General features: G+C 37.7%; 25 non-coding genes across 25 annotated transcripts; 2 read left to right on the top strand and 23 right to left on the bottom strand.

The window, feature by feature from the left end:
* Window positions 1–9,008: 9,008 nt before the first annotated feature.
* TRNAQ-CUG (transfer RNA glutamine (anticodon CUG)) lies at window positions 9,009–9,080 on the bottom strand. Its single transcript has one exon. It is a non-coding gene; the product is annotated as a tRNA-Gln (tRNA).
* A 5,191-nt stretch (window positions 9,081–14,271) lies between these two features.
* Window positions 14,272–14,343, bottom strand: TRNAQ-CUG (transfer RNA glutamine (anticodon CUG)). Its single transcript has one exon. It is a non-coding gene; the product is annotated as a tRNA-Gln (tRNA).
* A 1,239-nt stretch (window positions 14,344–15,582) lies between these two features.
* On the bottom strand, window positions 15,583–15,654 carry TRNAQ-CUG (transfer RNA glutamine (anticodon CUG)). The gene has a single exon. It is a non-coding gene; the product is annotated as a tRNA-Gln (tRNA).
* Window positions 15,655–18,873: 3,219 nt separating this feature from the next.
* Window positions 18,874–18,945, bottom strand: TRNAQ-CUG (transfer RNA glutamine (anticodon CUG)). The gene has a single exon. It is a non-coding gene; the product is annotated as a tRNA-Gln (tRNA).
* Window positions 18,946–22,767: 3,822 nt separating this feature from the next.
* On the bottom strand, window positions 22,768–22,839 carry TRNAQ-CUG (transfer RNA glutamine (anticodon CUG)). The gene has a single exon. It is a non-coding gene; the product is annotated as a tRNA-Gln (tRNA).
* Window positions 22,840–25,693: 2,854 nt separating this feature from the next.
* On the bottom strand, window positions 25,694–25,765 carry TRNAQ-UUG (transfer RNA glutamine (anticodon UUG)). The gene has a single exon. It is a non-coding gene; the product is annotated as a tRNA-Gln (tRNA).
* Window positions 25,766–33,569: 7,804 nt separating this feature from the next.
* On the bottom strand, window positions 33,570–33,641 carry TRNAQ-CUG (transfer RNA glutamine (anticodon CUG)). The gene has a single exon. It is a non-coding gene; the product is annotated as a tRNA-Gln (tRNA).
* A 2,905-nt stretch (window positions 33,642–36,546) lies between these two features.
* TRNAH-GUG (transfer RNA histidin (anticodon GUG)) lies at window positions 36,547–36,618 on the bottom strand. The gene has a single exon. It is a non-coding gene; the product is annotated as a tRNA-His (tRNA).
* Window positions 36,619–40,152: 3,534 nt separating this feature from the next.
* Window positions 40,153–40,224, bottom strand: TRNAQ-UUG (transfer RNA glutamine (anticodon UUG)). The gene has a single exon. It is a non-coding gene; the product is annotated as a tRNA-Gln (tRNA).
* A 3,871-nt stretch (window positions 40,225–44,095) lies between these two features.
* On the bottom strand, window positions 44,096–44,167 carry TRNAQ-CUG (transfer RNA glutamine (anticodon CUG)). Its single transcript has one exon. It is a non-coding gene; the product is annotated as a tRNA-Gln (tRNA).
* Window positions 44,168–45,241: 1,074 nt separating this feature from the next.
* On the bottom strand, window positions 45,242–45,313 carry TRNAQ-CUG (transfer RNA glutamine (anticodon CUG)). The gene has a single exon. It is a non-coding gene; the product is annotated as a tRNA-Gln (tRNA).
* A 3,453-nt stretch (window positions 45,314–48,766) lies between these two features.
* TRNAQ-CUG (transfer RNA glutamine (anticodon CUG)) lies at window positions 48,767–48,838 on the bottom strand. Its single transcript has one exon. It is a non-coding gene; the product is annotated as a tRNA-Gln (tRNA).
* Window positions 48,839–54,728: 5,890 nt separating this feature from the next.
* TRNAQ-UUG (transfer RNA glutamine (anticodon UUG)) lies at window positions 54,729–54,800 on the bottom strand. The gene has a single exon. It is a non-coding gene; the product is annotated as a tRNA-Gln (tRNA).
* A 4,132-nt stretch (window positions 54,801–58,932) lies between these two features.
* On the bottom strand, window positions 58,933–59,004 carry TRNAQ-CUG (transfer RNA glutamine (anticodon CUG)). Its single transcript has one exon. It is a non-coding gene; the product is annotated as a tRNA-Gln (tRNA).
* Window positions 59,005–60,079: 1,075 nt separating this feature from the next.
* TRNAQ-UUG (transfer RNA glutamine (anticodon UUG)) lies at window positions 60,080–60,151 on the bottom strand. Its single transcript has one exon. It is a non-coding gene; the product is annotated as a tRNA-Gln (tRNA).
* Window positions 60,152–63,630: 3,479 nt separating this feature from the next.
* TRNAQ-CUG (transfer RNA glutamine (anticodon CUG)) lies at window positions 63,631–63,702 on the bottom strand. Its single transcript has one exon. It is a non-coding gene; the product is annotated as a tRNA-Gln (tRNA).
* Window positions 63,703–73,219: 9,517 nt separating this feature from the next.
* TRNAQ-UUG (transfer RNA glutamine (anticodon UUG)) lies at window positions 73,220–73,291 on the bottom strand. The gene has a single exon. It is a non-coding gene; the product is annotated as a tRNA-Gln (tRNA).
* A 2,906-nt stretch (window positions 73,292–76,197) lies between these two features.
* TRNAQ-UUG (transfer RNA glutamine (anticodon UUG)) lies at window positions 76,198–76,269 on the bottom strand. The gene has a single exon. It is a non-coding gene; the product is annotated as a tRNA-Gln (tRNA).
* A 6,106-nt stretch (window positions 76,270–82,375) lies between these two features.
* TRNAQ-CUG (transfer RNA glutamine (anticodon CUG)) lies at window positions 82,376–82,447 on the bottom strand. Its single transcript has one exon. It is a non-coding gene; the product is annotated as a tRNA-Gln (tRNA).
* A 4,434-nt stretch (window positions 82,448–86,881) lies between these two features.
* On the bottom strand, window positions 86,882–86,953 carry TRNAQ-UUG (transfer RNA glutamine (anticodon UUG)). Its single transcript has one exon. It is a non-coding gene; the product is annotated as a tRNA-Gln (tRNA).
* A 948-nt stretch (window positions 86,954–87,901) lies between these two features.
* TRNAQ-CUG (transfer RNA glutamine (anticodon CUG)) lies at window positions 87,902–87,973 on the bottom strand. The gene has a single exon. It is a non-coding gene; the product is annotated as a tRNA-Gln (tRNA).
* A 4,861-nt stretch (window positions 87,974–92,834) lies between these two features.
* Window positions 92,835–92,906, bottom strand: TRNAQ-UUG (transfer RNA glutamine (anticodon UUG)). Its single transcript has one exon. It is a non-coding gene; the product is annotated as a tRNA-Gln (tRNA).
* Window positions 92,907–99,294: 6,388 nt separating this feature from the next.
* TRNAQ-UUG (transfer RNA glutamine (anticodon UUG)) lies at window positions 99,295–99,366 on the top strand. Its single transcript has one exon. It is a non-coding gene; the product is annotated as a tRNA-Gln (tRNA).
* Window positions 99,367–107,357: 7,991 nt separating this feature from the next.
* TRNAQ-UUG (transfer RNA glutamine (anticodon UUG)) lies at window positions 107,358–107,429 on the top strand. Its single transcript has one exon. It is a non-coding gene; the product is annotated as a tRNA-Gln (tRNA).
* Window positions 107,430–108,360: 931 nt separating this feature from the next.
* On the bottom strand, window positions 108,361–108,432 carry TRNAQ-CUG (transfer RNA glutamine (anticodon CUG)). Its single transcript has one exon. It is a non-coding gene; the product is annotated as a tRNA-Gln (tRNA).
* Window positions 108,433–111,694: the final 3,262 nt, after the last annotated feature.

Below are 111,694 nucleotides of genomic sequence, written 5' to 3'. Positions count from 1 at the left end.
ATTTACTTATTTAAACAATTAACGAATTTCTCAATTTCTCTGTCAGAAACGGTGGAAGGTTTTCGATTTTTTTTCTTATTTGCATTCCCCAAATCCTGTTTACATCTGAAGACATTAAACGAATACGATGTGCAGTAAGATAATAAATCCCTTAAGGTTTCCCAGAATGGATAATTACTGGAAAGCGATAATTACCTTTATTTATTTATTTTGGAGTCGGCAGTTAAATTCTCTCGTTGATGTCTGAAGGCTTAACGGACTTAATTCTGATTCTCATTTCGATTTGTAACTCTTTGAGAATTCGTAGCATTTTTAAATTTAACAACTTTTAAATTTAAAAATGATGCTAATTTAGTATTTTAATGTCTTAAAATTGAAATAGTTTCAGGAAGGAATGAATATTTCATTGAAAATGAGGCGGGTTTACATTCAAGGTCAAAGTGACAGCTAAGGCTGAAAGTGCCGCCATCTAATGCCGCTCGTAATAACTACCACCCTCCATGAATCTAAACTGGTGAACAGGTCCACCTCCATAGCCGGATGATAATTGAACATACCACATCGAGTACGGCGTAAAATAAACCACTCGCGTTCAGGCTTTAGGCAGAGGGATCAGTTGGAAAATTCAGCCAGAATTTCACGGAGACAAAACAGCGGATCTAGTGGCGCTGTCTCTTGTATGATTACCACAACGAAAGGGCAAAACCATCCAGCCTAAACAAGTGGAAGCGCTTTCAGCGTAACTGTGCTTGGGACAACCCAGGATGGGAAGAAATGCCAAATCATGAAGCGGAGTATCAATATCTTCATCATGCGAACATACTACGAAGTGACCAAGATGGAGACTGATATGATAAGTGTCCAGGACTAAATTACACAACAGAACGACTCTTGATATTTTAGATCACCGAACAGCAAATAGTTTACCAGGGACGGCCATCGTCAAAAAGAACCTGATAGCTCTTGCAGTCTTGGAAAAAAAAATCACGCAGGACGAGAGTGACCAACTACAAATAATACGGAAAACACCGAAGCAGAACTAGAGGCAAAAGAGCAAGAGTGAAACCCGAAGCAGCCGAAGTAGAAATAGACGAGGTTGCTATAACCCGAATAGAAGACGAGAGCAGAATTCGAGGAAATGGAGCTCGCAAAGACCCACATCATACAGAAGCAGAGACCAATAGAGTCCTGAATCCATACCGAAGCAGAAACCAATAGAATTCTACGGTCGATTTGTCTGTTTTGCTGGGTTTCACCATTCTCCCAACACTGGGTGGAAAAGAAGAACCCGGGTCTTTTCCACCCAGTGTTGGGAGAATGGTGACGGTACCACTATGCTACCTGTGCAGACTTTGGCAAGTGACGGACCATCTCACTCAACGAATAATACCACATTACCTCAACAACAACGAAGGAGTGATGGACTACATCCGTAAAATCCTATACCACGCCGCCGTAACAGCCACCAGGATCAATGGAAGAGGAACCAGAGATCGGCAGAACTAGAAATGCAAAGCCAAGGAAGCACCAGCATGGAAATTAAGGCTTCAGCAGAAGATAAAAGACAAGAATCAAGATAGGCCAGCTAATCAAGTACCAAACGGAGAAATAGATACAAGAAGCTGATGGAAAAGTGAAGAGCATCCTTAAGAAAAACAACATTCACGGCAAACACGAGGCCAAGAATTAGAGGATCTAAGACTACCTAAACAAGCTCAAGCAGAACTTTCTAGCACGCAGCAACATACTACGCCGATAGAGAGAGAGAGAGAGAGAGAGAGAGAGAGAGAGAGAGAGAGAGAGAGAGAGAGAGAGAGAGAGAGAGAGAGAGAGAGAGAGAGAGAGAGAACATTCATCGGAAAACAAACAACCGGATCTTCAACGAAATCCAAAGCGCCTTCTACAGGAGCATTTGACAAGAGGTGAAAGAGGATAACGGACCACCGATGAGAAAGTGATCGAGGAGTTCTGGATCAACTGTGGAACAGAAAAGTTAGCCACAATGCCCGTGTCCTCTGGATATACCAAAGACAGTGGTGAGGTTCACTAGAATGATAAGGAACCCCGAAACGATCCCAGAATCGTTTCGGGGTTCTGCTAGTGAACCACTCGTTGGAAGCCTCTTTATCTATGTAGCCTTGATTTAGGTCTTTAGTGCCTGCCAGAGACCAGAATATCAAGAATCGCCTACCTTAAAGATTAAGACATAAATACCGAAAACCTGGCAAAGTACTGACCGATCACCTTTCACTCAACAATGTACAAGACCCTGACTACATGCATAGCTAAGAAGACATCGGACCACACAGAAAGCTAGAACATCATGCATCATGGGTAAACAACAGAAGGGAAGCACTAGATGAGAAAAAGATGCAAAGATCAATTGACCATCGATGTAATTATGCAGCAAGCCTAGAAGAAGCACAGTGACCAGTACACGGCTGATATCGACAAGAAAAGAAAAAAAGGAAGGATTTGACAGACATCACGGAACAACAGAATAAAGTGTTAAAAATAAAACCTGACAGATTACTTCCAAAAAAAACATAGAGCCAATCTGCAAGGCTATAAGGAAGACAGACAAACTATACACCCTGCTCAACCTCAACAATGGAACCCCGCCCACCAAGACGGAAGAAACGAAGACAGAAAAATGAGTAAAGGAGGCACTCTATGGAAAGTACGACAATGATCTAAATCAAGACTATATAGATAAGGAGACTTCCAACGGGTGGTTCACCAGCGGAAAGCTCTTCCTTGAAACCGAAGCATTCATGCTCGCCATCCAAGACCAGGAAATTAACTCCAGGAACTACAGAAAGTACATCGGCAAGGACCCCGGAATGGCAGATGATTCATTTCGACGATACCATCTTGTCCCGTCCCAGAAACAATCCAGCACATCAACGCAGGATGCAGGGTGATCACCAAGAAGGAGTGCACTCATAGAAACGACCAGATGGCCAGGATAATACATTAGAAGCTAGCGAGGAAATACCAGTTTATCGAAAAAGTATATCGTATTACAAGTACGAACCTCAGGCCATGCTAGAGAGCCGTACTCACAAACTATACTGGGACCGCGCCATAATAACGGACAAAGCGATCTTGTGGACAAGAAGGAAAAGGCCACCTATCTGATTGACATTGCGGTACCCAACAACTGGCAACCTCCAGGAAACATACGAGGGAAAAGATCAGGAAGTACAAAGACCTAAGACAGGAAGTCAAAGAAATGTGGCATTTGGATTGACCATCCCAATCACCGTGTCAACACCAGAATGGTGCCAAAGAACCTTCATAAGACCCCAACAGCAACAGGCCTCGCAGAGAACACGTTCGTGGGACTGTAGATAGCAGCGATCCTGAACACCTGTAGGATAGTCAGAGGGTTCCTCCACCAATAATAATAGTGACCGGTCATAACAACCACCCCACACAACTGGTACCAGTACCGGTCACGGGATGAGAAAAAAAAGCCCCATTAGGAGAAGAAAGAGATAATAATTCTTGATTTCTATAACAAAATTTTTATTTAGTGAACTATTCAAATACTAGATGGCAGCACACAATTGCTTGTAATCATATTTAGTAGATTTTAGCGTTAAGTATTAGTAGTGGCAAATGATGCAAGGAAAAAAAGCTATCAGCCAAAAAAAAAAAAAAAAAATAAATAAATAATAATAATAACCTCTATGCCCACCAACAATTTGTCTACTTCTTCCTTGAAAAAAATATTTAAAAAAACATACTTGAAAAATACCACAGTATTTGAAAAATATTTATTAACGTGGATTAAAATAATAACCAACAATTATATTACGTGAAAAATGGGTTTCTGAAATTTTTTAAAGGAAAAACATCGATACAAACTCTTAATGACTAGGCTTTGTTTTAAAGCATTACTACATCTCGCCTTCAGACCTGCAGTCATCAATAAAGAATTAATAAATGTAAACAGGGGAAAGTACAAATGTTACTAAGACGTATGAAAAGAATATTCAGCCTGATAAATGGAAATAGTTTTTGGTATTAGTATTAGCATGGTGCAAGGAAGCTTATGCTGCACCAGCCAAAAAAAAAAAAAAAAATCACGCCATTCCCTCCAAATGCCTGTCCAGTTCCTCCTTAAATTTATTCAACCTATCAACTTCCACAACGACAGATGGAAGTTTGTTCCAGCAATTAACCACCCGCTGGCTAAAGGCAAATATCCGCACATCTATTCTACATCTGTCCTTCTGTCCTTCCCAATTTCAATTTATGCCCCCTTAGGTTCGTAATCTGAACAAGTGGAAGGATCCCATCAGAATTCAGCGTGCTGAACCCATTCAAGGCCTTATATACCTCAATCAGATCACCGCGCAGGTGCCTAGTCTACAGCCACTGCAATTTGAAGAACTTAAGCTTCTCTTGGTAAGAGGATCCCTTCTAAGAGGATCCCTTCATTCCCCTCACCAATCTTGTTGCCCTTCTCTGTACACGCTCAAACAAATCTACATCCTTCCTAAAATGAGGCCTCCAGACCTGTACGCAGTACTCAAGGCGTGGCCTGACCATTGCCTTATACAGAGGGACAATCACCTCCTTCTCCCTGCTAAATTCCTATATATCACTGACAAAACCCCATGACCTGCCCTGGCAGCCTGTCTGCATTGCTCAGAAAACTTCATATCTGCCTGCACAATTACTCCCAGGTCTTTTTCATTTTCTACCACCGGGTAGAAACTGAAACTGGTGACCTTTAGGATCAGTGCAATGACAATTCTTGCGTACATGAGTCATAGAAGAAAATATATCGAATTGTGATGCAATTGTGCTTAATTCATGAGTAGCCCAGCACTGCGCAGAAATTTCTGAGTATTCCCTGAAAGTAATTTTTCAGGATAGCAGAGAAGAAGCAAACTATTATCCCACTTACACAGGTGTATTTGGTGGATTGTTTTGGTGCGCTACTCCAGCGTTGATTCTCTTTCTGCGAGGAAACACCTCGGGGACAAAGTTCTGAAGAGTTGGTTCTTATTCTGCAGAAGCAAAATAAGAACCGTCCTGTCGCCCTGGACAGAGACCTGTAACGTCAGTTCGGAACTTCTCCCTAAGATCGTCGTAGATTGCACAGTTAACGAGCAGGTGACTCAAATCTTCTGTATTCCCGCAGGTGCAGAGATCGGTGTGATGCAAGAGAAACTTATAGAGTTTTTGATTGAGAGAGAGCCATATCCAGTTACCAAAAAGGAATTTTCCACAGTTAAGGAAAATATTCATAATAATTCATAAAATATTCCGCCACCCAAGCGTGTTCCGATTTAGAGAGTAAGAAGGTCACATCAGTCAGGAACTTTCTTGTGGTCACTCCAAGAGGGGTAGTGTCCCATCTGGTCTGACAGATTCTAATTAGCTCGTTAAAGCATCTGGATTTCTCGTTTTTAGGATCTTCATTTAAATTTAGCTGGATACCATGTAATTCTGAAGGTATTTGTTTTTTGTGTCGAAAGCAGAGGCCATAGTAGATGACAAATAGATCGAACGGAAGGAACCCCGCAATAACTTGCACTGCGGCGGTGGAAACTGTTCTACAGACTCTAAGAATAGAAAGGAGCATGATTCGCTGGATGGAACTCAGTTTTAACTTCATTTTTGGAATTGGTGGCCCGGTGAAAACCAAGCTCCTGCTGCATAGGTGACTATGGGCAGGAAAACAGCATTATAAACAGTAGGGAAAGAGTGACTTCCTGGAGAGACTCGATCCCCTCTCTGGAAATTCTAATAATTGACCCTGTGAATTTTTTGATTTTGGTACTTATGTGAATCAGATGAGGATAGAAGGAAAGCTTATGGACAATAATGACCCTAAGGAGTTTTAGTACACACAAACCTACGTCACACACATATCTGGCCCATTTGTAGTGATACTGTTCTTCACAGAGAGCACGACGCGGAGTTGAACACACGTTCTAGGTACCGCCCAATTACATGTCCACATATCCACATAAATTTGTGCTATTCTGAAAAAAGGAATTAACCCTTTAGAAGTGACCTCGAGAAAAGGGAGAACACATGTCCAAAAATTTAAATTTAAAGATTTTCACATTAATAACTGAAATTTAAAACATGCATTCTTTGAATCTTAATATTGGAGTGGTGCGAATCCTGAAGTGCAGGATGAAAGATTAAGAGAATCTTGATCGTTGGATGGGACACCATGAGAAACTTGCTTGTTAGAATATTACCGCTTGAAATTTTCCATTATATTATAGTTTGGAACAAGCGTCGAGTAGGCTCTATCAAAGGTAACTCTTTGAATTTTGTTTAAGGCAGTGGTTCTTAAACACAGGTTAAGAAAGGCTTCTTTAAACGTTCTTTGTGATAGGTAAGGAGAAAGTTTCAGTTTCAGTTCTGTGCTTTTATTATTATTATTTTTATTTTTAATTATTCAGTATGACTTTAAATTAGCCATGTGGCTTGGTGCGATGGTCGCCATAGAATTCTTCTGAAAATTAATGCTTCATGATATTAATTCAATTAATGCCAATCACATGTTTATAAAAAAAAAAGTCATGTCGCTTCCCCTAGAAAAACAATGAATGCGACGTTGTATATGCAAAACATGCAGAGATCACTTTCATGCGGGAACAAAGATGGCCAGAGCAGGGTATGAGCAAACCTCTCTGAGAATGTAGATTTCCTCTGGTTTCTTGACAAGGATATATCCGCGTTGAATAACAGGAATCATCTCTTTGCAAGCAATTCCTTAAGCAGTTTCAAAAAGTCCCACAAAATCTATAAAAGTAGGATTAAGGGACTCGATTTGTAAGGAGTCAAATACTGACCTCAAGTCAGGATAAGCAGTGTGCAGTGCGCAGGAGCCCACCACGTCTTATATATAATATGACTGCAAATTTCGTACGTGCTGTGGTCGATTTTCTGTATGCTGGGTGAAAAACTCGAGTTTCTGGAGAAAAAGCATGCTGCCCTCGCCTGAGACTAACTAACTCAGCCACTTTAGGACAAAGAACCATAAAAACTTCTCTCGTCATTGACGGGATTGAAGTCAGGTCTTTTCCAAACGATGTAGGGAGGACAGTGATTGTACCAACTGTGCTACCCACAAGAACTCTACATGCAGTGACGATATATTTGTAATAATGGTACTTAAGATTTAAAACTGTGAAGATGCAGGTCTAAAGTTTTGTACAAAATTGTTATAATAATAATCAGAGAGAGAGGAAAACTTTTATAATTAAAATGACGTATCTGAAAGTGAGCATTTTGTACAAGGTGACTATTTTTGTTGAGTCCAATGGTGATCATTTTTTATCGGATGGTTAGCGCTTTGGTAACTTAGTAACACCGCCTCTATATTCCATACTTTCATGATTTTTCAGCAGACATAGAACAATTTAGACAATTAGACAAGAAAACCTCCTGGCCTCAGCTGCCTCTACATTTATTCTAAACAATTCAACCGTATATCTACTATGTTATTTCCATTAATATGAGGTGTAGCGTACAATTATATTTATATATATTAAGCTAATTAAGCTAAGCTATATATACGATCTAATCTATTTATATATAATATATTTCAAATATAAATTTATATATTTCAATATAAATTTATATATTTCAATACTAAATTTCAAATATTAGATAGAAATTATCAGATGGTTGATGTACAGTAACTGTCGAATGCAACAACTGATCAGAAAGAGAAATTATATAGTAAATATTCACTAGATGGCAGCACTTTATTAAGCAATATAAAAGTTCAAATTACCTTTCAATTGAATACATTTTAAGCTGATCACTAATCTCTTTAAAAAAAAACTTGCTTATAAAATAATACAAATATTATTTTATAAGGTAATAATAGAAAGTATCATCGATACTTTCTATTATCGATACTTTCTATTAATACCTTACATTAAAGGTAATAATTTTCTATTAAAGATATAGACCAAGAAAACATCGTTGTAAAAAGAAATAAAAAAAATATAAATAAGATTAAAGATTAGTACACTGATCAGAAATCAGTTTACTGATCTTTGATAAACTGACACTACGTGATGTGGTTTTACTTCCAGATTGTGGTGCCATCTAGAGACACAAATGAAAAGAGTAAAATTAGCGAAATAGCAGAAATTTTTAACTGAAATACTACAATTAGGAGAGTTCCCATACAGGCCATCCTCGATGGCAGATTGGGTTACTATAAAAGGTTGCGAAAGTCGAAAGTTAAATCAAACCGATGGTTGTATAGACAATTACAGAGGATTAGGTTTCTGACCAAAGTCTGATAGTCCGTGACAATACAACTGTTTCGGCCCTCGTTAATTTCTAAAGTCCTCTTTAATCGAGTTTGTAGTTAGCCAATTCCAGGAGGGGGGGAGGAAGGGTTTTCTCTGTGATATTTGTAATAGATTTAATATACAATATAACCTGAGTCGCTGATCTTCTAAAACCTAACAACAACCTCCCAAGTTCGATATGCAACGTTTTATACTCATAAACACTAATAGAAATAATCTACACTAGGTGATACGCTTATTTGCATGCAGAGAATGCCAACCCAGTGCTTGTCTGCAGTGTATAATCCCATGTGTACTTAATTTTGATGTTGAAACACGCTTTGCATCAATAGTAGAACTCATTCGAGAATTTAGTCTTAAAAATGAGTTTTCGATTGGGGACATCGTCGATATATGAAGTGGTTTCTAATCTACACAACATATTCGAACTGAGTACGAATTATCTGACAAGATCTCAGCATTTTTACATTAAGTGATAAATGTTCAAATTCAGTATGTTAATAGCCTTGAAAATCATGGTAAGCGAATATGCGCGCTTGGATGCAACCGTTGAAACATTAAATTCTGTCGTTTATTAACACCAATCTGTAGATATTAAACTGACAACTAACAGCACGCTAGCATGTAATATTAAGAAAAGAAATGTGTTATTTAAAAATGATCATAAGGGTCATGAAAATGATGTCTCAAAAGGTATGCAGGTTCCACCGAGACTTGAACTCGGATCGCTGGATTCAGAGTCCAGAGTGCTAACCATTACACCATGGAACCACACTGGCAGAATGATGAGAGTAGCTTGTAATCAATTCTTTTTGTTTTTTAAGGTTACTTGTTACTTTTGTGCGTTAGTTAGTTTTTTACCTGAATCATGTCAAGTCAAGGTCCTTTTGTTGCATTAATTCCGCAAATTTGCAAAAGTCCTACTTTTTTAAGAAAAAAATAAAGAAACAAAGGGTTATGCTATCACAAATTACATAATAAAACAAAGTGCGTTTGGGTCGGTGGGGGGGGTATTAACAAGAATATTACGTAACAGGTTTCTGATTCAATTCTGATTAACTAATTCGCGTTCATGTACACCTCTGGGTTTTACCAATTCCGGAATTCTCATGTCCTGTGTGGATGCTTTCTTCTCGTAATATAGTCTATAAATTAGAGAAATTTAGAGTCTCAAATACGGTCTCAAGGACTTAAAATTATCTACAAAGTGGTTAACAGTTTTTTCAGTAAATATACTCTTTCCTGTTCCTGAACAATACACTGGAAATTCCTCAGGATGTTTGGTACAGTTAGGAACTGATTATGACGAATGTAGTTCTATAAACTTACTGCACTACTAGAACTGGATCTTTTTATTGGCAATGCAAATTTTTCTAAACAGCTGAATACAACAAATCCCACTAAAAGCAGCATGCTAATGAGAGTATTCACTCTTTAACTAGCTGTTTTTTGATTGAAAAGAATGGTTATTTTTTGCTGTTTCACCCTCCATTAGAATTCATTTCATCTTAACATTACTAACTAAATTGCTTCTATTACATCTTAAATTTATCTGGTATTTTCTGTTATTTTCACTTGTCTTTTTAATTTCTAAAATTAAGAATTTAATTTATTTGATATTTAATATGATTTATTGTGTGTGTGTGCGTGTGTGTGTGTGTGTAATTTTGAACATCTTTGTAATTTATGTAATATTTATCTGGCTGCTCACATCTGGAAAAGAGCTCTTCGTAGATGATGATGAAGACGTAACAAGTCCTCAGATAAAAAAAAAAAAAAACAAGCAAAAAAACTAAGAGATGGATGACTTCAGGGTGACCATTCAAGTGCAATCTTTTATGTCTGCAACGTGCATCTACAAACAGCCTGTTCTAATAGTATGCTTCCAAAGTAACAAAGAGGAATAATCACTTTTTCATATAAATCAGAACTGTTTATAATAAACCATTTTTATATTCTGACTTGTTTAAGCTCTTTTAATGGTTCCGGTGTTTAACAAATAGTTTATTAAAACACTATAGAATTGTCAACAGTTGCCACATAGACTTGAACCCTTACACCATGGAACCATTGAGGTGATGAAACACTAAACAAATAAAGTACAGATGATTGCACAATCATCACCTAAATGACAGAAATATGTCCGTTGGGATGTAATGTTAATATTTGTATTGTGTTATGTTTGTAAAACAGTTTGTCCTTGGCATATACCTGTTTTGTTTTCATTTTATTGGATCCACTAGGGTAATTTTTCTTTAAGGATTTGAATAAGACGTTGCTATCTAGAGAGACTGAAAAGATTTCCCCCCCCTCTCTCTCTCCCTTTTTTAAGGGTGGAAGTTGCTTGTATTCGAGCGCTGGTTCCTCAGGTTACGGGATTTCTGTACCTTTAGGTTAGGTTGGAAGCTTTTGTTGGTCCTCCAAAGATGGTCTTCGGAGGACCATCTTTGGATGACCAACAGTGTATGGTAGAAGAAAGGTACCTCCGCGCATGTGGCATGGGTTTAGAAGTAACTTTCCACGATCTCCACTTCTGAATAGCTAAATGGCTAAAAACAACAAAACAACACAACAAACAGCATTCACAAAGACATAACACAATCCATTCGCACAAATATAAAACACTACACATTTCGGGCCACTCTACAGAGATTTTTACCTTCACAGAATAATGTGGAAGAGCTGAAAGAATGTTTCTGGTGCTGCTTAACTTTGGACTATGGACGTTCATCGCTCGGTAACACAGTGGTTATAATCACAATTATCTCCACATCGGATGGAAAAGGCCCATATTCGATTATTGTCAATGACGTGAGGAACTTTTATGGGCTTTATTCATTCCGTGGTTGAGTTAGTCGGTCTCAGGCGTGAAGAGCAAGGTTTTTCTCACGGAAGCTCGGGAGTTTCGTCCAGCAAAACAGGAAAATCGACCAGACACAATGCGCAATTTATGGACATTCATGTACATAGATTAATGTGTGTGTGTGCAGATGAGTTGGCTTTCAAGTGGCCCTATTTCTCAGTGCTGTTTCCGAGACCAAAATCCAATAAACCCTCCTCCGTATGGACCATGGAGTAGAAGCCCAGTGGTGGTACCCAAGCTAATGGGCACCCTTCGCCAACGAATATTAAAGTTTGCATCTGAATGGCGTCATTTGACCATTAGCGACTGGAAAAAAGTTTCTTTTTCCGACAAGTTTCCTTTTATGCCGTTATGGACGGAAGAGGACTGTAAGAAGACGTAGAGGAATAATTCCAATCTCTTGGTCCAACAGAAAAGGGCAGGTGACTGTCACCACCTGCCTGTTCGAGCCCTCATAACACCTTTAGGCCGCACTCTGAATGCTAAAAACTACCTATCCGCTGTGTTTCAGGTACACTCTTTCCAATTAACTATCTTCCCGGATAACACAGGTGTATTCTAGTAGGATAGTGCACCCTATCACATTGCTGGTATTGTTCGAAAGCGGTAAGCCAAACATGAAAGTCACTTTCAGGTGCTACCCTGGCCACAGATTGCGTGGATCCTCTACCATGGACTATCGCAGATCTACGCATTCCTGAAAAAATTGGTACAACATACCTCCTGTAATATTAAAAGGCCTTATAGAACCCATGCCATGCCGAGTGGGGACGTTAGTGGCAGCAAGAGTAGAACATATCCTCTAATAGGTAGGTGGTTATAATGTTTTGACCGGACAGCGTACGTGGAAGCGTTCATCCAATTCAGCTTTAAAGTAGTGGAAATTATTTCCAAAAGATTTCTTTAAAACAATTCGATTAATATTATTTATATATTATTATTATTATTTTATTTATTTTTTTTTTGCAGCGCTATCGCGAACAGACCCACACACACAGACCTTTTTTCTAGGTAATTAGTTGACATGCTTTAGCAGTATTATGTGCTGGGTAAGTAACCATGCCATGGTGTAATGGTTAGTACTCTGGACTCTGAACTCGAATCTGCACGAACCTTCCAACGGCGATTTTTTTCCCCAGTTGATCGCAAAACGTGTTCCACGTTCATATTTAATAAGTATTTTGTCCTTACTTGTCCTCTGTTTTGTTGGTTGAAGATCCATTGTGATATCATACAAAGGGTACTAGGAAAGTTTTGCAATACAGCTTTGTTTATTTAATTTTTTCAAAGTAATTTCCTCTACATTCAATACACCTCTCCATCCTCCGAAACCAATCTTTAAACCAGTTCTGCCAAGTTTCACTAGGGAGTAAAGCACACTCGTTGTCCCAAGCCCGTAGAAGGTCCTCATCACTGGAAAACCGCCTCCCTTTTAGCTTCATTTTCACATGCGGGAACAGTGCAAAGTCGCAGGGAGAAAGGTCTGAACTGTAGGGAGGGTGCTCGAGAAGTTTCAGTCCTGTCGTGGTCAAATATTCGGTGCAGGCTTTGGCGCGGTGAGCTGCAGCATTATCATGATGGAGGTACCAGGTGTCCATTCTTGACTTTGGCTGCAGGTTCTTCATAGATCCAATGACTTTAGGCAGGCATTGTTCAGTATACCACTTAGCTGTGACTGTCTTCTGCGTGTCCAAAACGACACGTTCCACAATTCCACTCGATTTGAAAAATACAGCTATCATTTTCTTCTTTACAGACCGGGATTTTCTGACAATTACGGGTGTGTCGTCATCATCAAAGACCCAAACTTTGTTTTGAGCCTTGGTCGGCAGATCGTAATAGTACAGCCAAGTCTCGTCACCTGTCACGATGTTGTTCACATACCGAGATTGTCCCTTATCAAACTTTTTTAACATCTCCCGGCACCAAGTCACACGTCGTGTCATCTGCTCTTCAGTCAGTTGATGCGGCACCCAGAGAGAACAAAGTTTCTTCACGTGCAAATGATCTTGCAGAATCGAACGAATTGCTGGTGCATTTAGGCCCAAAGTATCCTCTATCTGTTGGTAGGTCACTCGCCTGTTTTCGTCAAGCATTTTCCTCACAGCAGTAACGTTTTCCTCCGTAACTGACGTTCGTGGCCTTCCCGGCCTCTCAGAATCCTCCAGAGTGAAATTTCCCCTTTGGAATTCTCTATACCACCTGAATATCGTTGTACGATGTGGACAATCATCATCTAGTGCAAGAGTCATTTCTTCTAAGCACTGGTCTATGGTTAAACCACGCACGAAATTATACCGCAAAACTGTCCTTATCTCATTTCGTGACCACGATGCCATCGCAAGCACTTTACACTCTCACTACTAATGAATAACTGAGCCCATCGACTTGGCGCGGCGGCTACTATGCACGTATGAACATGTCTCAACATGCAGCAACAAGCAGCTTCCTGTGATTCATTGTTGCGTCATATTGCAAAACTTTCCTAGTACCCTTTGTATATCACAATGAATCTATTGAAAGGGTCCATCAAAACTAGTTACTCAACGATTTATTTGCCTAAAACATGCATCACGCCCGTGTACGGATTTTTCCTAAAGTATCTAATCCCACACATATTTATTATCCAAGTTAAAAAGCGTTTGCATTAATAGTGATTATCATATTGGAATTCTAAAATCTCTCTTTATGATTTCGGGATCACTGATGTGGAGATTTCAGAAGCGATTCAATGAGTAGTTCATCGTCCTTCCACACCAAAATATTCCAGCAGAATTTGAATTAATTATCTGACACAATCTCAATCATTATGCACTAATTGATAACAATCCGAATTCAGTATAATAGTAGTCTTAATTTCTGTGTCCTTAATCTCTGTTTGGATACAGTCATTGAAAGCAAGAGGTCTGTTTCCAAAATCATCTCTAAACCGTAAATAAACAATCAGTTAATTAAAAGGAATGAACAGAGAGTACACGTACACGAAGGAAGTACAAGAAGGGCGAACCTATTGATGAAGCACATTTTTTTTAATCAGAATCTATTAATTTTAAACGAAGAATACTAAGTTGCAGTCACAAAAAAATAAAAAACAATTAAAGGTTCCACCGAGATTTGAACTCGGATCGCTGGATTCAGAGTCCAGAGTGCTAACCATTACACCATGGAACCACGCTGGCAAGCCATTGAGAGTAGCTTGTAATCAATTGTTTTTTTAAAGGTCCCTTTCTACTTTTGGGGTTAATCATTTTTTTACCTGGATCATGTCAAAGTCAAGGTCCTTTTGTTCTGTAGCATTAATTCTGAAAATTTGCAAGAGTTCTATTTTTGAAGGAAAAATTAGAGCAAAAAGGGACTATATACCATCACAAATTACATACTAGGACAAAGTATGTGAGGGTCAGGGGAGGGCTATTCATAGGAATATTACATAACATGCTTTTTTCATAAAATATATTATATTTTTAATAAGCATAGGAGTATATGGTTTAGAGAAAAAAGCTGGATCTTCATGGTCCCATTGAACGAGTATTAGTATCCATATACAATCTACAGAAGGGCATCATAAAATTATGAAACTGATTTGTCCTTCCCCCCTCCACAAAAAGTGCGCTTTTGTCTGCTCTTTCGCGTTGGACCAAAATGCAGCATACTGAGATTTAAAGACAAGAGGAAGAAACATAACTTATATAATTATTACACCCACAATCAAAACTTAAAAAATAATTACTTTCATATCAGATTTAGGGATCATATCCAGCCATAACCATTCATTTGTTAAGCATGTAAATACCATCATCATTAAATAAACTTACAAATGAACTTGGCTTCATTAAATTCTTTTGTGCTTCTCCATTGTTCAATTCTGATTAACTAATTCACTTACATGTAGACCTCTGGGTTTTACCAATTCTGGAATTCTCATGTCCTGCGTGGATGCTTTCTTCTCGTAATATAGTCTATAAATTAGAGAAATTTTAAATACGTATAGCGAAATACACCTTCGATTATAGATGGCATACAAACTATTCCAGTATGTGTGTGTGTGTGACATTGAACATCTCTGTAATCTATGTAATATTTATCTGGCTGCACACATCTGGAAAAGAGCTCTTCACAGATGATGTTAAAGACGTAATAAAGACCTCAGATTCAAGGCAATCATTTATGTTTTAAACGACTTCTACAAACAGCCTGTTCTAAAGAGTATAGTTGCAAAGTAACAAACAGGAATAATCCCACACATGTGAGCATAATTATACGTTTCACATAAATCAGAACTATTTATAATAAATCATTTTTATATTCCGACTTGTTCAAAGGAACCATTAAAAGAGCTTAAGCTCTTTTAATGTTTCCTTTGTTTAACAAAAAGTTTATTAAACACTGTAGAAAAATAGAATTGTTAACAGGTTCCACCGAGACTTGAACTCGGATCGCTGGATTCAGAGTCCAGAGTGCTAACCATTACACCATGGAACCAATGACGTATGGAAACACCAAACAAATAAAGTACATGGGATTGTATGATTCTACAATTTCTATCATCACCAAAGTGACAGAAATATGTCCGCTTGGATGTAATGTTAATATTTGTATTGTATTATGTATGTAAAACAGTTTGTTCTTGGTATATACCTATTTTGCCTAGGTTTTCATTTTATTGGACAAAGGTTAATTGGACTTGGGTAATTTTGCTTTGAGGAGCTGAATAAGGCATTGCTATCTAGAGAGACTGAAAGGATTAAGGGTGGAAGTTGCTGGTATTCGAGTGCTGGTTCCTCGGATTATGGGATTTCTGCACCTTTATGTTATGTTAATAGTTTTTGTTGGTAGTCCAAAGATGGTATTTGGAGGAACAACAGTGTATGGTAGAAGAAAGGTACATCCGCGCAGTTGGCACGGGTTTAGAAGTAGCTTTCCATGATCTCCGCTTCTGAATTGCTAAATGGCTAAAAACAACAAAACAACACAACAAGACACCATTCACAAAGACATAACACAATCCATTCGCACAAATATAAAACAATACACATTCCTGACCACTGTACACAGATTTGTACCTTCATAAAATAATGTAGAAGAGTTGAACGAATGTTTCTGGTGCTGCTTAACCTTAGACTAGTATACCTATATGACCATGGACGTTCATCGCTCGGTAACACTGGTTATAATCACAGTTATCTCCATATCGGGTGGAAAAGCCCCATGTGCGATTGCTGTCAATAACGTGAGGAACTTTTACGGGCTTTATTCACTCCGTGGTTGAATTGGTTGGTCTCAGTCGTGAACAGCAAGGTTTGTCTTACGGAAGGCCGGGATTTTCGTCCTGCCAAGCAGAAAAATTGACCAGACACAATGGGCAATTAATGGACATTTAGAAATCTTTATTGCAATAATAATAATACAATGGATACATTGCAATAAGCCCTTCACGGCCACAAGGCCAGGGGTTAACAGTAATATTACAATATGTAAGAAAAAGAAATTAATAAATAAAATATAAAAATGCATATGTGAACGAATAAAAGTAAATACAGCTCAACACTCAAAGTATAATACAATTAAAAACATCACAATGTACAAAGAATATATAGGTGGAAAACTGCAAGGTTGGTTGGTAAGCCATCTTCACGTCATATTGCTGGTTGCGGCATTAAGGTGAGCCTCAAGGAGAAGGATCAGGGACAGGAAAATACAATTTAAGGATGCGGCGTCGGTACTCCCTATTACAAGAAAACATATTACGGTCAGCATCCAAAGACAGGGCATATGAAAGTAGCTGAAATGGTAGAAGCCTATCAGATAGGTGCAGACGGCTGAGATGTGGGCACAGAGTAGGAGTCGCTGTGAGAAAAGGCTGAGTGACTCTCCAAGAGCACAGGTCCCAGAAGGATATGCCGAGATCTTGCCAGTGATCCTTTTTACAGTTGTGGTAGGGCATTTCACCCTAATCAGCTTGGGAAACCTGTGAATTTTTATCAAACTGGCCATTTCAGTTGGCCTTAACTGTGGAGGAAGTATATGTTTGTTTATGGCCCATGTATGTACATAAATTAATGTGTGTGCAGATGAGTTGGCTTTTAGGTGGCCATATTTCTCAGCGCTGTTTCCGAGACCAAAATCCAATAAACCCTCCTCGTATGGGCCACGGAGTAGACGCACGGTGGAGGTACCCCAGACTTACGGCCACCCGTCGCCAACGAATCTTAAAGTTTGCTTCTGAACGGCGTAATTTAACAATTAGCGACTGGAAAAAAGTTACTTTTCCCGACACGTTCTCTACTATGCCGTTGTGGACGGATGACGACGGTATGAAGACATACTGCGGGAAGGAATCATTCCAATGTCTTGGTCCAACAGAAAAGGGCAGGTGACTGCCGCCACCTGCCTGTTGGAGCCCTTATAACACCTCTAGACCACACTTTGAATGCTAAAAACTACCTATCCGCTGTGTTTCAGGTACCCTCTTTCCAATTAACTATCTTCCCGGATGGCACAGGTGTATTCTAGTAGGATAGTGCACCCTATCACATTGCCGGTCGAGAGCGGTAAGCCAAACATGAACATCACTTTCAGGTGCTACCCTGGCCACAGAATTCGACTTATACGAATCCCATAGAATCTCTCTTGGATTGCGTGGATACTCTACCATGGACTATCGCAGATCTACGCATTCCTGAAAAAAATTGTACAGCATACCTCCTGTAATATTAAAAGGCCTTTTAGAACCCATGCCATGCCGCGTGGGGGCGTTAGTGGTAGCAAGAGTAGAACATACCCTCTAATAGGTAGGTGGTTATAATGTTTTGACCGGACAGAGTACGTGGAAGCGTTCATCCAATTCAGCTTTAAAGTAGTGGAAGTTATTTCCAAAATATTTCTTTAAAACAATTCGATTATTATTATTCATATATTATTATTATTATTTTATTTATTTTTTTTTTTTTTGCAGCGCTATCGCGAACAGACCCACACGCACACACAGACCTTTTTTTTTTAGGTAATTATTCGACATGCTTTAGCTGTATTATGTGCTGGGTAAGTAACCATGCCATGATGTAATGGTTAGTACTATGGACTCTGAATTCGAATCTGCATGAACCTTCCATCGGCATTTTTTTTTCCCAGTTGATCGCAAAACGTGTTCCACGTTCAAATTTAATAAATATTTTGTCCTTACTTGTCCTCTGTTTTGTTAGTTGAAGATCCATTGTGATATCATATATCACAATGAATCTATGGAAAGGGCCCATCCATAGCTAGTTACTCAACGATTTATTTGCCTAAAACATGTATGATGCCCGTGTACGGATTTTACCTAACGTATCTAATCCCGCACATATTTATTATCCAAATTAAAGAGCGTTTTGCATTAATAGTGATTATCATATTGGAATTCTAAAATCTCTCTTTGTGATCCCGGGATTCTTAATTTCTGTGTCCTTAATCTCTGTTTGGATACAGTTATTGAAAGCAAGAGGTCTGTTTCCAAAATCATCTCTAAACCGTAAATAAACAATCAGTTAATTAAAAGGAACGAACAGAGAGTACAAGAGTACACGTACACGAAGGAAGTACAAGTAGGGCGAACCTATTGGTGAAGCACATTTTTTTTTATAATCAGTGATAATCAGAATCTATTAAATTGGAACGAAGAATACTAAGTTGCAGTCACAAAAAATAAAAAAAAACAATTAAAGGTTCCACCGAGATTTGAACTCGGATCGCTGGATTCAGAGTCCAGAGTGCTAACCATTACACCATGGAACCACGCTGAAAGACGATGAGAGTAGCTTGTAATAAATTAAGTTTTTAAAGGGCGCTTTGTACTTTTGACGTTAATCATTTCTTTACCTGGATCATATCAAAGTCACCATTTTTTCTGTTGCAGTAATTCTACAATTTTGCAAAAGTTCTACTTTTTTAAGGAAAAATTAGAGCATGGTGCTATATACCATCACAAATTACATATCCGCTTAGAATATACCATCACAAATTATATATTCGGTTTTTTCTTAGAATATATTATATTTTTTTATAATAAGCATAGGAGTATATGGTTTATAGGCGAAACTGGATCTTAATGGTTGCTTTGATCGAGTATTAGTATCCATATACAATCTACAGAAGAGCATCATAAAATTATGAAATTGATTTGTTCTTCTCCAAAAAAATTGCGCTGTTGTGTGGCCCTTCGCGTTGGATCAAAATGCTGAGATTTAAAGACCCTAGGAAGAAATATAAATACATAATAATTACATGCACAATCAAAACTTAAAAAAAAATTAATTTCATATCAGATTTAGGTTTCATATTCAGCTATAACCGTTCATTTGTTAAGCATGTAAATATCATTCTAAGTGCACGGTCGAAGTCAGTGGTCCTTTAGGCACCTCTTCTCCAATTGAGACTTTATCTCATGGATGTTCCCAAACTCGTGTTGTTTGGCATTACAAGAATGCATAATGGGGTGACCTGCGAGATTTCTTTTCTTTTTTTTCTTGGTCGAATTACTGTTTCAAAACTTCTGATGTCAACTTTCGTTCAGATCGTGTCAGTGAAATTATTCTTGTAGAAATGGAATTCTTTACCCACACTCCACATTAAAAATCTCGTCCTTTATCTAAACCTGTGTTTTCCAATAAATGTGCTAAGGCTGTTCAAGAGAAGAATGTTGCATATCGTAATTGTTTAGTTTCCAATTCTTCAGTTTCATTTTCTGCCTACACCAAAGCTCGCAACGATTGTAAAGCAGTTATTAATCAGTCCAAATTAGATTTTGAACATGCTAAGAATAGAAAAATTGCTTCGTGCCTTAATTGTAGCCGAGCATTCTGGTCTCTTGCCAAAGCTAATGGCCGCAATGTTTCCCCATCTCTGCTCCCACCTCTGTCAAAACTAAATGGTTCTATTGTCACTTCAGCTAAAGATAAAGATGACCTGCTAGCATTCCATTTTCCTTCTCACTCATGTATTAATGATCTTGGCAAACACCTCCCGCTATTCGCAACACTCTCCATTCAATGCTTCCTGTGGTATTCCGTCAAAAGAATGTCAGAAGGATTTTGTCGAATCTTGATGCTAAAAAAGCTCAAGGTCCTGATGGTATTTCTCCACTTGTTCTCAAAACCTGTGCTCCTGAACTTACTCCTATTCTTTGCCGCCTTTTTTCACTTTCTTATTCCAAAGGTGGTCTTCCTTCTGATTGGAAATTTGCTCATATACAGCCAATTCCTAAAAAGGGTGACAAGTCCCTCCCATCAAATTACTTCTACTCTTTCTAAAGAAATGGAGAAATCAATTAACCGCCAACTCTTAAACTACATAGAAACCTTCCATCTGATCAACGATTGCCAGTACGGATTCCGTCAGTGTCGATCCACTGGTGATATTCTGGCTTATGTTACCCATTTATGGACTAATGCAATGGAAAGGTTTGGTGAAACACAAGTAGTTGCTCTTGACATCTCAAAGGATTATGATCGTGTTTGGCATAAAGGTCTTCTAAACAAGCTTCCATCTTATGGTTTGCCAACTGTTTTTAGTAATTGGTTATCCAGTTTTCTCTCTGATCGCGCATTGAGGGTGATGGTAGATGGCTCTCTGTCTTCTAACTTCTCCACTAATGCCGGTGTCCCCCAAGGTTCAGTTCTTTCCCCCACTCTTTTCCTCTTGTATATCAATGACCTTCTTCCATTGACTGGAAATCCTATCCATAGTTTTGCCGATGATAGCACATTGCATTCTACTTTCCATTTTGAGAAACGTTGCCCTGCTCAATCAGCTTAAATTTCTCGAAAATGTGCTACCAATTCCTTAAATGCCGATCTTCAGGTAATTCTCCAGTGGGGCAAAGACAACTTAGTTGATTTCAACCCTTCTAAAACTCAGTCTTGTCGTATATCTCGCAAAAAGGATTCTTCTGCTCCTATGCTTATCTTTAGTGACACTCCGATTTCTAGGCAAAATGATATATCTCTTTTGTGGATTACCCTGACTTCTAATTTCTCTTGGCACAAGCACATTACAAATATTGCTTCCTCTGCATCTAAAAAACTTGGTTTTCTCTTTCGCTTTCGGCGTTACATTTCTTCTAAACAGCTGTTCACTCTGTACAAATCGCAAATTCGCCCTACCATGGAATATTGTTCCCACATCTGGGGTGGTGCCCCCAAAACCTCTCTCAGGCTTCTTGATTCCATTCAGAAGAGGGCAGTTAGGTTAATTAATGACTCCTCTCTAACAGAGTTTCTCCACTCGCTGTCCCATAGACGTACTGTTGCATGCTGCATGCATTTTCTACAGATACTTCCTTTTCTGCAGATACTTTCTGCTGGATGCATTTTCTACAGATACTTCCATGGGCACTGTTCTTCTGAATTGGCTTCTATAATTCTCTCTCAGTCTTTCAAAACAGTCCGAACACGTGCCGCCACCAGCCAACCTCCATTTACTGTCCAACTTCAAACCCCCAGAACCAACTTTTCATCTTCCTCATTGATTCATTCAACTGGAGTTTTCTGGAACAACCTTCCTTCATACGTATTTCCTAAAAATTACAGTCTACAGAAGTTCAAGTCCAATGTCAACAAATATCTTCTTCTTTCGTCTTCTCAACCTCTGACCCAAGCACAGTACTAAGTATTGTAGGTTCTAAAACCTCTTGTGTTTGGGGTTTTCATTAAAAAAAAAATGTAGATACCATCATTAAACAAACATACAAATGAACTACTTGGCTTCATTAAATTCTTTTGTTCTTCTCCATTATTCAATTCTTCTTAACTAATTAAATTACATGTACAACTCCGGTTTTTACCAATTCTGGAATTCTCATGTCCTGCGTGGATGCTTTATTCTCATAATATAGTCTATAAATTAGAGAAATTTGAAATACGTTTAGCGAAATACAGTACCAAGTTCGATCATAGATCGCACTAAGGATTAGTTATCATCCAAACAGCATGTCAACCAGAGTATTCAGTCCTTAACTAGCTGTTTTTTTATTAAAAAAATGTTGTTTTTTGCTGTTTCACCATTCATTATAATTCATTTAATCTAAAAACCATTAGCTAAACTGCTTTTTTTATATCTGAAATTTATCCGGTATTTTTTGTTATTTTCACATCTATTTTTAATTTCTAAAAGTATGAATTTAATATATTTAATATTTAATGATTTAGCGTGTGTGTGTGTGTGCGCGTGACTTTGAACATCTCTGTAATTTATGTAATATTTATCTGGCTGCACACACTGGAAAATAGCTCTTCGTAGATGATGCTGAAGACGTAATAAGTCCTCAAATAAAAAACATAACAATAAATAAAAAACTAAGAGGTCGATGACATCAGGGTGACCACTCAAGTGAACTTTTATGTTTAAAAAGTGCATCTACAAACAGCCTGTTCTAAGAGTATAGTTGCAAAGTAACAAACAGGAATAATCCCACACATGTGAGCATAATTATACGTTTCACATAAATCAGAACTATTTATAATAAATCATTTTTATATTCCGACTTGTTTAAGCTCTTTTAATGGTTCCGTTGTTTAACAAAAGGTTTATTAAACACTGTAGAAAAATAGAATTGTTAACAGGTTCCACCGAGACTTGAACTCGGATCGCTGGATTCAGAGTCCAGAGTGCTAACCATTACACCATGGAACCAATGACGTAGTGAAACGTCAAACAAATAAAGTACATGGGATTTTATGATGTGCAATTCCATGTACAATTTCTATCATCACCAAAGTGACAGAAATGTGCCCGCTTGGATTTAATGTTAATATTTATATTGTATTATGTTTGTAAAACAGTTTGTTCCTGGTATATACCTATTTTGCCTAGGTTTTCATTTTATTGGATAAAGATCCACTAGGGAAATTTTTTTCGAGGTGTTGAATAAGGCATTATTATCTAGAGACTGAAAGGATTTTCTCACTCGTTCTCTCTGTAATTTTCGCTAGCCCCCTTTTTTTTAAGGATGAAGTTGCTAGCATTCGAGCGCTGGTTGCTTGGGATGCGGGATTTTTTGCACCTTTACGGTAGGATTCTGCCTTTGGATGTATGCTGAATGGTTGATGCAAGTGTTCGGGGTAAGTGCGAAAGCAAGTGGTAGAGTTACCACTTCAGAAATTACCAGTTCAGAAGAAGACCGCCCGTAGAAGAATATACAAGAAAGACATGCATCAGAAACTGAACGTCTGTGAGACAAAGCTGAGCGACTACATAAGACATGGATCATTAATTAATCTGACTGCATTGAACAGAGTCAGAAGCTTGAAAAAAAAAGGATGTTGGGGATCCACCTCAAATGTGGGAAGAATATTCCATGGTAGGTCGAATTTGAGATTTGCACCGAGGGGGTAGTTCTTCAGGTGAAAGGTAAATCCGAGAGTGAAAAAGAAAATACCGTTTCTTGATTCAGAAAAACTAATATCTTTGATATTTTTCTAGAAATACGAGTGTCATTGAAGGTGAGAATAGAAACAGTAGACTCATCTTTGAAAGGAATAAGGCAGCACTGAGCTTTAAAAAGATTTTCTAGATTAATTAGATTTCTTCTCTCCATTGAGGAATTACCTGGAGATCATCATTTAAGAAATTGGTACGGATACTGTACTGGAGATGTTGAACCTGCTCGTGCAGGACAAGGTTTCGCAAATTGGAGAGCAGTGTGTAGCTTGCTATCGACAGAAAAAGTATGCGTATTATTTCCGGTCAGTAAAAGGTGATTAATATACAAGAAGAAAAGAGTGGCAGAAAGAACTGCCACTCTTTTCTTCTAGAAAACTAGCACCATTACCCTCAACGAGCAATCAGAGAAAAAAAAGTGATGCCCAATTCAGAATCCTAACCATTACATGACAGAACCACCAGCAACTTCAGAACTAATTTCTTGATTAATACTAAATTGACACTACATAGCAACATTTCTTTGGTTTTCATTTACTTAATAGAGAAATCAGATGGTCTGAAGAAATCGTATTACATAATAACCACTGACCTAGTTTATTATAAACGGTTCTATAACTCAGATCTTAATGAACCCACATAAAAACACAAAATACTGATTGGTTGCAGTAAATATACAAATTTTAAAAACTTATCAAGCTGGGACGATCTTTAATTATCATTTCGCAATGTTTGGTAAAGCCAGGAGACAACGTTTTTATAATATCGCATTACTTTAAAAATTTTAAGATTTGCATTAAACTTCTGTAATTCGAACTTTGGTCCCTTGAGGTATACCGACCAACTTTCAACTCAGCCTAAGCGTTGAAGATAGCCCTCCTAATTGTGAATTTTTCATAAATAATTAATTACTGCAGAAATAATTGATATAGAAAGAGAACAAGATCTAAACACGGATTGTTGGGTTCCAGGTCCAGAAAGCTTATCCTTATAAAGGATTGTCATTATAAAGGATTCCATGGTGTAAGCACCATGGAATCCTTTATAATGACAATTCAATTAACCCGCAATTAAGTATATTTTATGCAATTTTGTTGTTAGTTATTTCTACGTAAATCAGGATCAAAGTTTGATTTATTTTGTTGAAGAAATTCTTATGTTTTGCAAAAGTTTGAGTTTTATCAGCGGAACGTTTATAAAAAAAAGCTTAGTGTTGATATTCCATAATAAATTAGTTTACACTATTTATTATGGAATACCAACATAACCAAGTTGATGTATGCTAACGTTACAATTTTCCAAGAAGAAAGTCAAAATTCAGATTTAGGTGAGTTATTTTCAGGAATATCGGCTCGGCTACCATGTAGCCGATGTTTTGCTGAAAATAATGAGAGTTAATGTATAATTATAAGGAGACCACACTTCCCCTGGAGAAACGGTGGAAGAAAGAGCGTAGGACTCGAACATTGCAGACTGGAACCGTTGAAACCAACTAACCATAATGACTCTTTAGCTAATAATCGTTAATGTCCTTTAACCGTAATTTTAAGCCTTTGCCTATAATACAAAACAGTTCTCAATTTTTAGATAACTGTATTTCGCAAACTGATAAATTTACATCAGAAGCTTTTTGCTTTTCTCTCTCACTCGTTTTTTAAAGGTCCGCGGAAAAACAGCGACTGGGAAAAATATATGATGCACAAATAATAGAATTCAATGGTTTTATTCCAAAAATGAAACTTTTCAATCTAATTTTTAAGCTCAGATTTTTAAGATAATTTTTGAAACCAGATTTTTCTGTTAGGAAAATCATTAACAATGTCATCAAAATTTGTATTTTGGGTACGTTAATGCTGGAATAAATGTGGTGGAAATAATTTCAAAACAAAATTTACAGAAACGCTTTTGAATTTCTATAAAAACAAATACAAAAAGATAAAATTAATTAATTAAAAACAAGAGCATTTTAATACGTTTAATAAAACGCATTGAACATAAAACTTCCGGGCCTATACGGATATTTATAAAATAACATAATTTTTCATCAAAGTCTGTTCAGGAATATTTATTCCCCCAAACTCTGGAAATAAAAATAGAATATTTACGCAGGTTCCACCGAGATTCGAACTCGGATCGCTGGATTCAAAGTCCAGAGTGCTAACCATTACACCATGGAACCGGTGTTCAACCCACACACGAAATTAATAATCTTCATAATAATCTTCGTGGTACACCATTCTTATCCACTTGAGAAAAAAAGATGACTGTTAATAGGTTCCACCGAGACTTCAATTCGGATCACTGGATTTAGAGTGCTAACCATTACACCATGGAACCACTTGTATGAAACAACACACTAAAATACTGTTATTTGTTAAATAATAGATAAGTTTTTTTTTGCAAGATACACGAGCATAATACCATTACAAAACCATTAATACACCCTAATAACATTAGAGGATCAATCACTCATCCTCGTTGATCAACTAAAGTGATTAGACACTTGAGACAAGTATCTAATCACTCAAGAGAAGAAAGGTAAATTAGCATGAAAAAAGGCCTCACTGAGAAGTCGGATCGCTGGATTCAGTGTTAGCCATTACAACAACGGACCACTTAGATTATATATTAATAAAGACAATCTAATTGGAAAAACTGACTTCTTAAATGTGATGCATTTGTCGAGGCAATAATTAGTGATCTCTGAAAAATATTCAGTTTAATTAAAAGCATTCGGCAGAATGGTTTCATGATTTTATATGCGAAAACGTAGGGGAGAAAAAGTAGTAATAAAACAAAACAAACGTACTCGCATTAATATTAGCAGCTAGATCAGAATATTAAACTTAGTTGTCGAGTGGTTTGAATCTTTATTAAATGCCAACAGCTGTCGAGAGGTTTTAGTATTTATTTGAAGTGAACTGGTGTATGTAACATTCACAACTGGTTTGAATATTGCTTGGTCATCAGAGGGCAAAAGATTTATGTTACAAAAATAAAGAATCATACCAAACACGATTTCAAAAGTTAAGGAATTGAGGTGCCCATCTATGAAAAAAAGTGAAGTGAGAACAATTTCAACAGGGATTTCTGAGAATAATGAGGAAACTTAAAGGTATAAGCAGTCCACACTTTAGTACTAAAACGGAGGAAGTACGAAAAAAGAGGTTTCGTTAAATTTCAGTAAAATTATATTGAAAAATACTAACGTGTCAGTGACTGACACGTTATTATTTTTCAATATGATTTTACTACAATCTACACCAATGAGCCAAAACATTATGACCACCTACATAATATGATATTGGCCCTCCACGTGCAGCCAAAATAGCTCGTACCATGCGAGGCATGGATGCTACAATATTTCCAAATGAGTCTTGTGGTATCTGGTACCAACACGTAACCAGCGGATCCTTTAACTCCTGTAAGGTCCATGGTTGAGACGCCGCAGATTGGAGTTGCTGTTCCAACACAAACCACAGATTCTCGATGCGATTCGTGTCTGCGGAATTTGGAGGACAGAGCAGTAAGTATTTTTTTAAGTATTTAAGCGGACCTCAGGGTTCCCCCCATTAGCCGCTTTTATGCTTCTTGTGGTGAAGCTTGCGCCATAACCAGTCATGTGTGTGTGATGTTTGTTGTGTGTAAATTTTGTTCTGCTGTCATCGTGACGGGTGCCTAGCATCTTACGAAAAGTCCCAACCTGGTATCAGAATCAGCAAAAAAGCGAAAGCTCCTCAAGACATTCTTTTCTTCGTTGAGGAAAGAGTCCAAATATCATGAATCAAATTTCATCCCATCAAACTATTAATAGGGAAAGATTCATCATTAACAAATATACTGTATGTACTATGTACAATCAATATGAAGTCTTAGTCGGCTTCAATAGTTCACCAAACAATACACCCAAAAGGATAATCCACTGGAGTAGCATTACCAAGGAACAAAAAGTAGAATCTTCAGAGGCAGTAGAAATCCAGTACAGTAGTTCTAATATATAACAATAACATTGTTACCATCTAATACAAGCAATCACTGTGAGAACTCGTAGTTAAAGTCACTTTTCCGTACATCAACCCTCGAAGTACAAAGAGTCACAAGAACAACAGTCTATCTTGGGTTAACTGATCGAAGTTCATCTCTCCTTTTGAAAACACGTGTAGCAAATGTATTAAGAGCATTAAATGCAACCTGAGATCGAATAAAGGTTTATTTTCACTAGTGAAGTGTCCTGCAGTAAGTTGAAGTTCTTGTCTATAGTCCAAAAAGCAGTAACAATCAAATAAGATATGATCCACGTTCTCTTCAGCCCCACACAGACAAAGTGCAGTAGGACACAAGCCAGGAAGTACCTGGAAGTCTTCCTTACGTTCTGCAAACCAGTCTCGAACAACCTGGGTGATGTGGCATGGCGCATTATGCTGCTGAAAGGTGGCGCCGCCAGAGGGGAAGACCGTTGCCATAAAAGGGTGTACCTGGTCAGCAATGATGTTTAGATAAAGTTTAAAGTGTAGTTAGGGTTAAATGGCTCCAGGGGTTCTCCCCCCCATCTCCGGTTAGTTTACATTGTAAGGTGATACAGTACGCTGTAAAGGCCAGAGATTTAAACGTGTATGGATAATGTTTAAGTGTGGTGTTTTGTACCGTTGTTCTTCTGCCATTTAGCCGCCAGACCTCTGCTGAGGCTCGACATTGCCCCAGTTTCACCCCGTGGAGGCAGACCAGATACCCAATAGTCTTTAAGTTCACTCTGTCAGGTCCTGCCACCTCATTTCCTGAGATTTCAGTGGCTAGGACTTACAAAAAAAAATGATATTTGTTATACGCGCGCAGTTTATATTCGATTGATGGGGACAGCGCTAGATATAAAAGAGGCCGATTAGTTGGCGAAAATTTGGTTTTGGGCTAAAGTTTGACTCGTGGGGTGGAATGCTAGGTAGCAGGAAGATGGGGGAGAATGATAGGAAGAATGGGGTAAATAGTGGAGACGACCCCAGTGAAAATCTGTGGGGCATGCCCATGCCCCACCAGAGGGAAAAATAGGGGGGCCAGTGCAGGAGGAGACGGAAGGCCATCACCAGGTGAGAAGAAAGTGGTGAGCAAAGCAAGGGAGCCGGCTCAGGAGGTCGCCAATATGGCACAAAGCAGCATGTATACTGCAAGTTGCATCAAAGTGGTGAATGTTATTCTTCACGGCTGCCATTTGTGGATTTGTGCTTGATCAGTTGTTGCCAGGAAGCGTCTATAGATTACACAGTTTTGTGAGGTTGTGATGTCATTTGGTGCGGCTACCAATTGTGGAAAGTTGTCTCTCCGTTGCGATTTGGTAAGATTGTCTCCAGCCGGGTCTATGTTTGGCTCTTTATCTAGTTTATAAGTACGCTGTCTGTGGGTCAGCGCTTGCTAGGTAGCATCGTCGTCAGTGATTGTCACGCCTAGGTTAATACGAAGGCATGTATCTGTGCGTTGTCTGGTCTGTGATTTAGTCAGTTCAGATTGGCAGTGAGGTGTTTTCCTTGTGTTTTCGGAATGAGGTGTTTTCTTTCAGGTAGTTTAGTATCATCTGCCGGGCAGTCTTGCAGGCAGGAGAGTGTTTAGGCTGGTTTTACTGCTTATGGTTGGGGCTCTGGGAAGGTTCTTCTTCTGCAAAAGAGGTCTTGCGCGTACTTGGTCAGCGCCTTGTAGCTGTGTTCCTCCTCTAGCAAGTGGTGCTCCTGGTTCAGTGGCACATATTGTATTTCTGTGATCAAGCGGCAGCGTAGATCCTCATATAATTCGCAGTGGTGCATCAGATGCTACCATGTTTCTGTCTATCCACAGTGGCAGAGAGGTGTGTTACTGAGTCTGAAGTAGGTCAATTTTTGGCGGATGGCGCCGTGGCCAGTGAGCAGATAGGTGAGTAGCAATTCTGGTGATAACCAGTCTGGGTATTTTGGGTAGATGACCTGAACCTGTGGTATGAATGTCTGGGTTATTGAGCCCTTTGGAGAATTCTAACAGCGTGTTTGCCAGATTTGCTGTAAGTGTGTAGTTAGCCTCTTTTTCTCTGTTTTGATTTCGTTTGTCAGGTGTATTGTAAAATTTTGGCAAGTGGCAGTGTTGCCCTTGGAGAGGTGGCGGAGGAGACCACAGCGGACTATTTCCCGGCCCAAGGGAAGGGCACCCATGAATGCTTGAAGTGCATGGGTGCTTACCGTGTTACAAGCTCTGGAGGTGGTAACCGGGATGTGGCTTTGTGTTGCTTCAAGCTTTCGTCTGTTTGTTGCAGTAGTTGCTTTTTGGTACAATGCTCCAGCTGCATATAAGGCAATTGGTAGAAAGACAGCTTTGTAGTGGAGGGAAGGGTTTTCTTTCTCAGGCGCCATTCTTTACGGGTGGCTCTAGCGAAGAGAGACGAGTACTTTCTGATTTTGTTGCATATAAAGTTGATATGGGGAGTGAAAGATAGGTGCATGTCTAAGATGATGCCAAAATGTTTCAGCTCAGTTTTTAGCTTGATCGTGGTGCCCTGAACGTTTATTTGTAGAGGTCTCCTGATGTCCAGGGTCCCTCGAAGTAATATTGAGTTTGTTATGATCGGAGATATTTGTTAAATGATTTTGGTTTGCCAATTTTTGCCTGGTGGCGAGCGCCCGGTTTGGGGTGGTTTCTAGCTGGGCCCTGTTGTGTTCAGCGAGCATCAGAATAAGGTCGTCGGCATACGCTTGGGATTTTACGTCTCCAAGGTCTAGATTCAGGAAGCCATCCAGGACCACGTTTCATAGGAGCGGGTCCTGGACAGACCCTTGTGGGCATCCTCTGTGAACTGGTCTGTATACGGAGCTGTACAGGGTTTCTACTCTGACTGATCTCTTTGTAAGGTTAGTGCTGATGCACTTATAGAGATTGGTTGGCAGGTTAGCTTCCCGGAGTTTTATACCATAGGGTGTCAAACGCCCCGGCAAAATCGACCGCAATGACGAGGAAATATTTCCTGTTTGTTGCTGTAGCACTTCCGATGATGTTTTCTAGGGCATCCGTTGTTGCGTATCCCGTCACCAGCACTCCAATTATCGGCGAGTTGTGCCGCAGTCGCCCTTCTGTTGTCACGTACCATCCGGGAGAGCCTTCGCGCACCTCGAACATCGATGAGCCGTGGTCGTCCAACAGTTCGCCAGCGGTTTGTGGGTTTCCCCTCCTCGGACCACTTTCGGAAGGTACTAGCCACGGCTGAGCATCCAACCAGCCGTGTCGTTTCGAATATGCTTAAGTGCAAACTCGCTTAAGTCTGCTGCCTTTCCCAGCTGAAGAACAAGAGTAATGCTGGTTAACGGAGCTCAGTATCAGGTGTTTTTATACCGTGTCCAGACCAGCGTACGCGCTGTAGTTCACCTGCAGTTGTTTCGATTTGCATAACGACTAGTGTAAGTGTTTTCAGCACCAGGGGTTTCCCCCATCTCCGCGTTGCTTTTATTGTGGGTGTACCAGTTCACTGGGAAGGCCAGAGATTTAAAAGTGCATGGATTATGGAAGTGTGGTGTTTGTACCGTTGTACCTCTGGCCATTTAGCCGCTGGACCTCTTCTGAGGCCCAACGTTGCCCCACTTACGCCCCGTGGAGGCAGACCAGGTACCCGATAGTCTTTAGTTCACTCTGGCAGGTCCTGCCACCTAATTTCCTGAGAGTTCAGTGGCTAGGACCTTAAAAAAAAATATGTACACATATATGTATAGATATATGTGTGATATCTCTCGATTGCGTAGGGTGATGTCGCTTGAATAAGGAAAGACCGAAATATGGGAGTAAGTTAATTTGGATTCATTGAATTTATGTGTGGGGGGGGGGGGGAATTCGCTTGTGTAAAGATAGAAGGGGGGAGACTGAAGACTGGGGGGGGTTAAAGGAGGAAGGATAAGGCCAATAGAGTAGGAGGCCTCAATTTGGTGTCAGTAGGGCATGCCCATGCCCTGCCAGAAGGAAGAATGGGGGTGGCGTGGAGGGGAGGAAACAGTATGACCGTCTCCTCCCCCTGCCGTGGTGGGGTAGAAAGGGTCGGACGAGGGAGCCGGCACAGATCGCCAATATGGCGTGTGTGCAGCCCGGCTGCAGAGTGGCTAGGTCAGCAGGTTCAGAACAGCATCACGACACTGGCCCCACCAGGAGGTACATCCAGGGACAAGGACTCTACCGACTTGTTCACAGATCGGTTGAATGCCGGCGTTCGTCATGGGATCAAGGTCTCATCCAGTTTGGTCATGGTCATGGTCATAGTCCTTCTATTTCCATTTTGGGTGGTCATTCTTGGTATGTGGTCACTTTCACTGTTTGTTCTGTTATCTGGGCGCCGATGCAGTGTTGTTACTCCTGCATATGGTGAGTGTCACATTCTAGGGTAGTTCGTTGGGTTTCATGCGCTGTCGGTCCAGTTGACAGGGTGTCCATGTTTGATTGTGATGTTCGTGGGAGCAAAGTCCCGTCCGATATCGTGGTACTTTGATCTTTCTGGTTCAGTTGACAAAGTAATGGCACTCATGAGAGCAGAGTCCCGTCCGATGAGTTGTAGTCAGGTCCTGCATCAGGCCTGGGGAGGTTGGGTCATTGCCCTCAGCCGGGTAAACAGCTCATGTGCAAAGCACGAGAGAGCCTTGTAGTGCTCCTCCTCATGTAATATAAGGTGGGGCCAGTGTCGTTATGCTGTTCTGAACCTTCTGACCTAGCCACTCTGCATCCAGGCTGCACACACGCCATATTGGCGACTGTGCCGGCTCCCTTGTCCGGCCCTTTGTACCCCACCACGGCAGGGGGGAGGAGACGGTTATACTGTTTCCTCCCTTCCACGCTACCCCATTCTTCCTTCTGGCAGGGCATGGGAATGCCCTACTGACACCAAATTGAGGGTTAAAGCGTATCTTTGTGATGAAATGACATCTGATATCCTCAAAGAGGGGACAATCGTGCATTAGGTGTGACCATGTTTGGTTTTCTCCGCAGTGGCATAATGGGGAATCCCTGATGCCGAAAGTTGACAGCTTGGTATTAAAAGAGCCGTGTCCTGTTAGAAGAAAGGTGGTGTAGAGCCCCGGTGAGAACCAGTTTGGCTGTTCGGGATACACTTGGGTAATGTCCGGGATGAACTTCCGGGTTATCTCACCTTTAGTTGAGTCCGCCCATCAAGACTGCCAGGTTTGTTGAAGATATTTAGTTAGTCGTTTCTTTTCTGCGTTGCTGTTGTTGGTCAGGTCTGTGGTGAAGCCAATGCAAGTTACACTGTTCCCTCTTGATAGTTGATATAGCATGCCACAGCGGACAATCTCCAGGTCCAAGGGTAGGAGCCCCACAAGGGCCTGCAGTGCGTGTGAGCTGACCGTGCAGCATGCTCTGGAGACGGTGAGTAAGATGCTGCGCTGTATCGTTTCTAGCTTTCTTTTATTGACTGCGGTGGTTGCTTTTTTAAACCAGATCCCTGCTGCATAGCTGATGGCTGGAATGAAGAAAGCCTTGTAAAAGCCTTGCATAACGACTAGTGGGTCATAATGTTTTGGCTCATCGGTATATCTTCTTTCGAATGAGAACTTTTAAGAAGCCTGTCAATTTTGAGTTAACAGACGCCAACGCATGGAACCGGAATCTGCCGGATTTACGTATCGGCAGATTCCGGAGGGCAATCACTGGCAACCATTTTAAAGTACAAGGCCCACATGCATTCCAATCCGAATACAATACACCAGTTATAAACACATCTACAATGTAATCACTGTTTTATAATCAGCAGTGTTTAGCCAAAATATGACAATTCTTGACCTGTCAGTGTTGTGGAAATGTAAACTTTGTACACTAGTAGCAGTATCATTAGTTTCGGTTGCTAGTTTTCACCTTTCTAGCAGAAACAGAAACACACTGGTGAAAAAAAAAATAAGCATTTGTGATTATCAAAATCATTTAAAGTGGAAGCAGAAGAACCCTTGCTAGCAACGATGAGCGAGAGTTAAAAAAAAATTGTCAACAGGTTCCACCGAGATTTGAACTCGGATCGCTGGATTCAGAGTCCAAAATGCTGACCATTATACCATAGAACCAATCATGAGAAATTCCTCACTAAAATGCTATTATTTGTCAAATAATTACATACCTTTTTTTTTTTTTTTCAGGATACACGAGCGCAATACCAGTACTAAACCATTAATAGAGCCTAATAACATTAGCGGATCAATCACTCATCCTCATTGATCAACTCAAGTGATTATCATGAAAAAAAATAAAAAAATAGGCCTCACTGAGAAGTCGGATCTCTAGATTCAGAGTGCTAGCCATTACAACAACAGGCCACTTTGGTTATATATTAATAAAGACAATCTAATTAGCAAAACTGACTTCTTAATATTAGCAGCTTGATCACTGTATTAAATTTAGTGGACTGCTTCGTCATCAGAGGGCAAAAGATATACAGTATATTACAAAAATAAAGAAACATACTAAATAGGAATTTATAAGTTAGGGAATTGAGATGCATTTCTGTGAAATAAGTTGGAGTGAAAACAATTTCCACAGTGATTTCTGAGAATAATAGATAACATACAGTTATAAGCAGACCACACTTCAGTACCGAGACGATGGAAGTACGAAAAAACAGGTTTCCATAAAGCTTAGGACTCAACCATTACAGACTGCAACTGTTGGAACTCATTAACCATGAGTAACTTTAGCTGCTAGTTATTATTATATTTTGTTAACTTCACTTTTTAACCTTTATCCATAATACGATTAACAATCGTGGCAATTTGTGAATAAGGATATTCCTACCGAAACTGATAAATTCATTAGAAGCCTTTTCTCTCATTTTTATTTATGTAGAAAAGGGTGTCTTTTCCTTTAGACACTTTAAGCAGTGTGCTAAAGGTCTGAAAAAAAAGCCACCCGAAAAAAAAATAATTCAAATAGAATTCAATGATTTTATTTAAAAAATAAAATTTGAAAAACTAATTTTTAAGCATAGTTAAAATTATTTTTTTGATTATTTTCTCTTAGGAAAATCGTTAACATCATGAAATTCGTATTATGAGTGAGTTCATGCAAGAATATGTGTAATGATGTGTAATATAATGCTCTGGAAAGAAAATAGATTTAATGGAGAGCAATTTATTACGTTTGGTAAAACATAGTGAGGCCTTGGATCGAAAAGTATCCAGGGTCTTCGAAAAGCAAAATAACCTTCATGATATAGAACTCCTATCCATGGTAGATGGTAACATCTACCATTGATAGGGGTTCTATATGAGGAAGGTTCTTTTGGTTTTCCATCCATTGGTTCTTTTACCATCCATTGGTTTAGAAGCTACAATTCACAATAATGCAATAAATATATTTATAGAAAGAAATCATTTTTTAAATTAGAATCTCTGATCATCAGAATTGTTAGGAGGCAAATACACGCTCTCACTCATCGGATAATGAAAAAGAAAACGATTATTCAGGTTCTACCGAGATTCAGATTCAGATCACTGGTATCAAAATCTACAGTGCTAACTATCACATCATAGAACCGGTGTCTCAAAAGTCACTTTACTTGGGTAATGTAGTGTAAGAATTTCTTCAACTGACTGGGTGAATTTTATTGTGTATGAATCTGTTTTGAGCTCGCGTTAAAAAAAGAATAAATAGATCAAAACATTGTTCTGCAATTTTTGTAAATAATCTACTTCGAACTTCAAAATCAGTTAAATGCATTAAGGATAAAAATAAATTTAAAAAATCAATGATCTGTGTAGAATTTTTACGTTAAATAGCATTTCAATCCAGATTTTCATATCGGAAAATGAGAAAACAGAAGGCGGAAAATAATATTAATACTAACAGAGGCATCTCACAAGATTAAGCTGAGAAATCACCAATGAATGTTAAGTTAGGCTTATAGACTTAATAGCGAGAAACGATAAAGTACAAAAAATGCGTCAGGAATAATAACACTGAACGTTGTAGGTTAGGAAAAATGTTGTCTGCTCCAAAGAAATCTTGTTCCTGATATATCACGCTGATCGAAGGACCGGAATGCGGAGAAATAAAGATGAGCCCATGGAAATTTTCGGAAACTTTTCCGATCAGGCACATCTGCACATGGTTTCTGCGATTCGAACTGTGAATGGGTTTTTTTTCTATTTACATGTCACAATGCCAAAATTGTTAGCAACATGAGAGGGAATTCATCCTTCTTCGCTAGCCTGCCATTCATTAGATCTCAATCCAGTAGAGGATCTTTTGGATGAGGTCGAATGGGCTCGCTCGTCGAATTAGATATCTGCAATTATCCAAATTTGCTGCTGGTAGAAAATGAATAAATTGGACCTGCATCCCTATCGTAGGTTTTCAACAACTCGTCGAGACCATAAAGGTAATGAAGTAGCCGTTAAGCGTAATTGTTGAACCAAAAATAAATATCCACAAACATGTGAGAGCTAGTTGAGTTTGGGACTAAGATAGTTTCTGTTCAAGTGTACGTGGTCTCAACTTTATGCTTAATACAGCAGATTTCTTAAAAATCTTTGATTAGTTCCTTTTCACAGCAATGGAGGCTACAGGTATTGACTGTGTTATAGTTTCTCTTTGTTTTAGCATATAATATCCCAGATGAGAAGTTTATGATAAAAAGAGTGGAATAAAACCTCCACAAGTCTGAGTAGGACTGGGACTTTTACCTTTGTTCCCACTGGTTTATGGCGCCAGCAGTACTGAGTTTTGGGTGTTGTGGTGACAATCATCACGGCTATAATCGTGTAGACGAAAGAGAACGACAAAATAAAAATAAATGCATTCATCAAAGCAGGATGTACGTTATCTTCTTCAGATGTCTCTTATCAAGAACTATTATTGCAGTTTATTTGTAGAAAGCTGCTCACGACCGAGAACGATAAGAGCTGTTTAAATTATGTTACGAGGGAGAAAAAAATCTATAACATCAACAGCCATGAAACAAAAAAAAAAAAAAACAGTTTCCACCGAGATTTGAACTCGGATCACTGGATTCACAGTCTAGAGTGCTAACCATTACACCATGGAACCACAGACTGAAGATTCAACATCACTGGCTGAAGTACGTAACCAATTAAGTAAATAAAGTTTTTTGCGTTAAGTTTTAATAAAATTTTTCCTTTCCAAACAAAAAATAGATCTAACTTTTTTAAATAAATTTTTGCAAATAATCACGAATGTTTTTAATATGAATTGGTTCATTTATGGGATGAACTGAAAGTATATTATTTATTGGGCATTTCAATTGACATGGGACTGTCTGCCATTCGTTTTTGTTTTGTTTTTTTCATCTCTTGACAAGTCAGACATCCATTAAAACCGTTAAGACAACTTGTACATAAAGAGACCAAATCGAATTTTACCAACGATCGAGCCAAGAGAATAGAAGACAGCATATCAAAGATTGACATTGCACAAATAGAACTACTGGTGTGATTGATCATCTTTCCATACTATTCTTATTCTTTCTCTGCTTCGTTTGCCTATAGTTCTGAGTCAGTGATCATGATAAAGAAAGACGGAAAAGAAAACTTTAATGAGAAGATATTAACCAGTTCGAACTCCGATTGGTGGATTCAAAGACCTGTGACCCGATTTATAAAAAAAAACTTCTAATAACACTCGCTATAGTCTCTAATTTTAATACTATTTTATGTAATTTTTTCTTAATTCAGGTAACTTGCGTTCCTGAATATGCAAATCTGTATATGTGAATTAAGCTTAATGTACATTGAGCTGTAATTTCACCGATATTATATAGTACGCAAAAGAAGCTGGTCATCGATTAATAAAGAGACTAACATAAGGAACAGAAAGTACGAAAGAAACAGTTTCGAAAGCCTGCATGAATTTGTGCGAATCTATGTTCTACGTGTAAACAGGATAGATTTCATCAAATGATGGGAAATGATCGATCAGGATCAACTGGCAGATCGAAAAGGAAATTTTGGTGGAATATTCATATAGAAATAAGGCACAGAAACGCTTAGAAAATATTTCAGTCAATCTTGTATAGAATTTTTTAGCGTAGATGTACATTTCTAAGCCTAATCGTGATAGGACAATATATTTTGGAAACAGCTGATATGATGGAAACTTGCGATCGCTAGAGTACCAAGAGGATGCTGAACTGCTTATATTATGCTTTTTTTTGTTTTTTTTTCAATAACTGTTTAAAAGTTATTTTTGAAGGATTTATTCAATTTTTTAAACAATCTGTGATAATTAGAATTTATAAGTTAGGGATAGATGTTTGAAAATTACTAAAAATTAGAATTAACAACCTGGTTCCACCGAGACCCGAACCCGGATAACCTGATTCGAAGCCAAAAGTGCTAACCATTACACATTGTAAATAGTGTCCTGGAACTCACGTTACATGGCTAATTTTCATCAACTAACTGGGCAAGATCTCTGCGTAAGAATTGGGTTTGAGCTCGCCTAGGAATACCATAACACGACCCTGGTGTAGAATCGGGGGCCGCGATAGGTATCAGTTGCAATCCATTGGGCTACGAGTTCACAACCACGCAATAAAGATATTTATAAAAAAAATAAAATTTCTTTTAGGGAATTCGTAAAAATCGAAAACTGTTAAGTGGGAATATCTGTGTCGATCAAGGAAGATTAAAAAAAGAACGAATTACGCAGGTTCCACCAAGACTTAAACTCGGATCACTGGATTCAGAGTCATATTACACCATGAAACCAGTACAACAAACCTTACGCTAATGAGCAATGTTCATTAACTAATTGGTCAAATTTCTGCGGGTACCAATGGATTTTGAAAAAAAAAATAGATCAAAAAATTTCTAAAAAAATTTTTGTACATAATCAGCAGTGGTGTATTTGTTCTTCGCCAAAGGTGAACTGTACTTTTAATATAATCTATTTGGGAAAATTGACTTCAACATCTGTCAAATGCATATAGCCGAGTCGTTGGTGTAGGGTGAAAGTTGCATGGCTCAATCTTAGGGAAATCCTGGTTTTTTTCATAGGAAAAATAGGCAAACCGACCGAACAACAGACGCAACTACCAACAATGCACCGACGCCTCATAGCCTTATCTGACTTAGCGCTTAACACATATAAACACAACAACAACAACAAAAACACATATATTAGGACACTGACTCGTTGATGGCAGCATGCTGGCATAACGGCATCAATGAAGGTGGAAAGAGGCAAGGTGTCACTTACAGTCGTAATTCTATGCAGACACTAGCTCAGAGAATGTTGGTGCGTATAGATGGTTGGGCTTCAAAGAGTAGGACTCAGATTAAAATGATTTTCAGGGCATTGCAATTTTCAGAGATCAGTTTATCACACACAGTGTATAAATAAAGCTCCGTTAGGTGTAATAAAGACGAACAGCAACCAGAGATATTGAATTGTCCTCGTGGATAGCACTGTTGGTAGAATCACCGCCATCCCCATACCGGGTAGAAAACACCTGAGTTCGAGTAGCTTAGATGGCGTGAGGAATTTTTATTGGCTTTTTTTTTCACAACGTGGCCAATTTATTAGGCGAGGGTAGCATTGTTTTCCTGGCCGAAATTCGGGTTTTTCGTTTAGAAAACAGAAAATCAAACTTAGAACACATGCAATTTAGAGACAGCATATACGGAGCAATATGGCCTTAGTTGCTGACCCTCCTAAAAAATTAACAACGACAACCGACCAGGTGCATCCTTACATGGCTGCAGTGTATCCATCTTCGAATGGGTTTTCCTCCCAGCATCATCTTGAAATGCTGAAATTGATCACAATTTGTTCAGGAGCATGAGAGCGATTTCAAACTAGTTCGGTGAATTCCCCACTAATCAGATCTCAGTCCATTTGACCATCTCTTGGATGAGGTGGATTGAGCTTCAGATTAGATATCTACAACTGTCCAAATTATCAATAACTGGTGTAGCAAATGAGTCCACTTAGGCCAGCATCCTTTTTTTATGCTTTCGAAACGTCGTAGAGATTATACCATGTAATAAAGTAGAGGATGAGTGTAATGCTTCAACAAAAAATAAATTCGTACAGACTTTATGAAACAGTGGTTCAATCTGGGACTCTGACAATCACTTTTGAAGCGTATTTTTCTCAGAGTAGTGGAGGCTACAGGTACTGACTGTGATGTCGTTGCTCTGTATTTAGTATATAATGCACCATTTGGGGAGTTTTTCGATAAGAATTAGTTAGTAAACTTTTTTCATGAGTCTGAGTACGAGTTAGACTTCTACCGTTTGGTCAGAGCAGTTTATAACACCAGCGGTACAATTTGTGTGATCATCACGGCTATAAACGTGAAAACGAAAGTGCACAAAAAAAGAAAAAAATAAATGCATTCATCATAACAGCATGCACGTTATCTTCTTATAGCTTGCTGGCTTAGATTCCGGGAAGTATTACTGTATTGCAATTTATTTGCAGTGAGCTGCCTGAGAACGAGATCGATAACAGCTGTTTCAATTATGTTATGAGGAAGCAAAAAAAAAAAAAAAACGCTGTTAACATAAACAAACCAATAGCTCAGTTTCATAAATCATAAAGAAACGGAAAGTAAAAATCAGGTCCCACCGAGATTTCAACTCGGATTGCTGGATTCAAAGTCCAGAGTGCTAACCGTTACACCATGGAACCGCTGTGTTTAAATGGAATCATGAAACATATAATGACAACAAATAATTACTAAAAGTTCAATATTTATTGAACAAGCGGCTAAAAAAGCAAATATATCGAACTGTTGTAAGGAATTTTTTCTGCTTAATGACCACCAGCTTAAATCTGGGTTTCGACCGAAGGACAGCACATCTGACAACAGAGTTGTGTGGCAGTAAAAAGCATATGGAAATTCACACTATGGACTGAGCAGTTGTTCTTATTCCCGTCCCGCAGATAAAAAAGGAATGAAAAAAGAATAATGTAAACGTATTTTGATCATAAATTAGTTACGGTATAAGAAATCAGTGCAGCATTGAGTTTAGTAGGGAGATGATGATATTTTCATTTATAAATAAACGCGAGTGTTGTACTATAAAACACAGGTATCTCAGAGCAAAACTCTGGTTAAAGAGTCACTGGTTAAAGAAGCATTGCAGGATCATCTAGACTAGACTGCAGTAATAGTTAAGACACAGCATGGGTTTGTTAAAGGGAAGCCTTGTCTGACCAATTTGATTGGATACTCTGATCTGGTCACAAAGGAATTGAATGCCAAAAATAATTTTGATATCATATACGTGGATTTCAGGAACGTTTTTGATACTGTTGCACATAGAAGACTGCTGTACAAATTGGAGAGGTATGGCATCAAGGGTAAGTTGCTACAATAGATAAAGGAATGATTGAGTGAAAGTGGTAATCAATGGACACTGCTCTTCGTGGACAAATGTTATTATTGGAGTTCCCCAGGATTCGGTGTTGGGCCCATTGTTGTTTTGCATATTTATCAATGATATTAATGAAGATATATCAGGCTTAATGTCCAAGTTTGCAGATGATACAAACGTCAGCAGGGTTGTTAACGACAGTAAAGAGAGTATGCTACTCCAACTGGATCTAGATAAGTTGGGAAAATGGGCTGAAAAGTGGCAACTGAAGTTTGACATTGACAAATGCAAAGTACTGCATGTGGGTAGCAATAACCGAAGAGAAACGTACCAACTGTGTGGTACTACACTCAGAGAAGTGGAAAGTAAAAAATACCTGGTGGTAATTGCAGTCAAATATGAAGTTTGCTGACCAGTGCAGAGGGGCTGCCAGGGCAGGTCATGGAGTCTTGTCAATGATATATAGGAATTTTGCTAGCAGCGACAGGGAGGTGATTATCCCGTTATACAAGGCAATGGTTAGGCCACACCTAGACTACTGTGTACAGGTCTAAAGGTCTCATTTTATGAAGGATGTAGAGTTGCTTGAACGAGTACAAAGATGGGCAACAAGATTGGTGAGGGGAACAAAGGGGTGCTCTTACCAAGAAAGGCTTAAGTCTGCAAATTGCAGAGCCTGGCTGGAGAGTAGGCACCTGCGAGGTGATCTGATTGAGGTGTTTAAGGCCTTGAGTGGGTTGAGCAAGCTGATTGCTGATAGAATTCTTCCTCTTGCTCAGATTAAGAACCTGAGGGGTTACAGTTCAAATTGAGGAAAGACCGTTGTAGAATAGATGTGCGGAAATTTGCCTTTAGCCAGCGGATAGTTGATTGGTTGAACAGACTTCCATCTTTTGTTGTGGAAGTTGATAGACTAAATAAATTTAAGGTTGAGCTGGACAGGCATTTGGAACGAATGGAGGGGTTAAATGGCAGGTTTTATTTATTTATTTATTTATTTTTTTTGGCTGATGCTGCATAAACTTACTTTCTTGCATCATATGCCTCTACTAATGCTAATGATAAAACGATATACAGCAGCATGAGATTGGCCGACGACGAAGCCGTCCCCGAGTACAAAAACTTTAAGGAAAATGAATGGAAGTACAGATATAAGAAAAGTAAACTAATCTTTTTTTTTAAAGATTGAGAGCGGTAAGCAAGAACCACACGGATCTCCTTCGTCTACTGCATTCCCAATATTGACACATTACATTTAAAACGTTTCGTGGAGAAAAACTTGGCTTTAATTTATTAAACATTGGTTATTTAGCTAACTTTAATGAAAACAGCTGTGTCATTGCATTACTATAAAGCAGGATATTTCTATGGGTGGTGGGGGAATATGCAAAATGATTTTATCCTCTGAAAAACATCGGCAGCCATTCAGTGTTCTGAAATAAAATAAAATTTTTCAATCTAATTTTTAATATAATTTTTTTTAATCAGCATTTTCTGTTAGGAAAATCATTAAGAATGTCATCAAAATTTGTATTTCTGGTAAGTTAATGCTAGAATAAGTGTTGTGGAAATAATTTAAAACCAAACTTCCAGAAACGCTTTGGAATTTATATAAAAATAAATAAATTTAAAACAGGAACATTTTAATACGTTTAATAAAACGAATTAAACAAAAAGCATCCACGGCCTATACATGAAGTAACATAAATTTTTCATTAGAGTCTTTTCACGAATATAGGAGATAAAAAATGAGTTCATACAGGTTCCACCGAGATTCGAACTCGGATTGCTGGATTCAAAAGCGAGAGTGCTAACCATTACACCATGAAACCGACACACTATTCTGACACGAAATAATTAATCTTGATCAACTAACTGGGTGAAGTTCTGCTCGTAGACATAAGTTTGTCCTCTTATAAAAAGTTTAGACAATTTTATGTTTTAAGATACTTTAATTCGATGTACATTTATGTTATGTTTCTTAAAGATTTATTCGACAATTGATTTTAGTTCTCATATTAGGATGCGGCATTTGTTGGGTTTTTGGGGGTGTTGATGGCTATCGGCTTCCCCTGCCTTTTCTTGATGTGTTGTGTTGGGAATGAGAATTGAATACATGACAATATTTTAATTCGTATCTATTTATATAAATTTAATGTAGTTTTTAATTAAACATGGGACATTTATTTCTATAATCACATAATCCTTAGACTGCGAGGATTGCGAAAATTCCGATCCTGCGTAAAGGTATTTGGTTTCCTCTTATAGTTGTTAATAATAAAAGAATAAAATTAGATCAAAATGTTCAAATGAAATTTTTCGTAAATAATCAGCGCTGCTGTTTTTGTTCTTCGTCAGAGTTGAACCGTAATTTAAAGTAATCTAATTGGAAAACTTGACTTCGTAAATTAAATCTATCAAATGCATTAAAAATAAAAAATAAAAAAATCAGTGCTCTGTGTAGAATTTGTCCATTTAATGGTACTCCAGATTTTCGTACTCGAAAAAGAAAAAAAAATCATTTTAATACTAACAGGTCTCTCTCGCACCAGCTAAGCAGCTTCACCCACACTAAGGTAGAAAGAAAAAAAGCTGGTTCTTCTGAGACTTAAATTTAGCTGGCTGGATGGGGACTAACTTTGAACCATAGAACTGTTGTTGATGCCATTCCTGAAAGTGGACTATAAATATTTGTATTTTATGAGATTTGTTTTCGTTTGTTAATTAATTCTAACTGAACCAGATGAGGACGTTCTTCTTTTTATAAAAATTCTAGAATTCTAGAGTGTTTAGCCGAAATATGACACCTGTTGACCTCTCAGTACCTTGGAAATGCAAATTTGTACGCATGTGCCAGAAACAACGCCATACACTCTTAGCAATTGATACTAAGAGTATAAGGTGTATATGGAGTGTAAGAGAGTGTATACTACAGTAATTTCAATTCCTAGTATTCTTTTCCTAGCAGAAATGAGAAAACCACTCTTAGTATCAGTTACTAAGAGTGTATGGCGTATATGGAGTGTATATTAGTTTCAATTACTAGTATTCCTTTCCTAGCAGAAATCAGAAAAACAGTGGAGAAAAAATAAATTTTCATCAGAATCTGTGATCATCAAAAACTACTAAAGCGGAAAGAACACTTGCTAGCAATGATGAGAGAGAAAAAAATATTCCTTGATAGGTCCCACCGAGACTTGAACTCGGATCGCTGGATTCAGAGTCCAGAGTGCTAACCATTACACCATGGAACCACCTGTACCAAGTGTCACACTAAAAGACTAATAATTGTCAGGTAATTCGGTAAGACATTTTGCGTAATACCAACAATAAATCATTAATAGTGCTTAGTAACATTACCTGATCACATATCCTCTCTGATCAACGCAGATGATTATCAAGTAGAAAAAAAAAGTCTCACTCGGAACAAAGTCGAATCGCTGAGTTCAGAGTGCTGTCCATTACAGTAAGGAATCATTGCAATTATACATCAATAGAGACAATCTAATTAGTGCCAAACTGACTTTTTAAATGTAACGCATTCGTCGGGAAAATATTTAGTGTTCTCTGAAGAATATTCGATTTAATTAAAAGAATTTGGCAGCATAGTTTTATGATGTAATATTAGCAGCCATATCACTATATTAATTAAAAATATATTAAAATTTTCTGGATGTGGGAAATATATTTTCTCTCTATAAAAAATAATAGAAACATGCTTTCAATGGAATACAAGTATAAATTATTAGTTATTATAATTAATATGTTGAATATACTGTCAATCTAGTTGCACTCTAATGTCACATTAGTATTTCTTATTATAATTTTACTACAATCTATCTCCTTTCGAATGAGAACTGAGAACCTTTAACAAGGCTGTCAATTTTGAGTCAATAGACGACAACTCATGTAATCGGAATCTGCCGATATGTGAAACCGATACTCGTTCAGTTTATCTGAATGTGTTTAGGGGGCAACCTTATTAAATTACAAGGCCCATATCCATTCCAGTCCAAATAAACGAGTTATAAACACATCTCCAATGTATTCACTGTTCTGTAATCAGCAGTGTTTAGCCAAAATATGACAACCGCTGACCTGTCGGTATCGTGGAAATGTAAACTTGTACGCATATTCCAGAAACAGCCCCATTACACTAATAGCAGTATTAGTTTCATTTTCTAATCTTCGTCTTTCTAGTAGAAAACAGAAAAACACTGGTGTAAATTTTTTTTATCAGAATCTATAATTATCAAAATAATTTAAAGTGGAAGGAGAAGAACCGTTGCTAGCAATGATGAGTGGAGAGTTAAAAAAAGCCTGTCAGCAGGTTCCACCGAGATTTGAACTCGGATCGCTGGATTCAGAGTCCAGAGTGCTAACCATTACACCATGGAACCACTTGAGAAAAATACCTCACTAAAATGCTATTATTTGTCAAATAATTACATACTTTTTTTTTTTTTTTTTTTTTTCAGGATACACGAGCGCAATACCAGTACTAAACCATTAATAAAGCCTAATAACATTAGCGAATCAATCACTCATCCTCATTGATCAACTCAAGTGATTATCGTGAAAAAAATAAAAAAGTAGGCCTCATAAAAAGTAAAGAAAATAAAAAGTAAAGGGTCTATGAAAACCAAAAGAATTTCCCCAATATAGAACCTCTGGCCATGATAGATGTTAGTTACCATCCATTGGTTTAGAAGCTGCTGTTCACAATAATGCAATAAAAGAATTCCTTTTTTTTAATTGGAATCTGTGTACGATAAAGTGTAAAACGTGCATCAAGGAACAATAACACTGACCATCGGATTAGAAAATTGTTGCCTGCTCCAAAGAAATATTGTTCCTGCTATATCAGGATGATCGAAGAACCAGAATACGGCGAAATAAAGATGTGCCCATGCTAATTTGGAAATTTTTCCGACCAGACACATCACTACATGGTTGCAGTTTATCCAGCTGCAAACGGATTCTTCCCGCAGGATCATGTAGCATGTAAGAATGCCAAAATTGTTTGCAACATGAGAGCGAATTCATCCCTCTTCGGTGGCCTGCCATTCATCACATCTCAGTTCAGTTTACCACCTCTTGGATGAAGTCGAATGAGCTTGCTCGTCGAATTAGATATCTGCGGTCATCCAAATTTGGTGTTCTTCGAAAATGAGTAAATTGGATCTGCATCCCTGTTGTACGCTATCGACAACTCGTTGAGACCATGCATGTAATAAAGTTGCCGTTAAGTGTAATTTTTCAAACAAAAATAAATACCTACACACCATCATGTAGAAGCTAGTTGAGTTTGCGACTAAGACAGTTTCTTCTGAAGTGTACACCGTCTTTATCTTTTGCTTAATATAAAAGAGGTGTTAAAAACCTTTGATTAGTTATTTTTCACAGTGTTGGAGGCTAAAAGTATTGACTGAGTTATAGTTCCTCTCTGTTTTTGCTTATAATACCCCAGATAGAGAGTTTTTGATACAAATTGGAAAAGAGTCGGAATAAAACTTTCTCCATATGTCTCAGTAGGACTCAGACTTTTACCTTTTGTTCACAATAGTATATGGCAACAGCAGTGCGGAGTTTTGAGAGTTGGCGTGACAATCATCACGTCTATAGCTGTGTAAACGAAAGAGCACAACAAAATAAATATAAATGCATTTATCACAGCAGCATGTACGTTATGTTCTTCAGGTCGAAGAAAAAACCAACCACGCGATAGGAATTTTGCAAAACTGGGCTACAATCCATTGCCTGTGGATTTCGCCAAATAAGACCTGCTGAATACTTCTGAAGGGCAGACTCGACCTAGTCAGACCCCGCAAGTGAAAATCCAAGGCACCATAATGAAACTTTCTACAGAAATCAAATATCTCGGAATCATCATTGACAAAAATCTGCCTTTCCAGCCCCATCTAAAGTACATTAAAAAAAAGATACGGATATATTCTGCATTGGTCGCAAGAGTGACCAGGAGAGACCGGGGGCTAAACAAGCAGACCCTGTCCCTTTACTACAGTAAAAATCTACCTTCATACCGGTCATCGCATATGCTTCACCAGTTTGGTACAAAAAGCGCTGGACTTGGAAGTCATTAGATGCGTCCTGACATATAATATGGTAATTGAAATACCGTGTACTATTTTAAACTATACGTTGAACCTCGTCAACGACAGGAAGCTTGAAAAAACTAGACTGCTTATCCACCTCCTACAGGAATGGCAGGATCGGCGGACAGACTCTACTACAGGTGAAATCACCAAGAAGTTCCTCCCGAGCGTAAACAGAGTCTTTCCAAAACCCTGGACTTGGTTCCAATCGGGGTCCACGTCACCTTTCTGCTCATCGGTCACAGACCATTTAATGCTAAATTGTCTAGCTTCCGAATCACTGAGGATCCCTGATGCCTCTGTGGCCGCGAGGGAACATGACAGCATCTCATACACGACTGCAACTATTATGAGGACCTACGATGTATTTTCACCACTGCTATCACCTACTTCCCGCAGAATATGGAACAGCACCTTGTCGACTCGGAACATGAATACAAAGCCCTTACCACCTTTGCACAGAAACTCTTCGCTAGAAGAAGAGCACTTATAGCAAACCACCATGCAGAGAATCTGGAAGCTGATGACGAATCACAAAACTAGGACTAGAGAAAATTGTAATACGCAAGAAAACCACATCAAAATAACCTACAACCACGAAAAATGGCCATCATCTAGCCTTGTTTACGAGGGAACTGACAACCAGGAAGACCTAAGTCTGAACTAGACAAACTGACACAGGACTTGGCATGAACTGGATAAAAATTATTCGCACTGAACCACTAGTGGGACGGCTAAACCAAATGGCCAAAGCACGAACTAGTGCAGAGGAAAATGATATCACCAGGACCCAAGGGCAACATTCTCATAACATGCACAGTGGGCGACCTGAACAGGTTACATGACCAACCACAGGACGAGACGACTTGCCCCATGTATGACCTTACGACTAGATTTGCTTCCTACATTGAACCCGATCACCAACGAATACCTGGTTCAAATCGCTTGGACTCTTTATGTGTTCTTTAATTCCAATGCCTGATGGAGATCTGTACCGGGCTCTCTTGCCTGGTACCTTTACTCCCATTCCCCTGCGAACCGTCATTCTTCTCCTGGTGGGGCACGGTCCTGCCTCACTGAACATCCTGGGATCATCTTCTCTGTCATCCCCATACTTCTGTCTTTTCCCTCCAGCCTTCAGTCTCCCCCCATAATCTGCCTAATACGCCAGCGTATAACCCCACACAAACTGTAAAAACTTAATTTCGTCCAAATTAAACCGCGTAAACCTCATTTGGTTTTTCCTTATTCCAGCGCTCACCGTCACTGAGTTTTTTTTTAGGACCTAATCACTGAAATCTCAGGAAACTAGGTGGCAGAGCCTGACAGAGTAAAAATTTCAAACTACTGTGTACCTGGTCTGCCTCAACGAGGCCAAGTGTGGGCAACGTTGAGCCACAGTACGGGCAGATGAACAACAATACACAACACTAAACATTTACAAAATCCACAAACTTTTAAATCTCTGGCCTTCCCAATGAACTCGTACAGCTACAATGAAAGCAACGCAGAGATGAGGGAAACCTCTGGTGCCTGTTGACATCAATACACTTTACACCTTTATCTTCTTCAGACTTCTCTTATCAAGACGTATTATTGCAATTTATTTGAAGCAAGCTGCTCACGACCGAGAACGATAAGAGCTGCTTAAATATAAGGGAGCAAAAAATCTGTTAACATCAACGGCACTGATTTCAAAATATTAAACATAGAAAAATAACAAAACAATGAAAGAACAGGTTCCACCGAGATTTGAACTCGGATCACTGGATTCAGAGTCCAGAATGCTAACCATTACACCATGGAACCACTGATTGAAAATTGAACATTAGCGGCTGAAGTACGCAACCAATTAGGTAAATAAAGTATTCTGCGTGAAGTTTTAATAAAGATTTTCTCTTCCAAACAAAACATGGATCTAATTTTTTAAATAATTTTTTGCAAATAATCACTGATGTTTTTAATATGAATTGGTTCATTTATGGGATGAATTGAAAGTATATTATTTATTGGGCATTCAAGGGACATGGGACTGTCTGCTATTCGTTTTTGTTTTGTTTTTTTTCATCTCTTGACAAATGAGATCCATTAAAACCGTTGAGACAACTTGTACATAAAGAGACCAAATCGAATTTCCCAACGATCGTCAGCCAAGAGAATAGAAGACGGTACTCTCACACATAGCATATCGGGGATTGATATTGCACAAATAGAACTACTGGTATGATTGATCATCTTTCCATGCTGTTCTTATTCTTTCTCTGCTTCGTTTGCCTATAGTGCTGAAAAACTGAGTCAGTGATCATGAGAAAGAAAGACGGAAAAGAAAACTTTAATGAGAAGATATTAACCAGTTCGAACTTCGATCGGTGGATTCAAAGACCTGTGACCCGATTTATGAAAAAATAACTTCTAATAATCCCCGCTATAGTCTAATTTTAATACTATTTTATGTAATTTTTTCTTAATTCTGATAATTTGTGTAAGAATATGCGAATATGTATATGCGATGTATATGAATATGCGAATATGTATATGTGGATTGAGATGTATGTATGCTATAAATACGGTTGCAAACTTTTAAAAACTGTATTTATATTTTAAAAAAAATTAAGAAGCTCGTCATCGATTAATAATGAGACTAACATAATGAACAAAAAGTACGGAATAAAAATTACGAAACCTGGATGAACCTCCGCAAATCTAAGTTCTACGTATAAACAGGATTGATTTCACCAAATGATGGGAAATGATCGATCTGGGTCGACTGGTAGATCGAATATGCATAGAAAATATGTCAGTCAGTCTTGTATAGAAATCGGATTACCTGATTCAAAGCCAAAAGTTCTAATTGGGCAAAGATCTGTGCGTAGGAATTGGGGATTGAGCTCACCTAGAAAACCATAAGACGGTCCTGCGGACCTGGTGTAGACTCGGTGGCTATGCTAGACATCCACCGGGTTACAAGTTCACAACTATGCAATAAAGATATTGATAAAAAATGTAATTTTTTTGTTAGAAGAATTCGTAAAAATTCGAAAACCTTTTAAGTGGGATCATTTGCTTTCGATCAAGGGAGTTTTAAAAAACAAGGATTAAGCAGATTCTAGATCAAGTGGAGTGCTAACCATTGTACCATGGTACCAGTAAGTGAACCTTTGCACTAATTAGTAATGAAAAAGCTTAGCACAACTAAATGGGCGAAGTTCTCTGCCTATCAATGGATTTGGAGCTCATGCTAAAAAAAAGAATAAATAGTTTAAAATGTTCTAAAGAAATTTTTTTAAATAATCAGAAATGTTGTATTTGTTCTTCGCCAAAGGTGAACTGTCATTTAATATTATCTAATTCGAAAAATTGACTTCGAAATCTGTCAAATACATTAAAGATAAAAAAATAAATTTAAATACATCACTGATCTGTGTAGAAGGACAGAAAGTCGTGAGTTTTCGGGTTGATGTGGAAGTAGATTTTTTTGGTGGTCGGAGTTCACAAATTGTTGTAGCAAGATGAAGAAGGAGAAAAAAAAGTGAGAAAAAGAAAGTCATATCCGGCATCGGAAGGCAGTGATAGGAAGTGAAGGCAGTGAAGTGAAATGAAAGGAAGTTAAGTTGAGTTTAAAGACATGTGAGCCAAGAAGAGAAAGAAAGCCCGTCTGCCATTAAGAAATGGAAGAAAGCCTCTCTGCTATGAAGGAAGCCTGAACCCAAAGGGAATTGGAAGTAGCGGCCATTTAGGGACGTAAGTCTGTTCCCGTTTTTTTATTGAACCCTGAACTCAAGGACTCATAATCTAGCTCTGTAAGGAATTGAGTGATTGTCCTTAAAAAAAGGAACATTCATGTTGTATTAGGCAGATTAGTTAGTCAGGTTGAGATAATTTGTTATGAATGCTAAATGATTATGAAATAATGTAAGGGTGTTACAGGAGTAACAAAAAGAAAGTAATAGTATAAAGGAATTAGTAAAGAAATTATATTTACAGGGATAGTACTATAAGGATGTATTAACCTATATCATTAATTTAGACCAGGTGACAACACAAGTTAACATACCAGGTGAGGTGCATAGAGAAAGAAAGTTTATTAATAGAGAAACTTCATGAGTTAAGAGGGATGACTAAGATGATAACTAGAGAGTAATTAAGGTAGAGTGGGTGATCTATAGTGAATATTATTGAGGTAAGAAGATACCATTTATAGTACATTTCAATGGTTAAAGGCTAGTAAAAAATATAGAAAGCGCAATATGAGTTGAAATGAGTTTTACTGATGTAAGTGATAAAAATTTGGTAATGGCGGAGAATGATGGAGTAATCATTGATGATTCAAAATAAGTAAGATTCAACTGATACAAACTGATGTTAATAATTTGTAAATTGAGAATAATTCATGAGACAGAGAGTGTACTGCAGTGTGGTTCAAATATATGGAAATTGGTATGTTTGTATGTAATTTTTTTTTCTATGTAAATAGCGTATATAATGTTCAAAGGTTCGTTATTTCTTTTATAAAAAAAATGTGTATTTAATGTTCTGCTAACACCCGCTTTACACACCCTAGAGTCTAGAATTCCCTGTGAATTGCAGTCAGATTTGCATTTGTGGGGTGGGATTGTGACTTCAGTAGGGTGGAAGTCAAAACAAACAAAGCAGCAACAAAAAAATAACAAGTAATAACATTTTTTAATGTTATTACTTGTTATAAATAAATAAATAAATAAATAAATTCTTTATTGCTAATAAGTACAGGACATGTACTAGAGAAAATAATACTCAACAGGGCGACATGGCCAGGAGTTTTACATTATAAATGAAATTATAAATGAAATTAATTGGCAAAAAAAACCGTTACATGTAAATTATGAGTTACAAACATGTAAATTATAATAATGAAAAATGAGGACTAAACGTCATATGGAGGAAATTATCCCAGTTCCACAGATGGAATCCACTCGAGGAGCATGTGACGGTATTTGTAGTCGGTAGCTAATTTCTGAAGGTCGACTCCAAGACGGAGCAGTGCCTGAATTTTGGGGAGTGCCTGGGCAGGTAGGAACCGACTACACAGTTTCAACCGGTTGTATTTAAGGATCAGTGTGGGCTTTGACCTCAAGGATGGCGTAAGATTGTGCAACTGACAGAAATCCCAGATGTTTGGGGCATTTATCACTCCTGTGTACATTTTTTCTGAAGTCATTAAACGCCTGCTGTCAATTAACCTCGGGAGCCTGGGTACATTTAGCTGCTCAGCCATGTCAGTTGTTCTCAATTGAGGGGGTCGGCGATGCTTATTTGTGGCCCATTTCAGGGTCCAGTATTCACACGAGAACACCGGTTTTTGAAGTGAAGGCGACGCAAATGCCCAAATTTCAGCAGCGTATAAAATAGCCGGATAAACTGTGGCTTATATCGCCCCCCACAAAATCACATACGAAATTACACCATGGTGTAGTTTACTGATGCTCCTAACAAATAACGACAACCGACCAGGCGCATCCTTACTTGGTTGCAATGTATCCACCTGCGAAGGAATTTTCCTCCCAGCATCATCTTGGAATGCCGAAATTGATCACAATTTGTTCAGGAGTATGAGGACGATTTCAAACTAGTTCGGTGACCTCCCCACTAATCAGATCTCAGTCCATTTGACCATCTCTTGGATGAGGTGGATTGAGATTCAGATTAAAAAAAAAAAACGTTTCAGATTAGATACTTAGAACTGTCCAAATTATCAATAACTGGTGTAGCAAATGAGTCCACTTAGGCCAGCATCCTTTTGTTATGCTTTCGACACGTCGTTGAGATTATACCAGGTAATAAAGTAGAGGATGACTTTAATGCTTCAACAAAAAATAAATTCGTACAGACTTTATGAAAAAGTGGTTCAATCTGGGACTCTGACAATCACCTTTAAAGTGTAGTTTTCTCAGAGTAGTGGAGGCTACAGGTACTGGCTGTGATAACGTTGCTCTGTGTTTAGTATACAGGGTGTTTCAGTTAAACGTTTCAGAACTTCTAAGAGGGGTAGGGTACATCCTGACAACTCGAAATCATATAGCAATGTGGGGTCGGAAATGCTTTCCTGAAGCGGTGTTGTACACAGAAGCACCATAAAGAAAAGAGACCGTAAGTGAGAAATCGTTTTAATAATACATGAAAAGAAGCAAAAGGTACATGGATTAAAGTAAGTGTTCGAAGTTTCTTCAACCTCATATTGCTTTCGCACAGTGATACCTTGGAAAATGTGCTACAAATCCCCTTTTTCCTGCTGAAGTGTTGTTTTCCGATGAGGCATCCTTCACAAGGGAAGGAATTTTCAACACGCATAACGACCATATCTGGCCGGTCGAGAACCCGCATGCAATACGACGTCGTGCAGCACAGATTCGATTTTCGGTCAATGTATGGGCCGGTATTATGGGAGATCACCTCATCGGAACTTACCTGTTACCGTGTCGTCTAACCGGACCTATCTACTTGATCTTTCTGCAGCAAGTATTGCCACAACTTTTGAGAGATGAACAGATTTCTGCATCGACGCAACAGACAATGTGGTTCCAACACGATGGAGCCCCTGCCCATTATAGCGGAGATGTTCGTAACTACCTGGATGTCACATTTGGTCAACAGTGGATCGGACGTGGTGGTCCCGTGCGTTGGCCTGCTCGGTCAGCCGACCTATCATGTCTTGATTTTTATTTCTGGGGTCATATGAAATCGCTAGTTTATGACACCCCTGTTTTTTTTTTTTTTTTTTTTTTTTTTTGGTAGTTGTTGGCGCATAGGCTTCTGTGGCCATAATGCACCTCTCAAGGTTTTTGCAGTACTTTGATCCAAGCCCGAGGCGGGAATCGAACCCGCGACCTTTGGGTTGCCAGGCAGGCACTTTACCCACCTGGCTAGCCCGGTCGGCCAATGACACCCCTGTTGACAATGCTGAGGAGCTGGTTGCAAGAATCGCAGTAGCTGCCGAAGAAATTCGAAATTCGCCTGGAGTATTCCAGAATGTTCGGATGTCCATGCGTGGGAGATGTGAGGCGTGCATTGTAGCCCGTGAAAGAAACTTCGAACACTTACTTTAATCCATGTACCTTTTGCTTCTTTTCATGTATTATTAAAACGATTTCTCACTTACAGTCTCTTTTCTTTTTATGGTGCTTCTGTGTACAACACCGCTTCAGGAAAGCATTTCCGACCCCATATTGCTATATGATTTCGAGTTGTCAGGATGTACCCTACCCCTCTTAGAAGTTCTGAAACGTTTAACTGAAACACCCTGTATAATGCACAATTTGGGGTGTTTTTCGATAAAAATTAGTTAGTAAACTTTTTTCATGAGTCTGAGTAGGAGTTAGACTTCTACCGTTTGGTCAGAGCAGTTTATAACACCAGCAGTACTGATGTTTTACAATTTGTGTGATCATCACGGCTATAAACTTGAAAACGAAAGTGCACAAAAAAAAAAAAAAATAAATAAATGCATTCATCATAACAGCATGCACGTTATCTTCTTATAGCTTGCTGACTTAGCTTCCAGGAAGTATTACTGTATTGCAATTTATTTCCAGTGAGCTGCCTGAGAACGACATCGATAACAGCTGTTTCAAAAATGTTATGAGGAAGCAAAAAAAAACGCTGTTAACATAAACAAACAAATAGCTCAGTTTTATAAACCATAAAGAAACGGAAAGAAAAAATCAGGTTCCACCGAGATTTGAACTCGGATTGCTGGATTCAAAGTCCAGAGTGCTAACCGTTACACCATGGAACCGCTGTGTTTAAATGGAATCATGAAACATATAATGACAACAAATAATTACTAAAAGTTCAATATTTATTGAACAAGTGGCTCAAAAAGCAAACATATCGAACTGTTGTAAGGAATGTTTTTCTGATTAATGACCACCAGCTTAAATCTGGGTTTCGACCGAAGGACAGCACATCTGACAACAGAGTTGTGTGGCAGTAAAAAGCATATGGAAATTCACACTATGGACCGAGTAGTTGTTCTTATTCACGTCCCGCAGATAAAAAAGGAATGAAAAAAGAATAATGTAAACGTATTTTGATCATAAATTAATTAGGGTATAAGAAATCAGTGCAGCATTGAGTTTAGTAAGGAGATGATGATATTTTCATTTATAAATAAACGTGAGTGTTATACTATAAAACACAGGTACCTCAGAGCAAAACTCTGGTTAAAGAGTCACTGGTTAAAGAAGCATTGCAGGATCATCTAGACTAGACTGCAGTAATAGTTAAGACCGAGCATGGGTTTGTTGAAAGGAGGTCTTGTCTGACCAATTTGATTGGATACTCCGATCTGCTCAGAATGGAATTGAATGCCAAAAATAATTCTGATATCATATACGTGGATTTCAGGAAAGCTTTTGATACTGTTGCACATAGAAGACTGCTGTACAAATTGGACAGGTATGGCATTACGGGTAAGTTGCTAAAATGGATAAGGGATGACTGAGTGAAAGTGGTAATCAATGGACACTGCTCTTCGTGGACAAATGTTATTATTGGAGTATCCCAGGATTCGGTGTTGGGCCCATTGTTGTTTTGCATATTTCTCAATGCTTTAATGAAGGTATATCAGGTTTAATGTCCAAGTTTCCAGATGATACAAACGTCAGCAGGGTTGTTAACAGCAGTAAAGACAGTATGCTACTCCAACTGGATCTAGATAAGTTGGAAAAATGGGCTGAAAAGTGGCAACTGAAGTTTAACATTGACAAATGCAAACTACTGCATGCGGGTAGCAATAACCGAAGAGAACCGTACCAACTGTGTGGTACTACACTCAGAGAAGTGGAAAGTAAAAAATACATGGGGGTAATTGCAGTCAAATATAAAGTTTGCTAATCAGTGCAGAGGGCCTGCCAGGGTAGGTCATGGAGTCTTGTCAATGACATATAGGAATTTTGCTAGCAGTGACAGGGAGGTGATTATCCCGTTATACAAGGCAATGGTCAGGACACACCTATAGTATTGCGTACAGGTCTAGAGGCCTCATTTTACGAAGGATGTAGAGTTGCTTGAACGAGCACAAAGATGGACAAGATTGGTGAGGGGAACAAAGGGGTGCTCTTACCAAGAAAGGCTTAATTTCTGCAAATTGCAGCTCCCGGCTGGAGAGTAGACACCTGCAAGGTGATCTGATTGAGGTGTATAAGGCCTTGAATGGGTTCAGCAAGCTGATTGCTGATGGTATTCTTCCTCTTGCTCAGATTAAGAACCTGAGGGTTTACAGATTCAAATTGAGGAAAGACAGTTGTAGAATAGATGTGCGGAAATTTGCCTTTAGCCAGCTTATAGTTGATTGGTGGAACAGACTTCCATCTTTTGTTGTGGAAGTTGATAGCCTAAATAAATTTAAGGTTGAGCTGGACAGGCATTTGGAACGAATGGAGGGGTGAAATGGGAGGTTATATTTATTTTATTTTTTTTGGCTGATGCTCCATAAACTTACTTTCTTGCACCATATGCCTCTACTAATGCTAATGATAAAACGATATACAGCAGCATGAGATTGGCCGACGACGAAGCCGTCTCCGAGTACAAAAACTTTAAGGAAAATTAATGGAAGTACAGATATAAGAAAAGTAGACTAATCTTTTTTTTTAAAGATTGAGAGCGGTAAGCAAGAACTACGTGGATCACCTTCTTCTACTACATTCCCAATATTGACACATTATATTTCAAACGTTTCGTGGAGAAAAACTTGGCTTTAATTTATTAAATATTGGTTATTTAGTTAACTTTAATGAAAACAGCTGTGTCATTGCCTAACTATAAAACAGGATATTTATTTGGGTGATGGGGGAATATGCAAAATGATTTTGTCCTCTGAAAAACATAGGCAGCCATGCAGTGTTCTGAAAACAGAAGAAAGAGCGTAGGACTGGAATATTGCAGACTGGAACCACTGTAACCAGCTAACCATAAAGATTCTTTAGCTACTAATCGTTAATGTTTTTTAACCTTACTTTTAATCCTTTAGCTACTAATCGTTAATGATTTTTAACCTTACTTTTAATCCTTTACCCATAATATAAAACACAGCTCAATTTGTAGATAATCATATTTCCGAAACTGATAAACTTATATCACAAGCCTTTTGCTTTTCTCTCTCTCTCCCACTTTCTTTTTTAAAGGTCTGCGGAAACACATCAACCGAGAAAAATATACATACGTAATGCATATAGAATTTAGCAGTTTTATTTCAAAAATAAAAATTTTCAATCTAATTTTTTTAATCAGCATTTTCTCTTAGGAAAATCATTAAGAATGTCATCAAAATTTGTATTTGTGGTAAGTTAATGCTAGAATAAGTGTTGTGAAAATAATTTAAAACCAAACTTACAGAAACGCTTTGGAATTTCTATAAAAATAAATAAATTTAAAACTGGAACATTCTAATACGTTTAATAAAACGAATTAAACAAAAAGCATCCACGGCCTATACATAAAGTAACATAAATTTTTCATTAGAGTTGTTTAGGAATATTTACCCCCCCCCCCCCAAAAATAGGAGATAAAAAATGATAGAGTTTCGAGGTCAAACCGACATTCGAATCCGGACTACTGTATTCGAAGTCCAGAGTGCTAACCATTACACCATGGAACCGGTATGTTATTCTGACACGAAATAATTAATCTTGATCAATTAACTGGGTGAAGTTCTGTTCGTAGGCATACGTTTGTTCTCTTATAAGAAGTTTAGACAATTTTATGTTTTAAATACTTTAATTCGACGTACTGTACATTTATTTTATGTTTCTTAAGGATTTATTCGACAATTGATTTCAGTTCTCATATTAGCATGCGGCATTGGTTCTGTTTTTGGGGGTGTTGATGGCTATCGGCTTTCCCTGGCTTTTCTTGATGCGTCGTGTTGGGAATGAGAATTGAATACATGACAATATTTTAATACATATCAATTTATATAAATTTAATGTAGTTTTTAATTAAACATGGGACATTTATTTGTATAATCACATAATCCTTAGACTGTGAGGATTGAGAAAATTCCGATCCTGCATAAAGGTATTTGGTTTCCTCTTATAGTTGTTAATAATAAAAAAATAAAATTAGATTAAAATGTTCAAATGAAATTTTTCATAAATAATCAGCGCTGCTGTTTTTGTTCTTCGTCAGAGTTGAACCGTAATTTAAAGTAATCTAATTGGAAAACTTGACTTCGTAAATTAAATCTATCAAATGCATTAAAAATAAAAAATAAAAAAAGTTTTTAAAAATCCGTGATCTGTGTAGAAATTGTCCATGTAATGGCGCTCCAGATTTTCGTACTAGAAAAAGAAAAAAAAAAACGAAAGGCAGAAAATCATATTAATACTAACAGGTCTCTGTCACCAGCTAAGCAGCTTCACCCACACTAAGGTAGAAAGAAAAAAAGCTGGTTCTTCTGAGACTTAAATTTAGCTGGCTGGATGGGGACTAACTTTGAACCATAGAACTGTTGTTGATGCCATTCCTGAAAGTGGACTATAAATATTTGTATTTTATGAGATTTGTTTTCTTTGTTAATTAATTCTAACTGAACCAGATGAGGACGTTCTTCTTTTTATATAAATTCTAGAATTCTGCAGTGTTTAGCCGAAATATGACACCTGTTGACCTCTCAGTACCTTGGAAGTGCAAATTTGTACGCATGTGCCAGAAACAAATCCATACACTCTTAGTATCATTTACTAAGAGCGCATGGCGCATATGGAGTGTATATTAGTTTCAATTCCTAGTATTCCTTTCCTAGCAGAAATCAAAAAAACACTGGAGAAAAATAAATTTTCATCAGAATCTGTGATCATCAAAAACTACTAAAGCGAAAAAAACACTTGCTAGCAATGATGAGGGAGATAAAAATAATCCTTGATAGGTCCCACCGAGACTTGAACTCGGATCGCTGGATTCAGAGTCCAGAGTGCTAACCATTACACCATGGAACCACTCGTAACTAGTGTCACACTAAAAGACTAATAATTGTCAAGTAATTCGGTAAGACATTTTGCGTAATATCAACAATAAATCATTAATAGTGCTTAGTAACATTACCTGATCACATATCCTCTCTGATCAACGCAGATGATTATCAAGTAGAAAAAAAAAGTCTCACTCGGAACAAAGTCGAATCGCTGAGTTCAGAGTGCTATCCATTACAGTAAAGGACCATTGCAATTATACATCAATAAAGACAATCTAATTAGTGCGAAACTGACTTTTTAAATGTAACGCATTCATCGGGAAAATATTTAGTGTTCTCTGAAGAATATTCGATTTAATTAAAAGCATTTGGCAGCATAGTTTCATGATGTAATATTAGCAGCCATATCACTATATTAATTGAAAATATACTAAAATTTTCTGGATGTGGGAAATATATTTTCTCTCTATAAAAAATAATAGAAACACGCGTTTCAATGGAATACAAGTATAAATTATTAGTTATTATAATTAATATGTAGAATATACTGTCAATCTAGTTGCACTCTACTGTCACGTTAGTATTTCTTATTATAATTTTACTACAATCTATCTCCTTTCGAATGAGAACTGAGATCTTTTAACAAGCCTGTCAATTTTTCGTCAATAGACGACAACTCATGTAATCGGAATCTGCCAATATGTGAAACCGATACTCATTCAGTTTATCTGAGAATGTTTAGGGGGCAACCTTATTAAAGTACAAGGCCCATATGCATTCCAGTCCAAATAAACGAGTTATAAACACATCTCCAATGTATTCACTGTTCTGTAATCAGCAGTGTTTAGCCAAAATATGACAACCGTTGACCTGTCGGTATCATGGAAATGTAAACTTGTACGCATATTCCAGAAACAGCCCCATACACTAATAGCAGTATTAGTTTCAGTTGCTAATCTTCACCTTTCTACTAGAAAACATAAAAACACTGGTGTAAATATTTTTTTATCAGAATCTATGATTATCAAAATCATTTAAAGTGGAAGGAGTAGAATCCTTGCTAGCAATGATGAGTGGAGAGTTAAACAAATTCTGTCAGCAGGTTCCACCGAGATTTGAACTCGGATCGCTGGATTCAAAGTCCAGAATGCTAACCATTACACCATGGAACCACTTGGGGAAAAAAAAGTCATCACAAAAATTCTATTATTTGTCAATTAATTAGGTAAGTTTTTTTTTTTTTTTTTCAGGATATTAAACCATTAATAGGGGCTAATAACATTAGCGGATCAATCACTCATCCTCATTGATCAACTCAAGCGATTATCATGAAAAAAAGAAAAAAATAGGCCTCATAAAAAGCAAAGAAAATAGATTTAATCGAAGAGCATTTTATTTCGTTTCATCAAACATTGTGAGGCCTTACAACAGAAAGTATGAAGGGTCTATGAAAACCAAAAGAATTTCCCTAATATAGAACCCCTGGCCATGATAGATGTTAGTTACCATCCATTGGTTTAGAAGCTGCCGTTCACAATAATGTAATAAATATATTTATAGAAAGAATTCCTTTTTTTTTAATTGGAATCTGTGTACGATAAAGTATAAAACGTGCATCAAGGAACAATAACACTGACCATTGGATTAGAAAATTGTTGCCTGCTCCAAAGAAATATTGTTCCTGCTATATCACGATGATCGAAGGACCAGAATACGGCGAAATAAATATATGCACATACTGATTTGGAAATTCCCGCAGGATAATGTAGCATGTCAGAATGCCAAAATTGTTAGCAACATGAGAGCGAATTCATCCCTCTTCGGTGGCCTGCCATTCATCACATCTCCATTCAGTTCACCACCTCTTGGATGAGGTCGAATGAGCTTGCTCGTCGAATTAGATATCTGCAATCATCCAAATTTGCTGTTGGTAGAAAATGAGTAAATTGGACGTCCACTCCATCCCTGTTGTACGCTATCGGCAACTCGTTGATACCATGCATGTAATAAAGTAACCGTTAAGTGTAATTTTTTAACCAAAAATAAATACCTACAGACCATCATGTAGAAGCTAGTTGAGTTTGCGACTAAGACAGTTTCTTCTGATGTGTACACCGTCTTTATCTTATGCTTAATATAGAAGAGGCATAAAAAACCTTTAATTAGATATTTTTCACAGTGGTGGAGGCTAAAGGTATTGACTGAGTTATAAGTCCCCCCTGTTTTTGCTTATAATACCCCAGATAGAGAGTTTTTGATAAAAGTTGGTAAAGAGTCGGAATAAAACTTTCTTCATATGTTTCAGTAGGACTCTCAGACTTTTACCTTTTGTTCACAATAGTATATGGCAACAGCAGTACGGAGTTTTGAGAGTTGGCGTGACAATCATCACATCTATAACCGTGTAAACTAAAAAAAAAGCACAACAAAATAAAAATAAATGCATTTATCACAGCAGCATGTACATTATCTTCTTCAGGTCGAAGAAAAAACCAACCACGCGATAGGAATTTTGCAAAACTGGGCTACAATCCATTGCCTGTGGATTTCGCCAAATAAGACCTGCTGAATACTTCTGAAGGGCAGACTCGACCTAGTCAGACCCCGCAAGTGAAAACCCAAGGCACCATAATGAAACTTTCTACAGAAATCAAATATCTCGGAATCATCATTGACAAAAATCTGTCTTTCCAGCCCCATCTAAAGTATATTAAACAAAAGATACGGAAATATTCTGCATTGGTCGCTAGAGTGACCAGGAGAGACCGGGGGCTAAACAAGCGGACCCTGTCCCTCTACTACATACAAATCTACCTTCATACTGGTCATCGCATGTGTTTCATCAGTTTGGTACAAAAAGCGCTGGACTTGGAAGTCATTAGATGCGCACTGACATATAATATGGCAATAGAAATACCGTGTACTGTTCTAAACTATACGTTGGACCTCGTCAACAACAGGAAGCTTGAAAAAACTAGACTGCTTATCCACCTCCTACAGGAATGGAAGGATCGGTGAACAGACTCTACTAAAAGGGAACTCACCAAGAAGTTCCTCTCGAGGGTAAACAGAATCTTTCCAAAACCCCCGACTTGGTTCCAATCGGGAGTCCACGTTACCTTTCTGCTCACCGGGCACGGACCATTTAATGCTAAATTATCTAGCTTCCGAATTATTGAGGATCCCTGATGCCTCTGTAGCCGCCAAGGGACATGACAGCATCTCATACACGACTGCGACCACTATGAGTACCTACGATGTATTCTCACCACTGCTATCACCTACATCCCGCAGAACATGGAACAGCACCTTGTCGACTGGGAACATGAATACAAAGCCCTTACCACCTTTGCACAAAAACTCTTCGCTAGAAGAAGAGCACTCATAGCAAACCACCATGCACAGAATCTGGAAGCTGATGACGAATCACAAAACTAGGACTAGAGAAAACTGTAATACGCAAGAAAACCATATCAAAATAACCTACAACCACGAACAATGGCCATCATCTAGCCTTGTTTACGAGGGAATTGACAACCAGGACGACCTACGTCTGAACCAGACAAACTGACACAGTACTTGGCATGAACTGGATACAAATTACTCACACTGAACCACTAGTGGGATGGCTAAACCAAATGACCAAATCTCGAACTAGTGCAGAGGAAAATGATATCACCAGGACCCAAGGGCAGCATCCTCATAACATGCACAGTGATCGACCTGAACAGGTTACATGACCAACCACAGGACGAGACGACTTGCCCCATGTATGACCTTACGACTGGATTTGCCTCCTACATTGAACACGATCACCAACGGATATCCGGTTCAAATCGCTTGGACTCTTTATGTGTTCTTTAATTCCAATGCCTGATGGAGATCTGTACCGGGCTCTCTTGCCTGGTACCTTTACTCCCATTCCCCTGCGAACCCTCCTTCTTCTCCTGGTGGGGCACGGTCCTGCCTCACTGAACATCCTGGGGTCGCCTTCTCTGACGTCCCCATATTTCTGTATTCCCCCCCCCCCCAGCCTTCAGTCTTCGCCCCTAATCTGCCTGATACGCCAGCGTATAACCCCACACAAACAGCAAAAACTTAATTTCGTCCAAATTAAACCGCATAAACCTCATTTGGGTTGTATAATTCCAGCGCTCACCCTCACTGAGTTTTGTTTTTAGGACCTAGTCACTGAAATCTCAGGAAACTAGGTGGCAGAGCCTGACAAAGTAAAAATGTCAAACTACTGTGTACCTGGTCTGCTCCACGACGCCAAGTGTGGGCAACGTTGAGCCACAGTAGGGGTCCAGCGGCTTAACGGGTAGATGAACAACGATACACAACGCTAAACATTTACAAAATCCGCACACTTTTAAATCTCTGGCCTTCCCAACGAACTGGTACAGCTACAATGAAAGCAACGCGGAGATGGGGGGAATCCCTGGTGCCGGTTGACATCAATACACCTTACACTTTTATCTTCTTCAGACTTCTCTTATCAAGACGTATTATTGCAATTTATTTGAAAAATCTGCTCACGACGGAGAACGATAAGAGCTGTTTAAATAGGAGGGAGCAAAAAATCTGTTAACTTCAACGGCACTGATTTCAAAATATTAAACATAGAAAAATAACAAAACAATGAAAGAACAGGTTCCACCGAGATTTGAACTCGGATCACTGGATTCAGAGTCCAGAATGCTACCCATTACACCATGGAACCACTGATTGAAAACTGAACATTAGTGGCTGAAGTACGTAACCAATTAGGTAAATAAAGTATTCTGCGTGAAGTTTTAATAAAGTTTTTCTCTTCCAAACAAAAAATGGATCTAATTTTTTAAATAGATTTTTGCAAATAATCACTGATGTTTTTAATATGAATTGGTTCATTTATGGGATGAACTGAAATTATATTATTTATTGGGCACTTCAAGTGATATGGGACTGTCTGACATTTGTTTTTGTTTTGGTTTTTTTAATCTCTTGACAAATGAGATCCATTAAAACCGTTATGACAACTTGTATATAAAGAGACCAAATCGAATTTTGCCAACGATCGTCAGCCAAGAGAATAGAAGACGGTACTCTCACACATAGCATATCGGGGATTGATATTGCACAAATAGAACTATTGGTATGATTGATCATCTTTCCATGCTATTCTTATTCTTTCTCTGCTTCGTTTGCCTATAGTGCTGAAAAACTGAGTCAATCATCATGATAAAGAATGACGGAAAAGAAAACTTTAATGAGAAGATATTAACCAGTTCGAACTTCGATCGGTGGATTCAAAGACCTGTGACACGATTTATGAAAAAATAACTTCTAATAACCATCGCTGTAGTCTAATTTTAATACTATTTTTTGTAATTTTTTCTTAATTCTGATAACTTGTGTACCTGAATATGCGAATATGTATATGTGGATTGAGATGTATGTATGCTACAAATACTGTTGCAAACTTTTAAAAACTGTATTTATATTTAAAAAAAATAAAGAAGCTGATCATCGATTAATAAAGAGACTAACATAAAGAACAAAAAGTACGGAATAAAAATTACGAAAACCTGCATGAACCTCTGCAAATCTATGTTCTACGTATAAACAGGATTGATTTCACCAAATGGTGGGAAATGATTGATCAGGGTCGTGGTAGATCGAAAAGGAAATTTTGGTCGAATATGCATAGAAATAAGGTAAAGAAACGCTTTGAAAATATGTCAGTGAGTCTTGTATAGAAATCGGATTACCTGATTCAAAGCCAAAAGTGCTAATTGGGCAAAGATCTGTGCGTAAACATTGGGGATTGAGCTCACCTAGAAAACCATAAGACCGTCCTGCGGACCTGGTGTAGACTCGGTGGCCATGCTAGACAATAGTTGCCATCCACTGGGTTACAAGTTCACAACTATGCAATAAAGATATTGATAAAAAATGTAATTTTTTTGTTAGAAGAATTCGTAAAAATTCGAAAACCTTTTAAGTGGGATCATTTGCTTTCGATCAAGGAAGTTTTACAAAACCAAGGATTAAGCAGATTCTAGATCAAGTGGAGTGCTAACCATTATACCATGGTACCAGTAAGTGCACCTTTGCACTAATTAGTAATGACAAAGCTTAGCGCAACTAATTGGGCGAAGTTCTGTGCCTATCAATGGATTTGGAGCTCATGCTGAAAAAAAGAATAAATAGTTTAAAATGTTCTAAAGAAATTTTTGTAAATAATCAGCAATGTTGTATTTGTTCTTCGCTAAAGATGAACTGTAATTTAATATTATCTAATTCGAAAAATTGACTTCGAAATCTGTCAAATACATTAAAGATAAAAAATAAATTTAAATACATCACTGATCTGTGTAGAAGGACAGAAAGTCGTGAGTTTTCGGATTGAAGTGGAAGTAGATTTTTTTGGTGGTCGGAGTTCACAAATCGTTGTAGCAAGATGAAGAAGGAGAAAAAAAGTGAGAGAAAGAAAGTCATATCCGGCATCGGAAGGCAGTGATAGAGTGTAGAGTGTATTTTGTGTGCGGCACCAGAGGTTTCCCCCATCTCTGCGTTGCTTTCATTGTAGGTGTGCCAGTTCACTGGAAAGGCCAGAGATTTAAAAGTGTGTGGATATTGTATATGTATAGTGCTATGTACCGTTGTTCTTCTGGCCATTTAGCCGCTGGACCCCTGCTGAGGCCCAATGTTGTCCACACTCAACCCCGTGGAGGCAGGCCAGGTTTACCAGCATTATAATTAATTACTCTGGCAGATCCTGCCACCTAATTTCCTGAGATTTATGTGGCTAGGACCTAAAAAAAAAAAGATTTCATCTTTCGCGTGGGGGGGGGGTAAGAGTGCTGGAATTTGAAAGGCCGAAACTATTGGCAAACAGTAATTTGGAAATGATTAAATTTGGACGTGTAGGGCAATCGCTTGTGTACAGATAGAGTAGGGGAGGGAGACTGAAGACTGGCGGGGTGAGAGACAGAAATATGGAGTCAATAGGGAAGGCGACCCCAATAGGTGTCAGTGGGGCATGCCCATGCCCCACCAGAAGGAAAAATGGGGGTGGCGAGGAAGGGAGGAGACAATAGGACAGGCACCTTCCCCCCTGCCAGGGAAGTGGAGTGGAAAGAAAGCCAAGAAAGAGTGCCCAGCTCGGTCGCCAGTTGGCACACTGGCAGGAAATCTGCTGTTCAAGGTGGGGAAAAAGATATGGGTCCAACGAAGCAGTCGGAACAAGTTCCCGGATGTCATTCATTGGCTATGTGTCCATCCAGGTAGGTTGAGATCAGTCACATTTATGGGTTATATACACGACCAGGGTAGTCTCGTGGAGTGTCTCTTTTGCATCCCGAATGGGTCTGGTCCGTTGTTCCTGTTTCCATCATCAGGAAGGGTGGCCTAGTGCTGCTTATAGTCCGGTGTTGTGGAAGATTAATGTCTGCTACAAGGCGTAATGTGCCCTTAGTTCCTGATCGCAGAACAGGTTCTTCTTCTGGCAAAGAGTTCCTGTGCAAATCTGGTGAGGTTCTTATATTCTTCGCTTGTGTCCAAGAGATGATGCTCCTGGCCTCGCGGCACGTAGATCAATCTTGTTATTAGATTTCCACGTAGGTCCTCGTAGTTTGTATATTCGTGCATGCGGTGGGTCCAGCTTTCCGGTTCGCCACATGAGCAGTTGGGGTCTTGGAGGAGGCCCAGAGATGTTAGTTTCTCGTTGAAGGGGCCGTGACCCGTCAATAAGTAGATGGCATATAGGCCTGGGTGGAACCATACAAGGAGTTTTGGGAAAAACCTGTCTACATCAGGTATGAAGCGTCGTGTCACCTCTCCTTTGGTTGAGTCTGTCCACCTGTTTTGCTATTCCTGTTTTAAGTGTGCCAAGAGCTGAGCCTTTTCCATTTTTATATTGTGTGTGGGTTCAATCGTAAAGCCCGAGTAGGTCACAGAGATTCCTTTTGATATGTAGTACGCTAGTCCGCATCTGATCACTTCGAGATCCAGGGGTAAGGATCCAGTAAGAACCTGGAGCGCTTCCGTGCTCACAGTATTGCAGGCTCGGGTTGTTTTGAGTAATATTGTTCGTTGTGTTGAGTCCAGTATTCTTTTGTTGGTGGTCAGTCTGGTACTATGGTACCATATTGGTGCACCGTATGTGATCGCTGGGAGAAAAGTAGTCTTTGTAGTATAGCAACATGGTTTGTTTACTCAGTCCCCAGTCCTTGCGTGAGACTCGCGCAATCAGGCCTGAGTAGTTCCTAATCTTCGTCCTGAGTTGCCTGAGATGCGGTTGGAATGTGAGCTTGCTGTCAAAAATGATCCCGAGGTATTTCATTTGTTGGGCGAATTTGATTGTAGCGCGATTTATTTTAATTTGCGGTGGCCGCCTTATGTCCAATGTTCCCTTAAGCAAGATGGAAGTCGTTTTGGCAGGCGAGATCTGTAGAAAGTTCTCCGTTGCCCACCGCTGTAGAGTATACAGAGCTTGATTTGCTCGAATCTCAAGTTGTGTCCTATTATCTGCCGTCACAGTGAGAATTAAATCATCCGCAAATGCTTGGGTTACCACCTCCCCAAGGCCGGTGTTCAGAAAATCATCAAATACTATATTCCACAGCAGTGGACCGAGCACGGACCCTGGGGGTGTTCCTGCTGATCTGTTGGCTGATCCTGCTGAGCTACCTCTCGCACCGAAAAATAGAAGTTTTCACTTCTATTTTTCGGTGTGAGAGGTAGCTTTTGATATTATTATAAAGGTTGCTTGGGACCTGTGCCATTCTGAGCCTGCCCAGGACGCTCGGCCACCAAAGTGAGTCGAACGCCCGGCAAAATCCACTGCAATAGCGAGAAAGTACTTCTGTTGGCAATCATTCACTGATATCAGTAGGTTTCTCATCGCATCGACAGTCGAGTGACCTGGCTTGAATCCGAATTGATTTTTTGCCTCAAGGCTGGCAGTGGAGTAATAGTGTTGTATCCGTCTATGAAGGAGCCGTTCATATAGCTTACTTAAAACTGTTAGGAGCGCTATGGGTCGATATGATTCCGGCAATGCCGGATTTTTGCTTGGGGCTTTGAGAATTAATTTGACATTTGCTGTTCTCCACTCCATAGGGAAGTAGCCAGCCTCCAGGCAGCAATTGTACAGCCTTAAGAGAAGTTGGGGTTCTAGGTCAGCAACCTTCTTTATGATTTCAGGTTCAAGCATATCTCTTCCAGGGCATCTTTTGGGCCTAATCCGGGCAGTCGCTTCTTGGAGTTCCTCCATTGTAAATGGTTGTTCTATCTGTTCCGTGAGGTATTCTTCATTTTCTTTGCACAGCTTGAGTTGTTGTTCACTGGTTGGCTGTGCTGGTTCCTTCGGTACTGCGTTTAGGAGGTTGTTGACTGATTCCTCCCACGTTGTTGTTAGAGTGCCTTGTGGAGTTCGAGTCGTCGTGAGGACTTCTCCCCTGGGGAATTTATTCGTAGTTACTTTGTATATAACCCCCCAGGGATCCGCATTTCCAGCTGTGGAGACAAGTAACACCCAGGATTTTCTTTTACTCTTTTGGATTTTGTCTGTGTATAGATGTCTTGCCTCCCTATAGCGTTGTCTTAAGGCCTCCACCTCAGCCTGCGGCCAAGACCTGCGGGCTCTTTGGAATTGTTTCCTTCTATTTGTGACCTCCTTCCTAAGGGTCTGCAGCTCCCGGGTCCACCATGGGACCATTCCTGGGGAGGGTCTCTTCTTTATGGTTGCACTGCTGGACTCTGTGATTATGTTAGTCACTGTTCTTTGCAGGATGTCTGGATCAGTTTCCTTCTCTATTTGCTGTTGTCTAGCTTTGATAGCTATGGCTAGGTGAACCGCAAACTGATTCCAGTCCGCTTTGTGGATTGCAAATCTGTTGGTGAGATATCTGGTGATTGGGGTTCTGGTTAGCGTTCTTGAGATTCGGTACGTGATCACCCGATGATCGGATGTTGTCCAGGAATTTTCGACTGTCCATCTGTCGATGTGCGCAGCCATATTGCCTGTGGCTATTGTTATGTCTATGTCTGCTTCCCAAAGCAGATTGCAGAATGTGGGCAAATGGTGTGGCTGGTTAAGGATCACAAACGGTGAGGTGGCTAGGAAGTCTTCAAGTAGCTGACCATTGTGCGTAGCTCTTCTGCTCTCCGTTTTGCTATGCCATGCAGGCGACCGACAGTTCACGTCTGCTCCCACATTGATCCGCTGGTTTGGTAGGATGTCAAGTAGCTGTTGCAAGTAATTTATGGCAGTTGTGATATCCTGTCCCGGTCTAGAGTAGAGGGATATGGCGGAGAAGGCTCCTATTGGTGTGATGACATGGGCCAGGCTGCCCATGGTGTGCACAGCTGTGCGATCTTCGTTGCCGTGATGTCCGGGTTTCGGACCAGGACCGCGGCCCAGGGAGTGTCCTCATCAGATTAGATTAGTTTAAATGCAAGTGGGTAGCCCCTTACTTGTTTGGAATGTGCATATGGTTCCTGAAGTAGCAGGATATCAGCGCTCTCTTGGTCGGCCTTAAGGCGTAGCTGGTCAGCTACAGCCCTGGCTCTCTGTGCATTATGCTGGAATATTTTCATCTCTGTGGTGTTGAATTTCTTAGTTGTAGTCGCCATAATCAGTTCTAGTTTGGTGCATGCTCTTCGCTTTGATGTATGAGGGACAGTTAGGGTCCCTTATCGAGTGTTTGCAATCCATTTTTACCAACTTGCAATTAGCACAGATAGGGTCTTTGTCCTTATTTGGACAGTTTTTAAACTCGTGTCCCCGCTCTGTACAATGGCCGCAGGTGGGCTGAGTCTGAGCGCAGGTGTGGGTAGTATGCCCGAATTTACAACACCGGAAGCATTTTGGGACGGGTACGTACTCCCTGAAGCGGTGGCTGCCCCAGTTGATAAAGACTCTGTTTTGCTGGCATATAGTCTTCCAGGTCGCTGGTGAGAGCTCTACCACCCAGTTAGTGGCGTTTCCTGCTCTAGCTTTAGTCTGAAATCTCGGAGTAACGATGGTTGATGGTGCCTTCCCTGGATAGTCTTGCTGTAGGTTTCTCATGTACAGCTCTGTTTGGATCTCAGTCGGGGTTATGTCCTTGTCCAAGTCGTATATAATTACACAAGGTCCCTTTCTTTTCGGTGGTAGGGCCTCTAATCCAAGTGTGTGGATTCTTTGATTATTTAGTATCAGGTTTGCATCCGCCTTTGTCTGGGTTTCAATGATAACACCCACATTTCGGGTTTTGCGAACCGATTTGATTTTTGCCGCTTTTAAGTCTTCGGTAAGGTTGTTTACTACTATGCTCTTTACCTCTTCGCTGGTGTGGACTTCATCTTTGGAGGTCGGTCTTACGATGACTAGGTGAGGGGTTGGCAAGAGGGTCTTGCGTTTAGTGGTAGATTCCTTAGTTACTGTTTGGTTGGTGGGTTGCTGTGTCCTCAGCACTTCAGCAAAAGTGGGGGCTCGCTGTTGCACTTTGTTCGCCCCACTTTCAAGATAAACATCAAGCCTGGCAGTTATTTTTTTCATTTTCCAGGTGCGTTTGGTCCAAAATTGTTTCTAGCTTGGTCCACAGGGAAACGATTTCAGCTCTTAGTCCTGTAGTCACTCTGCTGCTCTGCTTCTTGAATAAGTTTTCAAGGGCGGTTCGCAGGATTAGTTTCTGTTCAGGGACGGTGCTCTTGGGCAAGGTTGAATCCAGTGGTGGTTCCTCTTTTTTCTCTTCGGTAGAATCCCGATGGGAGGCATGAATCTCTTGTGATTCTCTCGTGTCAAGTGTAAACTCCAGTCAAGTGTAAACTACCAACGTGGCTTCTGCTTTACATCAGTGCCTCTCTATGGCCCTGCTGCCAGCCACATGGTGACCATTGTAGTCTGACAACAAAGGACACAGATAGAAACGCTGGTAATTTACTAAATTCCCAATAGATAATAAAACTAATCTCACCTACGGAATCCTCCAGATAAGCTCTTTCAGGTGGAACACTTTTTTAAAACTGATTAAACATTTTAAACACTTATTTTCCACACAAATTCAGGAGCGCCAAATAACGTGTCCGGTCGTAACCCGGTCTAGCGGACTAATCCTCGGAAGGCAGTGATAGGAAGTGAAGGCAGTGAAGTGAAATGAAAGGAAGTGAAGTTGAGTTTAAAGATATGTGAGCCAAGAAGAGAAAGAAAGCCCGTCCGCCATTAAGAAATGGAAGAAAGCCTGTCTGCTATGAAGGAAGCCTGAACCCAAAGGGAATTGGAAGTAGCGGCCATTTCGGGACGTAAGTCTGTTCCTGTTTTTTTATTGAACCCGGAAATCAAGGACTCATAATCTAGCTCTGTAAGCAATTGAGTGATAGTCCTTAAAAAAGGAACATTCATGTTGTATTAGGCAGATTAGTTATTAAGGTTGAGATAATTTGTTATGAATGCTAAATGATTGTGAAATAATGCAAGGGTGTTACAGGAGTAACAAAAAGAAAGTAATAGTATAAAGGAATTAGTAAAGAAATTATATTTACAGGGATAGTACTATAAGGATGTATTAACCTATATCATTAATTTAGACCAGGTGCCAACACAAGATAACATACCAGGTGAGGAGCAAAGAGAAAGAAAGTTTATTAATAGAGAAACCTCATGAGTTAAGAGGGATGACTAAGATGATAACTAGAGAGTAATTAAGGTAGAGTGGGTGATCTATAGTGAATATTATTGAGGTAAGAAGATACCATTTGTAGTACATTTCATGTGTTAAAGGCTAGAAAAAAAATATACAAAGCGCAATAAGAGTTGAAATGAGTTTTACTGATGTAAGTGATAAAAATTTGGTAATGACAGAAAATGATGGAGTAATCATTGATGATTCAAAATAAGTAAGATTCAACTGATACAAACTGATGTTAATAATTTGCAAATTGAGAATAGTTGATGAGAGAGAGAGTGTACTGGAGTGTGGTTCAAATATATGGAAATTGGTATGCTTGTATGTATTTTTTTTTTTTATGTAAATAGGATATATAATGTTCAAAGGTTCGTTATTTGTTTTGTAAAAAAAATTGTGTATTTAATGTTCTGCTAACACCCGCTTTACACACCCTAGAGTCTAGAATTCCCTATGAATTGCAGTCAAATTTGCACTTGTGGGGTGCGATTGTGACATCAGTAGGGTGGAAGTCAAAACAAACAAAGCAGCAACAAAAAAATAACAAGTAATAACATTTTGTAATGTTATTACTCCTTATTTCGCCCCCCACAAAATCACATACGAAACTACACCATGTTTCGTATGTGATTTTGTATGTTATTTTTTAGGAGCATCAGTTTACTGATGCTCCTAAAAAATAACGACAATCGACCAGTGCATCCTTACTTGGTTGCAATGTAAGTTGGAAAACTGATTTTTCGTCCCAGCATCATCTTGGAATGCCGAAATTGATCACAATTTGTTCAGGAGCAGGAGGACGATTTCAAACTAGATCGGTGACCTCCCCACTAATCAGATCTCAGTCCATTTGACCACCTCTTGGATGAGGTGGATTGATCTTCAGATTAGATATCTACAACTGTCCAAATTATCAATAGCTGGTGTAGCAAATGAGTCCACTTAGGCCAGCATCCTTTTGTTATGCTTTCGACACGTCGTTCAGATTTCCCCATGTAATAAAGTAGAGGATGAGTGTAATGCTTCAACAAAAAATAAATTCGTACAGACTTTATGAAACAGTGGTTCAATCTGGGACACTGACAATCACTTTTGAAGCGTAGTTTTCTCAGAGTAGTGGAGGCTACAGGTATTGACTGTGATAATGTTACTCTGTATTTAGTGTATAATGCACAATTTGGGGAATTTTTCGATAAAAATTAGTTAGTAAACTTTTTTCATGAGTCTGAGTAGGAGTTAGACTTCTACCGTTTGGTCAGAGCAGTTTATAACACCAGCGGTACTGATGTTTTACAATTTGTGTGATCATCACGGCTATAAACTTGAAAACGAAAGTGCACAAAAAAAAATAAATAAATAAATGCATTCATCATAACAGCATGTACGTTATCTTTTTATAGCTTGCTGACTTAGCTTCCAGGAAGTATTACTGTATTGCAATTTATTTGCAGTGAGCTGCCTGAGAACGAGATCGATAACAGCTGTTTCAATTATGTTATGAGGAAGCAAAAAAAAAAACGCTGTTAACATAAACAAACCAATAGCTCAGTTTTATAAACCATAAAGAAACGGAAAGAAAAAATCAGGTTCCACCGAGATTTGAACTCGGATTGCTGGATTCAAAGTCCAGAGTGCTAACCGTTACACCATGGAACCGCTGTGTTTAAATGGAATCATGAAACATATAATGACAACAAATAATTACTAAAAGTTCAATATTTATTGAACAAGTGGCTCAAAAAGCAAACATATCGAACTGTTGTAAGGAATGTTTTTCTGATTAATGACCACCAGCTTAAATCTGGGTTTCGACCGAAGGACAGCACATCTGACAACAGAGTTGTGTGGCAGTAAAAAGCATTTGGAAATTCACACTATGGACTGAGCAGTTGTTCTTGTCCCCGTCCCGCAGATAAAAAAGGAATGAAAAAAGAATAATGTAAACACATATTTTGATCATAAATTAGTAACGGTATAAGAAAACAGTGCAGCATTGAGTTTAGTAAGGAGATGATGATATTTTCATTTATAAATAAACGTGAGTGTTATACTATAAAACACAGGTACCTCAGAGCAAAACTCTGGTTAAAGAGTCACTGGTTAAAGAAGCATTGCAGGATCATCTAGACTAGACTGCAGTAATAGTTAAGACACAGCATGGGTTTGTTAAAGGGAAGCCTTGTCTGACCAATTTGATTGGATACTCTGATCTGGTCACAAAGGAATTGAATGCCAAAAATAATTTTGATATCATATACGTGGATTTCAGGAACGTTTTTAATACTGTTGCACATAGAAGACTGCTGTACAAATTGGAGAGGTATGGCATCAAGGGTAAGTTGCTACAATAGATAAAGGGATGATTGAGTGAAAGTGGTAATCAATGGACACTGCTCTTCGTGGACAAATGTTGTTATTGGAGTTCCCCAGGATTCGGTGTTGGGCCCATTGTTGTTTTGCATATTTATCAAAGATATTAATGAAGGTATATCAGGTTTAATATCCAAGTTTGCAGATGATACAAACGTCAGCAGGGTTGTTAACGGCAGTAAAGACAGTATGCTACTCCAACTGGATCTAGATAAGTTGGAAAAATATGCTGAAACGTGGCAACTGAAGTTTAACATTGACAAATGCAAAGTACTGCATATTGTTAGCAATAACAGAAGAGAAACGTACGAACTGTGTGGTACTACACTCAGAGAAGTGGAAAGTAAAAAATACCTGGGGGTAATTGCAGTCAAATATGAAGTTTGCTAACCAGTGCAGAGGGGCTGCCAGGGTAGGTCATGGAGTTTTGTCAATGATATATAGGAAGTTTGCTAGCAGTGACAGGGAGGTGATTATCCCGTTATACAAGGCAATGGTTAGGCCACACCTAGACTACTGTATACAGGTCTATAGGCCTCATTTTACGAAGAATGTAGAGTTGCTTGAACGAGATTGGTGAGGGGAACAAAGGGGTGCTCTTACCAAGAAAGGCTTAAGGTCTGCAAATTGCAGCGCCTGGCTGGAGAGTAGGTACATGAGAGGTGATCTGATTGAGGTGTATAAAGCCTTGAATGGGTTGAGCAAGCTGGTTGCTGATGGTATTCTTCCTCTTGCTCAGATTAAGAACCTGAGTGTTTACAGATTCAAATTGAGGAAAGACAGTTGTAGAATAGATGTGCGGAAATTTGCCTTTAGCCAGCTTATAGTTGATTGGTGGAACAGACTTCCATCTTTTGTTGTGGAAGTTGATAGCCTAAATAAATTTAAGGTTGAGCTGGACAGGCATTTGGAACGAATGGAGGGGTGAAATGGCAGGTTTTATTTATTTTATTTTATTTTGTTTTTGGCTGATGCTGCATAAACTTACTTTCTTGCATCATATGCCTCTACTAATGCTAATGATAAAACGATATACAGCATCATGAGGTTGGCAGACGACGAAGCCGTTCCCGAGTACAAAAACGTTAAGAAAAAGTAATGGAAGTACAGATATAAGAAAAGTAAACTAATCTTTTTTTTTAAAGATTGAGAGCGGTAAGCAAGAACTACGTGGATCTCCTTCGTCTACTACATTCCCAATATTGACACATTATATTTCCAACGTTTCGTGGAGAAAAACGTGGCTTTAACTTATTAAATATTGGTTATTTAGTTAACTTTAATGAAAACAGCTGTGTCATTGCATTACTATAAAACAGGATATTTATTTCGGTGATGGGGGAATATGCAAAATGATTTTATCCTCTGAAAAACATCGGCAGCCATGCAGTGTTCTGAAAACAGAAGAAAGAGCGTAGGACTGGAATATTGCAGACTGGAACCACTGTAACCAGCTAACCATAAAGATTCTTTAGCTATTAATCGTTAATGTTCTTTAACCTTACTTTTAATCCTTTACCCATAATACAAAACACAGCTCAATTTGTAGATAATCATATTTCCGAAACTGATAAACTTATATCAGAAGCCTTTTGCTTTTCTCTCTCTCTCCCACTTTCTTTTTTAATCCTTTAGCTACTAATCGTTAATGATTTTTAACCTTACTTTTAATCCTTTACCCATAATACAAAACACAGCTCAATTTGTAGATAATCATATTTCCGAAACTGATAAACTTATATCACAAGCCTTTTGCTTTTCTCTCTCTCTCCCACTTTCTTTTTTAAAGGTCTGCGGAAACACATCAACCGAGAAAAATATACATACGTAATGCACATAGAATTTAGCAGTTTTATTTCAAAAATAAAAATTTTCAATCTAATTTTTTTAATCAGCATTTTCTCTTAGGAAAATCATTAAGAATGTCATCAAAATTTGTATTCGTGGTAAGTTAATGCTAGAATAAGTGTTGTGAAAATAATTTAAAACCAAACTTACAGAAACGCTTTGGAAATTTTATGAAAATAAATAAATTTAAAACAGGAACATTTTAATACGTCTAATAAAACGAACTAAACAAAAAGCATCCACGGCCTATAGATGAAGTAACATAAATTTTTCATTAGAGTCTGTTCACGAGTATTTAACCCCCCCCCCACCAAACATAGGAGATAAAAAATGAATAATGACACAGGTTTCACCGAGATTCGAACTCGGATTGCTGGATTCAAAGTCCAGAGTGCTAACCATTACACCATGAAACCGACATGCTACTTTCACACCAAATAATTAATCTTGATCAACTAACTGGGTGAAGTTCTGTTCGTAGGCATACGTTTGTTCTCTTATAAGAAGTTTAGACAATTTTATGTTTTAAGATACTTTAATTCGATGTACATTTATTTTATGTTTCTTAAGGATTTATTCGACAATTGTTTTTAGTTCTCATATTAGATGCTGCATTGGTTGGGTTTTTGGGGTTGTTGATGGCTATCGGCTTCCCCTGCGTTTCCTTGATGCTTTGTGTTTGGGATGAGAATTGAATACATGACAATATTTTAATACATATCAATTTATATAAATTTAATGTAGTTTTTAATTAAACATATGACATTTATTCGTATAATCACATAATCCTTAGACTGTGATGATTGAGAAAATTCCAATCCTGCATAAAGGTATTTGGTTTGCTCTTATAGTTGTTAATAATAAAAGAATAAAATTAGATCAAAATGTTCAAATGAATTTTTCATAAATAATCAGCGCTGCTGTTTTTGTTCTTCGTCAGAATTGAAGCAGCACGCTAATTTAAAATTGACTTCGTAAATTAAATCTATCAAATACATAAAAAAAAAAAATAATAAAATAAAAAACAGTGCTCTGTGTAGAATTTGCCCATTTAATTGCACTCCAGATTTTCGTACTTGAAAAATAAAAAAAAACAAAAGGCAGAAAATCATATTAATACTGACAGGTCCCTATCCCCACACTCGGCTAAGCAGCACTCACACTAAGGTAGAAAGAAAAAAAGCTGGTTCTTCTGAGACTTAAATTTAGCTGGCTGGATGGGGACTAACTTTGAACCATAGAACTGTTGTTGATGCCATTCCTGAAAGTGGACTATAAATATTTGTATTTTATTAGATTTGTTTTCGTTTGTTAATTAATTCTAACTGAACCAGATGAGGACGTTCTTCTTTTTATATAAATTCTAGAATTCTGCAGTGTTTAGCCGAAATATGACACCTGTTGACCTCTCAACTTTTCCTTTCCTAGCAGAAATCAGAAAAATAGTGGAGAAAAATTAAATTTTCTTAAGAATCTGTGATCATAAAAATCTACTAAAGCGGAAAGAACACTTGCTAGCAATGATGAGAGAGAAAAAACATACCTTGATAGGTACCCACCGAAACTTGAACTCGAATCACTGGATTCAGAGTGCTAACCATTACACCATCGAACCACCTTTATCAAGCGGCCCACTAGAAGACTAATAATTGTCAAGTAATTTGATAAGCCTTTTCGCGTAATACCAATAAAAAACCATTAATAGTGCCTAGTAACATTACCTGATCACATATCCTCACTGATCAACGCAGTGATTATCATGTAGAAAAAAAAAGTCTCACTAGGAACAAAGTCGAATCGCTGAGTTCAGAGTGCTATCCATTACAGTTTGTTATTTGGTTTTTAGGAGCATTAGCAACTAAGGCCATATTGCTCCGGGAATATGCGGTGATCATTCACTGACCTTTCCGAATCCTCCAGTATTTGGTGGTGACGGGCTCGAATCCCGGTCTAATCAAGAAGCGTGTGCTACGCACTGCTGTTCCTTCCCAGCTGGCTACGCTATCCATTACAGTAAGGGATCATTGCAATTATACATCAATAGAGACAATCTAATTAGTGCCAAACTGACTTTTTAAATGTAACGCATTCGTCGGGAAAATATTTAGTGTTCTCTGAAGAATATTCGATTTAATTAAAAGCATTTGGCAGCATAGTTTTATGATGTAATATGCGGAAACGTAGGGGAGAAAAAATAGTAAAAAACAAAACGAATATACTCGTATTAATATTAGCAGCCATATCACTATATTAATTGAAAATATATTAAAATTTTCTGGATGTGGGAAAAATATTTTCTCTCTATAAACAAATAATAGAAACACGCGTTTCAATGGAATACATTCAATATGTTGAATATACTGTCAATCTAGTTGCACTCTACTGTCACGTTAGTATTTCTTATTATAATTTTACTACAATCTATCTCCTTTCGAATGAGAACTTTTAACAAGCCTGTCAATTTTGAGTCAAAAGACGACAACTTATGTAATCGGAATCTGCCGATATGTGAAACCGATACTCGTTCAGTTTATCTGAGTGTGTTTAGGGACAACCTTATTAAAGTACAAGGCCCATATGCATTCCAGTCCAAATAAACGAGTTATAAACACATCTCCAATGTATTCACTGTTCTGTAATCAGCAGTGTTTAGCCAAAATATGACAACCGCTGACCTGTCGGTATCGTGCAAATGTAAACTTGTACTCACATTCCAGAAACAGCCCCATACACTAATAGCAGTATTAGTTTCAGTTGCTAATCTTCGTCTTTCTAGTAGAAAACAGAAAAAGACTGGTGTAAATTTTTTTATCAGAATCTATAATTATCAAAATCATTTAAAGTGGAAGGAGAAGTACCCTTGCTAGCAATGATGAGTGAAGAGTTAAAAAAACATCTGTCAGCAGGTTCCACGGCGATTTGAACTCGGATCGCTGGATTCAGAGTCGAGAGTGCTAACCATTACACCATTGAACCACTTGGGAAAAATACCTCACTAAAATGCTATTATTTGTCAAATAATTACATACCTTTTTTTTTTTTTTTTTTTTCAGGATACACGAGGGCAATACCAGTACTAAACCATTAATAAAGCCTAGTAACATTAGCGAATCAATCACTCATCCTCTTGATCAACTCAAGTGATTATCATGAAAAAAAGAAAAAATAGGCTTCATAAAAAGAAAAGAAAATAGATTTAATGGAAGAGCATTTTATTTCGTTTCATAAAACATTGTGAGGCCTTAGAACGGAAAGTATGAAGGGTCTATGAAAACCAAAAGAATTTCCCCAATACAGAACCCTTGGCCATGATAGATGTTAGTTACCATCCATTGGTTTAGAAGCTGCCGTTCACAATAATGCAATAAAAATATTTATAGAAAGAATTCCTGTTTTTTAATTGAGATCTGTGTACGATAAAGTATAAAACGTGCATCAAGGAACAATAACACTGACCATCGGATTAGAAAATTGTTGCCTACTCCAAAGAAATATTGTTCCTGCTATATCACGATGATCGAAGAAGCAGAATACGGCGAAATAAAGATGTGCCCATGCTTATTTGGAAATTTTTCCGACCAGACACATCACTACATGGTTGCAATGTATCGAGCTGGAAACGGATTCTTCCTGCAGAATCATGTAGCATGTAAGAATGCCAAAATTGTTAGCAACATGAGAGCGAATTCATCCCTCTGCGGTGGCCTGGCATTCATCACATCTCAATTCAGTTTACCACCTCTTGGATGAAGTCGAATGAGCTTGCTCGTCGAATTAGATATCTGCAATCATCCAAATTTGCTGTTGGTAGAAAATGAGTAAATTGGACCTCCATCCCTGTTGTACACTATCGGCAACTCGTTGAGACCATGCATGTAATAAAGTAACCGTTAAGTGTAATTTTTCAACCAAAAATAAATACCTACAGACCATCATGTAGAAGCTAGTTGAGTTTGGGACTAAGACAGTTTCTTCTGAAGTACACACCGTCTTTATCTTTTGTTTAATATAAAAGAGGTGTTAAAAACCTTTGATTAGTTTCTCACAGTGATGGTATTGACTGAAGGTATTGACTGAGTTATAGTTCCTCTCTGTTTTTTCTTATAATACCCCAGATAGAGAGTTTATGATAAAAATTGGTAAAGAGTCGGAATAAAACTTTCTCCATATGTCTCAGTAGGACTCAGACTTTTACCTTTGTTCACAGTAGTTTATGGCGACAGCAGTACTGAGTTTTGAGAGTTGGCGTGACAATCATCATGTCTATAACCGTGTAAACGAAAGAGCACAACAAAATAAAAATAAATGCATTTATCACAGCAGCATGTACATTATCTTCTTCAGGTCGAAGAAAAAACCAACCACGCGATAGGAATTTTGCAAAACTGGGCTACAATCCATTGCCTGTGGATTTCGCCAAATAAGACCTGCTGAATACTTCTGAAGGGTAGACTCGACCTAGTCAGACCCCGCAAGTGAAAATCCAAGGCACCATAATGAAACTTTCTACAGAAATCAAATATCTCGGAATCATCATTGACAAAAATCTATCTTTCCAGCCCCATCTAAAGTACATTAAACAAAAGATACGGAAATATTCTGCATTGGTCGCAAGAGTGACCAAGAGAGACCGGGGGCTAAACAAGCGGACCCTGTCCCTCTACTACAGTACAAATCTACCTTCATACCGGTCATCGCATATGCTTCATCAGTTTGATACAAAAAGAGCTGGACTTGGAAGTCATTAGAGGCGCCCTTACATATAATATGGCAATAGAAATACCGTGTACTATTCTGAACTATAAGTTGGACCTCGTCAACAACAGGAAGCTTGAAAAAACTAGACTGCTTATCCACCTCCTACAGGAATGGCAGGATCTGCGGACAGACTCTACTAAAGGGGAAATCACCAAGAAGTTCCTCCCGAGCGTAAGCAGAGTCTTTCCAAAACCCCCGACTTGGTTCCAATCGGGGGTCCACGTTACCTTTCTGCTCACCGGGCACGGACCATTTAATGCTAAATTGTCTAGCTTCCGAATCACTGAGGATCCTCGATGCTTCTATGGCTACGAGGGGACATGACAGCATCTCATGCATGACTGGACCACTATGAGTACCTGCGATGTATTCTCACCACTGCTATCACCTACTTCCCGCAGAACATGGAACAGCACCTTGTCGACTCGGAACATGAATACAAAGCCCTTACGACCTTTGCACAGAAACTATTCGCTAAAAGAAGAGCACTTATAATAAACTACCATGCACAGAATCTGGAAGCTGATGATGAATCACAAAACTAGGACTAAAGAAAACTGTAATACACAAGAAAACTATATCAAAATAACCTTCAACCGCGAACAATGGCCATCATCTAGCCTTGTTTATGAGGGAACTGACAACCAGGAAGACTTACGTCTGTATCAGACAAACTGACACAGGACTTGGCATGAACTGGATACAAATTATTCGCACTGAACCACTAGTGGGATAGCTAAACCAAATGGCCAAAGCACGAACTAGTGCAGAGTAAAATGATATCACCAGGACCCAAGGGCAGCATCCTCATAACATGCACAGTGGGCGACCTGAACAGGTTACATGACCAACCACAGGACGAGACGACTTGCTCTTACGACTGGATTTGCCTCCTACATTGAACACGATCACCAACGAATATCCGGTTCAAATCGCTTGGACTCTTTATGTGTTCTCTAATTCCAATGCATGATGGAGATCTCTACCGTGCTCTCTTGCCTGGTACAGACCTCCATTACTCCCATCTTTACTCCCATTTCTCTGCCAACCCTCATTCTTCTCCTGGTGGGCCACGGTCCTGCCTCACTGAACATCCTGGGGTCGCCTTCTCTGTCGTCCCCATACTTCTGTCTTTTCCCCCAGCTTTTAGTCTTTCCCCCCCCTAATCTGACTAATTGGCCAGCGTATAACCCCACACAAACTGCAAAAACTTAATTTCGTCCAAATTAAACCGCCTAAACCTCATTTGGTTTTTCTAATTCTAGCGCTCACCCTCACTGAGTTTTTTGTTTAGGACCTAGTCACTGAAATCTCAGGAAACAAGGTGGCAGAGCCTGACAATGTAAAAATTTCAAACTACTGTGTACCTGGTCTGCCTCCACGAGGCCAAGTGTGGGCAACGTTGGGCCACCGTAGGGGTCCAACGCTTAACGGGCAGATGAACAACGATACACAACACTAAACATTTACAAAATCCACCCACTTTTAAATCTCTGGCCTTTCCAACGAACTGGTACAGCTACAATGAAAGCAACGCGGAGATGGGGGGAACCCCTGTTGCCGGTTGACATCAATACACTTTACACTTTTATCTTCTTCAGACTTCTCTTATCAAGACGTATTATTGCAATTTATTTGGAGCAAGTTGCTCACGACCGAGAACGATAAGAGCTGCTTAAATACGAGGGAGCAAAAAATCTGATAACATCAACGGCACGGTTATCGAAATATTAAACATAGAAAAATAACAAACAATGAAAGAACAGGTTCCACCGAGATTTGAACTCGGATCACTGGATTCAGAGTCCAGAGTGCTAACCATTACACCATGGAACCACTGATAGAATATTGAACATTAGTGGCTGAAGTACGTAACCAATTAGGTAAATAAAGTTTTCTGTAAATTTTTGCAAATAATCACTGATGTTTTTAATATGAATTGGTTCATTTATGGGATGAACTGAAAGTATATTATTTATTGGGCACTTCAAATGACATGGGACTGTCTGCCATTCGTTTTTGTTTTGGTTTTTTTCATCTCTTGACAAATGAGATCCATTAAAATCGTTAAGACAACTTGTACATAAAAAGACCAAATCGAATTTTGCCAACGATCGTCAGCCAAGAGAATAGAAGACGGTTCTCTCACACATAGCATATCGGCTATTGATATTGCACAAATAGAACTACTGGTATGATTGATTATCTTTCCATGCTATTCTTATTCTTTCTGTGCTTCGTTTGCTTATAGTACTGAAAAACTGAGTCAGTGATCATGATAAAGAAAGACGGAAAAGAAAACTTTAATGAGAAGATATTAACCAGTTCGAACTTCGATCAGTGGATTCAAAGACCTGTGACTCGATTTATAAAAAAATAACTTCTAATAACCCTCGCTATCGTCTAATTTTAATACTATTTTATGTAATTTTTTCTTAATTTTGATAACTTATGTACCTGAACATGCGAAAATATATATATGTGGATTGAGATGTACGTATGCTACAAATACGGTTGCCAACGTTTAAAAACTGTATTTATATTTAAAAAAAAATAAAGAAGCTGATCATCGATTAATAAAGAGACTAACATAAAGAACAAAAAGTACGGAATAAAAATTACGAAAACCTGCATGAACCTCTGCAAATCTATGTTCTACGTATAAACAGGATTGATTTCACCAAATGATGGGAAATGATCGATGAGGGTCGGCTGGTAGATCGAAAAGGAAATTTTGGTCGATTATGCATAGAAATAAGGTAGAGAAAGGCTTAGAAAATATGTCAGTCAGTCTTGTATAGAAATCGGATTACCTGATTCAAAGCCAAAAGTGCTAATTGGGCAAAGATCTGTGCGTAAGAATTGGGGATTGAGCTCACCTAGAAAACTATAAGACCGTTCTGCGGACCTGGTGTAGACTCGGTGGCCATGCTAGACATTAGTTGCCATCCACTGGGTTACAAGTTCACAACTATGCAATAAAGATATTGATAAAAATGTAATTTTTTTTTGTTAGAAGAATTCGTAAAAATTCGAAAACCATTTAAGTGGCATCATTTGCTTTCGATCAAGGAAGTTTTAAAAAACCAAGGATTAAGCAGATCGCAGATCAAGTGGAGTGCTAACCATTATACCATGGTACCAGTAAGTGAACCTTTAAACTAATTAGTAATCACAAAGCTTCGCACAACTAATTGGGCGAAGTTCTGTGCCTATCAATGGATTTTGAGCTCATGCTAAAAAAAAAGAATAAATAGTTTAAAATGTTCTAAAGAAATTTTTGTAAATAATCAGCAATATTGTATTTGTTCTTCGCCAAAGTTGAACTGTAATTTAATGTTATCTAATTCGAAAAATTGACTTCAAAATCTGTCAAATTCATTAAAGATAAAAAATAAATTTAAATACATCATTAATCTGTGTAGAAGGAGAGAAAGTCGTGAATTTTCGGGTCGAAGTGGAAGTAGATATTTTTGGTGGTCGGAGTTCACAAATCGTTGTAGCAAGATGAAGAAGGAGAAAAAAAGTGAGAAAAAGAAAGTCATATCCGGCATCGGAAAGCAGTGATAGGAAGTGAAGGCAGGGAAGTGAAATGAAAGGAAGTGAAGTTAAGTTTAAAGATATGTGAGCCAAGAAGAGAAAGAAAGCCCTTCCGCCATTAAGAAATGGAAGAAAGCCTGTCTGCTATGAAGGAAGCCTGAACCCAAAGGGAATTGGAAGTAGTGGCCATTTCGGGACGTAAGTCTGTTCCTGTTTTTTTATTGAACCCTGAAATCAAGGACTCATAATCTAGCTCTGTAAGGAATTGAATGATTGTCCTTAAAAAAGGAACATTCATATTGTATTAGGCAGATTAGTTAGTAAGGTTGAGATAATTTGTTATGAATGCTAAATGATTATGAAATAATGCAAGGGTGTTACAGGAGTAACAAAAAGATAGTAATAGTATAAAGGAATTAGTAAAGAAATTATATTTATAAGGGTAGTACTATAAGGATGTGTTAACCTATATCATTAATTTAGACCAGGTGCCAACACAAGGTAACATACCAGGTGAGGTGCAAAGAGAAAGAAAGTTTATTAATAGAGAAACCTCATGAGTTAAGAGGGATGACTAAGATGATAACTAGAGAGTAATTAAGGTAGAGTGGGTGATCTGTAGTGAATATTATTGAAGTAAGAAGATACCAGTTGTAGTACATTTCATGTGTTAAAGGCTAGAAAAAAATATAGAAAGCGCAATATGAGATGAAATGAGTTTTACTGATGTAAGTAATAAAAATTTGGTAATGGCAGAGAATGATGGAGTAATCATTGATGATTCAAAATAAGTAAGATACAACTGATACAAACTGATGTTAATAATTTGCAAATTGAGAATAGTTGATGAGAGAGAGATAGTGTATTGTACTGTAGTGTAGTTCAAATATATGGAAATTGGTATGCTTGTATGTAATTTTTTTTTATGTAAATAGCGTATATAATGTTCAAAGGTTCGTAATTTTTTTTGTAAAAAATGTGTGTATTTAATGTCCTGCTAACACCCGCTTTACACACCCTAGTGTCTAGAATTCCCTGTGAATTGCAGTCAGATTTGCATTTGTGCGGTGGGAATGTGACTTCAGTAGGGTGGAAGTCAAAACAAACAAAGCAGCAACAAAAAAATAACAAGTAATAACAATTTTAATGTTATTACTTGTTATTTCGTCCCCCCCTCCCACAAAATCACATACGAAACTACACCATGGTGTAGTTTACTGATGCTCCTAAAAAATAACGGCAACCGACCAGGCGCGTCCTTCCTTGGTTGCAGTGTATCCACCTGCGAATGGGTTTTCCTCCCAGCATCATCTTGGAATGCCGAAACTGATCACTATTTGTTCAGGAGCATGAGAGCGATTTCAAACTAGTTCGGTGACCTCCCCACTAATCAGATCTCAGTCCATTTGACATCTCTTGGATGAGGTGGATTAAGCTTTAGATTAGATACTTACAACTGTCCAAATTAGCAATAACTGGTGTAGCAAATGCGTCAACGTAGGCTAGAATCCGTTACACCATGGAACCACTGACTCGAAATGGGACATCAGCCGCTAAAGTACAGAAATAATTACTTATGGGTGAAGTTTTAATAGAGTATAGAGTTTTTCAGCTCCAAAAAAATAAAAACTAGATCTAAGTTTTTTAGGAAATATTTATAAATAATCATCAATCTTTTAAATCTCAATTCACTGCTGTCTGCCATTATTTTTTCTTTTATTAGTCAAACAAGTCTCTTCAAGTCAAACATTTACTGAAAACCTAAAAAATGGAAAATAAATTGTTTGAGACAACTTGAATATAGAGCGACAAAATCGAAATTTATATTCTTTTATGCAATTTTGTGCTAATTTATTTTTACCTGCACCAAGATCAAGATCTGCATTGTTTTTTTTTTGTTTTTTTGCAGATCTTGATCTTGCATAACATAAAAAATTAAATCAAATTTTTAAAAAAAAAGTGAACAACGATTTTTAAGTTTGATTTTTATTGCTAAACATTTAGAGGAAATTTGAATTTTTATCAGTTGTTTCTTGAAACAATTTTAAATTGAAAATTCAAATGTCACATATTCATAGTCAGATTGAAGTTATAGAATACCCAAGTTCATATCTTCTGACATCGTGTAAGGACTTTATACTCTATCGCTGGCATGGGTAGGTGTTTACGTTTTTACTAGAATGATGGAGTAAATATTGCACACTTTGAGCAGTTCAAAGTGTGCAATATTTCTATTTTTCAATGCAGATTGGATAAATGTGATTATTTCATTAACTCGAGGATATATTTATTATTCACAGTGTTGAATATCTAGTATTTTAGACTTGTTCCCTTCATAACATCAGAAGGTATTAACGTGGATATTCTGTAACTTGAATGTGTGAATATTCAAGTTATACAAGTTATAGTTAGAAAAAGTTGGTCATCAGTTAAAAGACCCTGATAATAAGAGTAAAAAGAACCGAATTGAAAAACTGTGTTCTATTCGGTCAAACGTGTGTTCTGCTTGTAAGTAGAACACTGGTTTGACTAGAGGATCGCAAATGGTCGATCTAGATCGACAAGGATATTTTGGTCAGATATGCAGAGAAATGCTTAAAAAATTTAAAATTTAAAATTTATTTTTGAAGCAATATTTAATTTTTTTTTGGCAATATGCGATAATCAGAATCAGTTAATTATGAAATTGGGATAGATGCTTGAAATCAACAAAAATAAAAGTTAACAGTCAGGTCCCACCGAGATTTGAACTCGGATTACTGGATTCAAAGTCCAGAGTGCTAACCATTACACCATGGAACCACTGTTACTAAATCGAATTATAAAACATATCAAGGATACTAATTAATTACGAAAAGTTTCGGGCTTTGTGCATAAGCAGCATACACAATACATAGAATAAATTGTTCTAAAGTAATTTTGTGATTAATGACCACTCGCTTAAATCTCGATTTCGAACAGAGGATAGAACATCTAACGAAAGTGGAATAGCTGTAAAAAGCATATGGAAATTCGGAATTCAGACATAGTAGTAAAGGAACATTAATAGCATGGTGGAGTTCCACTTAAAAAATTAAAATTAAAGAATAGTAATAAATGAAATGCAATATGAGACCATGCGTGTAATAAAGTAGCTGTGGAATCTAATTCATCAACAAAAAATAAATACCTGCAGACTACTACGCGTTAGCTAGCTCAGTTTGGGATTAAGATGGTTTCTTCTCAAGTGTATGTGGTCTTAACGTTATGCTTAATACAGGAGAGGGTTTAAAAAAACTTTAACTATTTTTCACAGTAGTGGAGGATAGATGTATTGACTATATTATAGTTTGTTTTAGCGCATAATGCACTAGATGAAGAGGTTTTTTGATACAAAAAAAATTGGTAAAGAATGGGAGTAAAACTTTCTCCATCACTCTGAATAAGAGTGAAACTTTTACCGTTTGGTCATCTGGAGTAATTTATGGCACCAGCAGTACTGATTTTTGCAGTTGTTTGACCACCATCACGGCTATAAATGTGTAAACAAAAGAGCGCAACAAATTAAAAATAAACGAGTTCCTCACAGCAGCATATACGTCATCTTCTTATAGATTGCAGACTTAGATTATCAAGAAGTATTATTACAATTTATTTGTAGTAAGATGCGTACGATCAGTATAGCTGTTTCAATTATGTTAATAAATCAAAAAAAAAAAAAAAAAAAAACGAACGCAACAGTTTTAAAAACACGAAGTAAGGGAAAAATTGAGGTTCCACCGAGATTTGAACTCGGATCGCTGGATTCAGAGTCCAGAGTGCTAACCATTACACCATGGAACCGCTCGCTCAAAATGGAACATCAGTCGCTAACGTACGAAACTAATTATATAAATAAAGTTTTCTGCGTGAAGTTTCAATAAAGTTTTTCCTCTCCAAACAAAAATTTTTTCAGAGAAATTTTTGTAAAAATTTCTCAGTGGCGTAACCAGTATGGGGCTGATGGGGCTGCAGCCCCCTCCGAGCCTTTATACTCTACTCTGATATTTTTAATTTGTACTACTATTTTTCATATTTCAAAACACTATTCCAATTTCAATTTAATTACTATTTGAGAACACCGCATAAACAAAAGTTCAACTATGTCCCTTACTGTACGCAGAGATCGAGCTCCGCGTCCTGTAAGGGTCCAATTTGTGTTTCTGTAAAAATTTATAATCCGTGCTTTTGTAAATATGTAGGTCATAATCAGACTCAACATGTTGGACGTTTAGTGTAAACTGGGTATAATAATTAGAAACATGCCACTAGAGATTTTAACTTGCATACTACTACGCATTATCATAGGATATCCTTACGTCAAGCTAATGATTTACACCAAGTTCTTAGTGGCAAACGTTTATTCGTACAAGAATTGCTGGAGAAAGCAAAATACGAAGAACGAATGGAAAATCGGAAAAGATTGGTGCCAATAATTAAAACGATTCTACTTTGTGGAAAGCAAGGCATATCGTTAAGAGGTCATCTAGACAGTGGGCCATTAACTTATCAGAAGCTGTAAACTACAATGAAGGAAACTTTCGAGCTTTGTTAAGAAACCGTACGGGGGAGGAAAGGCTGGAGGGATTAGTTCTTTTGAATATTTATTATGACGTAATCATCAATCCCGAAGAAAGAAAAGGCGTTTAAATGTAAATATATAACTAGTTTATGTTTCTAACACCCACTTAGTATTTTATTGAGTATAAAAGGCTTTTTTCTTTTGTGTTCGAATACAAACGTATAGCGGAAATTTAAGGACTAGTAAAAGCCTACGTACAATTTTTCTCTGGATATGCAGCCCCCTCCCCCCGAGTGTATTTTCTGGTTACGCCACTTGCTAGATTCAACGTCCAGAGTGCTAACCATTATACATTGGAACTGCTTGTTCAAAACGGCACACCAGCCGCTAACATACGAAACTAATTACAGTATATAAATAAAGTTTTCTGTGTAAAGTTTCAATAAAGTTTTTCCTCTCCAAACAAAAAATTACGCCACTGAGTGGGTTCAGAGAAATTTTTTCAAAAACTTCTCTGAACTTGTACTAGACATATTGAACACTGTGAATAATAAATGCATCTCCGACGTAATCGCCATTGATTAACAAAATATACATGCATAATGCACATAGAATTTAAAGGTTTTATTTCAAAAATAAAATTTTTCAATCTAATTTTTAAGATAATTTTTTTTAATCGGCATTTTCTGTTAGGAAAATCATTAACAATGTCATCAAAATTTGTATTTCTGGTAAGTTAACGCTAGAATAAGTGTTGTGGAAATAATTTAAAACCAAACTTACAGAAACGCTTTGGAATTTCTATAAAAATAAATAAATTTAAAACAGGAACATTTTAATACGTTTAATAAAACGAATTAAACAAAAATCATCCACGGCCTATACACAAAGTAACATAAATTTTTCATTAGAGTCTGTTCACGAATATAGGAGATAAAAAATTAGTAATTACATAGGTTCCACCGAGATTCGAACTCGGATTGCTGGATTCAAAGTCCAGAGTGTTATTCAAAGTCCAGAATGGAACCGGTGTTCCGAAATGGAATCACAAAACATACAATGGATGCGAACTAATTACTAAAAGTTCCGTGCTTTATGCACAAGAAATTCAAACAATAAATAGAACAGACTGTTTTTAAAGAAATTTTGTGATTAATCACCACTCGTTTAAATATGGATTTCGAACAGTGGACAGTACATTTGACCCAAGTGGAACAGTTGTACAGGGCATATGGGAATTCACACTTCAGTCCGAGTAGTAAAGGAAAATTATTAGCTTGGCTGCGTTTTACAATAAAAATATAAAACAAACGAATAATAATAAATAAAATACTATTTTATTAATATATAAAATTGCAGTAATGTTTCTTTCCCCCCTCCTACAGTTAAGAGGAAAAAAACGATGATGAAAACCTATTTTGATCATATAGTAATAAACTAATAAATCATTACGACTGTGCGTTGTGCAAGAAGATATCCAAATTTTTTTGATTTATAAATAAATCACTTGTGATAGTAAGCGTTACAGCGCAATCTCCACAGCATGAAAACACGTATTCTCAAGGATAATAATTATAAAACTAATTTTGCGAAAATATAATAATTTATTAAGATTTATTTTTATATTTTAGCAAAAATAGGTTCAAAGTTTATTTCTAGTATAAAAATAAAACTTCAAAATTCTGAGAAATAATTAGTTGACAATTTTCTAAAATTTATGAGATTTTTTAAGTTTGAAATTATTTATGAGCGGGCAAGCCACAAAACACATGGAATTTATAATGAGTATTTCCAATCCTTACACATTGATAATTACCAACAATAAAACATTAATATATTATCAATATTAACACGTTTTAACACTTAAAATTTGTTGTTAATTCAGTTAACCTTACTCCAAGCTGTAGGAGTAAGTTTTGCAGTTTTATTACTATAAATCAGAATATTTATGTGGCTGAAAGGTGTGGGAAAGATTATTTTCCTTCCTCAAAACATTGATTGCCATGGAAATAACGAGGTAACGTACAATTACAAGAAGACAACAGATTATTGCAGAAATAACCAGTCATTGTGGACGTTAGTGCTATCCATTGAGTTACAAACTGTAATTCGTGATCATGCAATAAAGATATTTATGAAAAAAAAAATATTAACTTTTATTAGACTATGATCATCGGCATCTATTAGGATGGACTATCTGGTCTAATTCATCGGAGAAAAAGAATGATCCATAGTCGTAACCAAAAAAGCATGGAACCAACTCTGTTAAAAGCAACCCGTAAAGTGGTAATTTTCAACAGATTTGGCAAAGTCGTGTGCGTTTTGCACGCGCAGCAAAGAAGAATGAGTAGATCGACATTCTAATGAAAATTTTGAAGGTAATTACCACTAGCGTATTTGTTCTTCGCCAAGGGTCAACTGTAATTTACTCTTATCTAATTGGAAAAAGTTTGACTTCATTGATTTATCTCATGCATTAAGGAAAAAAAGAAAAGTAATCAGTGATCTCTCAAGAATTTTTCAATTTAACAGCAATCGGCTGCAGATTTTCATATTGATGAAAGAGAAAATCATATTAAGTTGAACGTTTATCTGTACAAAGCAGCATGCTCACTCGCACGCACACACAGATATTTTGATTGGCATCTACGTCAAAAGGCTGAAATTAGTTATTCAACAAAAATGTGTGTATATGGGTTGTGGGGTTTCTCCGAGACTTGAACTCCCATCGCTGGATTCGAAAGCTAATCTTACCTCGTAGAATCGCTAACAAAATTCCTAAAAGTGGCCAATAATTACAAAAAACACTTTAAAATCAAGCACTCTAGGACTGAATTGATTATTATTGCTTAATATACATTGTAATGCCCTTTCATCTGTTTTTTTTTTTGACAAGCAGGATTTAAACTGCATGATTAATGCAATTAAATCTTAATTCTCATAACAGAACACACTTGTCTTTGTAACGAGTTTTCTTGCTAATGCACCACTTTCAACCTACAGCTTTAACTATAATACAACTTTGAAAAACTGATTTCGTATTCAGGATGGCAACTCGCATTGAACGACTACTTTACAATCGTGTTATCTGCGTGTTGCCACTAGAGCCCATTTCCTATCTGATGATGGACCAGTTAGTCCTGAAACATATTGCCATAGTGGTCTCACATTTTAAAGAAATGGACAATTAACCTCTGGGAAGACCATCTTATTGAAAGTAGTGTAATACCGTGCCAATTGGTTGCAAGCACAAGTTTGTTCTACTGAAAGAATTAAGACTATTGCATTGCCTTTGAGTTTAGATCCTGCTTGGTTGCAAAAATAGATTAAAGGACAAGGTAGTCCTGTAAGTATTCTAAAGAAAGAAATGCCACTTTTTGCAGACCGATTAAAGAGGAATATGATTATTGATATGAGTTCTGGATTGCTTTTTAAATATTTTCGGATTTTAAAGAATTGCGGGTTGTTCAATTCTCAAATTTACAGAACTCACTATAGTTATGTTTTATTCAATTTGTCATTCATTTAACTAATTCTACCTGAATGGAATCGTGATTTTCTTTTTACTACATATATAATTCTACCAGTTTGTACAAGCCTGAGATTTATTCAAATATTTTCAGTAGAAAAATCTAGTTTTACTGTTTGTTTCATACCTGTCTTAGTGACTGTAAAATGAAAAACTTTGGGCTTACGCATATTAAATTACGCAATAACAAATCACGTGGACTGTCAATATAACCACGTATGATATCTGCTAATAATTATAAATATTCAAAGTTTAAAGTTGCCAGAATAATAAGGGTTCAACTGTTTCAATGAAATTTCAATTTCTGGACAGATCCATATGACAACTTTTCTTTTTTGGGCAGAACTAACTTCGTGTGTATTCCATTTTTACAGAAATGAAATTATCCAGCAAACCTATGCTGGATATTCTGAGGAGTTATCTGCCAACCCAAACATGGTAATTTTCGTAACTGTCAAGCACTCAATTTCAAATTCCTGTATTCACTTTCTAGAAAGGAAAAGAGACAGTGATACAAAGAAATTATTAGAATCTCTGGTCATCTGGTCCTATTAAGATGGAAAAAAAATAGCTTGCAATGAAACAGAAGAGAAAGAATAAAAAACTTCGTTAACAGGTTCCACCGAGACTTGAACTCGGATTACTGGATTCAAAGTCCAGAGTGATAACCATTACACCATGGAACCCTTCACATTGAATTTCCTATTAAGCATCCTGTTAACGTGTTATCTTCTTCGATTAATATCGAAAGTTCTATGAGTTTGTGTGTGTTGTGCATGTGCTAAAAGAAGAATGAACAGATCAAAATGTATGTAAGTAATCAGCAATGGCGCAATGGTAAACAATAAACACTTTAAAACTGGAGATGCAAACACACCCTGGGCAGTTTAGGTTTAGTGAAATCGTGTTACATTTCATTTTTTTTTTCTTTTTGGCAAATTAGAAGACCACTGAAAAAAGGAAAGCCTTATTATTTAGTGAGCCTGTATAGGCGGCGTACCAATTAGAAATGTGGAGGAATCGTATCCAAGGGGACGAAAATTTTCATTCCATACTCGGTCTCGGGAGATGGATTGTATGGTTTGATCTTCGGGAAAATTAGGCTTTTCCATCAGCTGTTTGTTTGTTTGTTGTAGGGTTTGATACAGATCAGCAACTAAAGCGCAATGCGTCATATTTTGTCCATAAACTGCGTGTGTACTGTGCTCGATTTTCTAATTGTTGGGCAAAAAAACCCGAGTTTCTTTGAGTGAAAGCCATGCTACTCGCCTGAGACCGACTAACTCGACAATGTTGTCACAAAGGCCCATAAAAATTCCTCATGTCATCGAGGGATTCGAACTGAGGTTTTTTCCTCAATCTGTGGGAAGACGGCGATTTTACGAACTACGAATATCATAAGGGCCAGAAAAAAAGGCAAACCGACCAGAGGATAGATGCAAAAAATAACAATGCATTGACGCCTCATAGCCTTGGCTGACTTGGTGCTTAACACACATTATAATAGCAGTATATTGAAACATTGAGCCATTGAAGGCAGCAGGTTAGCATAAAGGTAGAAATGAAGGTGCAGAATGCCGAGGTGTAATTTACAAATACACGACCCATGCGATCATGAGCTCAGAGAATTTGATTGATTATAGATTATGGGGTTTCAAAGAGGAGAAATTAGGACAAGTTGGTTTTCGGAGCGTCTCAGTGTTTAAAAAAGCCAATATTGTCGTACGCAAATAACAGGCTATTGACTGTGATAAAGACAAATATCAGGACATCGCAAATTTTGACAATAACTAAATTTCTAACGGCTGTGAAATAGCCATAGCGTAATTTACCTAATATAGTTCTTCAAGCAAAAATAAATTCTTACACACCATGCGAAATTTAGTGCAGTTCAGGACTTTACTCAAACTCCGGAAGTTATTAATTTTATTCTTAAGACAGAAACGGTTTTATTATGAAGGATATTATCAATAATTAGATATTTTTCACAGTAGTGGAGGCTACAGATATTGACTGTGTTATGGTTGCTCTCTGGTTTAGTGCAAAATGAACTAGATGGGGAGTTTTTTGATTAAAAAAAAACTTTCCATCTGGTTTATTTTGCACAGTTTTACCATTTGACCAGAGTTGTTTATGGCACGCAGTACTGAGGTTTAGAGTTGATATGCCGATCATCACGACTATAAAGAAAACAAAACAGAAAAACAAAAAAAAAAAAATACATTCTAGAAACACGTTAAGTTCTTTTTTTATAGCTTGCAGATTTAGCCTATTAAAAAATACGGGGGCCATTTCTGGCCATTGTACAGAGTCTTGTATATCATCACAGAGGACCATGGAGGAGATGAACTAACGTTTAGTGGCTGCCTTGCATAAAACACAACACATGTCCACACATGCGGGTTGAATTTTGATTCGTCAGAAAAGATGACGGTGTGCCATTGCTTTTGTCCATGAAACATGCGTTTTAGCCCAAGCAAGTCTCTTCTTCCTCATTTGTTGGGTCAACGAAGGCTTCTTCTTGGGCCGATAGGCATGCAGACCACATTCCGAAAGCTGTCTTTGGATAGTTCGTGCGCTTGTTTCAATGCCAGAGGCCATCTCAAAGTGCAGTTTTAGATAACGCATAGTCATTTCAAATATCGATCTTGGAAAGGCGTAGTCACTCTCTTACGGCCTAATCCAGATCTTCTCTTCACATCACTGGTTTTACGCTTTAATTTCGGCACCCAAGATACTGTTGACTGGTGGCACACGCGTAGAAAGCCCTTCCTGGAACAGAGCAACAGAAATTTTTTTTTTTTCTTGGTGTCAACTGAATGTACGGAGCCATGCTTATACCTACGCAAAACAGGATACTAATGAGAGTATATACCCTTCCAATGACGTATTTATAGAAACGGCTGATGCAATACCTTGCAATTACTGTCTGATGCAATAGAAGCGTTATCTGACGCAATACCTTTGCTTTGCGACAAACAAAATGACTGTGATCAAACAATATCCTATACGTTTCACTACAAATGTTACTTTTAAAAGGTGATGCAGTTTTTTTGTAGCAGAGCGTATATCTTCTTTCTTACAGCTTACAGACTTAGCCTATCGTGGAATATTATTAGCATTTTTGGGTAGGGCCAATTACCAGCACTTGGCACATTTTGACAGTAACTTTTTTATTAAAAAATCGCAGTAAGACACTCATTTGTATTTACAGTATTTATTTTACACATTTGGTAATTTAATCTCGAAAATGATAGATGCAATAAATGTGTCCCCAATAAACGCTGACTGAACCGCCCGTTGTAGCGATAGATTTATTTTGAAAAAAAAATCACTGTACGCGTGAAAGGGAAATTTAAATGCATCAATGCCCCATAACAAACTAATATCGATAGCCTCTTGGACCAATGACGTATATATAGAAACGGCTGATGCAATACCTTACAATTACTGTCTGATGCAATAGAAGCGTTATCTGACGCAATACCTTTGCTACAAAAATCTGTCACTTCTTTTTGACGGCCCTGCGATGTCTCTCAACCGTGACAGCCGTTTCAATGATATTATTAAGGAACAAAAAGAAGTAAAATACACCATGTTATCAAATGTATTGGAACACTAATGAATATGAAAGTTAAATTATAAAACTGAACGTTAAATTAGAATCTCATTTTTACCTTTATAGCCACTAGCAAGATACTCTGCGATCCAATGTAATTTGGAGCTTCGCATCAAAGAAGCTAACATTGCCCTTCTGGCTAAATTAATCACTAAAATAATTTATTCCTCCAGCATCAACGTGAGACAATGGAAGATACACTCCAATGTACAGAACTCCCTTTGCTAGATTGCATCAGATGAATAGATTTCTCAAATTAGATTTACATCTAACGTCATCAAAGGTCACCGCTGGTAATACATAATCATCAAGACATCGCCAATGGATTTTAATGGAAATAGTTGCCGCAAGAGTTTTTGAGAAAAATTTAATCAATAATTTGTTGATTGAATTTAAGAAAAAATCCCGACCGGTAATTCAGGAAAAGCAGAAATTGTAGCATGGCTGCGTAGTAAAAGTATTGTACACAAACCTGCGCACACTCTATCTGTAGTCAGGCAACAGATAAAAAGATATAAAATATATGAAGTCGATGAAATTGCAAGGGAAATGGGGCATGAGGAAGTACGGCTTCATCAGTATCACTATCAGTACCGCTCAAGGTGAAGAGAGAAGTTTCAGGAAAAACAAAACTTTCCAAATAAAAGATGCGCGAAATTTATTGGAGAACATTCAGTAACATATAACTGTCGATGACTGGAAAAAATGTGTTACTATGCAGTGGAACTTCAGCAAAAAGATTTCCTAAAATATGGAATACGAAACAAGTCAATAGAACAAATTTATTACAGCAGCTGGCACAGCGAATTATGGGGGTGAAAGGAGTGAAAGAGAGGAGGACGGCTAGCGAGTGACCTTGAAGCGCCTGTAATATTTCTCTCGATCATAGCTAATGCGAGCAATTGAAGCCACTAGGCAAGACCAGAAGCGAAGTAGGACAAATACGTGTTATGCACTATTCTGAAACTGCATTTTAGTCATGCTGTTAATGCATTTCAGTCTTACCTAACTGTACTTAGTAATTGCATCTAAGAATTTTGAAGCTATCTTTCGCTTTGATGGCCTTTCCTGTACATTAATTATATTTCTTTATTTGTTTGTAAATTTTAATAAAAGTGGATTGTTAATTAAAATAATAGAGGCTAATGGAAAAGCTTTTTAAGTTCTCATCATGTTTTTTTTTTTTTTTTTTTGAGGGGGGTTAAGTTGTATGTTGTTGTAGTAGGGTTTTAGGAGCATCAGCGACTATGGCCATATTACTCTGTTTGTATTGTCTGTAAATTGCATGTGTTCAGAGGTCGATTTTCTGTTTGCTGGATGAAAAACCCGAGTTTCCGGGAGAAAAACAATGCTACCCTCGTCTGAAACTGACTAACTCAGCCAGGTTGTGAAAAAGATCTGCAAAAATTTCTCATATCATTGACGAGACGAACTCAGATCTTTTCCATCCGGTGTGTGGAGAACGGCGATCCTACCTTTGTATATTTATCAATGATATTGATGAAGGTATATCAGGCTTAGTGTCGAAGTTTGAAAATGGTACAAAGGTTGGCAGGGTTGTTAATGACAGTAATGGCAGTGTGCTACTGCAACAGGATCTAGATAATTTGGGCAGATGGGCTAAGAAGTGGCAACTGAAGTTTAACCTTGACAAATGCAAAGTACTGCACATGGGTAGAAGTAACCCCAGAGAAACGTACCAACTGTGTGGCACTACACTTAGGGTGGTAGAAAATTAAAAAGATCTGGGAGTAATTGTGCAGTCAGATATGAAGTTTTCTGAGCAATGCAGACAGGCTGCCAGGGTAGGTCATGGGGTTTTGTCAATGATATATAGGGATTTTGCTAGTAAGGAAAAGGAGGTGATTATCCCTTTGCCAAAAAAATAGCAATGGTTAGGCCACATTTTGAGTACTGCGGACAAGTCTTGGGGCCTCATTTTAGAAAGGATGTAGAGTTGCTAGAATGAGTTCAGAGAAGGGCAAGAAGATTGGTGAGGGGAACGAAGGGGTCCTCTTACCAAGAAAGGCTTATGTTCTTCAAAATGCAGCGGCTGGAGACTAGGCACCTGCGAGATGATCTGAGTGAAGTGTATAAAGCCTTGAATGGTTTGAGCATGCTCATTGCTGATGGGATTCTTTCTCTTGCTCAGAATAATCGTCTCAGAGAGAATAAATTCAAATTGAGGAAAGACAGTTGTAGAACAGATATGGTGAAATTGATTGCTGAAACAAACTTCCATCTGTTGTTGTGGAAGTTGATAGCTTAAATAAATTCAAGGAAGAAGTGAACAAACTTTTAGAGCGAATGGATGATTTTAGAGCGAATAAATTTTTTTTTTTTTTTTTTTTTGGCTGATACTACATAAACTCATACGCTTGCTTTCTTGAATCACGTTCCTCCATTACTACTACTACTACTACCAACTTTGCTACTCACGAGGCTTGGGTTGGGGTGGCCCGGGTGAGTGTGCCTGTCGGTACATAGAGTAACTTAATACTGTGGGCAAAGAGTTCAACGATCCGACTTCTCAATTTATCTGCAGGGACGAATACAAAATGCTGCACTTACTCGTAATCGTTTCATATGTCAAAATCTTTTATCTGAAAACACAATTTCTGCATAGAAAATTATGCACCAAGGTTTTCATTATTACATTCTCGATCACTCTATCGGGATTTTATTACTATTATTTTTTAAAGGAAATCTTTATTGCAACAACAACAACAGACTCATGGCAATGTGGCCTTTCACGGCCCAAACGTCAGTGGATACCATGGTATAATTAAGATAACTTCCATGGTAGGGGTTCTTAACTAGATAGGGTGCGCCATATCTGGTGAAAATGGAACGAACATATAACAGACTATTATTATTATCATTATGCCATTATGACATTTGAATGTAGGCTTATTGGCTAAACATGACTCAAGTTTAATTATTAACAAAGTAATTAGTTGTAAGTCTTAAATATTTCGCACATAAATTAGTTATTAGTTTGTAATCGAAACATTTTTATGTTTCGATTAGAAACTTTTCGATTACGAAAAGCAAAAATAAATAAATAAATAAAATGTGAATATCTATAATTTATTATTTTTGGTGGTTCAGAATTTCACCGAACAAATGGAAATATATTCTACCACTAAAAATAAGAAATAAGTTCCAATGAATACATATAAAAAGATTATTTCCCGAAATATAAAACATCAATAATAAATTACGAAACTGCGCAAAACTTCCAAACAGTTTTGTGTTCAAATTTATTTCATAAAAAGGTGACTACGTAAAACTGGTTTAATCAATACAAAACATACGTACCCAACAAATGTAGATAGGGTTGTCTACTATAAGAACAACACCAATTACTCAGCTGTGAGCAAACAGTGAACCAATGGGAAAACTGCAGTGTCAGGGGAAGAAACTATACGATTTTCAGTAAAAATCGCACACATGGTTCCATGGTGTAATGGTTAGCACTCTGGACTTTGAATCCAGTAATCCGAGTTCAAATCTCGGTGGAACCTGTTTATACGTTTTTTTTTTAAACATGTATTTAATTTTCAGCTATTTACTCGAATCTCTTGCGTCCAACGACAAACATTGCAATAAACATAACTGAATTGGAAAAATATGACGATTCAAACCAGAAATTGGTTGAACTGTGATACTGACATTCAACAAGCAATTAGATTCTTTCCAATATATAGGAAAAAGCATAAAAATACCTGAAATATAACATGCGGTCACGATGGCATATTAATAACTTTTGTAGTGCGAGCTATAACGTGCTTTTCGAAAAGTAAATTTAATTTCTTTTTCTTGGACTTTTTTTTTTATTGCTGTACTGTATATAAAGGTCCATTACATTTTCATTTCATTAAATTTTAATACTTAGCAATTTAAATTGCTTTTAGTTTATGCTTTTATCAAGAAGTATTTTGTCCCTAAGGGCATGTGAAGAGTAACAACATTTCTAATGAGCGAATTTGTAACTCAATTACAAATGATTCAAAACTTTTATATGGTAATGGCCAACGCGTTTGCCATTATAGTTTGTTTTTAATAATCTTAATTGCAGAATAAAGTTCGAAGGATTTAGCAACATCCTATTCGAATTGAGATAAAACTGAACGCGCTGTCAGAGGGTTGGCAGACTGGAACATAACTAAATCATTTTGATATAACATAAACAGATTTTTTAAAATTTTTACCATAGGGTTACTGGAGAAGAACTTCATCCATCCGTGTGTATTATGTTCATAAATTGCATGTGTTCTGTTGTCGATTTGCTTCTTTTGCTGTACGAAAAATCCTTATTTGCAGAGGGAATGCCGTGCTAAACTCACTTGAGACCGATTAGCTCAGCTACGAAGTGAAAAAAGCCTATAAAAGTTCCTCGCTTCACATCTCTTGAATTTTCAACCCAGTGCATGGTGGACGGTGCTTACAACTACTGTGCCACCCACAAGGACACGTCAGACGAAGTGAAAAATTGCATTTTGGTAGCCGATGAAACCATTAAGAATAGTTATGAAATGATAAGACATGCAGTGAGATCGCGGATTCTTCTCGCTAAATGCTCAGTGGATGGGACGAATGTTGCTTTGAACAGCTGGTTTATTTGTATTACTTTAGAGGTTTATTTCATTTAATTCTCATCATTTTAGATTAAAAAAATCAATAGGATTTTTTTTTAATCTAAAATTTAGCTGTAGATTATGCGCCAACATTTGTTTCGTGCAGTTTTGAAACACCCTGTACCTGATTTAAGCTTATAAGACGCATTACAATCCGATGAACAAGAAAAAACTTTCCTTGCAAGAAAGTATTGTGTCATTAATAAGCTCATCAAAATGCGTTTTTAAGACAAAATCTCGTCTTTGTCTCCATTGAGAAGATTACAGACTTTTGAAGGTTGTTTGCTCGTTCCGACGAAACCGAAAAGCAAACATTTTTCAACAGTTTCAACTGATCGGTGAATTCAGTGGAGTGACTATTAATTATAATAATTGCATTCACCTCATTAAAAAGAAAACACTTCGACTAATTAAGCAAGGAAATATAATTCGTTCAATGGAAGGATTAAAAAAGAAATTTCTTAAATACAGTGCCTATTAGTTCAAAAGATTTAATGCTCTTTTTGTGTTGGCATGTTATCACATTTATCCTTTTAGGGATTGCAAAGTTTGAGAACCTCTTTGAGAAGAATTATTTCAATATATATGTAATAATAAAGCAAACTTCAGTTCTAAAAACTGATTTTATCATATTAACATATCATCACAGAAGCAGGAATTTTCTTTTATTGGTGTATAATCAATTTTACTATGTATTATGAGCATTATCAGTTATATGAGAATTAATTCCAATGCCATAGGTCAATGAATTTGTTTTAAATTTCTGTGTTTTTGGCAGATTGTGAGAACCAGTCGGTTCATTGTATGACCTTCGCATTTTGTTGGTCTTAATAAAGACCAAAATCCATGACACCTGAGTTCAAATTTCGGAATAAGATCTATAACAATTTTATGAGAAAATGTTCGTGTGGTTCCATGGTTAGCACGCTGGACTTTGAATCCAGTGATCAGAGTTCAAATCTCGGTGGAACCTATGTATTTAATTTTGGGCTCCTTCCTGGAATTTCTTGCATCCGACGATAAATATTGCAACAGGGATAACTGCTTGATATAATGTGGAGATTTAAAATAGAAATTGGTTTAATTGTCATACTGATATTCAACATAAAATTAGAAGCGTTTTATGTAAAAACATAAATATAATATAAACATCACTTGCGGTCTAGAACATTATATTAATAATTTTATACTGCAAGTCATGTGGTTCTTTTCGAACAGTAAAATTAATTTTGTTTTCCTGGACTTTCTTTTTTATTGCTGTACTGCATATAAAGGTCTATTACATTTTCAAGACATTAAAAAATGTTCAATTTATTCCTATTTTTCATACTTGGGAATTTAAATTGATTTTAGGTTACGTTTTTATCAAGACGAAGTATTTTTCAGTGGCATGTGTGAATAGTTGCAACACTTTAAATGGAGAATTTTCAACATAATTTCAATTGAATCAAGATGTTTATATGGTATTGGCCAATGTGTTTATTGTTTGTTTTTTAATCTTAATTTGAGAATAAAGTTCGAAGGATTTAGAGCCACCTGTTTGAGTTGAGACAAAACTGAAGTTTTACACTGTCAGACTGAATTAATAAGCTCGTGCAGCTTCAGATCATCAGCGAACGACTTGCAACTCAATGTTGGCACGCTGGAATAAGAACCAAATAGTTCTGATGTAGCATTAACAGACAACTTTTTTAAAAAAATATTGACACTTTACGTTTACCATAGAACACCTCATCCACCCATGTTTATTATGTCTATAAATTGTGTGCATTTTCGTATCAGTTTGCTTGATTTGTTGGAATGAAAACAGAGTTTCGTGGAGAAAAGAAAAAAAAGTCTTGCTATCCCTGATATTGAATAACTGAGCCACAGAGTGAAAAATTCCGTTAATGTTCTTTACGTTAAATCCTGGGCCGTTTCAATGCTATGTGGGGAGCACTGTGAATATAGCCACTGTGATACCGGCCAAGACCCGCAAGGCTACTCAAGAATTCCCATTTTGGGAGTTGAAACTATTAAGAACAGTTTCGAAATGTTAAAACATGCAATTTATCATGGATTAGTGATGCTAAATACTGCACTAAAGAAACTGGAGGTTACTTTGAATAACTGCTTTGGGTTTTATATTTTACAGGGTTTATTTCGGTTTATTTTAATCTTTTGTAATTTGTGATCAATATTTAATATCTCAGAAATAGAGACATTTAATACTTATAGTAATTTCTTTTACTTATTTTTTTGCCATAGAACGCCTACACGTGTTCCAATCAGAAACACCCTGCAGATGATGAAGCTTATTGTAAAGATTGATTGAGCCGATGAACAAAGGAACAAACGTTCAAAAAAAGTACCATCGCTGAGATCATCAAAATGCATTGAGCTGAAGAAATCTCCTCTTTGTCTCCTGTGAGAAGATCACAGACATTTTTGTAGGTGTTTGCTGGCTCTACCGAAAAGAAAAAATAAAAGATCTTACAAAGAGATTTAAACTAATCCCTGAATTCAATGTACTAACTATTAATTGTAACATGGTTGATAAAAAGGCAAACCTTAAAAGTAATTAACCAAGGAAATTAAAATCGTTCAATGACATATTTAAAAAATATATTTAATTCAGTTGCTAGTAATCTCAGAGATTTTATTGTTTTTCTCCATGTTTAAGCATATTATGAATGTCATATCAGTTAGTTTATTAGCATTATTTCTATACATAGTAAATCGACCAAAGTTGTGCTGTGTAACATTTCATATATTGTGAATTCTTTCACAACGAGTTACATATCTCATTATACCTAGAATAGGTAACGCTTCTCGAATAGAAACCTTCCATCTGATCAATGATCGCCAGTATGGATTCCGTCAGTGTCGATCCACTGGTGAAATTCTGGCTTTATGTTACCCATCTATGGACAAATTCAATGGAAAACTCAAGCAGTTGCTTTTGACATTTCAAAAGCTTTTGATTGTGTTCGGCATAATATTCTAAATGAGCTTCCATCTTATGGTTTGCCAACTGTGTTTTGTAATTGGGCATCCAGTTTTCTCTCTGACCGCAGTGCTGCTGTCTTATATCTTGCAAAAATGATTCCTATGCTTATCTTCGATGATACTGTGAATTACAGACAAGATTATATATATCTCTATTGAGGATTACCCCGACTTCTAATCTCTCTTGGCATAAGCACATTACAAATATTGCTTCCGCTGCATCTAAAACATGGTTTTTCTCTTTCGCTCTCGGCGTTACTTTTCTTCCAAACAGCTGCTCACTCTGTATAAATCGCAAATCCGCCCTGCCATGGAATATTGTTCCTACATCTGGGGCGGTGCCTTCAAAACCTCTCTCAGGCTTCTAGATTCTATTCAAAAGAGGGCAGTTAGGTTAATTAATGATCATCAATAACAGTCTCTCTACTTTCTGTCACATTGACGTTCTGTTTCTGCTGCATACCTTTTCTACAGATCCTTCCATGAGCACAGTTCTTCTATAATTTCCGCTCTCTCTTCCAAACCAGTCCGAATTCGTGTCCCAACCAGTCAGCCTCCTTTTTCTGTCCAACTTTAAACTCACAGAACCAACTTTTCTTCTTCCTCATTCATTCCTTCACCTTCCGTTTTCTGGAACAATCTCCCTTCACACGTATTTCTGAAAATTACAATCTACAGAAATTCAAGTCTAATGTCAACAAGTCCCTCTTTCATCTTCTTAGCATTCAACCCTTGAAAGACACTAAATACTATAAGTTCAAATATCTCTCGTGTTTGGGATTCTCATAAAAGAGAGAGACAGAGAGAAGACTGTTGTTACTTATTCTCAGTACTCTAGATGTACTAGAGGTGGGTGATGCCCACTGAGAATAAATGGGCACTACCACTCTTACGTCTCACTAGAAAATAATATCTTGGATTAATTCATTTTATAAAACTAGCTTGTACATAACGGGAACGGCAGAGTTGAACAAACATTCCTGGTGCAGCCAAACCTATGACTTACATATATACAGTACATTGAATGGACATAAATCATGGGATACCTACGTATTAACGGGTAGGCCCACCCTCGGATAAGGGCAGTTACACGGCGAGGCATTCAGTCCACTAGTTCACGAAAGTGTTCCACAGGTATTTCCGTACATGCTTGCTGCACCGCTGTCCATAATTCCGTCACATTCCTGTGTTCTCTGCGCGGGTAGCACAGTGGTATCGTCACCGTCCTCCCCACACAGGTGGAAAAGGCCTGGGTTCGAATCCCGTCGATGACGCGAGGAACTTTAATGGGCTTTTTTCACTCCGTGGCTGAGTTAGTCGGTCTCAGGCGTAGATAGCAAGCTTTTTCTCCCCAGTAACTGGGGTTTTTTCGTCCAGCAAAACAGGCAAATCGACCATAGAACATACCCAATTTACAGACACAAATACGGGTTAATGTATTTAATTACGGGCAACCCTAAAATAATAATAATAATAAATAAATTCCTGTGTGGAGGATCCAAAGCTCAAACGGGCCTTTCCCCAGCATCCCAAAGTGTTCCTCAAGGTTCATGTCCGGTGAACGGGGAGGCCATTCCACGGTGTTAAATTCTGCGGCATGCTCTTCGAACCATATTCTAGGCACTACGGGTTTATGGGGAGGTGCATTGTCTTGTTGGAAGAATCCATTGCCGTGTAGGTGCACGATGACCATGAAGGGATGCAGATGGTCTGTAAGGATGGACACGTAACCTGGACCATTCAGAGATATACCAGAGGTCCCAAAGTGTGCCAGTTGAACAAGCCCAGACCATTCCGGACAGTCCGCCTGCCTGAACAGTTCATTGTTGACATGACGGGTGCATCGCTTCGTGCGGTTTCCGCCAGATACTCACCCTCCCGTCCGCTCGAAATAACTGGAAACGGAAATCATCGGACCAGGAGACACGTCTTCAATCATCCAAGGTCCAGTGCCGATGTTCTTTCGCTCAGTTGAGGCGTAGAGTCTTGTGTCGTGGTGTTAACAATGGGACTCTGGTGGGTTGGCGGATCTCATAACCTATTGCGGCTAAAGATCGCCTGATGGTCTTGGTGGAAGCGTTTCTGGCACCTCCCTCGTTGAAGTCGGCGGTTATGTGTGCCACCGTCGCTCTCCGGTTGGCTGAAACAATGCGAGGCAGATGTCGACGAACACGGTCATCCACCACTTTTCTCCGCCCACAGCGATGTCCACGATGAGATGTTATGCCGGAAATGGGGTATTCACGATACACTCTTGATACTGTCGAACGGGGATAGTGCAATTTCTGTACCGCCTCCGCGATAGAGTGACCCATGCGTCGGGCACACACCATCATCCCTCTTTCAAGGTCGGTTAACTCACGACGTTTATCCATACTGACATCTAATTACCGTCTACGTGAATGCAGTGTACCTATATTCCTGCCAAGCGGTGGGTTTGTCCATTAGCTAGAAGGGTGACAACGTCCCGTTGCAGAAACCAGGTATCCCATAAATTCTGTCCTTTCAGTGTACATACATACATTATGGGAAGAATAAGAAATCATTCTAACTCTGCAGCTTTTCGTAATAAGTCCATTAAGCCGACAACTTGAAGCATGAAACCTAATATAAGAACAGATTACACGTCCTCTTGTTATGGTAAGCTTAAAATCACTTACTGAGAGGAAATAAGCTGAACTCGGTTGCAAATTTTGTTGTCATTAAGTTTTTGCTTTTATGTTAATTTTTTTGTTTAATTCCAATGAAACGGTTTTATTTTTGAAGTTTTAAGGTTTAGTTATTATTTTATTTGCTAATGCAATTATTTTGCACGAAGCAATGGGACTACGTTAAAGATTCATTGTTGAAAGGTCAGTGCTTTTGCACCATGTTTTGCTAGTAGTGAACTTTTCAAGTCGATAATTGGCATACGTACATATGCATTCTGGGAAGAATAAGAAATGATTCACAATATGAGATACAATCAATAAAACGATGCCAATTATTGACTTGAACAGTTCAATACGAGCAAAAGAACTGACGCTTCAATAGTTTATTTGCTAATATAGTTTAAACTTTAATTATTTTAATTAAGTAGTTACTCATTTCTTGTCCAATGACAATGAAATCATGGAACTGAAAAACAAAAAAAATAAATAAATATTTCGATACTGCCACAATTTGATCTCAGCTCGATGACTTAAGAGTACAAAATTCTAACCATTAAACCCAGAACCATTGCCTTTTAATCCCGAAGATGAGCATATAACGGGCGAAACTGAATTATGAAATGTAATGTGGACATTGTAAATTTTTAAGGTATTTATGTTGGAAGACGTTAAAGCGAAAGAGAAAAAGAAAATAAATTATCTTCATTCACAATATAGCAGTATATGCATCCTCTTTTTATAGCCTTAAATGTATTATTAGCCGTATTTCGATTAAGCTTCCGACATTCCCCAAACTCAAATAGCTGATATGGTGAAAACAAGGACATTGTGTATCCTTTTCACCTATTCTACAAGACTCGACAGTAGATTCTTTCATTGAATCTCTCATAAAATTATTAATTTTCCCTCTCTCTGTCTCTCTTTTTACTACGTACAATTCGAAGGTTTATATAATTTTTTGTATTTGGACTGCAAATGTCACAGGTCAATGAGCTGGTTTTTTAAACTGCTATTTTATTGTTCGGTTGAAAACATCAATGGCACCATAGTGTAACTTTTATAGATTCCGAATTAAACGAACGATTCAATAGCAAATATACTCTTGACTCCATATATTTTATTTAATTTTCAAGATTATGAAAGAAGACCTTGAATTCATTACTAATAACTGCTGAAAAACTAATTTATTATAAAAGAAGCAAAACAAAATGCATAATTTTTGGTGATGAATGTATATGTGGTTCCATGGTGTAATGGTTAGCACTCTGGACTTTGAATCCAGTAATCCGAGTTCGAATCTCGGTGGAACCTGTTTATTCTTAAATATGCACTTAATTTTTGCCTCTTTCCTTGTACTTTCAAAGTCAAATGACATTACTGTGGAAATTTGAAACAGAAATTGGTTGAACTGTGACATGGAAAAAGCACAAAAATATATCACACGAGTTGTCATGTTGATAACTTTACTGTTCTGAAACACGTTACGAATTATACAATCCAGGTTATTTTGTAATATTTAGCAATTTAAATTGATTTTATTTTGTGTTTTTATCATGGCAAAGTATTTTGTCAGTAATGGCGTGGTGTAAATTTATAAGATTTCAAATGGACACGGTTTTAACACGCTAAAATTGACTAAAGACGTTTATACTGTATTGGGAACGTCATCGTAGATTTATTTTTATCTTAAAGTTCGAAGGATTTTCAAATATGCTGTTCGAGTTGAGACAAAACTGTTGTTTTGTGTTGTCAGAGGAGGAGTAATAACTTTGTAAATCTCTAGGTCAACCGCGAATTGGTTGCTACTCGATGTTGTGGAACATGAACCAAATAATTCAGATATAGCATTAACAGATAAGGGCCTAAAGGAGATTCTAGTGGGACTTAAAATGAATCGAAGCCTCTCCTTTAACGAACAGATAAATTCTGGTTACGTCAGCCATTTAAGTGGATCCAGTAAGGAGAACCATCAAGGAATCTATTTATTTTTATCAAGACTGAAATGGAGGTGAACACGACACTGGTTTATATCTATTACTGCCTATCCTTCTAGGGGTTCCAACTAACCCACACGTGAGGGCAATTTTAATAATGCATTTTTTCAAAAATATTTGTAAAATACTCGTATAAATGAAAACTACGTTACGTTTTTAAATACATAATTGGTTAGTTCATTAGTCCATAATATACTGTTATGCACTGAATAAATGAATCTAATTTGTTTATTTGAAATAAAAAGTTAAGGTCCCACCGAGACTTGAACTCGGATCGCTGGATTCAGAGTCCAGAGTGCTAACCATTACACCATGGAACCACGCGCTTTGATTTTCTGACAACTGAATTATCGATGCTCCCTAGCTGAAAAATTTAGTTCAAAGAGTAGTAAATAAAATTTCATAAACACTCTATCAAATCTTAATTTCATTATGCCAATACATTGTAAGTAACGATTGTAGTTAATAAAAAAATGTAGCAGAAAGTGAATACGTTACATCTGATCCAAAATCAACACACTGCATTCGAACAAAACATTTCTTCAAGTAACAGAACCACTACATTACAAAATCTTTTGTTTTTAATACAGCATGCAGAATTTTACGCGCAGTTGCAGCAAGTTCAATGGAATACCCGAAAGAAATTCTTTTGTTTTCATCTCATCGTACGTAAAGTACCAACGAAACCTTAATGCCATAAGAGATGGGGTTTTTACTTTTTATTTTCTGGATGACGTAGTTATTTTGCTGAGAAATAAATGCGCTTTGATTTCTGCGTGTTGCGTTGTACCCATCGACCTGGGGTACTCTATCAGCTGCCCCGAACTCGTCCGATATCCAAACCGGCAACAACATTCGATATTCCATTACCTCGGAGAACATTTCAACTAGCAAGCTGCTGACTTCTCAATTTTTTTGTACTCCCCTCTCTCGCGAGATCCTCCTTCTCCACGCACGACAATACATGATTGATGTGTGCTTGTTGATGTCCAGGTTGGTAAAGGCAGCTTTCTGAAAAAAGCAGGGATATTATAAGGCGAGAGGCAGAAGAATGCCCTCGCGATAGTTCTTTGCGAAGCAAGAAAATGCAGTCATTAGAGGGTGGCCCATACACTTAACTTAAGACCGTTTCTTTCTTTTTTTTTATTAAAAGACGATCGAGGCAAAGCCTCTATGCGAGGATGGCATATATCTAACACGCATGCAATTGTGGCAACGAAAAAAAAATCCCTCTGCAATTTTATAGTAAACAGGATACAAAAGCGAGTTCTTGGAGTGAAAGAAGGTTTCAGACAGTAGTGAAACAAGTCAGCCATCGATGTAATGTGTGTTTACAATTTGTTTTTCTTCAAACTGATAATTAGTAAAACTTTTTAAAGCTTTTGACTCTTTACAACGATTAATAATTGTCCGAAATGGCCTTGATTCACAATTAAATCCCTCAGGCCCTTATGTTCAACAGGGGGAAATAAGATCTATGATTAGATTTATCCAACCAAGAAACTGCAACAAGCAAGAGACTCGCTTTCAACACTTTATCTAATATTTTGGTATTTATTTTATGTTTATTTTTTGGGCACGTTCACTATGGATACAAAAGGAATCAATAAAAACACATGGTATTATTATTTGGTTGGAAGGGAACTCGTATAGACGGCGTTCATTTTCCTTTCAAGAGTTTGCCATTAAAATGCGGATCCAACTGTTATTTTTCTTTGAAAATTCCCAATAATATCCACAGGAAAAATATTTCTAGCGAACGACAATTCTCTGGCGCAAAGATTCTCTTCTCAGTTCGCACGTCTACAAGAGATATTTGTTGATTGTCCAGTAGGTCGCTTCGGTCAGACGCTAATGTCAGAATGATGTCATTTTGGTGACAGGCTGTCCAACACGTTGGGCAACAGCTGATTCAGTTGGGTGCATTAGCTGTAGATTGATCCCACGTATTTGTCCACATGATTCGATAGATGTATTATGGGTTAGAGGTTGGTAGACTGATGAGAATAGACCTTGGCTATCGGTATGTCAACTAGATTTCGACGGTAAGTGACATCTCCAGCAACAATTTCTCCCCTACATACGAGTACAAAACCATAGATTGAACTCTATTAATATTTTATGGGTGGAGGGGGAAAAAAAAAAAAAGTCTCAGTACTCTGTAGCGACATCTATTGTCCGTTGACTCAACTGTTTGCTTAAAAGCGAACTTCTTCATAAAAGATGTTAATCCTACTATTTTATTTCCGACTTTTTGCACATAAATTATTAGAAATCAAAACTCCTTTACTAAAAGACGCAATTGTTGATTAAAAAATTACGATGAAAAGAGATTTTTATTTAAATCGAGAATTATAAAGTTATCGTATATTTGAAGTTTAAAATAATACTACTAGATGGCAGCACAAAATAGACCAAATATCACAAATAATCGATTAATTTTTTTTTTGTTTAATCAACACAATCATCGAAAATAATAATAATAAATAATAAAATAAAATAAAATATATACCAAATACTAAATATTATTCTTTTCGCGATTTTTCTCCAATTAATATTTAATCCAAACGAATCTAACCAGATCATCGGCCATTACTCGAAGATAACTGCGTAGAAATGAAGGATGATTAGACACATCCAAACATCCATTAAAGGAAGCAAGTGTACGATACCAACATTTCTCTTTTTCTGTACACTGTTTACCCATCTCGGGTCATTAAGCGAGAGACAGTAGCCCATAGTTAATGACGATCTATAAGCGTGTAATGGTCCAGTGTTTGCAATAGTCCATACAGTAATTTGCGAGCATCCAATTATTATCAAAGTACAATAAATTCTTCGTGTCCTGGATACTCCTGCAGGCTACTTGATAATGTGACGCGGTAGTAATTTTATTAAACACTCTATTTAAAACTCGACTAATTTTCTCAGATTGTACATTAGGCACCGAATAATTCTTAATGGTATCCAACGTGTCCTGCTTCACCGGCAGCAGATCGGACTAATCACCTGCCTCATTACAACAGCTCAAGGTGTACGTTTCTGCTTGAACAATGCAATCAGTCTGACCCCCTTTCCCCCATCTCTTCAAATCCCCCCTTTTAACGGGCCGTGTAATTATTTCCACATTACAGACTTTTATTAGCTGCGTTAATATCTGAATCAGTCTATTACACGAAAAATATAATTTATCCTTCTCCTGCTCGCATAATTACAGCACATTTCTACAGACAGATAGATGGATGTCTCAATTGCGAAATGTTTGAAATGCTTAGGATTAGACTGGAGGCGCTAACAAATGGGATCTTTAACTGGTTATTGTTTCAAAGAAGAGATCGGAGAGAACAAACAAGTTAAGAAGTTTAAAAGTTCGTTTTATTTTTACTGGGACATTATAAATTTGTATTTTGGAGTGTTATTATACGAACAACAAGCTGGAGGACCGTTGTCCTAGCTCAGTCAAATTCTTAAAGAGGAAACAAACAAGTTAAGAAGTTCAAAAGTTGTTTTATTTTACTGGGACATTATAAATTTGTATTTTGGAGTGTTACTATATTTCCAACAAGCTGGAGGACCGTTGCC

Source organism: Mastigoproctus giganteus, chromosome 9 (assembly GCF_048544385.1).
Source record: "Mastigoproctus giganteus isolate SK-2022 chromosome 9, ASM4854438v1, whole genome shotgun sequence".
NCBI classification, from domain to species: domain Eukaryota; kingdom Metazoa; phylum Arthropoda; class Arachnida; order Uropygi; family Thelyphonidae; genus Mastigoproctus; species Mastigoproctus giganteus.
This window is presented reverse-complemented; position numbering and strand designations above follow the sequence as displayed.